Source organism: Telmatherina bonti (assembly GCF_933228915.1).
Source record: "Telmatherina bonti genome assembly, chromosome: 9".
NCBI lineage: Eukaryota > Metazoa > Chordata > Actinopteri > Atheriniformes > Telmatherinidae > Telmatherina > Telmatherina bonti.
The window spans coordinates 25964783-26069173 of NC_136627.1; the positions used below are offsets into that span (position 1 = coordinate 25964783).

Consider the following 104391-nt stretch of genomic DNA (forward strand, 5'->3'; position numbering starts at 1 on the left):
CAACATTAAATAATGCAACATGGAATGTGAGTCAGAAAAATTTGTCCAACACAATGTTATTATGGGCTTTTTATAATTTTTTTTCCAGACGGTGTCCAGTCCCCATCAGCTTGTGCTCAGCAAATTACACAAACATCTGCATCTCTGTTGATGATATGTAAAATTGCACATTTTTTCTGTGCATTAACACAGACATGGACATTGGCCAGTGGAGAATTCAGTGCTACTAGAGAGACATTAGGAGGTTATCTCTGTAACTACACTGAAGAAAATGAATGTTTGGAAAGATTTGTTATTTTAGGACAAGATTATGTACCGACTAAAAAACAAAGGAAAAATGATAAACATTAAAAAAACAAAATAAAAATGAGTCTTGTGCAGAACGTTTAGTTTAACGCTCTTGTATTGAAAAAATAACATTGTAATATACAGAAAATCAGAAAATCAGAGAATCATAGTCAAGCTGTAAACAAAGTATGTAACGAAATTCCCCCCTGGCCTGTAATTAAAAAGTAAGAAGGAAATGCAAGGTTAAAAAAATTCACACCACAACAGCACAAAGAAAAACAGTGGAAAGTAATACGTCCCCATCAATGACACATGGTGTTATTACCCAGCAGCCTGACTCCAGTGGGAGTGCAGGTGCAGCAGTGGTGCGAAAAACAAACACTGGAGTGGCATTGCAACATATTACTTCATCCTTTTACACAACAACACGAACAACATGTGGCATGTTGCATCAAGTAGATAAATGAGGTCTATTTTAATTAACAACTTTGTCACAACTTGGAAGTGATGGATGTTAATTTAATTAAGGCTGTGCTGTGATGTCTCTCACCCTTTGTTACTATCTTTCTCTTTTCCTCTGAGCATTGCTGTGTCCAACAAACAATCTAAATGAAATAGTGTTTCTTCTCTTCAACAAAATATAGAAAATGCACATAAAAATGCTTTTAATGCATCCTAATTATGTTGCTACTCTCTGGGATTATTTGTTCTAAAACCAAGGATGATTTCTTTGAGTTAAACTACAGACAAAACTCTAAAAACTGAAACACATTTAATTTAAAGTTTGTGTTTGACTAAATGACAAAAAATAAAAACATAACCAATAAAAGATGAAGAATAAAACAAAAAGGATCATACAATAATAATTGTGTTTGCTCTTTTGTTTGCTTGGTTGACTAATGATGCTTAATGCAGAGACAGTAAGAGCAATGCTGCAGTTCATACAAATACTTTACATTCTAACTCTATTATAGGGTCATGATGGAGTTGGAGCCTATCCTGGTTGCTATCAGGAATGGGGCATAAGAGGGGCAGCACAGAGTCAAACAGGACAACCACACAGAAAGTGAACTCCTTGGTTGAATTTAGAATTATTCATTATGTAGAGGACAGCTGGGCATCAATGCTGTGAGGATCATGCTAACTCCAGTTTACATTGTATATATATTAGGTCGCCGGTTTGATCCTTGGCTGGGGCAAGGCTTGGACATGTGGAGTTCACATGTTCCGTATATCCGGGTCCTCTGGCTTCCTCCCACCATCCAAAGACATGCATGTTAATTAGTTACTCTAAATTGCCCATAGGAGTGAGTGTGTGCGTGTGTGGTTCTTTGTCTCCGTGTGGCCCTGCAATGGTCTGGAGAGCTGTCCAGGGTGTACCCTGCCTTTTGCCAAAAGACTGCTGGGATAAGCTCCAGCTTCCCTGCGATCCGAAGTGGATGGGATAATGAAAGGATAATGAATATACAGAAAGGCCCTGAACAAGGTTTGAACTAGGAAGAATTCTGTTTTTGGGCAGTGATGTATAACAACCTGTCATTGTGATGAATGGATATTCATGTATTCTATATGTATTTCTTTGCATGTCTTAGGCACTTCTCCCCTTCCATTTTCTGAACTATTTTTCAGTGGGAAAAACATTGCTGGGGGAACACAGGACCTGGTCAGAGAAAATGTGAGGATGGCATTTTGTGAACATCTTATTTTGGCTGACAGTGAAGGCTATAGCGTACTGTTAAGTTTTATTTTGCAATTCCTTATCAGACATGTTCAGACTGTGGAGGGCTGGAGAGAAACTGCACCTAAGGCATCTTCATCCTTTTCCCATTTCACTGACAGTAAGTTTGTCCAAGACCTCTGATTGGCCTTTTATCTATTTTTTTTTTTTTATTAAATTTACTTCTAAAAACTTTCCAAACACACACACACATATGCACAAAAAAGACTTGCAGCTGATGGGAAGGTTTACCGAGTATTTGATCTTATTTACATATTTGTTGGCATGTAGGATCACATAGGGCAGGGGTGGCAAACTGCAGTCCTAGAGGGCCGGTATTCTGCCGGTTTTTGTTGTCTCTGTGCTCCAACACACACCTGACCGACACTCAAACAGGTTGACAAGAAGCTGCTGGATCCATTGATTAGAATCAGCTGTGTTGGTGGAGGGAAACAACAAAAACCTGCCGGATTCCGGCCCTCGAGGACTGGATTCTGACACCCCTGAAATAGGGGGCTGTAGCCCCTCCCAGCTGCTATCAGGACTACTGCCTGACTACAGGCAACAGGCAGGGTACACCCCAAACAGGTCATCAGTCCATCTTAGGGCCAACACAGAGAAACAAACAACTACTCATGTCCACACAGTCACTCATAGGACAATGGTGCTAAGCACGACAGCACTTTTTGGTTTTTGTGTTAATGAACACAAAATTACTTATTTATTTGTTTATTTGTTCATTTAAAATGGTAGCATAGCATTCCATTAAAAACAGTGTATTTAGGCTCGATAGTTTGTGTTTTTGTCATTTTTAGCAGTTATTACTAATCTTTTTTTGTTGTTGTTTTTTGTTTACTTTCTTTGTTTGGTTTTGTTTTGTGTTTCGGCAGCCAGTAAGCCAAGAAATGGATATTTTACCTTGACTTCCATGCAAGCCATAATATTTTCGGAGTTTTAACTATGTAGTTTGTCATTTTGGCACTTGATGTTTTTTTTTTCACTTTTCTCTTTTTGTGTGTTTGATCCTGTTTAATGTTAGGCAAATATATTTCAAGATAGGGACAAACTGAAACCACAAAAGAACATCACTAGAAGTTGTTGAGTTGGCTGGATGCAGATATGAAAACACTGATATGTCACTGTTCTGCATTCTTGCCATTATTCTTATAATCTGAGTGCACAGTTACCTTGCTGAACAAGTAACCAACCTTTTGTCTAGACAAAAAAAAGGCTAAAAGTTATGCTATATGTTGAAGGGATTATTTGTTAGTTATATTTTAATACTGCAGACTGGGCCAGAATGAGAAATACAATGCAACCCTGTATCTTAAAATTTATTTGTAATGATGATGTTACCCTTAAATCTTCTGCTGATTAAATATAATTTCAGCATCCTTTTAATTATGACATTTTAATTAACATCTAGTTCGGGCATTTTCTTGGTGGGCTGATGTGGTTTTTGTGCCAGCACAGTATATTTATTATTTTGATCCAGAAAACTCAGTAGATCAGCAGCTCACCTAAATAATAGAGCAACTGATTCAAATTTTAAACAACTCCCACTAAGGTCCCTGTTGTTGAGTCAGCGCAAAAATTTCTTTCCCGTTGACTGACACATGAAAATAGTTAATCTGCAGCTGGGTGCTTGTTTTCTTAATTGACACCAGGCTGAACCAATTACATACCTAATATCCTTTAAAAAAAACTTCTGATTCAATAATGTTAGAGGCAGGGTTTGTATTTGTGTTTATGGACAAGAAACACTTTTTTGAGATGATATTCATATTCTTATCCATTTGTAAATACCTATGCTGCTTTTACCCTCTTTATCAGAAATTCCAATACAATAATTTTGGATGTGACTTTATCATTAAGATGTATACAGGACAAAATTATTGGTATCCATTGGTCAATGAAAGGCAACCTCACAATGGTCCCAGAAATAACTTGAGTCTGACAAAAGTAATAATAAATGAAAATTCTATGAAAGTTAACCAATGAAAATCAGACATTGTTTTTCAACCATGCTTCAACAGAATTTTATTTAAAAAAAAAAAAAAAAAAACTCATGAAACAGGCCTGGACAAAAATGATGGTCCCCCTAAAAGACTGAAAATAATGTCACCAAAGAGACATGATTATCTTGGTGTGACACGATGGTGACAAGCATGACAATAATCACACCTTGATTCAAACTTGAGTTGAACATGGTTGGGATACTACACTGTGGTTTCGTGGTTTGAACTGCAGCCTCATAACAGGAATAACAGGAAGATTGCTGGTTTTGAACTCTGACTGGGGAAAAAATCAAAATTTTTTGGGGTGGAGTTAACATGTTTTCGCTGTAGGGATCTCCCGAGGTACTCCGACTTCCTCCCACTGTTCAAAGACATTCATGTTAGGTTAACTGCACTGTAAATGTGTTGGCCCCATGATAGACTGATGACCTGTCCAGGGTGCAGCCAGGCTGCTGTTTCTGAGATAGGTTCCAGCTTTCCAACAACCAATAACTGACGAATGCTGCGCTGATATTCATCCTGGAGAATAGATTTTTATTTTTATTTTGTTGTAACAAATTGCATTTTTGATAGTATCAAATTGTCACTAATTCCTATTAATTTATTGCACATTTTTAGTAGTTTTAATGAGTTGTACAATTAATATTCAAGTTCAAGTTAGCACAAAGATTTGTTGTGTTAATGGTCACATATGGGCTGGTTGTTGTCCCAGTCCACTCCTGGTAAACACCTTCAGATTGATTACTGTTGAGCAAAGGGGTCTCATTTGTATGCATCATATCTGCCAAGTCTCAGAAGGAAAAAAAAAAGGTTCTGCTGTGAATGGTCCCCTTAGCTACCCCCTGCACCACAGAGACAAAGAGAACGCTATAAAACACATCCTTCCATGACAGGTATCTCCCAAAAGTACAGCTCTGACATGTATAGAGTCACACTTTTCCTCTTAACCCTGTTCACATGGATTGTGTCATGTGGCACTTGGCTCAGTCTTCATGAGTATTCTGAAGAAACAAAGGCCTTAAGCATATCATGCAACAATGCTGTCATTCTTGACAGCAGCAAAACAAAACCAGCAATGGCATTTGAGAGGTAAGCACTTTGCAAAGAAATCATGTTTTCTACTGTTTCCATTTTCTTGAACTTTTGCTGATTAACATGCTTGGTTTGGGGACTCAGTGTTTGTTTTCTATGAATTTATTAGCAGGTAGATTGTACTTTCATACATTCCTCAGCAGGGACCTGGCAATAATTAAGTAGGCAGAGACACTGGATAGAGAAAACCATCAAAATACACCAAGTTAATCTCAGGAGAAGCTTGCATATCTCAGATACAATTAAAAGTAATTTGACTGAAATTATGCTTCATTCTCAAGCTTCCTTATGGAGTTACATTTGTGAATGTTGAACCAACAATTTGCATTCAATGCATTTTTAAATGTTGGCTTGTCTTCTCTCTGCCAACTCAGTACAACGTGACATGACTGCAGCGTATAGACAGAAGTGCAAATTATAATCTGATGCATAATGTAATGTAACACAAATGGTATTTTTAATTTTAGATTTTCTGGGAAGAATGGGTCTTTGGAGAAGCTTTTCACAGATGAAAGAATCACAATGGGTGGTATCCTGTTTCCCAGTGTATCTGTGAACAGTATGCTACTAAATACATATGTGAAAAGACCTCAGTACAATGGGAGCCCCAAAGAGGCAAATGAGCAGGTATGCAAATGTAAAGTTTTGTAATTTTTGGTATATTTATTGTTTCAACCTACAGTGAGGGTGAGTAGCAGATTTACAGTACTTGACATAAATAGAAACTGATTTATTGCATTACATATGAAATGGGATTTGAAATTAGAATATAATTTCCCTTTGGAGCAAAAAATGTAAATCTACTCATGCTAGTGTGTCATGAAAACCATTAATGTTCCTCTTTATTTTCCTCCTTAGATAAGTTCTGATAATTGCAGCTCTGAATTGAATAGCAGAAACTTCCATTCATCTGTTCTGAGATCTGCGACTCACTGCACTCACATCAGCACCCTTCCTCTGGCGCATCACTGGAAGATAATAGATCATATCAACATTAATAAGACATGCAATCATGAGGTCAACATCCTGCAAGCTTTTCTGTGTGTTGAACCTGGAATTAAAGAATATAATCACTTCCAACTGTTTGACATTCAGATGTGCAACATGTCCTCTGAGGCATCAAAGAGACCTTATACGAGGGTCTGCCACCGCAAGGTAGGTCTAACAGTACTACATTGTCTCATACTTTCATCGGTATTTTTAGTAGAGAAATTTTAACATGATCTTTTTAATCAAAACATCTTCAGTGATACAAGCTAACCCTTTTTTTTGACTAAGTGAAGGTGATTTATGTGCACAGTTTCATGTTCAAAACTCCTTTCTGTAAGTACTTTGAAGTGAGAAATATATTTATAAAATATGATTAAATAAAAGTAATGAATGAAATCATTCAAGTGTATTAATTAAAATGTGTTATATCTATTTTTTTTAAAATAATTTTGATATGATCCATTGGAAACAGCAATGAATCTTTTTCAAATCATTGTATTATTTTATTTTATTTTTTTTAATTGTTATTTACTTACACATCATCACAAATATGCGACAAGGATATATTCACTTTTTATTTACAGATGCCGTTAAAGTTCTGTTTGACACATATTTCCAAGGAGGTGCTGCTGACACAACCAGGTAATATGAAAAGCAAAATAACTTTTTGTTTGTTATTCAAAGATTTAATCTAATATCTTATTCATCCACAGAAAACATGGATTTGACTGATTCCACTAGCAAAGTGAGGATTGTGCAGCCTACAGCGCAAGGATTCCTTCTGACAGTTTTGCTACTGCTTGCCATCTACAACAGATTAAAATTATCATCAATCAGAATCAGTTCTTCTCATGACAACAATTCCTCTGTAGTGATGCTTTTTACCATTTTTATCCTGACACAACACAATTTTTTACCATCAGTCACCATCCAGCCAACCAAGTTCTCTGTGATAGCTTCCAGCATCTGTTATGCTCTGGGGAGGACTGAACAGATGTTAAGTGCCTGCAGAGTGGTGCACACTCTCATGAACATACTCAGTCCCATACAGCAACAATTAAATGTTCTATGTGTTGCTATATTGTTTTTGTGGCTGACTTCTAGTGTAAATTTTCCAAACAAGAACATGAAACATTGGTTCATAAGCGTACATATAGTGGGTAGCATGAGATTAACACTTAAATTCTGGGGTGTGTTAGGGCAAACAGGGGTTCTTGCTCCTTTGTACTGTACATCTGTCTTCCTTCAACCATTGCTATTATCCATTCCGACTAAACTAAACTGTTTGATTGTCTTCTTTTATTTACGATTTATAATACACCTGCAAAATGCAAGGATCCAAACAAATTACACACTTGTTATCAAAATCATTTACTCGGTTTAACGTAAAATATAAAATATCTGTCTGACTAATTGACTGTGACAGGAGACAGCGGAACATCAAAAATAGGATGTAAAATTAAAATAATCACGATCAGTTTAGCCTTGTGATATTACAAATTGACACCATGAAAGGACCGACCTGACGATGGAAACAAAAGGAACAAATATGCCTTCATTCGTTCTTCCTTTTTGTTAACCACTTTGTTTAATTAAAGGTCACAAGGAAGCTGGAGCCTATCCCAGCAACTACTGGGCAAGAAAGTACACCCTGGACAGTTCATCACAGGATTAAAATAAAAAAATGAAAAAAATAAAAAAAAACACAAACGTACTGTACTAATACTGTATTGTAAACTGACACATTTAGCATTTGAAACAAAACTCTCAACATACATTTTTTGGAACATTTTTTCTTTTTTTACAGTCAATATTTATACCTGAAAATTGTTACTGAATAAAATTTTCATAAACACTGTTTCTGTATTCATTTGCAGTCATCATACTGTATCACTGTTGCATGAGAATATTCTTTTCTTTCTTTTTTTTTTTGTCTTGTCCAGCATTTAGGCAAGCAGAATGATGGTCCGGATGCTGTGTTCTGCTGAGCAAATTTTCTCTGCCAAGGGAAGCTTTATAGATATAATAATCCCCTTAACTTTCTGAATTTTTATTTTATTTCTATATTTATTTTGTATTATTGTTTGAATTGTAGAGTTTGTACTGCTGGACCAGAGAGGACAGACGAAAGACAGAAAGTGAAAGGAGAAAAAACACCTCATAAGAAAAGTGAAAGAGATAAAGGGAGAGAAAGGGGAGAGAGAATAAAAAAAACCAAAAAAAAAACCAAAAACTAAAAAATAACCCAAAAACAAACAGAAAGAAAACAACCTACAGATGTATACATACACACACATACAGGCACACACATACATACACACACATACACACGCATACATACACATACATATACACATGTATATATATATATATATATATATATATATATATATATATATATATATATATATATATATATATATATATATATACACACATATATATACATATGTACACATATATATACACATACATACATATACACACACACCTCTATGCACACACGTACACACACATACATACGTACAAACATATACGCACTTGCCAGTATTAACACATATACATACACATACAAGCCAACTTTAGATCATAGTAACTAAACTATGAATCTAAAAAGTTAAATATAAATGAGAAACAAACAGAAATGAGAAAACTAGCTGCTGTTAGTGAATAAAACGGCGTGACGACTCGGTGACTGTGTCACATGCAGAACATGCAGAGTGGAACTTGTTCCGGAAAAGGTGATCATGCCAGTGTGACCCTTCCCACACAAAGGCAAGAGGCACGCCAGGAGTACCCCCGAGACCAGGGCCATCGGCAGCCACCCCCAGGCGCAGACCCCAACCGCCCCACCCCGGAGCCAGCCATGCACCGACCCAGGAGGCGGCAGAGGGGGGTCCCAGCCAGAGTCCCCCGCAGTCAGGGGGAACAGGCCCCAGCAGGCCCGGACCAGCGAGGACCGGCCCCGCCGGGCACCGGCCACCCAGGGCAGACAGAGCGTGGCCCCCACGGCCCCAAGAGCCCGGAAGCCACCCCCCACCCCCGCAGGCAGAGGGCCCAGCCCACACTGATGGAGGGCCGGGATCCCCAGACCGCCACCGAACGGCAGCCAGGTCGCACCCCAGCGCACCAGCAGCGCTCCCCGAGCACCAAGACCCTCCACGCACCCACGCACGCACACACACACACACACACACACACACACACACACACACACACACACACACACACACACACATACGCACACCCACCTACCCCCACCCACACCCACACACATCCACACTTGCTCCTTAAGCACACCCTATCTACCCATTCTCTTACACACGCTCAAACTCACACTCTCCTACCCCCGTTCTTTATACTCACACACACCCTCACACACACATCCCTGCTCCCTCTATAATCACCCATTCTTCCATACACGCATACCCCACTCTACACACACACATACCTCCCTACACCCCTCTATCCACATTCACAGTCCTCATTGTATACCCACCCCATCACTCCCCCGTACCACCAACATAACCCCACATACACACACCCCCTTCCTCCTATCCCAGCGGCCACCCACTTTCCTAAATCCTTTCACCCTGATCCCCGCCCCCCCCGCCTCTCTACCCTAACATTCATTCACCACTTCATCCATTGGCTCATGCACGCCCTCACCTTTCTTTCCCAACGTGTCCCCTGTGAGATACCCCCGGGGGAGCAGGGGATAGGAGGGCCCTGATCAGGGCCCCACAACTACCCCCCACCCCTGTCAGCGCCCCCCCACCACCTCACACATGCAGCCAATCCAGCACCACCCAGGGCCAGCAGCAGTCCCACCCCTGCCAGGCCAGCCCAGACCCAGGCCCCCTGAACAGCACCACTCCCCCGCCCAAACTCCTCCGGCACAGCCCCGGAAATAGGGGCGTGGCAGGACCCCATTGTCACCCCCTCCCTCCCAGCTTATGAATGATTGTGAAGTGTGTGTTGTTTGCAATTAAAATTGGGCAGAAGTAACCACATCATGTTAGGAGTGGGACCACCAAAGCAGCCCCGCCCACCGCACACTGCATGGCCCGCCCCCCAAAATATGTCCATGTGTTGTCAGTGTGTGTTTTTTGTGTTATGTTGACTAAGTGTAATTAAAACTGGGAGGTGAACCGATGCTGGGTGCAGCGATCGAGACCACCTTGATGGCCTCTCTCACCATCCAGATCAACATGTCCACCTCCCAACGCCCTGCCTGTGTGTGGTGGAAGAAGGGAAGGAGGGGGGTCCGGGGATTTAGGTCCCGAGGGAAGCGCGCCTCCCTCAAGAAGATGAGCCACCTGCGGCACGAGGCACGTCCCTCATTCCCGGGGCCCCCGAAGGCCAGGACAGGCCAAGGGCAGCTGCCCCAACAACCAGGGCCCTCAGCAACACCAACAAAGGAGCCGCCACCGGCCCCAGAAGGCACCAACGAACCACATGCAAAAGTAAGGGGGGGGGGGGCAAGGAAGAGGAGGGGCGGGAGAAGGAGAGACAGACCAAGGGCTCCCCACACCCCTAGGAGACGCCCCCACCCAGAGACACGTTGCTTTCCCTCCTCCTTTACACACCAACACATACACACCCCCTCACCATTAGCCTGGTATACACACACATCTACACACAGACACACCTACAGACCCACACATACATCTATACACATACACACCCATTCTAACAGATACACGGCCAAAAGTTTAGTCCACCTCCAAAACCCTACATCCCACTCACCCCCTGCCCATCACAAAACACCCCTTCCCATTCTACCTACCCTAGAACAAACCACCACAACTCCCCACTTCTCTCACTGAAGTCCTACCCCCTTCATAATCATGACCCTTCACCCCCCTATACACCTACATACACATGCACCCCCCCACTCCCCCCTACACACGGGCCACTACCCCCCATACACATGCATCTCAATACTCCTCTATATACACACCCCTATCTCCCATGCATTTAACACCAGATTATCCACACACAAGCCCTTACCCCCTCCCATACACACACCACCCACTCCCTCGTCCACACCCCCAACCCCCCACACAATCATGTACTATCACACTCCCCTAAACCTCCACCCCCACACCTACATGCCATAACACACACCCCTTACACACAACCCTACCCCCCACAAACTCATGCTCCACTACACTCCCCATAAACCCCCCACATATAAACCACCACACACCTCCTACATCCCACACACTCATGTACTATCACAGTTCCCTAAACCTCCACCCCAACACCCCTCACACACTCCCGCATACACACACCCCTCACCCCCTATACCTTCATGTACCACTACAATCCTCTATACACACCCCGCATATACACCACCGCACTCCCTCGTACGTACCCCACCTACACCCCACACACTCATGTACTTTCGGACTCCCATAAACCCCCACCCCTACACCCCCACACATACATGCCTCAACACACTCCCACATACACGCACCCCTACCCCCCATACATTCATGTACCACTACACTCCTCCATACACACCCCATATATACACAGGCACCCCTGAGACCCATGAGAATATTCTAAATAAAGATTTACTTAGCAGGGACATTTCTAGACATACAGGGCCCTACAACAACACAGGTCCCCCCATTACTCAGATAACAATTTTTAAGGTTATGGTATTTAACTGGATCTGTTTATTAAATAGACAAAGTTCTATCCCAGCCACTCCTCTAGGTCCTGCTATTGCTGCTGCTTCCAAACAACTGGTGCCAAAACTACAAAAGAAATTTAACCTTTTCAGGCTTAAAACAAAAGCTTTTCTGGTGCAAAGGAATACTAAAGTCAAATCTTAAAGTTATTGCCCATTTGATACATTATATTTTTCATTATAAACTGATTATAATAATGATCTGACCCATTATAACATTTCTTTTTCTGTCCACTTTCTCATTTGATCTATTTTCCTCTCATTTATTTTGTTATTAAGAAATGTTATTTTGTTATATTTGTGCTTAAATAAATGTTACCTTTCAGCATCATTTTCCGGTATTGTACACTTTTTCTTACACATTCGTTACAGATCATTTGTAACAGGTAAATATCTACCATCAAAAAACACATGAATAAATTATGAGTTGGTTACACTTTAGATTGGGGGATGCAGAGAGATCTAAATATGATTTATTAATATAGTTACGCATAATCTATAATGCCTTCTAAATATTTATTAATGTGAACTAGTGTGTAGGGCTCACTAGAGTGGTTCTTGACACATTCTGTGACACTTGATGTGCACACCTGGTGGGATCTGTGGAACATAACACCAGTTCACATACTTGCATTTTGTACAGATCAGCTTTCTACTAGTTACGACTACACTTAACTACTACAGATACAAATGAATTATTAAATCAGTAATATACTTTTTACTAATCATTCATGCATATATTGTCATGTTTTGTAAATGATTAGTTTATCATTATATAATCATTTGTAAATTATTTAGAGTTAATGTACTAAACACACATTAAATATTACGTTCTAATGATTTTTTAATGCATTGTAAAGCCTTATTAATGATTAGTTAATCATTAAATAATCTCTTACAAATGACTTACAACAGAACCTTATTATAAAGTGTTACCAAACTTCTATTCTGTTCCACAAACTTATCCGTTTGAGCATAGTGGGGGATGCAATTATACCAATTGCACCACTATGCTTCTGTGAGGAAGTGTTTAATCTAGAGAGTAACAAGTTTAGATATACCAATTGTTAGCCTGTTCAAGCTAATTCACTGCCAAAACTAGCTAAAATTAGCCATGTAGCTACTTTAGATGCAGGATCACCACTGTAGTCAAAGAAATACTATAATGTCGTCTTGTTTGGCCACTCACTCATTGGTGACAGCTCATCATGGGTTGGAACCATAGACTATATAAAGAGATGGACAGAGCCTCGGTGACGTCACCCATAGGTTTCTGAAGAGCTGAATTGAAGCTTGATGGGCGGTTCCTACCGTCGCCATGTTGACAGCATCATGCATGTCATCTCGCCCGGAAAATACAAATATGGAGGTGGAGCTGAGGGGGATCTGTGAGCATCATGGTAGATGATTGACATCGAACGAACTCTGAGCTTTCTGTAGCTAAGAGCTAACCAAGCTAACCTGGGGATAACAGGAGCTAACCAGCTAATGGAGGTAAGTGGGCTAAAGCTAAGTCACATTGTTAACCGGCTAAAAACCACGGTTGTTTTACATTCTTCTTGCTTGAAGCGGGAGATTGGTACCTGTCAATCAAAAGGACACGCCCCTAAATATGCCGAACTTCGAGATTAAATTACTGTTAATTGGGTGAGTTAAAAAAAAAAATTCACTCCCCCCACAGTTGTCATGAAGGTAAACCTGACCTATTACCCGAAAATGGATTTTTGAACCAGGCTGTAAACATGTTTATTACCGCTGTGAAGTTGGTGTTTTTAACATGGGAATCTATGAGGATTTGCTCTGTTTTGCAGCCAGCTCCTAGCTGATGAAGGGGGAACTGCAATTTTGTGCACTTCTGCATAGGCTTCACTTTTAACCACCAAAAGTTGCCGCTTGGTTGGAACAGTAGCTTATTTTCATTGGAATGTAAACTTTAATTACAACTATAAAGCCTTTGTCAAGTGCTCAAAAGTTTGTTTGGTTCTTTTTTTACGACCAGCTTCATAGTGAAGGGATGACCTACTTTTGTCCTTGAGAGCCACAGTCCTGCAAGTGTCAAGAGTTTTCCAGCTGTGACATAACCAACACATCAGATTTAAAGCAAACTTGGGCAGAGCTTGACATCAAATGCTGGAAAAATCTGTTAATTGCCCAAGGTCTTGAGTCAGGTGTGTTGCAGCAGGGAAAGTTCTAACACTGCAGGAACAGAGTTGGCCTCTCCTGACATACTGAAATCAGCTGTCGTCCTCATAGCTTGAGTGCTTCTGCAGGCAAAAGCAGCCCTGAAGCTGCTCATGAGAGGAAATAAAATGGTAATTGTAAATTGTTAAGTTCATAATTTTGAAAAAAAATTTAAAATGGGAAATAAAATCATTAAATCATAATATTTTTATTAAAACACATTTAAAAGTGAATTTATTTATTAATTTTCATGTTAATTTCACGCAACAAAAATACACTTCTGTATAATAAAAAAAAAAAATTGTGATATCTTTCAGTGTGCACTATCCAAGAAAGCTTACTTTCTTGGATAATGTATATATATATATATATATATATATATATATATATATATATATATATATATATATATATATATATATATATATATATATATATATATATATGTACAGGTTTGAATGCATTTTAGGCTTGTTGTGAAATTTCACCCAAAAGCTGAATATCCCTAACTTTTTGTGAATAGTGCATCTATATATATATATATATATATATATATATGTATATATATATATATATATATATATATATATATATATATATATATATATATATATATATATATATATATATATATATATATATAGATATATAGATATATATATATATATATATATATATAGATGCACTATTCACAAAAATTTAGGGATATTCAGCTTTTGGGTGAAATTTCACAACAAGCCTAAAATGCATTCAAACCTGTACAGGTGAACTTAATGTGATCTTCTCTAAGCTTTTAAATGCACATGTCCAACTTTTAAATGTTTCAATAAATTTTGCACAAGTTGCTGTTCTCTAACAAGCCAGCCCTGCGATGGACTGGCGAGCTGTCCAGGGTGTACCCTGCCTGTTGCCCAAAGCCAGCTGGGATAGGCTCCAGCTTCCCCGCGACCCTGAATTGGAATAAGCGGTTCGGAAAATGAATGAATGAATATATATATATATATATATATATATATATATATATATATATATATATATATATATATATATATATATATATATATATATATATATATATATATATATATATATATATATATATATATAGATGTAAGAACCGGTCAGCACCTGGACCCGACATGATCCATGCCTTCTGGCTAAAGAGGCTGACTTCACTCCATGAATGTCTGGCAGCACAAATGAACCAACTCCTGTGGGATGGGAGTCACCCTGGCTGACCAAGGGTCAAACAGTCCTGATACTGAAAGACGCCCATTCAACTACTGGCCAATAGCATGCCTCTCCACAACATGGAAGCTCCTGTCAGGCATCATAGCAGCTAAAGTAAGTGAGCACATGGGTCAATACATGGCTGAGAAAGGAATTGGCATAGGAACCAGAGGAGCCAAACACCAGCTGCTAGTTCACAGAACAGTCGCCCGAGACTGCAAAACCAGACAGACAAACCTGTGCACCACCTGGATTGACTACTGGAAAGCCTAAAACTCAATGCCACACACATGGATCCTGGAATGTCTGAAGCTGTACAAAATCAATGACAACATAAGGCCCTTCGTTGTAAACTCAATGAGGCTGTGGCAGACCACCCTGGAGGCCAACTTCAAGCCAACTGCACAAGTCTCCATCAAGTGTGGCATATATCAAGGAGATGCCCTGTCCCCGCTGCTGTTCTGTATAGGCCCGATCCCACTCAGCCAACTAATCAACAAGACTCAGTGATCCACACCACCAGGATCTACAGCAGGGACATCGGAATGTCATTCGGACTGGAGAAATGCGAGCGAATGATGACAAAGAGAGGGAAGGTAATCCATACGGAGGACATTGCGCTCCCAGAGAGCAGGATAACAGATGTGGAGGAAAGCTACAAGTACCTGGGCATACCACAGGCAAATGGCAACCATGAAGAAGCCTCAAGGAAAGCTGCTACAGCTAAATACCTGCAACGAGTGAGGCAAGTACAGAGAAGTCAGCTCAATGGCAAGAACAAGATCCGGGCAATTAACAGCTATGCCCTACCAGTGATCCGATACCCTGCTGGGATAATAAGCTGGCCAAAGGAGGAGGCTCAGACCATGGATGTCAAAACACGACAGCTCCATGCATGGAGGGTTCCACCCCAAGTCCAGTATCCAGCGACTATACACTAACCCCAAAGAAGGGGGGCGGGAACTAGTGAGCATCAAGGCCACTATCCAAGATGAAACATCCAAGCTCCACGAATACATCCGGAAGAGGGCACCAAGGGATGAAGCACTTAGTAAATGTCTCAGACAATGGAATCTGGAGGAACACGAGATGGAAGAACTTTCATGGGAGGAAAAGTCCTTGCATGGGATGTACTACCGGCAGATCACCTAAGTGGCTGATATAAAAAGTCCTATCAATGGCTGGAGATGGCTGGACTGAAGGACAGCACAGAGGCATTAATCATGGCATCATCATCAACTACTGATCCATCCATGTGGCATAATTTTGAAATACACATTATGATTGCCCAGGTTGTCCTGAAAAAAAAAAGTTCATTACTTGACTGTGCATGAAAGGGTTGAGATTATGCAGGCATTAATAGACAGAGAGGTCAAGCAGACAAAAAAAACAGCAATAAATGCTTGGAGTTTTAAAATGTCTATTACTAAAGAGTGTTGATGAAAACATTTATAAAGTTAAAATTACTGTAACATGTTGTAGACTCTTATGTAGAGAAAAACTTGGAGATGCAGCTGTTAGTTAAAGTATTTGGAATGACACTTTAACTTTGGGTCCGTTCAGTTTTGGCCAGGGTGTTTTCAATTTATTTTTTGCTGTTTCAAAGTTAAATTAATTTATCCAGACATGCATAGTGTTTGAGTTTATTATATTAATCTTTTTGCTATTTTTGATGAATTGCATTAAATCCATTGAAATACAAACATGTTGCTTTTTGGGGCAAAATTCGTTATGCGATTAAAATCAAGATTAATTAATTACAATAACTGTAATTCATTAGATTAATTTATTTAATCAAGTCCCACCCCTATATATATATATATATATATATATATATATTCCCACCCCTAATATATATATATATATATGTATATATATATACACATATATATATATATATATATATATATATATATATATATATATATATATATATATATATATATATATATATATATAAATATATACATACATATACATACATACACACACACACACACACACACACACACACACACACACACACACACACACACGTATTTAGAGGTGTTTGTGTGTGTGTGTGAGAGAGAGAGAGACGGAGATAGACTTTAAGCCTTGAATGGATAATTCACAGCAATACTGAGTGATATTTCTGTTGTTATTAACATTATATGTGTCAATTATTTGCCTAGTCAACATCTATAGGCTGTGTCTGTTTTACAGTCACCTCCCCTTAAGACTAAGCACACCAGTGTGCGATCACTGTGTCTTGTGGGGAATGAAATAAATTTTCACGATGAAAACTCGCTGGCCATTCATCATATGAGAAGAACTGTGAGCCTGTCGTTATTCTAAAAATAAGGGGCAACTATGCAAAGAGCTACTCTTGGATTTGTGTGGGTTCTTTACATGAAAACAGTGACTGGCTGTGAACTTTTGGACAAATTTGATATGACAAGTATATTTAAAGAAGGTGACATTTTGATAGGAGGAATTTTTCCAGTTTTCAATAAAGAGATCGGCAGCACTGCTACATTTGAGACGGAACCCCATGGAGTGAAGTGTGCATTGTAAGTTTTTAACTATGTGACTTTCCTAAACATATTCCTCTAGTCTTGCCTCACAACTTTCTATCATTTACAAGCATATTGCACAACAGTTGCTGAGTAATTTTATTAAACAGCGATGACCTAAACCTTCTTAGGTTTGATCTACGGGCATTTCGATGGACCAGAGTGATGATATTTGCAATTGAGGAAATAAACAAAAATCCTGCTCTCCTGCCAAATATATCTCTGGGTTATAGGATCATTGATTCATGTTCATCTCCTACAAATACTTTACGAGCAGCGCTAACACTGGTCAGTACAAAAGAGAAGAAAGAAATATCCTCTGTGTGTCCTGCAATTTCTGCTGTAATAGCAGAGGCAGGATCATCTCAGTCCATAGCTGTGGCTGGAACCTTAGGACCGTTCCAAGTCCCAGTAGTAAGTGATAAAGTTTTAGTATCTAATACTTTGTAATTTTAATTATGTCAGAAGATATTGTTCTATTGTAGTATTGTAAAAACCTGTTCTGTGTTTCTTTTTTTAGGTCAGTTATTTCTCCACATGTGCCTGCCTGAGTAACAGAGCTAAATATCCGACTTTTTTTCGGACAATCCCCAGCGACTACTTTCAGGCAAAAGCTTTGGCAGCTCTGGTGAAGCATTTTGGTTGGGAGTGGATTGGAGTCATACATTCAGATAATGATTATGGGCGGAATGGGGCTCTGGCCTTCACTGAAGAAGTGGAGAAGCGTGGGGTTTGCATTGCATTTGTTGGAACAGTTCTACGTACATACCCTGTGGACAAAATCCTGGTTGTGGTGGAAATGATCAAACAGTCAACTGTCAAAGTAATTCTGGCTTTTACTCCTGAGGGTGATTTTTACCCTTTAATGAAAGAAGTTGTGAAACACAATATTACAGGAATTCAGTGGATCGCAAGTGAGGCTTGGATAACAGCACCCCAGCCATCCACTCCTGAAATGTACCAAGCGTTTGGTGGAGCTCTTGGATTTGTGGTACAAAAGATGCCTATCCCAAATCTAAAACCATTTCTAACAGATATTAATCCTTATCAAGATCCAACTGCTGCATTTGTGAAGGATTTTTGGGAGATAATGGTGGGTTGTAGAGCAGATTCACCTGATATGCACACAGATGCAGAGAAAACAAACATGTGCACAGGCAATGAGACATTAGTGAATTCCCAGCATGTCTTCTTCAATGTCACACAGCTCAGAGTGTCCTACAATGTGTATAAAGCTGTTTATGCTGTTGCACATGCCCTTCATCAGCTGGTCTTCTGTCAACCAGCAGGACGAAAAATAGTGAGGCCTTGTTTGAATGTGTCAGAAATTCAACCCAAAGAGGTGAGAAAGATTGTAAATGGTGGCAAAAATGTTCCCAACATTTTGAAAAATGATCTCAAGACATCTTTTCTAAATCTCCAACATATAATTCCTTGTCTTTAAAGGTCACCTATCACCTACAAAGGGTGAACTTCAGGAATCAGTTTGGTGATCGTGTGTTTTTTGATGAAAATGGTGACCCTCCTGCTTCCTATGACATTATAAACTGGCAGCTGAAAAACGGGCAGGTGGAACATGTGACACTGGGTCACTTTGCATCTGCTGAAAATGGTGATTATAAGCTCAGTATACAAGAGGAACAGATAGTATGGAGGACAGGAAATATGGTAACCAACAAGAACTCTTTTTATTCATTTTTGTATGTGTTTAAGTGCTCTGTCAAGTAATAATACAACAATTTAAATCTGTTCTTCTTTCAGATCCCTACATCAGTTTGCTCTGATGTTTGTCCAGTAGGAACCAGAAAAGCTCAAATTAAAGGAAAACCCGCATGCTGTTTTGACTGTGTTTCCTGTGCAGAAGGAACAATATCAAACTCCTCAGGTAAATGGTTATAAGTCATAAGCGTGTATAACATAACCAAACCCACATTCCAGTAACTCTTTTTTTAATGTTAGATATACTAAATTTAACTCCATTTGTTTCACAATCCTTTATTATTTTCACTTGACTATTTTAGCTCTCTGCACACACAGTGTGTTGACGCTGTGTGTTTTTTCTTTCAACAGGTGCAACAGAGTGCACAGTCTGTCCACAGGAATACTGGTCCAATGAGAGGAAAGATGAGTGCATTCCTAAAACCATAGAGTTTCTGACATATCATGAGCCAATGGGAATAGCTCTCACAGCTGTATCCTTGCTTGGGGCTTCCCTGTCAGTAATCACAATGATTGTTTTTATTCACCACAGAGAAACTCCTGTAGTTAAAGCCAGCAATTCAGAGCTCAGCTGCTTCTTGCTCTTTTCTCTTTTCTTGTGTTTTCTCTGCCCGCTCACATTCATAGGCAGACCCACAGTCTGGACATGCATGCTGCGCCACACTGCTTTCGGTGTGACATTTGCACTCTGCATTTCCTGTATCTTGGGGAAAACTATTGTTGTTGTAACAGCTTTCAGAGCCACACATCCTGGTAACAAAGTTGTCGGAAAGTTTGGTCCTGCACAGCAAAGGATGATTGTTTGCTCCTGCACTTTGATTCAAGTGGTGATTTGCATATTGTGGCTGAAGTTAAACCCCCCTCTGCCAGATAGAGTTTTCAGATACAGCAATAAGAAGATAGTTTTAGAATGTAACACAGGATCTGATGCTGCTTTCTATGCAGTGCTGGCATACATAGGACTCCTTGCAGTGATATGTTTGGTCCATGCATTTCTGGCCAGGAGGTTGCCTGATAACTTCAATGAAGCCAAATTTATCACATTTAGCATGTTGATATTCTGTGCTGTCTGGATAACTTTTATCCCAGCATATGCCAGCTCTCCTGGAAAGTTCACTGTGGCTGTGGAAATATTTGCAATTCTGTCATCAGCATTTGGCTTATTGTTTAGTATTTTTGCACCTAAATGTTTTATTATATTGATGAAGCCAGAGAAAAACACCAAGAAACATGTGATGGGGAAAATATTATAACACAAAGTTCGATTTTTTTCAATAAAATATGTTTTTATCTTTACAAGAATAGTTTTTTTTTTTTTAGATATGTTCAACAGTATAAGAGAATAATACATATTGTAATACTGTTTGTTATGCTAAGTTCTTCTATTGTTCAATACATATTATGATGTTAATTTTTTTGTCGCTGCGTTATTGTACAGTTTCTCACGTCACTTAATTACTGAGGACATGTCCTTATTATGTTTAATTATGTTTATTATATATTATGTACTTGTGCTTTGCCACACATTTGGTTAACTATAATGAATAATAAACATTAAAACATTGAATTTGCAATGTAATTGTTATTTTTAATGGTACCAAGGCTAAAAAGTAGTAATAACAGAAGAATTTGCTTGTGTTTTCAACAATGATAACATGCTTTGCAATCATAAAACTGCATTCCATAAAACAGATAAAAATAATTTTTAAAAATTATGTAAAATGTCCACATTTGCATCCCTCTGTAAAGATTTGGAACTGTTAAGCTTTTAACTACTTGTCTTGACATCATCCACAGATTCTCTTAAGTTTGTATTTTCCATACCTCAGAAATGGAAAGTTGAAATTCTAATAAATAGGCCTTTCATTATTGCTGTTAATGCCAACTTATAATAATCAGTTAATAGTTTACCAAAAAATAAGGTAATATTATGTTGCTGTTAATTTCCACAGTGTATAAGTAGATGAAGGAAAAAAAAACTGTTTAGTTCGCTCCCTGTTTCAGAGGTGTGTCACAGACGGTGAGCATGCAAGGCAAATATAGAAACATTGTGTAAGGATGAGAAGGGTTTTATTCCAATAAACCATATTGTTAAAAATTGTTCACCAATATAGGAATGTGTGTTCAATTAATAAAAATATAAAAATCAGGCAGGATAAAAAGATTTTACAATGAAAAAAACCCACATGTCCAGATGAAGCAGCTCTGCCTGCGAGGGGTTCTGCTGCTGTGATCCTGCAACTCCACCAGGGAGGTCTGAAATCGGAGATATCTGCCAGTACACTGCTTCTGCTGCACAAGCAGGCTTTCTTTGGTAAGTGTTCCTAAGACTGATCAGCACTCACACACATGGCAGAGCTGCCTGCTCTCCCTCTGAGTGTCTTCCATTTGGCAATACCTTCTCCCTCATCTGCCCCTGGGTTCACTGTGCAACCTCCCACCTATTTACCCTTTGTTGTGTCCATACGCCTGCCTCCTCCAGTTGCAATTACTCTTTTAATTTCAGGTACTGCCGTCCAGGCCCTGCTCTCCCTAACTGTTTATAGATTCATATTGCAGATGCAAATACTGTTCCCCATTAGTCTGTGGGCCAATAGTGAGCGATCTGACATGCAAAACAAAGAAAAGAAAACAGATTAAAATATAATACAAACTTATGCAATAAATAATAAAACTATTCGACTGTGAAAATTTCAAATAAATACAAATAAAACCATATCAAAACCGAATAATAACAAACACTTCTAACTAATATAGAACAAGCAATAAACACCACAATCCTCACTTCAACCATGTGTCAGAGGAAAGACATAATGTGGCAGTGTGAGTTAATAAACCTTACCCAGGTTTTGAACTGTAAACTTTGTTACTGCCATTTTCCAGCCAGAGGTTAGAAGTCTCAAGTTCTTATTTGTCACTAAATGCAGCATTTCTTGCTCTCTTGGCAAAATATCCAACTATGAGATCTTCAAGCTGCAACTGAACTTGTTCACAAAATATTTTGTTATTTGTTAATTTGTATCTTTGATACAAATTAGCTGCCAAGACAGCAAGCCTTTCTGGCGTCAAAATATAAAATTATAATACAAGAAATTACGTTTGAACAGATTAATAATGATACAATTTAACAATCTCATCTCAAAAACCAAATCCTACACCAAAGTCACACTATCCCAGACCCATCAGACGCTCATTGCTGTTACCCACAGCAAAATTATTTCTGCATTTAGGAACAGTAATTCTGTTGGATAAATTGTAATCACTAGTCTACACCTGCCCTCCCTTTCCCTGGTCACTGTCATTCTCAGCTGGCTCACGATGCACGTCAATAAATCCACCCACAAGTCTGCTGTGGAGAAGTATTTTTATTTATTTTGATCTCCATTAGCTGTTGCAATACAGCTATTCTTCCTGGAGTCAATACAACATTCCTCTCATAATACAATGATTACACCAGTTTTCTACTCAACCTTGACAGTGATAGCACGTAACTAGCACATCCCACCCCCACCCAAACCCACACACACATACATACACACTCACATACACACATACTATGTTATTGTTCTGCAATAAATGAGGGATAGCCTTCGTCATTATGGCCTCTTACAGTTGTCTACCCAGTAATAAGGGTGGTTACTGAACAATGGCTACTAAATGGTATATATCATCATCAAGTATATATGTAGGGCACAATATTTTAATGATTTTGGAGATGCCTTTTTAAAAGAATTTTAAACAAATATTGACTGTTTGCTTTGATAATATTGTTTGGCAATGTGTTCCAGTTGTACATAGCTCTATAAATAACAGTACTTTTCCCATAGTTTGTTTGTACTCTTGGTAGTCTGAATCTGCCTCTGTAGCATGTCTGGTTTCATAGTTGTGTTCATCAAGACTAAAACAAAGCTCTTGGTACAGCGTTCTTGGAAGTTTAGTGGTAATAATATTTCTGGTTAAATTTAGCAGTGAGGCTGTAAATCTCTCTTTTACATTTAACCAGGACAATACATTATGCATCCAGTTTACACTGGCTCTAAATGAGCACCGAAGTGCGCATCGAGCTGCTCTGTTTTGGACTATTTGCAAGGCTGTTACATTTGTTGCAGCAGTACAGGACCAAATCTCAGAACAATAGTCTAACTGAGACAATACAAGCATTTTTATAACATCCGCAATCATGTTATGGGGTAACAAATAATAACATCTTTTGATCATTGACAGACCTCTTCCCATTCTACACACTACTTTATTGATGTGTTTAGACCATGACAGTTTATTATCCACTTCAACCAACCCCAAGCAGTTTGGCCTCTTGTACTTGTTCAACACATATACCCTCAACAACAATGTTCAATTTAGATTCACTCAGTAGCATGTGTCTAGTTCCAAAAACAATATTTCTTGTCTTGCCTACATTCAGTACCAATTTATTATTTGTAACCCACTTAAATACCGTTTTTAATTCTTCTGTTAAAACAGTTTCAAGTTGTTCCACTGTACTTTGTGATGAATAAATAGTTAAATCATCAGCATACATCGTAATTTTTGTCTTTTGTAAAACTAATGGTAAATCATTTGTATATATAGCAAACAGCAGTGGTCCAAGGCAGCTACCCTGTGGTATACCACAATGGACAGTCTTTAGATCTGAGAAACTTCCATTGAAAAAGACCATTTGTGTCCTGTTTCCTAAATAACTCTGAAACCAAAGTGATGCTGCTTGACTGAAACAATAACACTGTAACTTCCTTAACAGAAGGTTGTGGTCAATAACATCAAAAGCTGAACTAAAGTCTAATAGAATAGCTGCTACCAACCTTCTGTTATCTAATGCTGTCAACCAGTCAGTTGTCATTTGCGCCATAGCAGTAGTAGTCAAGTGACCTGCTCTGTATGCATGCTGAAATTCTGTATTTAAATTACTGTCAAAAAATACTTTAGAACCTGTTCAAAGACAATTCTTTCCATAATTTTACTCAGAGCAGGTAACAGACTGATTGGTCTACTATTTGGGCCACAAAATGAAGTGGTGGTGCTTTTTGGTAAAGGCACAATTTTAGCCGTTTTCCAAGCCAGTGGATAAACCCCCTTATTAAGACTCAAATTTAAAATGTGAGCAATTGGAGCAGCAATTATCTGTGCAACAGGTTTTAATCATTTTGAGTCAATATTATCTACACCTGATGGTTTTTCTTTGCAGTCTAATAATAACTTTTTGACCTGATCCACAGTAACATTATTAAACTCAAAATTGCAGTTTTTCCCTAACATAATTCTATTTTTAATTAAAGCTTCTGCCTCCATATTTTTTGTTTGTTCCATGCCACCTCAGAATTTGTCAACTTTACCACAAAAATAATTATTTAAATGATTTGCTATATCCACTGGTTTTATAATAAAATAATTATCAGACTCAATAAATGATGGTATAGATTTAGCATTTCGTCCTAACATACTATTAAGGATACTCCATAGTTTCTTATTGTCTTGTTTATCATTTATAATAAGATTTTTATAATACAGCTTCTTTTTCTTTTGTTTAATTTAGTTACATAATTTCTTAATTTTCTTTATATCTGCCAATCTGATTCGTAACTTGATATATTTGCTACTTTCTTAGTTTCATCTCTTTGTCTCATACAGTCCTTTAGTTCAGTATCAATCCAACCAACTTTAACATTTCTTACTGTTCTCTTTTTTAGAGGAGCATGTTTATCACTTACTTCTATAAACTGTTTATTGAATGCTTCTACTGCATCATCTGGATCATTGCTCTTTAAGACCTCATCCCAATTCATTTTTTGTACATCCTCAATGAAATCTTTTTCAGTAAAAAATTTGTATGATCTTTTTACTATTATTTTCTGCCCACCTTTAGGAACTTTGGTGTTCCTCATCATTGCTATTAAATTGTTTTAGATCCATCACTCATTCTGCATATCCTAGTTTGCTTAGTAACAAGTTGTCTTAGACCACACGTTTCAGTGATGGAATGGAGCTTATTCCTTGATGGACAATGCAGTGAATTCCATCAATATTAAAGTCTCCCATTATGTAGACTTCATTTTGATTATCACATACATTGTCCATCATGGAACATAAACTGTCTAAATAAACAGAATTAGCATTAGGAGGACGGTAACAACAGTTAACCAGTAAGGGCTTTAAATGGGGAATATGGACTTGAAGCCATAATGCTTCAATTTCAGGTATCCATTCTCATTTTAACAGGTATATGCTCTTGTATATAGATAGCTCTTGTATATAGATAGCAACCCCACCACCCCTTGCATTTCTGTTTTTCCTATATATATTGTACCCTTGAATATATAATGAGGAGTCTTCAAATGTGAAATCCAGATGAGTCTCCATGATTCCTAATATATGTAGGTTTCCTGTCATTAGCATATCTGTCATTTACCTTGTTCCTAAGACTGCATATATTTAGATGTGCCAATTTTAGTCCCTTCCTATTTAATTTACTAAAAGTTGCCATTGTGAACCATAGATTTTATAACTGAACCACTCTTTATAATCTGTACCCCTATTTTATTCTAACTAGATACCAATATAACATACATAGTATCACAAAAACAAATACACACACACACACACACACACACACACACACACACACACACACACATACGCACACACACACACACTTTAACACCCCCAAAATCTGTGATCATTGTTCAACTTGTGTAATAAGTTTCTCCATATCGTCCTGCAAAGTAAACGAGTCCATTCCTATTATTAGAACCAAATACATTCCCAATATATCTTTACACAATTCACAAACATCCGCCTGTCACTGTCCTCCAATACCTTTTGGTGCATGCGGTCACATGACACGCTCACCAATCAGAGTTAGCGGCATTGTCACGTGACAGGCAGTGCGGAACCAAAACAACATTTAACCGGCATCTCACGTTGGAGGACTAGAATCAATAGTTGAAACATAATACATAAAAAAGGGAACTTAAAACTCAAAAATAACTTCTTATTTCATAATTACCAGCATTAATCTGAGCCATTGAGTCCACATTATATTTTCAATGGACTCTACTCTACACTTCCCGAAGTCTTGAGGAACAGTTCCAGCTTTGCAGGATCTTAAAAAAATCTATGCTCGTGGCCTTTGGACACCTTCATAATAGCTGGATAGAGCAGAAATGCCTAGAAACCAGCCTGTCGAGCCTTCTCCATAGCAGGAAAGCAGGATTTACACCGATCCCATGTCAGCAGTGAACCTTATTTCTTTCCCTCCAATGATGAGCGGTGAGTCCCTTGCTGCTTTTAATATGTTAAGTGTGTGGGTTGCTGTGAAAACCATAAATTTCACATAGATTCTGGTAAAACTGTGAAGTTCCAGATTTGGGTTCCAGATTGCCTTTTCTGTTGAGAAGCAGTTTTTCTTCCCACTATCGCCTCATACTTGCTCAGGATGGGACGTTGGATCAAAGTCTAGATTTGATGCAATCAGTTGGTTTCTATTAGCTAGACTGTTTATTATGAATTAGTTTGAATTGACGTGTCTGTAAAGTGTCCTGAGACAGCATTGTTGAGAAGTGGCAATACGCAAATTTAGCAGAACTGAATTACCTAGTGACAGGACTGTTACCAAACACACCATTATTATCAACGAAGTGAACAAATGTCTTAGAATTAACAATAACAGTGACTTCAACTGTCAGATAAAAGTTGGCACCATGTCTGCCAGAATCCACCGGCACCTTTATTTTTTTTATAAAGAGTCTATTTATTTAGTGCATGTAGATACATCATATATATATACATATATACATATATATATATATACATATATACATACATATATATATACATATATACATACATATATATATACATATATACATACATATATATATACATATATACATACATATATATACATACATATATACATACATATATATATACATATATATACATACATATATACATACATATATATATACATATATATATATATATATATATATATATATATATATACATATATATATATATATATATATATATAAAGAGAGAGAGAATGTATGTATATATTTGGTTCACAGCGCTATAATAGAATCCATCTTGCAATATGGAATTTAACCATCTAACACAAGACTCAGAGTTACAACATAATAACCTGGTATAACCATGGGTCACACTCCCTCCAACTTCCAGGAGCTCTTTGACCAGGCAGGCATCTCAAAGGCAAAACATTTTTTAATTGATGGCTCCTATGTTTTGGACATTAAATACACACCCTTAAAATCAGGGAGGACAGGGCTTCCATGTCTCAGCACAATAGTTATAAACATTAAGTTTTTTTAATGGAACATGTTTCCTGTATTAGCATAGCAAATGTCAATGCTTTTTAGTAAGTGTATGTTAATATATTTAACAAATATTATCCCTATGATGAAATTCCCAGCGTGTTTTTTTCACAATACTTGGGTGACTTAAAAAGTAAACAATTTTGGGGGGTCTGCGCTCTCACTCGCCATACTTTCATTTCTCCATAATGCCATACTTCCATACTCTACACATAAAAAGCAGCTAAATTAATTTCTTAGTATTAATCATTTACTTTAAAATAAAACAGCCATTTGGTATTTTTGCAGGCTAAATCTTCAACATTTTACCAAATAAATAGTTAACCATGCTAACATGTCTTAACAGTCATAGTACGGTGTAATAATTATGCACATGGACTGTTGCAGTCACTGTTACCTGTATTGCCAGCCTAACAAGTCTAAGATCACAGTGTCCTATGGGACATAAATCAACTACTCATGATGATAGCACATCTGTTTACATCCAACACAGCTGTTATAAGAGCTGTGCTCATCCTCATTTGATCATGCACCACAAACATGCATAGCGCTAATCACATATTTCTCTGCATACTCTACTTCAATGCAGCTAATGGCTGTGAGCTTTTGGGGCAATTTAAGATGCCGAGTTTGGTGAAAAAAGGTGACATCATGATAGGAGGTATATTTCCTGTTTTTAACAAAGAAATCAGCAGCAGTGTTTCATTTGAGAAGGATCCGCCTGGAGTGGTTTGTGCAGGGTAAGATTTAACATGCTTTTCTATGTTTATGACATCCATATTTATTTTTACCTTCTTTATAAAACATGTCATTTCAGCTGGTGGTATATTATCTATTTCAGATTTGATCTGCGAGTTTTTCGATGGACCCAAGTGATGATATTTGCAGTTGACGAAATTAACAAAGATTCTGCTATTCTTCCAAACATATCTCTGGGTTATAGAATCTTAGATTCTTGTGCATCGCCCACTAACACGTTACGTGCTGCACTGACACTGGCTAGTGAACTGGAGGAGGTTGGTTTAACTTCTCCCTGTTCACCTGCAATATCTGCTCTCATAGCAGAGTCAGGATCGTCTCAGTCCATAGCTGTGGCTGGAACCCTGGGACCATTTCACATGCCGGTAGTAAGTGACAGATTAACGCAGTCTAATGCAGTATGTGCTCTGTGATGTTTGATGATTTTGCAAATGATGTTTAATAGTTTTGTTCTGTGTTTCTTTTTTTAGGTCAGTTATTTCTCCACATGTGCCTGCCTGAGTAACAGAGCTAAATATCCGACTTTTTTTCGGACAATCCCCAGCGACTACTTTCAGGCAAAAGCTTTGGCAGCTCTGGTGAAGCATTTTGGTTGGGAGTGGATTGGAGTCATACATTCAGATAATGATTATGGGCGGGATGGGGTTCTAGCTTTCACTGAAGAAGTGGAGAAGCGTGGGGTTTGCATTGCATTTGTTGGAACAGTTCTACGTACATACCCTGTGGACAAAATCCTGGTTGTGGTGGAAATGATCAAACAGTCAACTGTCAAAGTAATTCTGGCTTTTACTCCTGAGGGTGATTTTTACCCTTTAATGAAAGAAGTTGTGAAACACAATATTACAGGAATTCAGTGGATCGCAAGTGAGGCTTGGATAACAGCACCCCGGCCATCCACTCCTGAAATGTACCAAGCGTTTGGTGGAGCTCTTGGATTTGTGGTACAAAAGATGCCTATCCCAAATCTAAAACCATTTCTAACAGATATTAATCCTTATCAAGATCCAACTGCTGCATTTGTGAAGGATTTTTGGGAGATAATGGTGGGTTGTAGAGCAGATTCACCTGATATGCACACAGATGCAGAGAAAACAAACATGTGCACAGGCAATGAGACATTAGTGAATTCCCAGCATGTCTTCTTCAATGTCACACAGCTCAGAGTGTCCTACAATGTGTATAAAGCTGTTTATGCTGTTGCACATGCCCTTCATCAGCTGGTCTTCTGTCAACCAGCAGGACGAAAAATAGTGAGGCCTTGTTTGAATGTGTCAGAAATTCAACCCAAAGAGGTGAGAAAGACTGTAAATGGTGGCAAAAATGTTCCCAACATTTTGAAAAATGATCTCAAGACATCTTTTCTAAATCTCCAACATATAATTCCTTGTCTTTACAGGTCACCTATCACCTACAAAGGGTGAACTTCAGGAATCAGTTTGGTGATCGTGTGTTTTTTGATGAAAATGGTGACCCTCCTGCTTCCTATGACATTATAAACTGGCAGCTGAAAAACGGGCAGGTGGAACATGTGACACTGGGTCACTTTGCATCTGCTGAAAATGGTGATTATAAGCTCAGTATACAAGAGGAACAGATAATATGGAGGACAGGAAATATGGTGACAAACAAGAACTCTTTTTATTCATTTTTGTATGTGTTTAAGTGCTCTGTCAAGTAATAATACAACAATTTAAATCTGTTCTTCTTTCAGATCCCTACATCAGTTTGCTCTGATGTTTGTCCAGTAGGAACCAGAAAAGCTCAAATTAAAGGAAAACCCGCATGCTGTTTTGACTGTGTTTCCTGTGCAGAAGGAACAATATCTAACTCCTCAGGTAAATGGTTATAAGTCATAAGCGTGTATAACATAACCAAACCCACATTCCAGTAACTCTTTTTTTAATGTTAGATATACTAAATTTAACTCCATTTGTTTCACAATCCTTTATTATTTTCACTTGACTATTTTAGCTCTCTGCACACACAGTGTGTTGACGCTGTGTGTTTTTTCTTTCAACAGGTGCAACAGAGTGCACAGTCTGTCCACAGGAATACTGGTCCAATGAGAGGAAAGATGAGTGCATTCCTAAAACCATAGAGTTTCTGACATATCATGAGCCAATGGGAATAGCTCTCACAGCTGTATCCTTGCTTGGGGCTTCCCTGTCAGTAATCACAATGATTGTTTTTATTCACCACAGAGAAACTCCTGTAGTTAAAGCCAGCAATTCAGAGCTCAGCTGCTTCTTGCTCTTTTCTCTTTTCTTGTGTTTTCTCTGCCCGCTCACATTCATAGGCAGACCCACAGTCTGGACATGCATGCTGCGCCACACTGCTTTCGGTGTGACATTTGCACTCTGCATTTCCTGTATCTTGGGGAAAACTATTGTTGTTGTAACAGCTTTCAGAGCCACACATCCTGGTAACAAAGTTGTCGGAAAGTTTGGTCCTGCACAGCAAAGGATGATTGTTTGCTCCTGCACTTTGATTCAAGTGGTGATTTGCATATTGTGGCTGAAGTTAAACCCCCCTCTGCCAGATAGAGTTTTCAGATACAGCAATAAGAAGATAGTTTTAGAATGTAACACAGGATCTGATGCTGCTTTCTATGCAGTGCTGGCATACATAGGACTCCTTGCAGTGATATGTTTGGTCCTTGCATTTCTGGCCAGGAGGTTGCCTGATAACTTCAATGAAGCCAAATTTATCACATTTAGCATGTTGATATTCTGTGCTGTCTGGATAACTTTTATCCCAGCATATGCCAGCTCTCCTGGAAAGTTCACTGTGGCTGTGGAAATATTTGCAATTCTGTCATCAGCATATGGAGTGCTGATTTGCATTTTTGCACCTAAATGTTACATAATACTAGGGAAGCCAGAGAAAAACACTAGAAAGCATGTCAATGTAACAAACATTCAAAAAAAAGCATGATCAAAATTAAAATTATGTTAATTTCAAATTTGTTTTATGAACTTGAGAAATATATTATTCTAACAGATATTGAATGCATGAGGGTAAATGCATAATTATATTGATAATGCAAAAATGAAAGCATACTTTTGCTATGTTTTTAACTCTGTATCCATTAAACCTTTTACTACTTGATCTTTTTACTGGAAGATAAGTCCACTCTTTCTGCTTTATTGATTTGTTTACATTATTGTTGTATTCATCATAATCACAATAAATGTGTGAAACTTCTTGTGCCTAAAAATGTATTTCTTGAATATTTATGGATTCTGGTACCAACACGCATTCTGTGGATGTTGTTTTAGTACTCTCTCTCTCTCTCTCTCTCTCTCTCTCTTTCTCTCTCTCTCTCTTTCTCTCTCTCTCTCTCTCTCTCTCTCTCTCTCTCTCTGTCTTTTTTACTAATGTTGTCTAAAAACTACAGTATTTACTTTGAGAGAGTAAAAAAAAAGTAGTTTTATTTACCTTAGTTTAAACTAAACCTTTTATGATAATTAACAAAGTCAACACATTTACATGCAGGTCAGGTAAAACTGCATCTTTAAGCCACAAGAACAAACTAATTTATACAACTTAAATGAATATAAAACCTTCGAAGAAAAAGTTAAGTTTAAGGTAAAGAACAAAAATCTTGCATGCCTACATAGTAGCACTGAGACAGTGAGACACAAATCCCCCATAATTAGAAGACCGGGTCAGGACTGTGCTGCTGTCTGCTAATTACACATTGATTTGAGTCAGGTGTGATGCAGCAGGAAAACTCCCAACACTTGCAGGACTCCAGCTGTAGCGGACCAGAGTTGCCCACCCCTGCAGTAAAATGATTTAAGGCAGTGTTTCTCAATTCCAGTCCTCAGCCCCCCCCCCCCCCCTGCCCGGCATGTTCCTCCTCTAAATTACCTGAGGCAGATTATTGAACTTCCTAATCAAGTTCTTTGCAGCAGTTTATTTCATTCAGCTGTGTTAAGGTAGGGTTGCCTATAAAACATGGAGGGCAGGGGGGCCTGAGAACTGGAATTGAGAAACACTAATTTAAGGAGATGAAGCTGGCTATGCACACTAATGTTTTCTTATGTGGTAGAAAATACATTTCCACAACAAAATAAACAACCAGAGAAAATACAGTAAAGTTGCTGTTTTCATTCATACATACTTTTAAATATGGTTTGATCTTTCAAAAGTCCAATCCGCCGATGCTCTTCTGTTATTGTTTCATTGTTCTCTCACAGCGTTTTGCACTTGATGAAAAATGTACACACACAAACAAAGTAAAAAAGGGGGGAAAAGTACACAAAAAGATATATAAGACATATAAAAACATGTCATGCATTTTGGGGGGAGTTTATCTCCTTAATCCAGTGACAGACATGATAAAGGGTCAGAACACACAACAGCTGGAGCTCTACTCTTATTTGCAAGTGAGTACTTTTTTCTCTCTTTTTTTGACATATAATAAAGAATCTGAATACTTTTTTTCTGAAGCTATATAAAGAAAAAATAAATGAACATAGATAGGAGGCAACAGTGTTTTCATTTTTTTCTTTTATTATTATCAGCTTATTTGTTATTACCAGTTTGCATGTATCATTTGGACTCATAAAAACATGATGAACTGTCATCTTTATCTTTGCAGTAACCTTTTCTTGTTGTTTTTCTCTGGTTTCAGTAAAATGATGTAGCATTTTGGAGCAAAAATGCAAAAGAGAAGTCCCAGAGCGGAGGCTAAAATAGCAAAAACATGAACAGCCACAGTATACTTTCCAGCTGTGCTTATATAAACTGGGATAAAAGTAATCCACACGGCAAAGAATATCAGTATGCTGAAGGTGATGAACTTTGCCTCATTATAATTGTCAGGCAACTTCCGCGCCAAAAATGCCATTACGAGGCACATGCAGGCCAGGATGCCGATGTATCCCAGAACACACCAGAAACCAACTTCTGAGCCAGTAACACACTCAATGATGATTGTTGCACTGTGGTAATTTGTGTTATTACTGGCACGAGGTGGACTAGTAGACAGCCAAATAAGGCAGATTAATACCTTGAAAAAACAGAAACATCAAAATATTACTTTTTTTTTTCAATGATCTTAAAAATAAATTCACCTTAATTGTAAAGTTTTTCCTCTTTCTTGTTGTTTTTTTTTTTTTTTTTACCTGAACGGCTGTTCCTAAAAGTACGCTGGCTCTTTGTTGTTTGGGTCCGAACCATTTCATGGCTCTACTTCCTGGTAGCCTGGCCCTAAAAGCTATCAGAACCACTGCTGTCTTGGCCAAGAGGCAGGAAATGCAGAGGGCAAAACTAATCCCGAACGCTGGGTACCTGATCCGGCAGAGCCAGTCTGAAGGCCTGCCAATAAACAGCAGACTGATAAGGAAACAGATTGCAAGAAACACCAAGAGTAGGAAGCTCAATTCCATGTTGTTAGCCCGTACTAAAGGTGTGTCTTTATAGGTGAAAAATATTCCAAAGATAAGAAGGGAAGTGCAAGCTCCTAGGCCAGAGGCAACACATAGCAGAATTCCCATGAAGTCATGGTAAGACAGATACTCTATAGTCTTTGGGATGCAGAAATTTTTGGCTTTATTGGGCCATGTTTCCTCTGAACAATGTAAGCACTCTAAAGAATCTGGAGAATGACAGAGAAGAAAGAACTTTTTAGTTTACAGAAGTCACATTTGAATATTATTATTTAATGATTAAAATATTAAACATTCTACTATAGCACCAGTAATAACTTTGTTTCTGGACATCCGATGAGAAACATTTAAAATGTAAGATTTAAAAACTATCAGAAACTTAAAAAAAAGGAGCAAGAAGTGGTTTTGGTGAATTCCATTCACTGCTGTGACAAGGCAAAACAAAAATCTCCCAAAAATCAGCTTTTCTCGCAGATATGACTAAATTCAAATTTTTAATTTGGCCTGAGCAACAACTTAGTTGTCAATGATTAATGCATTAAAAATATAATAATAAAATAAAAGTACAAATTGCAGAGATTAATTGCTGCATTAATATATTAATTTTGGCAGCCTCTTTTAGAAGTATTGACTTCAGTATCAGTAATGATGATACTAGTCCTTATTTACTCAGTTTCAGATCTTTTATTAAGTATTAGAAAAATGTCCCTTCATAGCCATTGCACACTGTGGCTGTGACCACCTACATCTCTCCTTTTTCTGATTGATTATTTTCATTCAGGCAGACTGGTAATCCGTCGGAACAATATAAAAACCATAAGAAGAACCTCGTGGACATTAGTAGAATGGCTATTTTTACAGACTCCAGGCTTTTACTAGACTAATATCCAACTTTTTGCTTTAAGTTTGAGTTGGCTAGGTTGGATTAAACCCGTGTTTTTCATTTCCGGTCCTCGGGCCCCCCTGCCCTGCATGTTTTAGACATGATCCTCCTCCAAAATACCTGAGTCAGCTTATTGAGCTTCCTCATTAAGTTGTTTGAAGCCTGTTAATAAGTCCTTCATTTCATCCAGGTGTGTTGAAGAGGTTGCCCATAAAACATGCAGGGAAGAGGGGCCTGTGGACCGGAATTGAGAAAAACTGGATTAAACAAAGGGAAACGGCACATGCCAGTACACACCAGTTTCATTGCTGACTTCTCCTTCAGCACAGGGGACACAGTCATAACAGCAGATGGGTTCCCCTTTTCTCCTGGCAATACGAGAACCTGAAGGACAACTGTTGCTGCATACAGACCGGATAGCCTGAGAGGCAAACACTGTTTTTTATGCAAAGTAAATACAGGCTTGCAAACTGAATGACATGCCGCCTTAAAAGGCATTACAGTTTTAAACTAGTAACGTCAGTAAAAGCCCAACAGAAAAATCATGTTGATTTCTAAATGACCAATAGTGACATATTTATGAGTTCATCAGATATAACAACTTGAAGCTGAAATGTATCCATTATTCATCTAAGTACTATCATTGCTGCTGTAGTTTTCAAAAGAAACAGTTGTATATATGGTATGTAATGCAACAGTTATCTAAAAATGATCACAAAGTCTTGGAGTAAAATTAATTTTTAACTTTCTAATCTATTGAATATTATCAGTAGATATGTTCAATTTTAAATGGACAATTCAATAATGAATTATAGTGAATGTAAATTATGAAATTTATATCCTTCTTTAAGGTTAATTCTGTTCTGATTGATCCTAGCTGGGCTACATTTTTAGGATAGCATTTTTCTGTTAATGTAACAGTAATAATAATTTCACTGATGTGTTAATCAGTAGTGCATACAAGAGTCTAAGAGGTGAACATGGTCTCAGGCCTGTTTGTGGAGAACACACCTGCTTCCCTATAGGCCACTGGATCATGGAGTCATTGAGGACCAGACTGTGTCCAGTGGGCAATGAGGCATCGTAGAAACCTACTTTTACCAAATTTAGTGAGCCATCAGACCTCCTCTGCCAGTTCATGAGATCGTAATAAGCAATTGGGTCACCGTTTTTATCAAAGTTGACTTTCTCCCCAAGTACCGAAAAATTTGCTCGCTTCATGTAGTAACTGAGCTGAAAGACAAAGTGAGACAGGTTATTCTTTTTTTTTTAACTGTTACTTTGAGATAATGCATAACTTATACTTCACCTCACCTGCCAAGGTTTGAAATTCTTCGGGTCTGCACAGGTACCATTAATAAAAGGCCCCTCTCCATCTTTACAACTAGTCATATCTTGCAAGGCATGTGCCACCAGATGTACAGCTTTGTATACATTATAGGACACTCTTAGTTCCGTCACATCAGAATAAGGAGAGTAAACATCATTTAAATCCTCTGTCCCTTTGCATGGCAGTCTGTCTTGGAGGCCTTCCACCCTGTAATAATAGCTGTTCACTGAACTGTTCAGCCGACAGTTAAATGTTTCCTCCCAAAATTCGGCCAAGAAAGCTGATTTCTGGATAGCCAGTGGTGTGAGATTTGTAAGATGTTGTTGAAGTCCTGGAATTATAGTGGCTCTCCGGATAGCAAATCCCAGTGTTCCCATTAGGAGATCTCTGGATTCTTCCCAAAGTGACTTGGCAGTAGCCCAGGCCTCGCTGGCGATCCACTGAAAACCAGTTAGATTTTCACGCTGCATCGCCTTCAGAATGCCCTGCATCTCTGACTCACTAGAGAAATTAATGATGACCTTTGAAGATGACATCTAATGAGTGGAAATAAAGAAAAGGTTGGAATGTGAGTCTGAAGACAATCTTTTGCATATTAATGCCTTGAACTTTATCAGCTTTATATAAAAAACAAAACTGCACATGAGATGTTATTCTACATTTTCTATTCTTTATCTACAAAGCCATACAAGAAAACATGAAAACTTCATCTGAATATTGAATAATTTGCAGCAAAAAGTTAATTTCATGACCAAATAAGCACCTTTTTATTATTGTATAAATCATAGCAAGACCAAACAGGATTTTTTTTTCCTTACAACTATACCTTACGTCTTCAATCAGGCAGAATATAAAATGTAAATACATAAAACCACAGACTTGGCCTTATTTGGACAGTAGCTCATAGAATGCTGTTCACTGGACTTATTCCAGGTTGTTGTTTTTCTCTAAGTTAACAAATTTAACAACATGGAGGTACCTGAATAACATCTAGGAGTTCATCAAGAGCCTCCTGGCTGAGGTCCACTGGGTAGAAATGTGTGTAAGCAGTACACACACCATATTGCTCTGACTCCTGAAGGAAAAGCTGGATGGCAAAGCGGGCATAGTCAGATTTCACGCCAATAACTCCCACCCAGGTCCAGCCGAAGTAGCTAACAAGACGAGCCAGGGCTCTGATCTGAAAGGTGTCACTGGGCATGGTGCGCATGAAAGTGGGAAACTCAGTCTGGTCACTCAGACAGCTGCAGGATGCAAAGTAGCTCACCTGGTTTTACAACAAAAGGTAGTTAATCTTTGTGGATTACTGAAAGGCAGAGAAACAAGCATCACATTTCACCGCACAATATGACTGTTAAAGCTTTTAGTGGTGCAGAATTTCCTCTGCACAGAAAACACAAAGGCAGCAAACTTGTCTAGAGTTGATGAGGTGAAAACTGCAGCTCACTTTACAACATGCAACATCAAATGGGCATTTTAACATTCTGAAAATAGAATTTTGACATTTGCAGAAGCATAATGCAATAACATTTACAAACTTTTAACTAAATATTTGCTTGCAGCTGGAAATAAATACTTATTTTTTTTCCAACAGATCACAAAGTTACATATTTTATGTTGGAAAAGCACTTGATAAATAAAGTTTGATTGAAAATTTGATTGATTGAAATGTCCCAGTACATTCCCAGTTTGTTGTGATCAAATCCAAACTCACTGTGCTGCATAAATGCATGCGGAAATGGAGCGTTATTAGTTATGAATTGTTTTTCGAGTACATAATATTTTCCTTCAAATGTTTTATTAATCAAGAGTTCAGAGAGCCGGGCAGTCTCACCAGAGGGATATGAAAAGAACCCAGACTTCGAAGTAGAGCCATGGACACCCCAGACCCAGCATCTCCTATGATCACAGGGGACACGGTCCTTTTCAATGCAGCGCAGCTTAAGGCATGGCTTTTTTCTTGCCTCTGGTCTCTCATCACACTTCCAGCTTTGAGGCTTCTCTCTGGCTGCCCATTCACCAATAGAAAAGCTGCCCTCAAAGAGACAGGTATGTCATCACAGCTGTCACAGATGTGGAATCCCAGCTTGAGGTCTGGAAGGAGATCCCTGCGCTGGTTGATCTCTTTGATTGCAAAGGTCATGGTCTGTATCCAGCGCAAAGCACGAGAACTGAAACTGCATAAACATGAAAAAGCAATTCATCACTCAGAAAAAAAGATTACACATCATCAGTCCAAGAAAACTCAAATGAATATTTGCTGCTAATGTTATATAATTTGTAGTAACTTACTAAGTATATTTAGTAGCTGCTGGTTTTGCTTTATATGTCAAAAGAGAGGATACAGGGCTGTAATGTAGAGGAAATAAGCCCCCAACAACCACATCTCCATCTTCATACAGACTGTTTAACTCCTCTTCCCCCAAAAAAGCACAGTTACCCAGAGCAGCAGCTGAGCCTGGTTTTCCACTAACAAGAGACAAAAATACGAGGAGCTTCGCTGCCAGCAGCACCATGTCTGGCTCAGACTTGAAGAAAAAATGATTATACAAACACTAATCACATACAAAGGATTATGATACAGTAAGATACAGCTGATTTATATACTGTAGTCATCCAAGGGCACCGCCCAGACATAATGGATATGATGTCATTTAAACATAATACTGTATTTGTCAGTGGCTGAATACTGTTTACAGTATATGAATAAAAAATTAAGTTTTGTGTTCAGCACTGCAACAAATGAAGTTAATCAGTTGTTTTCTTCCAGGGTCACTAGATGGCATGGATTGATTTTTTTTTTTTTTTATTATTCAGTGTCTCTGTGTTGTTTATTAATGGCAGATAGAGACTAGTTTAGCAAGGCATAGTTGTTGTTAGCATTATTACCATCCTCTTAGACATTCATAACTTTACCTCAGTTTCTTTTTCTTTTCTTTTTTTTTAATGAAGTGGAAGATTAATACAGTCTATATGTGGCATTAAACATGAGCGGGAGAAGATGTCTCCTCGCCATATAAACAATGTGCACATAACATCATTATTGCTCTCTCTACCATTTTAGAGGTACCTTGCTCACGTTTATGTCAGCACTTTCAGGTTTCTCACTATTAAACTGTATTTAAACCATGTTCAAATACAAGTGGAAAAGAAACGGCCCTCTGTGATGAGCTTATAAGGTGAAGCGTAGCTAGGGGCTCAATAGTCAAACTTTTTGGCTTAATCAAGTAGCCTAGGCCATGATTTTTTTGGAAACAAGCAATCTAAGATCGTGATGAGTGACACATCTGATGTCGTTGCCATTTGTTGCATCCCATGTGTTGGGTTTTCGCCGATGAATTTCGCCAGTTGCTGTTTGTTGTTGCCCCCCAAGTGTTGAGCACATTACAACACAGAAACAATTATTACTGAACATTTGCATCATTAAAAGCTGCTGAACAATAAATGAAGTTCGGGTTCAAAAGTGTTCTCACCAGTTTTAGTCCCAAAAATGGGTATTTAACTTGTTTTTGGCAGATTCTCTTACACCTCCTAATGAATTTAAAAAGTACTGATCATTGTATGTTCATGCACCATCACACTGAAAATACACTAAAATATACAAAATAAATTGTTTGTGTAAGAACACCTTCTAGATTAATCTGTTCTTGTGTAAGGCGTTCTTCAGATAGGGTAGAGTAGTTTGGATAGCACAAACAATTAAAATGAAAAGGTCCAAGACATTGTCATCTAAAAATAACTAAAAAGCCTTTGTTTAAATGGAATGGTCATAGTGGCTTTTTCAAAATACCAGTACACATTCTTTAAAGTGACCACTCATTACCTGGCACGCATGTCCTTGGCTCATGGAAGAGCTGAGACACAAACCAAAACTTTTCATGTCATTAGGCTGCAGTGCTAACTACCACCCTGCAGCCTGCATTGTGCTTGATCAATGGGCAGCTTATCACAAGGCTGTCAGTGTGCTGTCAATGTGTCAACGTGTGTAAGAGATTAATGCATGCATGTAAGTTTTTACTTTACTGTGTGCATATTTGTGTATCCATAGTGCTTAGCCAGGGTAGGGTCAAAGGCTTTGAAAGTACTGTGTTTCCATCTTTTTTCCAATCATGGGAAAATGCTGCTGTCAAAGAAGGCTGCGATATGTTGAGGAAGTGCCAGACTCAGACCTGGATAGTCATAAGAAACAGCAGTCAGAAGGAAAAGAGTAAGAAGTCCATCAAAATTTTAGGGAGTCTATAAATTTAATATGAGCAGCCACTAAAATGCATATTTTTCATATTTCTGGCGGTGTTGGTTTTGGTGTCCGTCTGTCAACAACATAGTTTAAAAAGTTGTGGATGGATTTTGATCAAAAGAAAAGAAATCTAAAGAAAAAATGGAATAAAACTTAAAATGGCTTGGTGGAAGTCTGTAGTTGTTATTTATTTTATTTTATTTTATTTTATTTTATTGCTTGGTGGGAAATGGTTTCTCTGTTTTCATTCAGTCTACAATACCTCACTAGGCGGGGCTATTGATGTCCAATCAAGATACACACCATCATTACTGGTAAGGTCCAATACTGTATATAATTTGCCCAGTCGTTTGTACTTGCTCTCCTCTTTTCTTTCTTTTTTTTTTTTACTTTTTGAGAATGTCTAACAACATGGCTTTACTTACTGGTTATAAACTGTTATTATTTTCTTTGCTAAATTTTGCCAGTGTGCTCATGTTAACATACTCTCAGAATCACAGCTTCATTTCTGCAGCTACAACTGCAAAGAAAGTCTGCACCCTTCAGAACAGCTTTACTCCAAACTTTGTAGCACCAGGTGATTTTATTATTGGAGGGATCTTTCCTCTCCATTATAACCAGGAGATGCCTGATCTTAACTGTACCTACAGACCACCACCAGTGAAGTGCAATGGGTGAGTTTTATTGAGTATCTAAAATATATTTTGCCACTGAATTATGTATGATACTGTTGCAAATATGTAAAACTTACTCTTGACTGGTTATGCAGTACTTAAAGTTCTTATATTTTCCTCCATTTTAGTGTAAAATTATCTGATGATTAACAAAATTGTGTATTGGTATACTGAGGTATGGGAATAGTATTTCACAGTAAGAATTTAATAAGGCATCTTAAAAAATCTTGAACATATACTAGAAATGACACTTTTTTACACAACGTTGTGTAATATAAAGTAGATGCAAGCAATATTTATCTTATTACTGAAAATAAACAATATCTTTGTCTCTGTTTGCTGTGTTCAACATGCATGTTGCATGCTGCATAATGTGGAGCAACAGATTTGATCCCAGGGCTTTCCGCTGGGCTCAAACCATGAGGCTGGCTGTGGAGGAGATAAACCAGAGTATGGATTTGTTGCCCAATTACACCCTTGGGTACAAAATTTTTGATTCATGTGCATATCCACTGACTGGCCAGAGGGCTGCTCTGGCTGTGATGAATGGGCTGAGTGAGGATGATTCTCCTCTGTGCAGCAGCGCATCTCCTCTCCTTGCTGTGATTGGGGAATCTGGTTCTGCTCAGTCCATTGTAGTGTCAAGAGTTCTGCAGCCATTCAGAATCCCAATGGTAAAATAAGCTCTTTGTAGCCCTCAAACGTTAATGTTCTTTTGCCGTGTATTTTAATCTGCTGTGTTTCATCCTTTTCAATACAGATCAGTTACTTCTCTTCATGTGCATGTTTCACTGACAGAAGAAAATATCCAACTTTTTTCAGAGTGATTCCTAATGATGCTTATCAGGTGAGAGTTCAGATAAAAAATTTAAAAAAAAAACATTAAAAAAAAAAGTTAGATAATTCATTGATAATTCATTTTTGGTCACCTGCTTGTTGTAGTTTTATCAGTCCTGTTTCTTATCTGATCTAAATAAATCACTGATACAATCTATGAGTGAAAATAATAAAACATAACTAAATTAAAACAACAAAGACTAAGAAAAAGGTCAAATAGATGAATTGGTAAAAAAACACTGAGCGTCCAAATATTCACTGGCAACATCCTAAAATCAGTTCAATGACTGAATGAGTCTGAAACAGGAACAATACATCACATCTTTTTTTGTTTTGCTGAAAGTCGGACTCCTACAATCCTGGGTTGATTGTATTTTGTTGAGAACCATATAAATCCAAGGAAAGAAAATAGTGTTCTGGAGAGCCTATTTTATCTTATTTGTTTTTATTTTGTTTACTTTAGTCTTCCCCCTTTAATTAATTTCCATGCTCCCTCTCATTAGCAGCGTTTATAGGGTTTTTTGTTTTTTTTTTGTTTGTTTTTTTTTATAATTGCACATCATTTCATACATTCTGTGAATCTTCTGGACTAGTTTTACTTTGGTATGTTTTTTTAATGTGGGAATTTGAAAGAAACTGCAGCAGCTGGGGTGAAATTTGCCCTAATGGGGGAGTAAATTAATCATGGTCCTAAATTTTGATCAAAAACTGAATGCAGAGGTTTGTTGCAAGGCACTTAACTTGTTTCGATAACAAGCCAACAGATGGTAGCACATGTTTAGTTGATTTGGAGTGATATACAAAATTCAAAGCAAAAAATGTGTTAAAAGGACATCAGTTTCTTGTCATATCGTTGTCTTTGACAACCAGATTTGTTTTGTTTTTTTAAAGGTGAAGGCTATTGCTCAGCTGCTGGTGCGCTTCAACTGGACTTGGGTGGGACTCATTAGAGGAGATCATGAATATGGCCGCTTTGCTGTGCGAGGGCTGCTGAGTGAATTAGAGGGTACCAACGTGTGTGTGGCTTATCAGGAAATGATCCCTTTGCTCTACAATCAGCAGAAGGCCCTGGAGATCATCCAGGTAAATTAAAGAAGCTATAATTGAGATTCTTTTTCTTTTTCTTTCTTTTTAGGAGAGTTTTACTTCTCACCAGATCTCTTTCATAGAGGATGGTTATTTTTTAGTCCATTAAATTCATTTTGTTTTTTCCCCTAAAATCTATTCTATGCCACTTTAGTTTACTAACACTGTCATCCTTAATTATGTGCCTTTCTATAAAGGTGATGCAAAACTCTTTGGCAAAAGTGGTGGTGGTATTTTCCGCTGAAGGGGAAATGACACCTTTCTTGAGAGACTACATGACCCAGAACATCACAGGGATCCAATGGATAGCGAGTGAGGCCTGGGTCACAGCATCTGTCTTTACAGGGACCGAGTATTACCCCTACTTGGGTGGCACCATTGGATTTGGCATCAGGAAAGGTCACATTTCCCACCTTAGTGACTACTTGCTGACAATCACCCCTCAAAGATATCCTGATAATATTCTGGTGCAAGAGCTGTGGGAGGCTCTGTATGGCTGCAGTCCTTTTCCATCTTCTGCTTTAAATTTGCCATCCTGCTCCGGAAAGGAGTCACTCTTGGAGAAGCACTCTGCCTACATGAATACATCCAGCCCTAGAGTAGCCTATAATGTCTATAAGGCTGTGTATGCTGTTGCCCATTCACTGCACAATCTTCTTCGCTGTCAACCTGGCAGTGGGCCCTTTCAAAACAACACATGTGCTCAAAGAAATAATGTGCTTCCCTGGCAGGTATAGTCGTGGTCTTAATATTTTAGTATTGCTATCAAAACTCTGTTTTAAGGCTTTCTGGAGTATTTAATCTTATTAATTTGTTTTAAAGTTCCAGCACTACCTCCAGGAAGTTAGCTTCAACATTGATGAAGAAGAGGTTAACTTTGACTTGAAGGGTGACTCGGTGCCTTACTATGACATTATCAACTGGCAGAGAGGTACAAGGGGGAACATTGAATTTGTCAACGTGGGGCTGTTCGATGGAACCAAGGCTGCTGGAGAGGAGCTGGTGATACAGGAGAACAGGATAATGTGGGCAGGGCATCAGAGTGAGGCAAGCTGCTCACACAGTCTTTTTACCTTCATGAGATGCCAACTGTTGAAGTTCTGTATGTTGAGGTGGAGGTAAGTCACCAGGAAGTCAGCAGGAAAGGTTGGATCTGATGCAAGTCCCTTTGCTTTGTACAGTACACCCAGTGGTTTGATATGTGCTTTTTATAAACAGTGTGTAGTTAAAAAAAAAAAAAAAAATCATGACAATTATTGCAGCACAAAGTAGAATCAGGAGCTCAAATTGCAGAACATTCCATTTGTGAGACAAAATACAAAACCATTCAGACTAAATGCGAGAAAAAAAAAAAAAAAAAGTCATGTACTTCATAAACAGCTGAATTACGCATCAAATTAGTTTGTTTGTTTTTTTTTTGCCTGGTTGATTATTTTTTCTGTCTTCCCTTAGGTGCCAGTGTCTGTGTGCAGTGCCAGCTGCCTTCCAGGGTCCAGAAAAGCTGTCCGTCGTGGGGAGCCTGTTTGCTGCTTTGACTGTGTACCATGTGACAGTGGCAAAATTAGCAATCAGACAAGTGAGATTAAATCCAGACCATGAAATGCAATGCAAAGATTTATAGTAAAAAGGTAATATTTTGTACTGAAACTTTCTACTGTTTTGTCATAGATGCAATAGAATGCACCTTTTGCCCAGAGGACTTCTGGTCAAACAAAGAAAGAACAGCCTGCATCCCTAAAAAAGTGGAGTTCTTGACTTACGATTCCTTGGGTATAGCCCTAACAGTGATCTCTGTGGTGGGTGCCTGTCTCACTATGGCTGTGTTTGCAGTGTTCTTCTACCACAGAAACACAGCGATTGTCCGTGTGAATAACTCAGAACTCAGCTTCTTCATCCTATTTGCACTCACACTCTGTTTTCTGTGTTCTCTTGTTTTCATCGGAGAGCCAACATTTTGGTCCTGCATGCTTCGCCATACTGCCTTTAGCATCACATTTTCACTTTGCATATCCTGCATCCTGGGAAAGACTCTCGTGGTTTTGGCTGCGTTCACTGCCACCAGACCAGGGGACAACATCATGAAGTGGCTGGGGCCCAAGCAGCAGCGAATCATTATCTTCAGTAGCACTTTGGTTCAGGTCATCATCTGTGCTGCCTGGCTGATCGATGCTCCCCCTTATCCATATCGAAACACTGAGTATGAACGCTCAAAGATAATACTAGAGTGTAGTGTTGGATCCACTTTTGCGTTCTGGTGTGTTTTGGGATACATTGGTATCCAGGCGTGTTTCTGCTTTGTGCTAGCATTTCTAGCTCGGAGGTTGCCTGGCAACTTCAATGAGGCAAAGTTCATCACTTTCAGCATGTTGATTTTCTGCGCAGTTTGGTTGGCATTTATTCCTGCATATATCAGCTCCCCTGGAAACTATGCAGATGCAGTGGAGTCATTTGCCATTTTGGCCTCCAGTTTTGGCTTGTTGTTCTGCTTGTTTGCTCCAAAGTGTTACATCATTATACTGAAGCCAGGAAAAAATACAAAACAGCACTTGATGGGAAAAGAAAAGAAGTAATTTGTCAGAAAATAACATTTTGTTGTTGTTTCAGTTTGCATTTCCAGTACATATTTATTATTATTTCTGAATAATTCAAGTGTATTTAACTTATGTAACTTTGCAACATTTAAGTATCTTACAATGAAAACAATGTGTATGATAGCAATAATCTTCTCTATTTGATATATATTTTAGAGCAATAAAGATATTCATCCACCAGTGTTTGATGTGACTGCAATAAAAACCTTGAAGCTGAGCTGTTAACCTGCTACACCACTAAATTTCAGGTTAACATAATCCAAAGTTACCGCCATTATCAAAATGAAAAATGAACAAAATGAAAATGGGACATTTTTCAGAAAAAGATGCAAAGATGTTTTGTTGACAAACGAAACCAAACCAGAACTCTTACAATTTACATCACAAATATCAGATTAAATTTCAGCTTAAAGATTTTACTGCATCAACACGTCAGACTCGAATAATAGGTCATTGTGCATGACAGCAAGCTGTTGGATGCATTTAACTTGCCTAACTTGTCAGATAAGTTGGAGGTCCTGGACAGTTGTCTGTGAGGATCACAGTTTAGATGATAAGTAATACATTTGGAGAAAATAAAATACTAAATTATAATGTGAGTGGTGGTAGTACCATGATTTGGATTTGTTCTGCTTCACATGAGGCAGAAGAATCAGTTGTTATAGATAGAATGAATGAGATGAAAGCTAATTCCTGTTTCCGCAGCCACAGGAAAGCTCAAATCTCTCTAATCTTTTAGATTGGATGTTTGATTCTATTTTTGTTTTCCCCATTTCTTTGTTTTAAATGGCTTTTTATAAAGTTTGTCAGCTTCTGTTTTATTTTCAGAGCTGGTCCTGTTACAGATACTTTAACAAAGTGGGTTTGAATGTGACTGTAGCTGACTTGATAAGCAATAAGGAATTGCTGGCACATATGAGATGGCATGTAAAAAGCCTCAGGTGAGCTGCAGTTTACAGTTTAGAATGGAAGAAAATCTTTCTTTACCATTTAATCTTAAGAATACCTTAAACTATAAAAGTCTGAAATTCTAAGTTTGACAAGAATTGAAAAGACCATAAGATACGATCTTCAAAAGCTTAATTTCTCTTACAATAACTACTGCAACCTTTCACATAACTTTTCTGCTGGAAATAAAAGAAACTTAATGTCTAATGCCTGTATAGTGCATAGAAAACTGCATATTTTACATACCATTTAACACATAACCAAATCAGATAATAGATCTAATCTTCTCTTGGGATAAAGATATAGATCACTCATCTTCCATCATTAAAGCCTTCTGCTGATACAGGGTTGTGTGGTGACAGAGATGTTTTCCAGCTGTTGCAAGATATCCTACCAGCATGCATTGCCATTACCATCATACATTATGGGACGTAAGCACTGCACAGCAAAGTATCAAGTTTAATGCACTTGTTGACTTTACATTTCCTGCCAGCTTCTTAGTGCACCTCTGACTCTGATCAGATACATTCATTGACTTTGTTTTAAGTTAGTCTTAAACATCCTTCTCCTGCCTCAGCTTTCTTGGTTGTTCACCAGGAGGATACATTAAAGTTTACCATTTGTTCTTCTGGCTAATGTTTGGGTCCATTTTCAAACTAAAGTTATGACATTTTTAATGATCAATTAAGACATGGGTATTACCACCGTTTGTCTGTATATTTTCAAAATTACAGAGTGATTAATTTTACAGAAGAGACCAAATGCCATTTGCTTAGTGAAGCATTTTATTGAAAAGCATCAAAATAAGTTTAATAGAGGTTTATATTTTGTTCACATTTAAGCATGCAGATTTTTAGCATACATGCACAATTTTGCTTTAAAACACGTGTATGTGTTACACTATAATTATGCTTCATTTAAGGAATTTTCCAGTCACACTTTTCTTAATGTTCCTCTCTGGGTGCAGTAAAATTATGTAGCATTTGGGCACAAAAATGCACAGTAGAAGACCAAAACTGGAGGCTAATATTGCAAATATTTCCACAGCCACAGAGAACTTCCCAGGAGAGCTAACATAAGCTGGGATGAAAGAGATCCACACAGCCCAGAAAATCAGCATGCTGAAAGTGATAAGCTTTGCTTCATTGAATGTATCCGGCAGCTTCCGTCCAAGGAATGCCAGGAGGAGGCAGACAAAGGCAAGTAGGCCAATGTAACCAAGGACCAGGTAAAATCCAGCAGGCCATGGCTCCTTACACTCCACTACAATCTAAAAATAAAATAATGCAACTTGATTAGTGTATTTAAGAATTGAAGGTCTTATCTCTAGAATTGCACAAGCGCTGAGTTTGTTCATTTCTGAACTTATGTTCTTACTTTCCCTGTTAAGGCTTGATAGGCAGGATTCCTAAATGGGAAGGGAGGAGCGCCCAACAGCCAGCCAGCACAGAGACAAATCTAAAGGCAACAAAGAAAAATGGACAAACCCTTTCATAAGTGGGAAAAATTACATTTGCCTCAAACTATGTCACACAAGTTACAGTTGCCTCTCCTTTCTACCTGAGGAGCAGTAGTACAGATGATCATAGCCCTCTGCTGAGACGGACCAAACAGCTTCCTTGTGCTGGGTACGTTAAATTGAAAAGCCAGCAGAACCACAATCGTCTTGACAAGCAGGCAGGACAGACAGATGACAAAGCTGACTCCAAATGCAGCCTGGCGGAGCCTACATGTCAACACAGATGGCTGGCCGATGAACACCAGGGAACACAGGAAACATAGTTTGAGTGACAGGAGAAGCAAGAAACTTATTTCCGAGTTGTTGGCTTTGACGATAGGTGTAGAGCGAAAGTAGTGGAAGACGATGCTGACGATGCTTGTCAGGATGACTCCCAGGGATGTAAGTGCAACTAGGATGATGCCCATGGTGTCGGTGAAAGACAGGAATTCTTCAACTCCTGCAACACATGTTACCCTGTCTTTGTCTGACCAGTAGGAGTCGGGGCATTTCATACACTCAGTGGAACCTTTAGAAAGACACAAAGTAGACTCATGATGATTAAACTGTCCCATCCTCTGCCCTGCACGTGTGTAACACTGCAGCAATGATGACAGCAAGGACTGCTCTTTGTTTGTTACTTAAGTTGGAAAATGTACAAATGTTAAAAGTATATACTACCAGTCTGATTACTGATTTCTCCGTCTGCACAAGACAAACAGTCAAAGCAGCAGTGGGGCTCTCCTGGACGTCTGGCTTGCCTACTACCAGGAGGACATGGAGCGCTACATTGAGACACAGGTACCTGAACAATGATCAGAAAAATGGAATAAAAAAAAAAAAAGAAACAAAACTGATTTCCCTTTAAAAAAGAAAAGAAAATGAAACTAATAATGCCATGTGAAATCCTATTACAGTCTATATGACCCACCTGTGACTGTCCTTTTGTCCATACAATAGTGCTCTGCTTTAGCCGCAGCTGTTTTCCGACAGGAACTGAACCGTCATAACTTCCTACCTTGACAAATCTGCATTCACCATAAGAAAAAATAGTTTAAAGGCCAAAAATTAAATGTGATGGGTACAGTTTGTACTTTAGTTATTACAAATGCTTAAATAGTAAAATTTGTGTGCATTGAAATATGACCTGATTTCGTCCCTGATGTCCTTCTGCCAGTTTATTATGTCATAGAGAGGGATTGGCTCCCCATTGGAGTCAAAATATACTTTCTCCTGGAACTGATCAGTGAAATTTACTGTCCTCAGATAATACAGCAACTGTAAACAAAAAAGGAAAAGGACAAAAAAGAAACTCTTACAAAACATCATTAACAAACTTGCTTATTTTATGGTCATTTTACTCACCTGTTTTGGGGTGAATGGACTTTGCTTCTCACATGTTCCCTTATTAGATCCTGCAGAATCACAGTTCAGTAAAGTGTGCAAAGCATTGGCAATGGCATAAACAGCTTTATACACATTATAGGATATTCTGACCTGGGATACATCAGTATAACTGCTAGTAGTGAGACTCAGATCCTCTAAACCTGAACATATAGGTATTTCAGCAGCATCTTTACTTTTATCATCTGAAACTTTCAGTGAGCTTCTCTGCCCCACAGTTGACATGTTTGCAGAGTCTGGTCTGAAACCAAATGCACCCAAATTGTTGAAGTTATCCAGAGTATCTGATATATCCTCAGTAGATCTGTCGTTTTTTAACTTGAGCTCACAACCAAAGTGCTCTTCCCAGAACCTGTTGATTAACTCGGAGCCTGGTTTAGGAGAAGGACGGACTTTCAAAAGGAATTCTTTCAGGCCAGGGATCCTGACTCCAGGGAAGGCGAATCCTAGTGTTCCTTCTAAAAGAGGGTGAAAGAGGGGTGAGGTCAGAAGGCTAGCAGTAATCCAAGCTTCACTAGCCACCCACTGAACCCCTGTTACATTTCTCTGAGCAAGCTGTAAGAAAAAAGAAATTTGATGGTTACCAAGTGTATAAAAATGATCTTGATGTTCCTGTTTTTCACATGATCTCATGATCATTTGAAATACTGCATAAATTCTGTAGATAAACTGGGATGCATACCTCTATAAACAGGTCAAAAAGTTGTCCCTCTGTGGCAAAGACCACCATGACCTTTGCAGTTGAGCTCTGCAGTGTATCTGCCATGTCTTGTATTTCAGCCAGTGAAGGTGATGTAGGAATAGTGAGATGAAAAGCTACACACCCGCCTTGTCGCTTAAACTGATTCGAGAATGCTTGGATGCCATATTGACTGTAGTCATCCTAAAAATGCATAAGTAAGGTTTTTTGAGTAGGTATCTTCAGTGCAGAAATTCTTAATTTATATATATATATATATATATATATATATATATATATATATATATATATATATATATATATATATATATATATATATTTATATTTAAAGCATAATCTCACCGTGGTCCCTATTGTTCCCACCCAGAGCCAACCTAAGAATGTAACCATCTGTACCAGACCTCTGACTTGAAAGAGATCACTTGGCACAGTTCGCAGAAATGATGGGTACATATTCTTGTTAGTAAGACATGTACAGGTGGCAAAATAACTCACCTAGAAAGAGACAAAGTTCATTTTCACAAGAAAACTAAAACATTTTAAAACAATGGTTCATTACAACAATCAAATGATGTATTTACAGACTGACAAAGTAATTGAGGTTTTGTGCAGAATCATGTATTTTTTTTACCAGTGGGATGTTGAAAGGGCCAAGAACTTGTGCTACAGCTCTTGTTGGGGAAGAAGATGCAAGACCAATAACTGCAGGAACGGGAGAACCAGATACACACCAGGATGTTTCAGGCTCTGTTCTTAATTCTTGTGTTTTGCTTTCTGCTGTGTAGTTTCCTGTATTCCTGAGACGCATTACAGTATTAACCTCAGCATCTTTTTTTTCCTCTGTTGATTGCTGGGTACTTATTTTTCCCAGCTTAAACTCCATTCCAAAGTCCATGTCATTTGTCACATTTAATGTGTTTTCACTTTGCTTGACCTCAGTTAAAACGGGTTTAGAGAATGTGACTAAAGAAAAAAGAGATTGTAGGCTGTAGTGGACACTGTCACAGCTGTCCATGATCCGATATCCTAATTTAAAACCCGGTAAAAGGTTTGAGTTATTGTTAATTTCCTCCACGGCAAACACCATGGTCATCATCCAGCGGAAGGCTCTGTGGTCAAACCTGCAAGTAAATGAAACTTTAGATAGATAATTGCAGTATAACATGTTATTTATGCATCTCTTTTGAAAGAAGTTAGTGTAAATGCTGTCAGTATTACTCACCCGCTGCACTGTGAGATTTGGGGTTTATTGTGGTAGCTGGGCTGTGAGTCAGAGACCACATAGTGCAGAGGAAAAAAACCTCCAATTACAACATCACCATCTGACTCCAGAGTCAGAGGCTCATTGTCTTCTAGTTTCACACACTCAGGTAAACTACTATCAACACTCTCCACTCCTCTTATCTCTAAATCCTTCAGGTTTTCCTCACCCCCTCCCTCTAAACTCAATGCTTCTCTTTCTTTTGTGGAATAAGAAACACCAGCCATCACCATAAAAATAAAAGCATGGAGAAGCAGAAGATGGCAAGTCCCCAAGAGGTGTGCATGCATCATCCATACTGAACCCATACAGACAATGTGTGTGCAGGAGAGAACGCCTGACAGGCAAACAAGTCAGACTGCATTAAAAACGGTTATGCTCACTAGATTTTGCAGGTCATATGAGTCATCACAAAATAAACCAATCAGATTGAAAAGTAGGAACACAAAGAACGGGGACATCACATGGCTCCAATGAGCCATGGCTGTCACACTTGGCATTTCAAAGGGATGTGAACAAAATCACAACTATGTGGTTGATAATACCATGTGACTATATCAGCTGTTCATGAATGACAATTAGGAATTCAGTCTCATCTGAGGGATCAGAAGGTGTCCAGCATGTCATGATCTTTGGGTTTTGGTTCTGTTATTGGTCTTGTTCTGTTTTTACTTCTGGTTTCATTTCTTGTGTTGTTCTTTAATCTTTGTGTTTTAAGATTTCTTGTTCTTGTTTATTCTTGTTTTATTTATATTGCAGTCAGTCATACTTCCTGTCATATTTTGTAGAGGTCATTTCTTTGTGTTGCCATGGGTGACCCTACCAGGGGCATAAAGCCCCCGACAACATAACAGGTGTCTAGGGGAGGGACCAGACCAAGCACGGCTCATCGACCTCTACAATGACGACCAACCTGGGCATGAATGTTCCCTTGCCCGGACGCGGGTTACCGGAGGCCTGGAGCCAGGCCTAGAGGTGGGGTACGAGAGCGAGCGTCTGGTGGCCGGGCCTTCGCCCATGGGGCCCGGTCGGGCTCAGCCCGAAAGGGTTACATGGGCCTCACCTCCCGTGGGCTCACCATCTGCGGGAGGAGCCGTAGGGGTCGGGTGCAATGTGAGCTGGGCAGCAGCAAGGGGCGGGGACCCTGGCGGTCCGATCCCCGGCTGCAGAAGCTGGCTCTAGGGACGTGGAACGTCACCTCTCTGGTTGGGGAAGGAGCCTGAGCTTGTGCGCGAGGTTGAGCGGTTCCGGCTAGATATAGTTGGACTCACCTCGACGCATGGCTTGGGCTCTGGAACCAGTACCCTCGAAAGGGGCTGGACTTTCTTCCACTCTGGAGTTGCTCATGGTGGGAGGTGCCGAGCAGGTGTGGGCATTCTCATCAGCCCCCAGCTTGGTGCCTGCACGTTGGGGTTTACCCCGGTGGATGAAAGGGTAGTTTCCCTCCGCCTCCAGGTGGGGGGACAGGTCCTGACTGTTGTCTGTACTTATGCGCCGAACAGCAGTTCAGAGTACCCACCCTTTCTGGAGTCCTTGGAGGGAGTGCTGGAGGGTACTCCTTCTGGGAACTCCATTGTTCTGCTGGGGGACTTCAATGCTCACGTGGGCAATGACAGTGAGACCTGGGGGGGAGTGATTGGGAGGCATGCCCCCCCCCCCCCCCCCCCCCCTGAACCCAAATGGTGTTTTGTTATTGGACTTCTGTGCTCGTCATGGATTGTCCATAATGAACACCATGTTCCAATATAAGAGTGTCCATATGTACACCTGGCATCAGGATTCCCTGGGCCGCAGTTCGATGATCAATTTTGTAGTTGTATCGTCGGACCTGCGGCCACGTGCCTTGGACACTTGGGTGAAGAGGGGGGCGGAGCTGTCAACTGATCACCACCTGGTGGTGAGTTGGCTCAGATGGTGGGGGAGGAAGCCGGTCAGATCTGGCAGGCCCAAACGTGTTGTGAGGGTCTGCTGGGAACGTCTGGCTGAGTCCCCCGTCAGAGCGAGCTTCAACTCCCACCTTCAGCAGAGCTTCAACCATGTCCCGAGTGAGGCGGGGGACATTGAGTCCGAATGGGCTGTGTTCCGTGCCTCTATTGCTGAGGCGGCCGGCCGGAGCTGTGGCTGTAAGGTCGTTGGTGCCTGTCGTGGCGGTAATCCCAGGACTCGTTGGTGGACACCAACGGTGAGGGATGCTGTCAAGGAGTCCTATCGGGCCTTCTTGGCCTGTGGGACTCTGGAGGCAGCTGATGGGTACCGGCGGGCTAAGCGGCATGCGGCTTTGGCTGTTGCTGAGGCAGAAACTCGGGCATGGGAGGAGTTTGGCGAGGCCATGGAGAAAGATTTCCGGACGGCTTCGAGGAGATTCTGGTCCACCATCCGGCGGCTCAGGAGGGGGAAGCAGTGCTCCATCAATACTGTATACAGTGGAGATGGGGAGCTGCTGACCTGAACTCGGGACGTAGTGGGTCGGTGGAAGGAATACTTCGAAGACCTCCTCAATCCTACCAACACGTCTTCCGATGAGGAAGCAGAGCTGGTGGACTCAGGGGTGGACTCTCCTATCTCTGGGGCTGAAGTCGCTGAGGTGGTCAAAAACCTCCTTGGCGGCAAGGCCCCGGGGGTGGATGAGATCCGCCCGGAGTTCCTTAAGGCTCTGGATGCTGTGGGGCTGTCCTGGCTGACACGCTTCTGCAGCATTGCGTGGACATCGGGGGTAGTACCGCTGGATTGGCAGACTGGGGTGGTGGTCCCCCTTTTTAATAAGGGGGACCAGAGGGTGTGTTCCAATTACAGGGGAATCACACTCCTCAGCCTCCGTGGTAAGGTCTATTCAGGGGTCCTGGAGAGGAGGGTCCGCTGGATAGTCGAATCCCGGATTGAGGAGGAGCAGTGTGGTTTTCGTCCTGGTCGCGGAACAGTGGACCAGCTCTATACCCTCTTTGGGGTCCTGGAGGGGGCATGGGAGTTTGCCCAACCAGTCTACATGTGTTTTGTGGACCTGGAGAAGGCATTCGACCATGTCCCTCGGGGGCTCCTGTGGGGGGTACTCCGGGAGTATGGGGTACCGGACCCCCTTGTACGAGCTGTCCGGTCCCTGTACGACAGGTGTCAGAGCTTGGTCTGCATTGCCGGTAGTAAGTCTGATTCGTTTCCGGTGAGGGTTGGACTCCGCCAAGGCTGCCCTTTATCACCGATTCTGTTCATAACTTATATGGACAGAATTTCTAGGCGCAGCCGAGGTGTTGAGGGGATCCGACTTGGTGGCCTCAGGATTGGGTCCCTGCTTTTTGCAGATGACGTGGTCCTGTTGGCTTCCTCTGGTCGTGATCTCCAGCTCTCGCTTGAGCAATTCGCGGCCGAGTGTGAAGCAGCTGGGATGGGAATCAGCACCTCCAAATCTGAGACCATGGTCCTCAGCTGGAATAGGGTAGATTGCCCTCTCCGGGTCGGGAGTGAGGTCCTGCCTCTAGTGGAGGAGTTTAAATATCTCGGGGTCTTGTTCATGAGTGAGGGAAGGATGGAGCGCGAGATCGACAGACGGATCGGTGCGGCGTCTGCAGTAATGCGGGCTCTGCGCCGGTCTGTCGTGGTGAAGAAGGAGCTGAGCCAGAAGGCGAAGCTCTCGATTTACCAGTTAATCTACGTTCCTACCCTCACCTATGGTCATGAGCTGTGGGTCGTGACCGGAAGAACGAGATCTCATATACAGGCGGCTGAAATGGGTTTCCTCCGCAGGGTGGCGGGCTCACCCTTAGAGATAGGGTGAGGAGCTCGGTCATCCGGGAGGGGCTCAGAGTAGAGCCGCTGCTCCTCCGCATCGAGAGGAACCAGTTGAGGTGGCTCGGGCATCTGGTCAGGATGCCTCCCTGGTGAGGTGTTCCAGGCACGTCCCTCTGGGAGGGAAATAGCCACTGAATACTCACTTTGTATACTATTCAGTGTGAAATAAAAAGAAATTATGCATAGTATTGTCCTCATACAACCCCCCTCCCCCCACCACCTTTTGTTTGCCTGCTTGTATATTTTTCCCCACTGGGAGTGCATTAAAAATAATATTTCTTTGTGCCGACAATTGTTTTAATCCCCATTCTGCAGCTTTGTTAAGGTTAGATTTGAAGCCAGTTAATGTGTCCCAAATTTTACATTGACTTTTGTTGCTATTTTCTCCAACACTACTTCTCTCTTTGTAGCACCAGCAAAGCTTTACTAGAATATTTATCCATATTCATTTTTCCGATGGTCTTGCATGAGAACTTATTGCTTAGAAACAGTTGCCATGGTGAATGCAGGTATCAGAAGTGGTGCTGAGTGATCTCAGAGCAACTGTTTCGGACTGAAAAATTGGACAAGTCAGAGTTTCACATTAGACACAAGGTTTGTTGGACCGGCTTTCTTAAACAGGCCTCAGGTTCTCTTTTGTTCAGTGCCAAATCCCTGTTTGACCCGAAGATCTATTAGTTTCACAAGTTTTGTCCTAACTTTGTTCCTATTAGATTTCTTCCTTGGCTCTCCTGCTTCTGCAGCATTTCTTTGTTTATTTTGAAGTAAAGTTTTCTGATGAGAAATGTAAAGGGTTTTTTTTGTGTGTTTTGTTTGTTTTTTTCTTTTGTTTTCTTTCTTTCTTTTTTCTTTTTTTTTTTTTTGCAATATTCCAAAAATAACTTTATAGAAATTATAATCAGCTTAATCTCATGAAAACTTATATTCTCATGAAAAAATATTATTTTTTAAATATCTTTTAATTATTGTATGAAAAAAATATTGCTATCTGCTTTTTTTTCTGAATGATTACTTTTGAAGTTAATTTGTTGTCATTGTGTAACAACTTAGTGAAATGAAATAACTTCACAAAGAATTATTAAAATATATTTTTGATAAAACATGTTCCCAAATCTGTAGTTTGAAAGAAAACCTGAAAAATAAAGAGAAATGTTTCATTGGTTTTGAGTAGTTTATTTAGCATAGTCCACATGGGGGAAAAGACTGTAAATGCACCATAAATAACCAGCAATTAATCAAAACCACAAAGGGGAGAAGACATATGGAAGACAATGACTGCTATTAGCATGCTCAACTCAAGTGCTAAGTATGAATGTGACTGGTGACAGAGTTAAGTAGTTTAACTGTTTTCTTGGAATAAGCCATTATTATTTGAGAATAAGCCCTGTGATGGACTGGCGAGCTGCCCAGGGTGTACCCTGCCTTTCTCCCAAAGACTGCTGGGATAGACTCCATCTTCCCCGCAACCCTGAATTGGATTAAGCAGTTAGAAAAATTTATGAATGAATTATTGAGAATATCCATTTTTTAAGTTTTTAGAAAGAAATAATTTAACACTACTTATACAGAAACTTCACAAATTTGTTGTATTCATATGTCTTCCCGACTTTTTTCAAATGAATATAAAGTCATTTTAAAAATAATTAACTTTGCTGTAAATGTACAAATTATTTAACAAGAAGTTAGGATGTTTGTTTAAAATAATGTAAAAAAAAACAGTAATGAATGAATATAGCGGTTCAAATCCGTGGTTTTATAGTTAAAAAGTAATTAATATAAGACAACAATAGGGTGCATTTAAAAGTTACATCACCCTGTTATCAATAATGAAACTATAAAGTGAATTATTAAATTAAATCAACTAAAAATTAATAATATGTTTCTTTTATATAGAGTGTATTTTCCAACCTGATGCAAAGACATTTGGTCTAAACAAACAGTTTCACTTAATCAAAAAATTATAAGTTCCTTGAACTGAAAGCTATTATAAAATGAACATGTCCATCGTGTAAAAGGATCAATTTTTGTTCATCAAATGCTTCTTGGTGTTCTTCTCCGGATGAAATAATATAATGAAACACTTTGGAGCAAATATGCACAGTATTAGTCCAAAACTGGAGGCCAGAATAGCAAATATCTCCACAGCTACAGTAAACTTCCCGGGAGAGCTGACATACGCTGGGATGAAGGTGATCCAAACTGCACAGAATATCAACATGCTGAAGGTGATCAGTTTGGCTTCATTAAAATTATCAGGGAGTTTCCGAGCCAAGACAGCTAACACAAAGCAGAAGACAGCCAGCAGGCCGATGTACCCAAGCACGGCCCAGAACCCAATAGCAGAACCCAACGCACATTCCAGGATGATCTTCTCCCTGTATGTGGTGAGATTTTTCACTGGGAAAGGAGGGCTCACAACCAACCAAATAATACATATTAAAACTTGAATAAAGGTGAAAAAAACTACAGTCATCCTTTGCTGTACAGGACCAAACCATTTGATCATGTTATTGCCTGGAAGTGTGGCTTTAAACGCCATTAAAACTACAATAGTTTTCCCCAGAACACATGAGATGCAGAGAACAAAGGTGATGCCAAACGTTGTGTGTCGCAGCATACAAGACCAGTCAGAGGGCGCCCCGATGAAAGTCAGCGAACATAAGAAACACAGAGTCAGAGAGAAGAGAAGCAGGAAGCTCAGCTCAGAGTTGTTGGCCCTGACTATGGGAGTTGTCCTGTGACGAAAGAAAACAGCTGCTGTTATGATGGCCAGGCAGGCACCACCAACAGAGAATGCAGCCAGGATGATGGACAGGACTTCCTCGAATGAAAGGAACTCCACAGGTTTGGGGAAACAGGCATTTTTCTCTGCATTAGGCCAGAACTCTCTGGGGCAAGGGAAACAATCAGGAGAGTCTGAAAAAACACATAAAAAGTGTTGTTACTGCTCACATATTTCATTTTTCAGATACACACTGAAAGCTTTTTATTTTACCTGTAACATTACTGATCTCTCCATCAGGACAGGGTGTGCAGTCGTAGCAGCAGACAGGTTTTCCTTTCTGCAGCACTTTACGAGTTCCAGGAGGACACCTGTCAGTGCAGACTGATGCCGGCACCTGTCACAGACACGCGCAAAACTCATGCATTAAAATTCCTGCAACACAGCTGTTAGGAAGCAGCTCACCAGATTTAGGCTCATTACTTGCGTGCCACCATCCATCCAGGTTAGGTTTCTGTTGATACGAAACTCCTGGCCTATTGGCAGTGATGCATCGTAGAAGCCCACTGTCACTATCTCAATAACTCCACTCTCATTCCTCTGCCAGTTGATCAGCTCATACAGAGCTGGCGGATCCCCATTAGCATCAAATGACACCGGATAACCATTCTGAGAAAAGTTGACTTTCTTCAGCTCATTGAAAACCTGACAAGATGTCATTCAGACAGAGAAGCAGACAAAGGAAATTAAATAATGTCAAAATAAAATCAATATCAAATTGGAAAATCAAAATCAGTTAAAATACAAGTAAAATACAACAACATTGATTTTCTGTTTAACTGACCTGTCTGGACTCCAGCGTGGTGTGTTTGTTGCACTTAGTTGTAATATCTGTTTGCTGACACACTGCATTGTGAATGGCATGTGCCATCGCATAAACAGCCTTGTAAACCATGTTAGAAATTCTTAACTGAGAAGTTTCAGTGTATGGGTTGTTGAGTTTTGTTATGTCTTCACTTCCATCACAAACATTCTCATCTGCAGCATCAGCTATAGACACAACAAATGGCTCCGGTGGATTTAAATTCTTTTAACTGCATTTTATAAATGTGCATTTATAGTTTATTTAAACAAGCAGTTGAGTCACACATAATCATATCTTGTTATGGCTTATTATGACAGTGTTTGAGAAGTGTTTCTCACTTTTTTCAAGTGTGCAGTTGAATGCATCCTCCCAGAACTCAGTAAGCAACGGGGAAGCAGCCACTTCAGAAGGAGGGAGATCCATAAGGAAGTCTCTAAGTCCCGGTATCACAGATTGCTGAATACCAACTCCAATGGCGCCTACACAGAAACTGTATTTAAGAAAGTGTGGGTCTGTTACCCAGGACTCGCTGCCTATCCACTGACGAGGTGGTGGTGGGTCCCGGGCCAGTTCCTCCAACAGACCTCTCATGTCTCCACCAGCGGTGAAGGCCACAACAACTTTAGCTGTTGACCTGCAACGATATTATAATGCATGATTTTAAATGATTGGAAAACAACATTTTCTTTCTTTCCATCTTTCTTTCTTTAAAATCAGAGCAGGGAAGATTACGTTAAATCACTTTAATGACCTGCGGATCACATCAGCTACTTTCTGGACCTTGCTTTGAGGGTCGGTCCTGTAGAAGGCCACAGAGTATTCCACACAGATCCCCTCTCTGAGTGCTGCCTCCAGAAAAGATGCCATGCCGTTATTGCCATAGTCAGAGTCCGAGCGGACAGCACCTATCCAAGTCCAGCCAAAGTGTTTCACCAACTTGGCCAGTGCAAGAGCTTGGAACTTGTCACTGGGAATAGTTCTGAAGAAAGTTGGGTACTGCTGCTTATTTGACAGGCAGGCACAAGTGGCAAAGTGGCTCACCTGAAACAAAATATCACAATGTACTTATTCTAATTTAACACCAATAAAAGTAAACACAAGAATATTTTAGAAACAGTTCAGGACATTCAGAGTTTTTACTTGGGGAATGTTGAAGGAGCTGAGGATGCGTGAAATGCTGATAGACGGTGTAGATCCAGACTCAGCAACAACACCCATCACCATCCCAGATCTGGAGCAATTATCACCTGTGTGAAACTCAGGGTCCTGTCCGTTTGTCAGCTGAAACGCCACGTGCACAGCCACTGTCACCGAGGCACACGAGTCGTAGATCTGATAACCGAGCTTGATGCCCGGCAGTAGCTGTGTGCTGTTGTTAATCTCCTCAATAGCAAAAATCATTGCACGAGAAAAGTGCAGTTCGAGGGCATCTATCCTGTGCACAGTGATACAGGTGCTTCAATTTGCATCTAATCTACATTTTAGGCATGAGATAACCTATGTAACTCTGAAACACTGGAAAGCCTATGGATCAATTAATCTGTGGTATAAATGAATGCATTACCTGAGCTACTAAATCTAAAACATCACAAATAGATGTCAGCATAGAGATGTCAATGTACAAATGCATGACATTTTAACCTAAAGTGTAGATATTGTCAAATAAACTCAAAACCTACATTTTATTCTATTCATATTAATAAAAGATGGCTAAACAAAAATGAATATAGCTTATAACTTTAAAAGTGTAACAAAATTAGTACAAAAAGACACTACACTGCATATAATTTTATAAAGCAACAAGACTGTTCAACATAAATCACATTTCTATTGATGCAAATCTAACATGCCTTTTTCCTTCTCTTCTTTCTCTTACTAACCTGCCTGTGCAGCTTGGTGGCTTAGGCATGATGGTGTAGTCATGAACCATTGTTTTTTCTTTGTAGTGAATTGAGAAAACACCTCCAATAATATAATCACCATCCATGCTGAAGACAGGTAAACGAGCAGTGCCCTGCAGGCTACATTTCACTGATGAAGTCTCAGCAGTGACTCCATTGGTTCCAGCCTCTGTCAGCCCTGTCCTGTACTTCAGATCATTCAGAGATCCACCCAAAGCTAAGACTGGGTTCACCTCAAAGAAGCACAGAGCCAATCTTAGACCAAGAAAAAGAACTGAGGCCCCCATCCCAGAGTGTATGTGTGTGGGTGTTCAGACTATTTTCATCGGTATTTATACCTCTTCTCACGTCAAATAGAGTGACAAAGCCAACACCCAGTAAGATGTGTCCATGTCTTTTTTTTTTTTTTTTACTTCTTTAACTGAAGTGCCCCCATGGGTCTTTGTCTCTTTTGATGTCTTGTAAAACTATCTTAACACTAGAAATCTGAAGAATTTTTCCTTTATCTGTATAATTTTGCAGCTATATCGTGGTGGAATTATAAGTTCTGTCATCTCACAGCAAAAAGATTCAAGGAACAGTTTTACCCAAAAGGTCAAATAAGGACACTGATCAGTTCAGTGTCCTTTGGGATTTTGACTTTATCTTATACACACATCAAACAAAAATGTTGTGGGTTTTAGAATAATTAGGACGCCAATAATATTACATCAAAAACTCTTACAAAGGAATTTATGTAGATAGATAGATAGATAGATAGATAGATAGATAGATAGATAGATAGATAGATAGATAGATAGATAGATAGATAGATAGATAGATAGATAGATAGATTCATTATTGCCATAAGGTAAATGTTTTTGTCGCAGCAGCTATTAAGCTAATAACATTTTAAAAATAAAATTGTGGGCTGGCTCCCCCTACAAAGTGTCTTATGGTGCTTTTCTATTACACCTAGAACTGTGCAAAAATTAAATACTGCAATAATAAACCACTAATAGAAACCACTACATTCAGAAAAAAGTCTCAAATATCCCTAAAACGTTTTTTGCGCTCACATGAAGTAGTTTTTCAGATGTTTTGAACAAAAACCTATTTCAAAAGTGTAATGGAAACACTTTTTTTTGCATTTCCGTGTTCCTGGATGTGATGTGGTGGTGTCATGACTACCGCATTTATAGTAAAGATGGCGTGGTTTGGAACAAACAGCAAATTTCAGAGTTTTAGAAAAGAAAACCGAGGTAAATTTTCCACAGCAAATGGAAAACCCCAAAATAACGCTATTAGGCCACCTTGCATAAGCCACAATTTTTGTAAAATTGTGAGAGTAACGATATTTTATGAGACTTGAGGCTCATGCACCAAACATTGTTAAATGGAAACACATGTAAATCGCAATAGTCTGTCAAAACTTATAAATATCGCTTTTATGTAGCAAAAAAAATGTAATTGAAACGCAGCTTTAGCCCTTTTTTCTGCTTCTCGACAGCAATTGTGGCTGAGATGGAGGCAGAAAGAGGCGGATATACCAAGGCACTTCAAGGGGGACGCGCCCCCTTCCTCGTCTGCAGCAGATTCCCCCCCTACGAAAAGCTGAAGTACCCTAGTGTAGCCCAGGCAGCAAAGGGTTAAACATTCAGCTGAATGTGAGCCAATCCGAGCGCTTAATACTTAAGTTGTGTCTGGCCAATCAGAGCGTTCCTTTTATAACACAGTGACGCTGTGGCCAATCAGAGCACTTGTATTTGCACGGTAAGGCAGCCATGCTGGAAAAAGACGACAGAGAACCGTCTGGTAACAAGCAGCACTGGAAACAGGCCTGCTACTGAGCTGAGCGCATTTGGCTGCGATAAATCTACATCCCGAAAGCTGTTACAAGAGTTTGAACTTCCGAATTGGCCAGGTTTATGAGGTTGAGTGGAATTTTGATGGCGAGCCAACCAAGATGCGAATCCCTGATGCTGGATACCTGTGGGTGGACTGATCCAGAGTGTGAGCAGTTACCCGCATCCATCCTGTCTTCTGTGGTTGGATAAGAGCATCACAAACTGCTCCAGCCAGAAACGCTTACATCTCAAAGGCATACTATGGGCACAGCGCTCCATCCCAGACTTTGACTATTTCCTACTGACTGACTGACCCCGAAAAACTTTGTTGGCCACTTACACTGCCAATCACACCGCCTGTGCCTGTGTCTGGACTAGAATTACTGTCCTCACATAAACTCATGTTAAATGCTTTTGATGATTTTGATTTCTGGAAACTCGATTTTGTGAAGATCCTTTATTGTTCAAAGGTACTGAGCTGAAGATATTGAATCTGTCTTGCTCCAGAGAATTTTCGACAAGAAACGAGTGCACTCGGGTTAGGGAAATAACCTATATTTCTTGCTCTTCAGGGTTAATAATTGGTTATAGCCTAACTTGAATTTGATTTTGTACTTTTGTGGATACTGTACACTTGTAAGAAAGTGACGGACACTTTTATTTAATCTTTATGTATGTTTTTTTGTTTTATAAATTTGTATTATTTTAATACAAGGTACCTGCTAAAAGCTTTCTGTCTCAGGCACTGTTCCTTGTTATTGCAACTAACCTCTACCTCCCCAGACGAATCAAGCGTCTTCTGATTAAGGCCTAGTAGATATATATGTCTCCTGTTGTGACCTACACTCAAATTAGTGCGTTTATTCCTATATAAGGTATTTGGAGACACAACCGTGTTACACTAGGCTGTCCCCACCTTTTTAACTTAGCATGGAACAACTTTTAAATGATCGTTTTAAGAGGGAGACCATTTTTATTTAGTGACTTTTAATAAAAAAATAAAAATAAAAAAACTCTACCCCTTTGACGCTCCTTGTCTTCCTGGCTGGCAGTGGGAACTGGGCTGGAATAAGAGGAACCCTGTGTGACAAAGGTACAAATAGAACAAACACAAATAGTAATTTCACTAGAAAAAAACAAATGAAAAAGAATATATAGACTGTCTAAATTATATGGATACAGTACAAAGATGTGATCACCTCCTACAAATGGAAGGTTGATGGTACAGAGTTAACATGTATAGGAGAAGTGATACATTTTAACATTATGACAGCGGGGATGTATCACTATGTTTGAAAAAGAGCTCCACTGTCAATCTAGCATGGTATGGAGTATGTGTGAAGAACTGTTCCCAATGGAGGCCAGTTACTTCAGAGACCTGTCTGACTGTCTTCAGCTTCTGTCCAACAATCTTAACCTTTGCTGCATTTTACTTGTTCATTCTTATGGTGTGTTTAACTTGATTTGTTTATTAATTTCGGAGATAAAAAATATACCTTTATACTTACTACAGATGTTCAATCTGAAGGTCATTTGAAATATGAACAAATTCACACAGTGCCTTAGGTTTTAGGGGTCCTTGAGACTAAAACGAAGTGCTCAGTACGCCACATAGCTCACAGCATACAGCCACCAGGGACGGTTTTTGCTATGGGCAAGGTGGGCAACTGCCCTGGGCGCAATCTAAAAGAAAAAATTAAAAAAAAACATGCCAGTTTTCGAGATGAATACCACTCATTTCCATGTCATGTTAATGGGCTCTGAGTGCTATCATGTCAACTAGCTGCTGAGAGTCGTGTATACAGGTTGTGTGTGTGTCAGAAGAAAAGGCAGGGGTAGACGGGAAGGGGATCAACTCACAACTGCTGAGGTTGCAGTCGGGTTAGTCTCCCTTTAGAAAAAAAGCAAGGAGGGTTGCCCACGGATAGACTGACCTCTTACAATTCCACACACACAACACACACTGCTGCTTCCAAATAAATCACTCATTCATCAAACATATGTATTAATAAATTTTATAACCTCTATCAAGGAGGTTATGTTTTCACCGGCATTTACCTCTTTGTTTATCTGTTTGTTTGTGTTCAAGATAACTCGAAAAGTTATTGATGGATATTAATAAAGTTTTCACGAGTTGTTGGAAATGTGAAAAGGAAGAACTGGTTTAGTTTTGGTGATGATCCAGATCACCATTTGGATCCAGGAATTTTTAAAACGATTTTTTAGCATTGTGCTTGGTGGAGGTTTGCGCTCTCCGAGTGATTTTCTAGTTGGGTCATGTGAAAATGTAAAATGTAGAGAATGAAACAAAGCGTGAATCTGCCTGCATCAATGTGATTTTGTTCACATCACGTGGCGTCAATCTTAACTTTGTGATGTCAGTATACTTGACAGGACATTTTGTAACCTTTATCTGGTGCTTTTAGAATAATTTGTAGTGTGTTCTGTTTAATAAATAGGCGCTTAACTAATTATAATTTGTGCATTATGACCTCCGCCACAGAGGTAATGTTTTACCAGAGTTTATCTGTTTGTTTGTCTGTTTGTTTGTGTTCAAGGTAAGTCGAAAAGTTATAGACGGATTTTAATTAAATTTTCAGGAGCTGTTGGAAATGTGAAAAGGAAAAACTGATTTAATTTTGGTGGTGATGTGGATCACCATTTGGACCCAGGGACTTTTTAAATGGCTTTGCGGATGTTTGTGTTCTCTGAATGCTTTTCTAGTTATGGTTTATTTCAATTGGGTAAATTATGCATGTTATATTCTATTCTATTCTATTCTATTCTATTCTATTCTATTCTACAGACATTTACCAGACATTTTTATCCAAAGCGACTTACATGTGAGAAGAATACAAGCACAAAATCAAACAGTGGAAGACATAGGAAGGTGCTAGTGGACTGCGAAAAAAGCAACTAGTGGAAAATCTAATTATATTTTCTAGTGTTATTAAAGACGGACATGAAAGTATTTACACTTTACTTTTGTAAGGCCTCTCTAACTTATTAGTTACTCTATGCTCTACTCTTAATTTAACAGTACATAATTAAACACAAATACACTAAAAATTACAACACAGCAAACTCCATAGTTCTTATCATTACTGCAAGCTGATGTAGTTAGCCAGTTAGCACAGAGCATGGTTAGCTTTAGGCTAATTATTTCAACTCAGCACATGGCGAACAGCTATCACAGAGCTCACTTTATTACCTTCAAGTATTCAGTCATACAAAGGTAAAAGATCAAATTTAACATTTAACCTACTAGCAATCTCAGGTTGGTATTATAAGGGGGGTTGACAAGGGAAGAATTGGTCATCAACACAGGAACACCAGGATTCCTTGGTTCCTGCATGTATTAGCTGAAGCTAGGTAGCGGTGTGCCTCATTATACAGCTGAACAGTCCCAAACGCTTTGGTAACTGTTTTTATTCCTTCTGTATTAATTCAGAAGAATTAAAATTTTGAAAATTCTTACAAATCAAACTTTCAATAACATCTGGATTTCAAATGTGACCTGACAAGGTAATTAAATCACATTGATGACCAGTTAACTTGTCTGCAGTCCAATGGTGTAAGTGGTAAACAGGTTTTAGGTCACTGTTGGAGCAGTTGCCTGTTGCAATTTTGCAGTTGTGTTGCAAGAAAGGGCAAACTGGACTCATAAATGTTGGTCTTGAATTTTATTTCATGCGTTCAGTAAATGTAAAAGACAGATTTGAGAAATGATACAACATTTGAAAAAGTTATTAACAACTTGCTTCTCAAAAGTAAATATTTACTCCAAAGCATTTAACTCTGCAAGTTGTTGGTCAAAGAAATTTAGCTGACTCCTGTAAATATGAGCATACTGAACTAGAGCAGAGTGAATTTGTCATTTCATCATCTTTATGTCTTACCTCTAAAATTCTAGTGTGCTAAAACTAATTTTTGTTCATCAAATGCTTCTTGGTGTTCTTCTCTGGATGAAATAATATAATGAAACACTTTGGAGCAAATATGCACAGTATTAGTCCAAAACTGGAGGCCAGAATAGCAAATATCTCCACAGCTACAGTAAACTTCCCGGGAGAGCTGACATACGCTGGGATGAAGGTGATCCAAACTGCACAGAATATCAACATGCTGAAGGTGATCAGTTTGGCTTCATTAAAATTATCAGGGAGTTTCCGAGCCAAGACAGCTAACACAAAGCAGAAGACAGCCAGCAGGCCGATGTACCCAAGCACGGCCCAGAACCCAATAGCAGAACCCAACGCACATTCCAGGATGATCTTCTCCCTGTATGTGGTGAGATTTTTCACTGGGAAAGGAGGGCTCACAACCAACCAAATAATACATATTAAAACTTGAATAAAGGTGAAAAAAACTACAGTCATCCTTTGCTGTACAGGACCAAACCATTTGATCATGTTATTGCCTGGAAGTGTGGCTTTAAACGCCATTAAAACTACAATAGTTTTCCCTAGAACACATGAGATGCAGAGAACAAAGGTGATGCCAAACGTTGTGTGTCGCAGCATACAAGACCAGTCAGAGGGCGCCCCGATGAAAGTCAGCGAACATAAGAAACACAGAGTCAGAGAGAAGAGAAGCAGGAAGCTCAGCTCAGAGTTGTTGGCCCTGACTATGGGAGTTGTCCTGTGACGAAAGAAAACAGCTGCTGTTATGATGGCCAGGCAGGCACCACCAACAGAGAATGCAGCCAGGATGATGGACAGGACTTCCTCGAATGAAAGGAACTCCACAGGTTTGGGGAAACAGGCATTTTTCTCTGCATTAGGCCAGAACTCTCTGGGGCAAGGGAAACAATCAGGAGAGTCTGAAAAAACACATAAAAAGTGTTGTTACTGCTCACATATTTCATTTTTCAGATACACACTGAAAGCTTTTTATTTTACCTGTAACATTACTGATCTCTCCATCAGGACAGGGTGTGCAGTCGTAGCAGCAGACAGGTTTTCCTTTCTGCAGCACTTTACGAGTTCCAGGAGGACACCTGTCAGTGCAGACTGATGCCGGCACCTGTCACAGACACGCGCAAAACTCATGCATTAAAATTCCTGCAACACAGCTGTTAGGAAGCAGCTCACCAGATTTAGGCTCATTACTTGCGTGCCACCATCCATCCAGGTTAGGTTTCTGTTGATACGAAACTCCTGGCCTATTGGCAGTGATGCATCGTAGAAGCCCACTGTCACTATCTCAATAACTCCACTCTCATTCCTCTGCCAGTTGATCAGCTCATACAGAGCTGGCGGATCCCCATTAGCATCAAATGACACCGGATAACCATTCTGAGAAAAGTTGACTTTCTTCAGCTCATTGAAAACCTGACAAGATGTCATTCAGACAGAGAAGCAGACAAAGGAAATTAAATAATGTCAAAATAAAATCAATATCAAATTGGAAAATCAAAATCAGTTAAAATACAAGTAAAATACAACAACATTGATTTTCTGTTTAACTGACCTGTCTGGACTCCAGCGTGGTGTGTTTGTTGCACTTAGTTGTAATATCTGTTTGCTGACACACTGCATTGTGAATGGCATGTGCCATCGCATAAACAGCCTTGTAAACCATGTTAGTAATTCTAAATTGAGAGGTTTTTATGTACAGACTTTGGAGCATCTTTATGTCTTCAGTTCCTTTGCAAACCTTTAAGTCTGTAGCAGCACCTACAGACACACAATGACAGAAACAGGTCTTTCAGTTTCAGTCTGTTAAAGATGAATTGCATCAATATTGGTTTGTAATCTGCTGTCATAAAAACTGAATATTTCAGGAATTTAATTTTTCTGGTAAGCACAAGACTTGTGGAAACAATTGTATTTACATGAATTGTGGATGTTTTGACTCCACTGACAGTACTGATATGCTTATTTCACAATGCATTTCTTACTTTTCCCCAGTGTGCAGTTGAATGCATCCTCCCAGAACTCAGTAAGTAACGGGGAGGCAGCCACTTCAGAAGGAGGAAGATCCATAAGGAAGCTACTCAGACCTGGGATAACAGATTGTTGAATACCAAATCCGATGGCCCCTGCACAGAAACTAAACCTCAGAAAGTTTGGGTCTGTTACCCAGGATTCACTGCCTATCCACTGACGAGGTGGTGGTGGGTCCCAGGCTAGTTCCTCCAACAGGACCTTCATGTCTCCTCCTGCAGCAAAGGTCACAACAACCTTAGCTGTTGACCTGCAGAGAAATTATGATATGTAACATTTAGGTAACATAAAGCATTTTTTCTTGGTTTTGTCCCTTTTTTCTAAACATGTTATACCGCTTATATAATATAAGAAAATAAACAAACTAAACTTAAGCTGTGTCTCATACTGATTTTGTAGTTTGTTCTGCAGTGGATCAGTACAGAAAACACAATGCAAAATGAGTGATGTAACAACCTGCGGATCACATCAGCTACTTTCTTGATCTTGCTTTGGGGGTCGTTCCGATAAAAAGCCTCAGAGTATTCCACACAGATCCCCTCTCTGCGTGCTGCCTCAAGAAAAGATGCCATGCCGTTATTGCCATAGTCAGAGTCCGAGCGGACAGCACCTATCCAAGTCCAGCCAAAGTGTTTCACCAACTTGGCCAGTGCAAGAGCTTGGAACTGGTCACTGGGAATAGTTCTGAAGAAAGTTGGGTACTGCTGCTTATTTGACAGGCAGGCACAAGTGGCAAAGTGGCTCACCTGAAACAAAATATCACAATGTACTTATTCTAATTTAACACCAATAAAAGTAGACAGAAGGTCATTTTAGAAACAGTTCAGGACATTCAGAGTTTTTACTTGGGGGATGTTGAAGGAGCTGAGGATGCGTGAAATGCTGATAGACGGTGTAGATCCAGACTCAGCAACAACACCCATCACCATCCCAGATCTGGAGCAATTATCACCTGTGTGAAACTCAGGGTCCTGTCCGTTTGTCAGCTGAAACGCCACGTGCACAGCCACTGTCACCGAGGCACACGAGTCGTAGATCTGATAACCGAGCTTGATGCCCGGCAGTAGCTGTGTGCTGTTGTTAATCTCCTCAATAGCAAAAATCATTGCACGAGAGAAGCGCAGTTCACGGCTGTTAATGCTGCACACAGTTCAGGATGATAGTTCACTGTTTGACTTAATGTATTGCAGAACTCACTTTTTCACAAAACATATGACAAAGCCAATCTGCGGCCTGGCTGTTGGTTTATTCATTTGCTGTAGGCCCAAAGGGGTTATTGAATAAATAAAATCTAAGTGTAGGACTAGATATCAATGCAATGTTTCAATCGTTGCCACAGCTGAAAAATGTTCATTTAAAAATTAAGTCTGTCAGTTGCCAACATATATAGTTTTGATTAAGGTACATAAACTTGTTATACCCAGTTTTAGTTTATGTATACTCATGAAAGAAAGAGACAATCAAACAAACAAAGAAAAACTGAATCACTCCAGTTCAAGTCAACAACTTTACAGTGCAATTGTCTTTAGTAAAAATCTTGTCATTTGTGTTATTTCACAGTTTTTCCTGCTTTCCTTTCATTTCTTCCTCTTACTAACCTGCCTGTGCAGCTTGATGGTTTAGGCATGGTGGTGTAGTCATGAATCATTGTTTTCTCTTTGTAGTGAAGTGAGAAAACACCTCCGATGATGTAGTCACCATCCATGGAGAAGACGGGTAAGCGAGCAGTGCCCTGAAGGCTACATTTCACTGATGAAGTTTCATTAAGTCTATCAGTTGCAGCCTTTGTCACTCCTGTCCTGTATTTTAGATCAGATCCACTCAAGGCAATCACTAGCTTCACCTCAAATATACATAGAGCCAATCTTAGGCCAAAGAAAAGAACTGAGGTCTCCATCCCTCAGGTGTCTGCAGTTGTGTGCTTTTCCTGGTTTAAATAACCTCTCTGTTCAGCGTTAGCCTACTGTAGACCAGAAAATAGATGTCGTCACTTGGGTGGGTGGATTTTTTTTTCTTATTTTTTTTTCTTCAATTTATTTATTTCTTAATACAGTGTTCTAGTTATAGGTCTTTCACACTTTGAACCTCTCTCGTCTTTCCTAAATCAACACTGTAAATACCAGGTATCTCAAAAACATTCCACTTTTTTGTGTCATTATACAAATAAGTCTTACCTTTATCAATGATTAAAATTTCTCACAATGTGTTTTTTCCTAAATTTTTTAACATTGTATGTTTTATTTCGACACAGAGACTATGGTGCACAAAGTACAAGCAAATGTAGCAGCTGTACAAACATTAATGTGAAGTCTCACTATGATACTACCATCTAGTGGACAATGTAGTAACGTTCAGAACCGGTAACCTCTGAGTTTATGTAAGCAGCATACTCGGCATTGCTTTCTAGAAACAGACTAATAAATAAATAATGTTGGCCTGACATGCTGTTAAAAGGTAAGAATTTATCAGGAAAATAATTAGCGACTTATTTCCTCATTGATGGTTCAAAGAGTGCTACATACTCTGTGATACAAGGAATCTGTTTGTGGAAATACTTCCTTATAACATTTCCTCTTCCTGAAGTTTAACTGGATGACTTTGATGCTGCAGCTTTTGGTGTTAAGACTTAAAAAAGTGTTATTCCAGAACTTTGTTTTGGCTATTGTGATACTGTAGGATCACAGCATGAGTTATAATGCAAATTAGCACCTTTTGAAAATTATATCCATGTTAGAGAAATCAATAAAGCAGGTTTTCATTAACAGTCTTAACTACATAACACTTCTCTAAAATAGTTAATTTATTCATTATCTTGTTCTCTGTACAGTACAAAACTGTACAAAACAGCTGTGGATGCAAACTTAAGTTAAATTGAGGAGCTTCCATCTCTGATCATTACATCTGATTTTACTTGTAACAAGTCTGACAAAAGTTCAATTTGTCACATGTCTGACAATTAAGTTTCATCAATCACTGACATACACATATTGCTACATCATGACGTCCTCAGCAGCCGTCACAGGGTCTGTTTTGTCTGTGCATATGCACTGAACAGTAGTTCAGAGTACCCACCCTTTCTGGAGTCCTTGGAGGGAGTGCTGGAGGGTGCTCCTTCTGGGGACTCCATTGTTCTGTTGGGGTACTTCAATGATCACGTGGGCAATGACAATGCCCACGTGCCCAGTTAGACCTTGGACACTTGGGTGAAGAGGGGGGCAGAGCTCCCAACTGATCACCACCTGGTGGTGAGTTGGCTCAGATGGTGGAGGAGGAGGCCGGTCAGATCTGGCAGGCCCAAACGTGTTGTGAGGGTCTGCTGGGAATGTCTGGCAGAGTCCCCCATCAGAGCCAACTTCAACTCCCACCTTCAGCAGAGCTTCAACCATGTCCCAAGTGAGGCGGGGACATTGAGTCCGAAAGGGCTGTGTCCATGCTTCTATTGTTGAGGCAGCCAGCGGGACCTGTGGCCATTAGGTCGTTGGTGTCTGTCATGGTGGTAATCCCAGAACTCGTTGGCGGACACCAGCAGTGAGGGATGCTGACAAGCTGAAGAAGGAGTCTTATCAGGCTTTCATGGCCTGTGGAACTCTGGAGACAGTTGATAGGTACCGACAGGCTAAGCAGCATGCGGCTTCGGCTGTCACCAAGCAAAAACTTGGGCGTAGGAGGAGTTCGGCGAGGCCATGGAGAAAGACATCCAGACGGCTTTGAGGCATTTCTGGTCCACCATCCGGCGGCTCAGGAGGGGGAAGCAGTGCTCCATCCATACTGTGTACAGTGGAGATGGGGAGCTGCTCACCTCAACTCAGGATGTTGTGAGTCGGTGGAGGGAATACTTCGAAGACCTCCTTAATCCTACCAACCAATTTTCCAATAAGGAAGAATGTGCTGGGAGACTCAGGGGTGGACTCTCCTATCTCTGGGGCTGAAGTTGCTGAGGTGGTTTAAAAGCTCCTTGGCCGCAAGGCCCCGGGGGTGGATGATATCCGCCCGGAGTTACTTAAGGCTCTGGATGCTGCGGGGCTGTCCTGGCTGACACACTTTTGCAGCATTGCGTGGATATCGGGGACAGTGCCTCTGGACTGGCAGACTGGGGTGGTGGAGGGTATGTTCCAATTACAGGGGAATCACACTCCTCAGCCTCCCTGGTAAGGTCTATTCAGGGGTCTTGGAGAGGAGGGTTCGTCGGATAGTCGAATCTTGGATTGAGGAAGAGCAGTGTGGTTTTCGTACTGGTCGTGGAACAGTGGACCAGCTCTATACCCACTTTAGGGTCCTGGAGGGAGCGTGGTAGTTTGCCCAACCAGTCTACATGTGCTTTGTGGACCCAGAGAAGGCGTTCGACCATGTTCCCCAGGTACTCCTATGGGGGTTATTTGTATGGGTGTACCGAACCCCCTTATACGAGCTGTCTGGTACCTGTACGACAGGTGTCGGAGCTTGGTTCGCATTGTCAGTAGTAAGTTGGATTTATTTCCAGTGAGCGTTGGACTCCGCCAAGGCTGCCCTTTATCATCAATTCTGTTCATAACTTAATGGACAGAATTTTTAGGGGCAGCCGAGGTATTGAGGGGATCCGGCTTGGTGGCCTGAGGACTGGGTCTCTGCTTTTTGCGGATGACATGGTCCTGTTGGCTTCATCTGGCAGTGGTAAGAAAAAAATTGATGAAAAGAAAACCAGCTTTCAACACTTTTAAGACATAAAAAGAAATATTCTGTCAGATATCATACAGCAATATTTATTCCATCCAGATTAGGTCATCATAGCATTCATTGTCTTCAGAGCTCATGTGATATGCATATGCCCTTCCCTAACTGTGATGAAACCATCAAGGGATATGGTCTACCATATAAAATGACCATTCATGAGGATAACACATAGAGGTGTACAGGGGTGCAGTTATGGGGGCATTTCTCCACACATCTGTATCCTTTTGTATGTACTTTATCTTAATGTATTGCTCTTTTTTCTCTTCAGACGCTTCTCCTCTTTTTCCATCTTGTAAACTCAGAAAACGTTTTTATCTCAATGAAATGCACTCGCCTGGTGATGTGATTCTAGGCGGACTATTTGAAGTCCATTACACTTCTGTCTTCCCTGAGCTGACGTTTACCTCAGAACCTAATAAGCTGAGCTGTCAGGGGTAAGTATTGCACTCATGAAACAGATGACAGACAGGATGAATGACTCCAGCTTGTCTGCATAGTTTGTGTTTAATTCTAACATTTTGTTTCAGCTTTGACCCTCCAGGATTCAGGCATGCAATGACCATGGCTTTTGCTATTGATGAGATCAACAAAAACCCCAACCTGCTTCCTAATGTGACTCTGGGATACAGTCTTTATGACAATTGTGCTACACTTGTAATTGGATTCAGTGCTGCATTATCTCTGGCCACTGGTCAAGAAGAACATTTTTTGCAACAGGACAGCTGTTTTGGGACCCCTCCAGTGCTAGGGATTGTGGGTGATTCCTTCTCAACTTTTTCTATTGCCACCTCTGATGTTATAGGTTTATTCAGATTGCCTCTTGTAAGTGTCTTTATCTCAGTTTTAGCTGTGATCAAATGAGAATCATAAATGTCATATATTTGCTGACAATTTTCCCAAAACTCTTTAATGTAGATTTTAACTGCATGTTTCTTTAAAGGTGAGTTACTACGCCACATGTTCCTGCTTAAGTGATCGCCAAAGATTCCCATCCTTCTTTCGAACTATTCCAAGTGATTCTTTCCAGGTAAGACCTGCTGAGAAATAAAAGAAACGAGATAAAACGTCTAATACTATTATTGTGATTTTATTAAACACATAAATGAGTAAACATTATGACTGAAATGTTCTGCAACATCATCCTCTTAGTTGAGCCTTTCTGTCCACTAGGTTCATGCCATGATTCAGATTTTAAAGCACTTTGGCTGGACGTGGGCCGGTCTGCTGGTCAGTGATGACGACTACGGGCACCATGTTGCCCAGTCATTTGAAACTGAGTTGGTTCAGTCTGGTGGCGGTTGTCTAGCTTACTCTGAGATTTTACCCTGGGGTGAAAACCCAGCTGAAATCTACAGGATTGTGGAAGTGATGAAGAAATCGACAGCTCGTGTAGTCATCGTCTTTGCACATCAGATCAACATGATTCAGTTAATGGAAGAGGTATCTATCTATCTACCTATCTGTCTATCTATCTATCTATCTATCTATCTATCTTTCTATCTATGAGTGTCACATTTTTTATTCAATGAACAGGTGGTAAAGCAGGATTTGACAGGTCTGCAGTGGATGGCCAGTGAAGCATGGGCATCAGCCGCTGTGCTTCAAAAACCCCATCTCATGCCATTCTTGGGTGGCACGCTGGGTATTGCAATCCGCCGAGGTGAAATCCCAGGACTCAGAGATTTTTTGTTAACAACATATCCTGATATGAACAGCAATGATGAAAATAGCATGGTAAGTAACTTGAACTTGGAAATTTATTTACACCGTTTGTAATGTGTGCATGTTTTAGACTTTATTTGTATTATTTTCCAGGTGAGGCAGTTTTGGGAACATACTTTTGATTGCAGATTTGCGCCACCTCCAGCTGGTTGGCTGGAGGCTAGAGGGGCTCTGTGTACTGGAGAAGAAGATCTTGCGACTGTGGAGACTGAGTTTTTGGATGTTTCAAACCTCAGGCCTGAGTACAATATTTACAAGGCTGTGTATGCACTAGCATATGCTCTTAATGAGATGCTGCAGTGTGAGCCAGGGAGCGGGCCCTTTGATGGGTACAGCTGTGCTTCTTTACAGAGGTTGGAGCCCTGGCAGGTATTATTTTAATATACATTCAACCACTATTTGCACAACTTTTAGAGGGTCAAGCTGATGACATCTGAGATTATTTTTTAAAAGAGGTTCAACAGCGAAATTAAAAAAAAAAAAAAAAATCATGAAGGTAACGAAAGTAAAAAAAAAAAGTGGTGAACATGCTTTCGAGGCAATCAATGCAGTAAGATGTTTTCTGTAACTCAGTCAGACTTCTGCTCCTGTTGGCAGGGATTCTGGCCACTGCTCATCAAAACAGTACTCTAAATGGTCTGAGGCAGTTTTGTTTTATTATTCTTTTCAACTGCCTTGGAATTTATCTGATGAGAAATAAATCTAGAGATCAACCATGCTCTGTCCAGTTTATTGACAATGCACAGTTGTTGCGAGCAAAAGGTCTCGAGAGCTCTGCCCCTGCTTAGGGTGTTACAGCGATCTTTAGGCATACATAAATAACCTTTGCCTGGCAGCATTAGTCAAAACAACTGCTAGTTTTAAGACAACAACAGTCAAAGCTGAAACAGGCCATGAAAAGGACATTCAGTTTTATGCATTACCCTACTAAAGCAAGCTTTCTGAACTACTCTAAACTATGCAAAATATATATTTTGTACGACTTTAAAGAAGCTTAATAAAGGAGTAACATATTGAAACTACAATATGTGCATAATTTCCACCACATCAACCACATTCCAAAATCAATGTCACTTTTCATTTGATTATAATTTGGCAGATTTTATTTATTATTACTTTTATCAGTTTATAGTTTTTTTCAGTGTCTATTTTAAAATTAATCTTTTCTTTAATGGGAGGGTGCCAATATGCTTGACCGTCACTGTAACAAGTTGGAATGCTTTTTAGGTACCTGTGAAAATCTGTTGTTAAAACTTTTATGGTATCTCTCTTTGCAGCTCATGTATTACTTGGAAAAGATCAATTTCACAACGTCATTTGGAGATCAAGTGTCATTTGACAAGAATGGTGATGCTTTGCCAATATATGACATCATGAACTGGCTGTGGCTCCCAGATGGAGGATCTAAAGTTCAGAATGTGGGTTCAGTTAAAAAGACATCATTCAGTGGCGAAGAACTTATACTGAATGAAGATCAAATTTTCTGGAACTTTGAATCTAATCAGGTCATTCTTTTAATTTATTATTGTTGATCCAACATAATTCTGTGTCATGAGGAAAATGTGTTGTACAATAAATTTGATTGATATCCTGCAGCCATCTCGGTCAGTGTGCAGTGAGAGCTGTCCCCCAGGTAGCCGCATGGCCAGAAAAAAGGGGCAGCCTAAGTGCTGTTTTGACTGTGTCCCATGTTCTGAAGGAAAGTTCAGTAACACAACAGGTTGGTATCATAGTTATAACCCTATTTGTACACAGTAATGTCCCCTCAGTGGCTATCCATAACCATCATCAGTTGGAGATAAATAATTGGCAGAAGGAGATTGATCTCAGGGGATTGTGCAATAGGGCTTACAAACTAATCTGATATATGAAAAAATGTTACAGTAATTTAAGCATTTTCTGGATTTTAGTTGTTTACCTCAATGTTTTTATGTAGTAATTTAATAATACACATAAAAAACAGAATGGAAAAATTGTGGAAAAAAAGAAAGAAAGACATTTATTCTTCTTTTTTGTAGACTCTGTGGAGTGCATCAGCTGTCCAGAAGACTTCTGGTCCAGCCCTCAGCGTGACCGCTGTCTTCCTAAGAAAACAGAGTTCCTCTCCTACCATGAACCTTTGGGTATCTGCTTGACAACTGCTTCATTGTTGGGAACATTTATCTGTACTGTTGTTTTAGGGATCTTCACCTGCCACCGCAGCACACCTGTGGTACGAGCCAACAACTCAGAACTGAGCTTTCTGCTCTTGGTGTCACTCAAACTGTGCTTCCTGTGTTCGCTGCTTTTTATCGGACGACCCAGACTGTGGACGTGCCAGCTGAGACATGCAGCTTTCGGGATCAGCTTTGTGCTTTGTGTGTCATGCATCCTGGTTAAAACCATGGTGGTTTTGGCTGTGTTCAAATCCTCCAAGCCAGGAGGAGGAGCCAATCTCAAGTGGTTTGGTGCGATGCAGCAGAGAGGAACAGTTTTTGTTCTTACTTGCATCCAGGCAACAATCTGCACTGTATGGATTGTCACAGCCTCACCTGTCCCCCATAAAAACACACAATACCATAATGACAAGATCATTTATGAGTGTGTAGTTGGGTCAACAATAGGTTTTGCATTGTTATTGGGCTATATTGGCTTACTTGCTGTCATCAGTTTCCTACTAGCATTTCTGGCAAGAAATCTACCAGATAGTTTCAACGAGGCCAAGCTCATCACGTTCAGTATGCTGATCTTCTGTGCTGTGTGGGTGGCCTTTGTTCCTGCTTACATCAACTCTCCAGGCAAATATGCAGATGCAGTGGAGATATTTGCCATCCTGTCCTCCAGTTTTGGTCTTTTGGTGGCACTGTTTGGACCCAAATGTTACATTATCTTACTGAAACCAGAAAAAAACACAAAGAAAGCGATCATGGGTCGCACTACTAACAAAGCATAAGTTCACTAGATAATTTAATAAATATTTGCCATTTTTCCACTACGTATGTGGCCTCAGAATGGCCATCATACTGTATTAAACATTGCTTAACAGCTGACATGATTTTGGTGAAAATTAAGATTTAAAAAGTAATTTCTGAAGCAGTTGATTAAGTTCTCAATTTATATTAGATTAGATTAGAATACATTAGATTAGATTCAGAGATGTATAAAGTAGAAGTAGAAGTAAAAATAAAGTAGACATTTTGCCATGTTTTTGGATATACCAATCCATTAGAACAGGTGTTTTCACTGACAGGCTCATCTACCTGCAGTGGAGCTGAGCTAATTACATTCACCTGGTTTAGTGACTGGTTGGAACAGCTGCTGGACAGGACTTCTACTTAACACTTCTACTTTATACCTCTCTGATTAGATTAGATTAGATTAGATTAGATTAGATTAGGATTAAACAATGAGAAGCCAGGCAATAGACAGTTTTAATGAACAGCTCTCGTCTAGAACACCACAACGTGCAGCAAAGTGCATTAAAACCATCTAATAAAACAATCAACGTTGTTTAAATTGCTTATACTATGGTCCAACACAGTAAACATTATAAAACAAATGTTTTTTATGTTTGGTTTTTCTTTTTTTTTTTTCCTTTTTTTTTTTCGGTTTTCACCAAACTTGCTAAATATGCTAAAGTGTAACAACTATTTCATGTTGGCGTTATTGTAGTTTTTATGCTAAACTACTGTTGTCAAGCTACAGGGCATATTTCTCATTCACTTGTCAATAGCCGGCTGATCGGAACCAGATGATTCATGAGAAAAGTCACTGACCATGGTATAAGTTATATTATATTATATTATATTATATTATATTATATTATATTATATTATATTATATTATATTATATTATATTATATTTAGAGTTTAAATTTTATTATGTCAATTCAAGGCACTTCACAGACACAGCCCAGTTCAATAAAATTTATTTTGTTACTATTCTGACACAATTAAAATTCATTATATTACCATGTAAGTAACTGTTAAAAAAAAAAAAATAAAGGTCAATCCATAAATAGAATTGTTAAGCTAACGAGGCACGTTTGTGTTTTGTGTTGCAAAAAGTGTTTATGTACCCTAGCACCCCTTCTGGTAGAAGAAAGTAATGCAGTTCCTTTCTAACTCCACAGGGTAAACTTCATGGTCAAGAGTTCATTTAACAAGTAATGGGGATGGAAAGCGGGGCAATTCCATTATTATTGACTTTGCGACAGAAGTAAAACAACTTTTCATTTATTTCCAAGTTACGATTAATAAATAAAACCCTAAAATTTTCAAACACCTCACTTCCTTTTTAGGTAAAAACAATATAAATGGTAGCCCATGGTTACAGTGTTGCAGTTTCTCTCATGTTTACTGACAAACTCAAGTAGGCATGTGTCATGCTCCAAAAAGCCGGATTTGAGAGTTTTATTTTATTTTATTTTATTTTATTTTACTTTTTATTTTATTTTATTCTTTTTTTTTATTCAATCTTTTCTTTTTAGCATATGATTTTTTTTTATAAAGTTCTTGTATGTTTATTATTGTTGCTCTTATTTCTTCTGACTGTTTACATGATGTTATTTAACTTTTTTTTTTTTAACTCCAGTGTTTTCCTTATGGGGATCCTCCACACTGGGGGCCCTGCCTGTTTGGTCTAAAGGTTGTTGCCATGTGAACTGCTCCTGTTTGGGTGGCATGAGGTCTGGTACTGCATCTTTATAGCTGTGGGGTGAACCCTACCCTGCCTGGGAGCTGGTTGGTTGCCATTAGATTGGTTGGCCACTAAGAGCATGCGGGGACCGGCTCCTGATGTGGATGGATCCCAAAGATATAGTTTCCTCACATCAGTATCAAATCAAATGTTTATCACTTAATTTTATAGTTTCTCTTGTTTATTTATTATACCTATGTTCAGTTAGAGACAATAGTTAGGGAGTTATTGGGTGGGGGGTGGGATTGCTGTCTGTTCTTGTGTGCAAATGAATGTGTGGAAGAGAACTTAAGTCTGGTTTTTTTATTGTTTTCAAATGCCTTGTTATAAATTTTTTGTATGTGAATGTTTATTTTTAATCTTTATGGCTTGGTTTTTAACTTGTAAAGCACTCTGTGTTGCCTGTGGCTTCAAAAATGTTTAAGAAGTAAAGTTTGATTTGATTTGATTTGATTTGATTTGATGCTTTCAAATTAATAAAAAGAGCCGACTATCATCAAGTTCTCCCAGTTTTTTTCTCCTTATGCTGCTTGGATCTCAGTGTACAGCCCCAGCTCTACCCAAGACAGTACTTTGTTTTGATTGGCCCACATGACCATGTAGTCAATCACATGTGAGGCTATGGGATCATACCTTTATATGAAAACAGAGAAGGGGGGTAGACTACACTGTAAGTGGGACAGCAGACAGCATTGAGGAGAGTATATGAGGCTGTCACATGCTCTTAAATAATTGTGAGCGACTGATGTTTTAAAAGAAGCTGTCGTTTTAACCATTATTGAGACGATTAATGGTGTTTTCTTCAGTTTGGTTCTCATGCTATTTTGTGGAGGTTTTTTTTTTTTTTTTTTTTTTTTTTTTTGCTGTTTTTCTTTTTGTTCATTTGTGCAATAAAACAGGGATCCCCAATCATGGTCCTCGAGGACTGGTGTCCTGCAGGTTTTTCAAGTGTCCTCACTGCACCACACCTGATTCAAATTAATGTGTATTTAGCAGACTTGTCCAGATCTTGTCTATATCTGAGTCAGGTGTGTTTCAGCAGGACCACTTGGAAAACCTGCAGGACACCGGCCCTCGAGGACCAGGGATGGTGATCCCTGCAATAAAAGACTTTGGTTGAAATATTAATAAATAAAATGCGCAAATGGAGGCAACTATAAGGCTTCTCATAAAAGCAATGAACACTAAAAGTTTTTTTTTTAAAAACACAAACCATTTGTTTTGAGAAGTTAAGCTAAATTATGTGGCTACAAAAGATCCTAAATCAAGAGCCATTTGAGAGCTGAAAAATCTGGTTTATTTTTGGGAGCCAAAGCAAAAAAGCTGACTCTGAAAAGCGCTGAACATCCCATCACTATCAGCTAAAAGCTCCATAAATCCGGAAAAATGTCATCGTAAACCAACCAATCAAAAGTACTTTTGCCTTACCACGCTGCAAGCAGGGGTGCATATTAGGTCTGAAAAAAAATGCACGTTGAGCCCCGACACCACGCAGAACATACCACAGAGACACTGTAACAAACCACACACAACGCGAGTATAAGCTTTATAAAAATCCTCATAATCATCTCATTGTCATAAGAAAACAAGCTCAGGTTCCTTGAGACAGTATTTGATTAATATGATTAAATAGCCTCACCATTGTGTGACCTCAGAATGACAAAACAACAAAGGACTCTTTATGTTGAGGTAACGACCAACAAAAATGATATTGTTTTCATTAACAGAAAAGACAAGATGGGTTAAAAAAAAATGGCATAATGATCTGTAGCCTTCAACAACAACACATATAAAACATAAACAATTGAAGAAAAACAGAAATATTCTGTCAGATATCATACAGCATGATTTATTCCATCCAGATTAAATCATCATATCATTCATTGTCTTCAGAGCTCATGTGATATGCATATGCCCTTCCCTAACTGTGATGAAACCATCAAGGGATATAGTCTACCATATAAAATGACCATTCATGAGGATAACACAGAGGTGTACAGGGGTGCAGTTATGAGGGCATTTCTCCACACATCTGGATCCTTTTGTATCTATTTCATCTTGTTTTTTTCCTCTTTTTTCTCTTCAGACGCTTCTCCTCTTTTTCCATCTTGTAAACTCAGAAAACGTTTTTATCTCAATGAAATGCACTCGCCTGGTGATGTGATTCTAGGCGGACTATTTGAAGTCCATTACACTTCTGTCTTCCCTGAGCTGACGTTTACCTCAGAACCTAATAAGCTGAGCTGTCAGGGGTAAGTATTGCACTCATGAAACAGATGACAGACAGGATGAATGACTCCAGCTTGTCTGCATAGTTTGTGTTTAATTCTAACATTTTGTTTCAGCTTTGACCCTCCAGGATTCAGGCATGCAATGACCATGGCTTTTGCTATTGATGAGATCAACAAAAACCCCAACCTGCTTCCTAATGTGACTCTGGGATACAGTCTTTATGACAACTGTGCTACACTTGTAATTGGATTCAGTGCTGCATTATCTCTGGCCACTGGTCAAGAAGAACATTTTTTGCAACAGGACAGCTGTTTTGGGACCCCTCCAGTGCTAGGGATTGTGGGTGATCCCTTCTCAACTTTTTCTATTGCCACCTCTGATGTTATAGGTTTATTCAGATTGCCTCTTGTAAGTGTCTTTATCTCAGTTTTAGCTGTGATCAAATGAGAATCATAAATGTCATATATTTGCTGACAATTTTCCCAAAACTCTTTAATGTAGATTTTAACTGCATGTTTCTTTAAAGGTGAGTTACTACGCCACATGTTCCTGCTTAAGTGATCGCCAAAGATTCCCATCCTTCTTTCGAACTATTCCAAGTGATTCTTTCCAGGTAAGACCTGCTGAGAAATAAAAGAAACAAGATAAAACGTCTAATACTATTATTGTGATTTTATTAAACACATAAATGAGTAAACATTATGACTGAAATGTTCTGCAACATCATCCTCTTAGTTGAGCCTTTCTGTCCACTAGGTTCATGCCATGATTCAGATTTTAAAGCACTTTGGCTGGACGTGGGCCGGTCTGCTGGTCAGTGATGACGACTACGGGCACCATGTTGCCCAGTCATTTGAAACTGAGTTGGTTCAGTCTGGTGGCGGTTGTCTAGCTTACTCTGAGATTTTACCCTGGGGTGAAAACCCAGCTGAAATCTACAGGATTGTGGAAGTGATGAAGAAATCGACAGCTCGTGTAGTCATCGTCTTTGCACATCAGATCAACATGATTCAGTTAATGGAAGAGGTATCTATCTATCTACCTATCTGTCTATCTATCTATCTATCTATCTATCTGTCTATCTATCTATCTATCTATCTATCTATCTATCTGTCTATCTATCTATCTATCTATATATCTGTCTATCTATCTATCTATCTGTCTATCTATCTATCTATCTATCTATCTATCTATCTATCTATCTATCTATGAGTGTCACATTTTTATTCAATGAACAGGTGGTAAAGCAGAATGTGACAGGTCTGCAGTGGATTGCCAGTGAAGCTTTGTCATCAGCCGCTGTGTTCCATCAACCCCATCTCATGCCATTCTTGGGTGGCACGCTGGGTATTGCAATCCGCCGAGGTGAAATCCCAGGACTCAGAGATTTTTTCTTAACAACATATCCTAATATGAGCAGCAACCATGAAAATAGCATGGTAAGTTACTGACTTCGGACTATAGTTGTGTAGTTGGCAATGTGAATGTATTTTATACTTTGTATTATTTTCCAGGTGAGGCAGTTTTGGGAACATACTTTTGATTGCAGATTTGCGCCACCTCCAGCTGGTTGGCTGGAGGCTAGAGGGGCTCTGTGTACTGGAGAAGAAGATCTTGCGACTGTGGAGACTGAGTTTTTGGATGTTTCAAACCTCAGGCCTGAGTACAATATTTACAAGGCTGTGTATGCACTAGCATATGCTCTTAATGAGATGCTGCAGTGTGAGCCAGGGAGCGGGCCCTTTGATGGGTACAGCTGTGCTTCTTTACAGAGGTTGGAGCCCTGGCAGGTACGCCAATATGCTCTCAATATCCATCCTAATTTCCAGAGGGCTAAGCTGATGACACATGGAATATTATTCAAAATCTGAACATTTGACTGAAGACATATTTCATCCTCATTAAGATACATATCTGCTCATATAGCTCCTATCTTTGCAGCTCATGTATTACTTGGCAAAGATCAATTTCACAACGTCATTTGGAGATCAAGTGTCATTTGACAAGAATGGTGATGCTTTGCCAATATATGACATCATGAACTGGCTGTGGCTCCCAGATGGAGGATCTAAAGTTCAGACTGTGGGTTCAGTTAAAAAGACACCATTCAGTGGCGAAGAACTTATACTGAATGAAGATCAAATTTTCTGGAACTTTGAATCTAATCAGGTCATTTTTTCATTTATTATTGTTGATCCAACATAATTCTGTGTCATGAGGAAAATGTGTTGTACAATAAATTTGATTGATATCCTGCAGCCACCTCGGTCAGTGTGCAGTGAGAGCTGTCCCCCAGGTAGCCGCATGGCCAGAAAAAAGGGGCAGCCTAAGTGCTGTTTTGACTGTGTCCCATGTTCTGAAGGAAAGTTCAGTAACACAACAGGTTGGTATCATAGTTATAACCCTATTTGTACACAGTAATGTCCCCTCAGTGGCTATCCATAACCATCATCAGTTGGAGATAAATAATTGGCAGAAGGAGATTGATCTCAGGGGATTGTGCAATAGGGCTTACAAACTAATCTGATATATGAAAAAATGTTACAGTAATTTAAGCATTTTCTGGATTTTAGTTGTTTACCTCAATGTTTTTATGTAGTAATTTAATTATACACATAAAAAACAGAATGGAAAAATTGTGGAAAAAAAGAAAGAAAGACATTTATTCTTCTTTTTTGTAGACTCTGTGGAGTGCATCAGCTGTCCAGAAGACTTCTGGTCCAGCCCTCAGCGTGACCGCTGTCTTCCTAAGAAAACAGAGTTCCTCTCCTACCATGAACCTTTGGGTATCTGCTTGACAACTGCTTCATTGTTGGGAACATTTATCTGTACTGTTGTTTTAGGGATCTTCACCTGCCACCGCAGCACACCTGTGGTACGAGCCAACAACTCAGAACTGAGCTTTCTGCTCTTGGTGTCACTCAAACTGTGCTTCCTGTGTTCGCTGCTTTTCATTGGACGACCCAGACTGTGGACGTGCCAGCTGAGACATGCAGTTTTCGGAATTAGCTTTGTCCTTTGTATGTCATGCATCCTGGTTAAAACCATGGTGGTTTTGGCTGTGTTCAAATCCTCCAAGCCAGGAGGAGGAGCCAATCTCAAGTGGTTTGGTGCGATGCAGCAGAGAGGAACAGTTTTTGTTCTTACTTGCATCCAGGCAACAATCTGCACTGTATGGATTGTCACAGCCTCACCTGTCCCCCATAAAAACACACAATACCATAATGACAAGATCATTTATGAGTGTGTAGTTGGGTCAACAATAGGTTTTGCATTGTTATTGGGCTATATTGGCTTACTTGCTGTCATCAGTTTCCTACTAGCATTTCTGGCAAGAAATCTACCAGATAGTTTCAACGAGGCCAAGCTCATCACGTTCAGTATGCTGATCTTCTGTGCTGTGTGGGTGGCCTTTGTTCCTGCTTACATCAACTCTCCAGGCAAATATGCAGATGCAGTGGAGATATTTGCCATCCTGTCCTCCAGTTTTGGTCTCTTGGTGGCACTGTTTGGACCCAAATGTTACATTATCTTACTGAAACCAGAAAATAACACTAAAAGAGCGATCATGGGTCGCACTACCAACAAGACATAAAACAATAAATAATTTAATAAATATTTGCCATTTTTCTATGATCTACCTACCCTCAAAAATTCTTTCACATAGGACTGTACATTGTAAATTTCTTAACAGCCCAGCCTCATTTTGATGAAAATTAATATTGAAAAAAACATTTCTGATTTTGTAGGCTTTGTCAGTATTGTTTCATTGTCAGTCAAATAACTACACTGAGGACAGTGATAATTATGGCATAAACTAAATAGTTAACTTTAAATGTAATACACAAATTCTACTGAGATGTGTATATATATATATATATATATATATATATAAATATATATATATATATATATATATATATATGTTAGGTTAATTGGTTACTCTAAATTGCCCCTAGGAATGAGTGTGAGCGTGCTGGGATAGGCTCCGGCTTCCCTGTAACCCTTAGTTTGAATAAGAGGTTTGGAATATGAATGAGTGGATATTCTTTTATCCAGAGCATGCCATACAAACTTACAGTGGTGTGTTTCTTTTCTCTTTGTATAATTTTCTTTCACATCTAAGTCAAAATTATTTCAAAGTACTATAAATACATCGTATAGTTCCATACTATTTTTTTCCTGTTATATTTATCTTATTACTACATAGTTACTGTTTTGCAAAGGAGGAGGATTTTTCCTTTTTTTTTTTTTTAATGTGGCACAAAAGTTTTTTTTTGGTTTGTTTGTTTTTTGTTTTTTTGTATTATTATTGTTACAGTAGAAGGTAGAAGAAAAAACTACAGTTCATTCCTGGCCTGTTTGTTTCTTTCTTATTTCCCAAGATAAACTTCATTATCAAGAGCTCATTTAACAAGTAATGTGGACTAAAAGTGGGGCAATTCCATCATTATTATTGACTTTTGGACAAAAGTAAAACAACTTATGTTTCTGATCATAAAAAAGAGGAATTAATATGTGCAGTAGATATTTGAAGCACAACAAAAGTTTAAAGAATTTAGATTTAGCTTAGATTTTTCTAAAACCTAAACGTGAAAAAATACAATATGCAAGTAATAGAAGATACTTTTTTTTTTTCAACCAGTCTATTTGGTCATACCTCTTCTTTTCCTAATGGTTGTTGTGAATGATTAAACAATTAGATGCCAGGGGGGCTGTACCACCCAACATATAAAATCGTGTGACCTTACATGAAGGACAGAAAAGGATAAGCACAGAGAAGAGCAATTATGGGCGTTTCTCTGTTCACATATGTATCTGGGATTCTCTACTTTATCTTTTTATACCATGCGTGCTCCTCGCTTTCATCAACTTGTAACCTAAGAAGGAAGTTTAATCTGAATGAAATGCACAAACCTGGTGATGTGGTTCTGGGTGGGCTGTTTGAGGTCCACTACACTTCTGTCTTTCCTGAACAGACATTTACCTCCAAGCCACAGCAGCCCATCTGCAAAGGGTGAGTATCACACATACAAGGAAAGCAAAGATGCACATTGATGACACCTTACCAAAACATTCATGGGTTGAGGATGGCAAAAAGGCTTGTTAATTTCTTTTTGTTTGTTTTTACAAGCATATGCAAATGTATCATTATGTAATAACTGCAACATGTCTTTTATTTTCACACACACAGATAGTCTGTTCCAAAATTCTCTGAATTTCTGATGAAGACATTTCCTTAGAAGTTAACCAATGCTTTTTCTTTCTTAGTTTTGACACTTTAGGGTTCAGGCATGCCATGACTATGGCCTTTGCTATTGAGGAGATCAACAAGAACTCCAACCTGCTTCCAAACGTGACCCTAGGATACAGTATTTATGATAACTGTGGTGCACTTGTTATTGGATTTAGTGGTGCTTTATCACTGGCCAGTGGTCGGGAAGACCAGTTTCAGCTCCAGCAGAACTGTTCAGGAACCCCTCCGGTCCTGGGAATTGTGGGAGATCACTATTCCACTTTTTCTATTGCCATTGCCAATGTGCTCAGTTTATACAAAATGCCTCTTGTGAGTTTCAAAATTCCAGTCTTCTGTACTTTAATGTTTTTAATGATTATTAAAAAAAAAAAAAAAAATATGACCATAGAAATTCTGTATGCTTCTTCACAGGTGAGTTATTTTGCCACATGTTCCTGCCTGAGTGACCGGCAGCGCTTTCCAACCTTTTTCAGAACAATTCCAAGTGATGCTTTCCAGGTTAAACACAGTTACACCTCTCACAATTTGTAGTACATGTAGTTCAGTCGGAATAAAAAAAAAAAAATACTAAATGATGCAGCCATTTCTCTTTTTTTCTTTTTTTTTTTTTTTTTATGCTGATAAGTGTAACAAGAGTTTCAGAGAAATGTATAGAGATCAACTATATATTGTTCTTAAAAAAATACACTTCTCCACATTGCTAATTGCTTCGTGCTCATGTGCCCACATGTAGGTACGTGCTATGATTCAAATTCTGAAACACTTTGGCTGGACGTGGGTAGGTCTGCTGGTCAGTGATGATGATTATGGACTTCATGTTGCCCAATCATTTCAATCAGACCTGCCTAACTTTGGTGGAGGTTGCCTGGCCTACCTTGAGGTTTTACCCTGGGACAGTAATCCAAGTGAACTCAAGAGGATTGTACATTTGATTAAACAATCAACAGCTCGTGTTGTCATTGTGTTTGCACATGAAATTCACATGATTCAACTGATGAACGAGGTTAGAAAATAAATATCTTATTATTAACTTATTATTATTATTGCTAATATTATTAGAAATATTTACTAAAACCTTTTATAAGCATCTATTTTCATCTTACAAAAGCTGAAATTACCCATGATGCCTAAAATGACAGCCTTTTCCTCCCTGAATGAATGAAATATATTCTTGAAGATGTTAACTGGTCATTGAATTAAATTTAGGTGGCGAGCCAGAATGTAACAGGTCGACAGTGGATTGCCAGCGAAACCTGGACATCAGCTGCTGTTCTCCAAACACCACTCTTCATGCCATACCTGAGCGGCACACTTGGCATCGCCATACGTCGAGGAGAAATTCCAGGGCTCAGGGAATTTCTGTTCCAAATAAATCCTGACCGAAACGACAGCAATAAAAACAACATGGTGATAGTTTGATCTTAGACTTAATCTAGTTTTTTTTTTTTTTTTTTTTTTTTTTTTTTAAAATAAGCACATAAACTATGTGTAAACAAAACAGTGGAAGTGATGTTTTTAGTAAATGTCTTTTTTATGTTTCAGGTGAAACAGTTTTGGGAACACACATTTCAGTGTAAATTCGATCCAGCAGATTGGACAGAAGCTGAGGGAACGCTGTGTACTGCAGAGGAAGATATTTCACATAGTGAGACTGAGTTTTGGGATCTTTCTAACCTCAGGCCTGAGTACAATGTGTACAAGGCTGTGTATTCACTGGCTCATGCCCTTGATGACCTGCTGCACTGTGAGTCTGGGAATGGGCCTTTCAGAGGACACAGCTGTGCCACTCTGCAAACTCTGGAACCGTGGCAGGTGTGACATCAGCTCCTTTAGTTTTTATTTTTATAAAGCATTCTTTAAAAAGTACCTGCTAGACCCTCATGTAATGGTTAGCTTGGAATATGATTAAAGCTTGTTACATACTCCACGAGAAGCAAGAACTGAGTTCTTGTTCTCGAGGCTGCAAGAACAAGAAAAAACATCTTGTTCGTCAGGTCCATACATACTCCACGAGAAGCACGTCTGCAGCGGGGAGGGGGTCACTGCGGGAAACAATGTCTGCTTTATGTGCAATGAACCTGGTTGTTACCTCTGCCGGGTTATGTTTTTCCTGGCGTCTTTTTGCTCAACATAACTTAAAAGGTTACGGAGGGATTTTTTTTTTAAATTCAAGAATTGTTGCAAATGTAAAAATGAAGAACTGATTCAATTTTGGTGGTGATCCGGATCACCTTTTGGATCCAGGAATCTTTTAAAAGGATTCTTTAACATTGTGCTTGGCGGAGGTTTCCGCTCCCCGAGTGCTTTTTAGTTTCATATTTAACGAGCAACTTCGCCCACAGCAGGGCGGGTTGTGCACGCGGCTGGGTCCGAGTGTTTTAATGCTACTTGTAAAAATGTTTGTAATTTCTCACCACCTCAATCGGCTGTTTTATCAAAACAATCCGTTTTACCTGCAACAGCAAAACCGCGAAAGCAGCAACTCCGCTTCATGCTTTCTCCATGGTAACGACGCCCACCTCAAATGTCCGACCAATCACACGATACTTCTCGTAGCCCTGCAAGAAAAAAGAACTTAAAATTGCAAGTATCAAAAACACATTTATATTTAGAATATTTTGTAATTTCCTGATTTATATGATTTTTTTTCTAAATAGTCTATAATTGGGTCATCTACAAGTTCAAATTTTAGATATAATATATCTTTGTATTACAGATGTACAATACACTAAACACCTGTTAATTTAGCTTGTTAGCTCCAGCTAGCCTGAAACTCACTGGTTGACAAAAGACATCTGCTATTATGACAATGATCCTAATGCATATTTAACTGTGCTTTGTACATTTGTAGCTTGTACATTATCTGCAAAAGGTAAACTTCACCACATCATATGGTGATCAGGTGTCATTTGATGAGAATGGGGATGCATTACCAATTTATGATGTTATGAACTGGATGTGGCTACCTGATGGAAGAACAAAAGTTCAGACTGTGGGCGAGGTCAGGAGGTCAATCTCTGGAGGAGACGAACTCACACTTGCTGAAGATAAAATCTTCTGGAACTCAAAATCAAAAGAGGTCATTCATTTATTTTTCAGATTGTTATTTTTATTCTTTCTTTTACAAAAGACATGGCAGATTATGTATAATGATGGAGTAACATTGAAACTTTGTCTTCCTACAGCCTCCTCAGTCTGTGTGCAGTGAGAATTGTCCTCCAGGTACCCGGATAGTCAGCGAAAAGGGCCAGCCTGAATGCTGCTTTAGCTGTATCCCATGTTCCAAAGGAAAAATAGCCAATAATACTAGTAGGTGTTGATGTTTAAAAGGATTTTTTGTAACATTTATTGTTTGAATCTCATTGTAATCTATGTTTTGTTAGACTCCTTGGAGTGCATCAGCTGTCCAGAAGACTTCTGGTCCAGTCCTCAGCGTGACCACTGTGTTCCTAAGAAAACAGAGTTCCTCTCCTATCAAGATCCTCTGGGTATCTGCTTGACAACTACCTCATTGCTGGGTACTTTTTTTTGTGCCATTGTCCTGGGGATCTTCACTTATCATCGCAGCACACCAATAGTACGAGCCAACAACTCAGAACTGAGCTTTCTGCTCTTGGTGTCACTCAAACTGTGCTTCCTGTGTTCGCTGCTTTTCATTGGACGACCCAGACTATGGACGTGCCAGCTGAGACATGCAGCTTTCAGAATCAGCTTTGTGCTTTGTGTGTCATGCATCCTGGTTAAAACCATGGTGGTTTTGGCTGTGTTCAAATCCTCCAAGCCAGGAGGAGGAGCCAATCTCAAGTGGTTTGGTGCGATGCAGCAGAGAGGAACAGTTTTTGCTCTTACTTGCATCCAGGCAGCAATCTGCACTGCTTGGCTTGTCTCTTCCTCACCATCTCCATATAAAAATACACAATACTATGATGACAAAATAGTTTATGAGTGTGTAGGTGGGTCCACTGTTGGTTTTGCATTGTTAATGGGCTATATTGGCTTACTTGCTATTCTTAGCTTCATCTTAGCATTTCTGGTAAGAAATCTTCCCAACAACTTCAATGAAGCCAAACTCATCACATTCAGCATGTTAATATTCTGTGCTGTGTGGGTGGCCTTCATTCCTGCTTATGTTAACTCCCCAGGCAAATATGCAGATGCAGTGGAGGTTTTTGCCATCTTGGCCTCCAGTTTTGGACTGTTGTTGGCGTTGTTTGGACCTAAATGTTATGTAATCCTAATGAGACCAGACAAAAACACAAAAAAAGCTCTAATAGGTCATACAACCACCAAGTTATAAGATTAGTTCATTCTTCAAATTCCTGTCTGTATTTTCATTTTACCAATAATCATCACAATGTACTTAAAGCAATAAAGAAATTATATGTGAAGCAGATTGCTGTGTATGTTGTTGTTTTTCAAGCAATGATTAACATAATATTCATTGACATTTAATATCAATTTATTCTTGAGGACTGGAAATAAGACTGCAGCTTAATATGCAGCATTTGTCTGTGGTGTTCAGAAACTGGTCAAATTAAAATATATTGAACATTTAAAGTAAAAGATGAAATCTAAGATATCAGCAATCTGGATCTATCCTGTAATAATGACAATTCATTGTAAATTAGCAGCACTGATGCAAGCACTTGATTTAAAAACAGTTTTACAGTAACATTCCTATCAGCTATTGAACTCCAGAAAATTAAGACTAAAATAAGCTACTATAATTATAAATATATTTAATTACACAGTTTTAGTTGTAAGTTTAAAATATAGTCAACTCCACTGACTCAGCAATCATAGAAATAGAAAAAATGTGTAGCCTTCTTTAGTGCAAAAATCATTTACTTCCTTCATTATTGCAAAGGACATCAAAAATGTCATTTTCAGATAGAAAACTTTACTATTTTAGTTTTTTATTTTTAATCATCAAAAATTCAATTATGTTTGTTTAGCGCATTATGCCAGGTAGTCATGCTGTGTTGCGACAGGGTACTTGCAACACGGCTTTTTGAAGCCCTTCTCCCTCATTGCCTCTTTTATAACTGCATTTTGCTGTTTTTTGCAACAAACAATAATGGGTTGTTTTTTTTAATGATTTGTACAAAGACATCCCTCTCCTTTTCCATCCATGCATACTGCGCCATCTTTTCTAACTGAAATGAACTCATGTTACTCCTTCTGGGACAGAGTTTGTGCCAAATCAAATCAAATTAAACTTTATTTATAGGGCACTTTATTGTACATAAAAATGCAACTCAAAGTGCTTTACATTAAAAATGTTTTGAACACTTTGTGCAGCACTTGATATCACGCTGTCTGCTAAAAACCCCTTGATTGGAGTCTGGTGTGTTGCAGCAGGGAAACTCCCAACACTTACAGGACTGCATGCAGCCCTTGTGGACATGTGCTGGCCATCTCAGATAAAATGACAGATGATAAATCCAAGGAATTTATTTCTGTATTTAACACATTTTGTTTGTGGCAACATGTAAAAGAATTGACCTACATTCATTCGAGGTCTCATTCTGGATCTTGTTGTTTTCTGTTGGTGCTGATATTCCCATAGTTGGAGTCACTAACTTGGCCCTGTCTGGCCATTTTTTGTTTCTTGCTTGATTCAAGAATGTCCAAACAAGCTGGTTCTCGGTTAGGAAGTGTAGAGGTTATCAAGGCCATAGCTATATTACAAGTAATGACTGCAGAGTCAGTTGATAGACTTCTGGATCGTTTCCGTCTAAAAATCTTAAATGTAAAGGATGCTGTTGCTGATAGGAATCAAGAGCACCTTAAGCGAACCAAAGACACCTCAGCAAAATACCAATATTGTCACAAACCAAAAAAGAGAATGCAGGAAAGCTGAACCTAAGTGGTGATGTGGAAAAAGTCCCAGTTAAGTTCTAAAGATTTGTTCAGCTGCTGAATGTCAACTCCCCAAAGTATTTTTAATTTCCTTTACATCAGCATTTTTTCTGACAAACCCAAGAAATCACTTTGCCGTCACCATCCATTTCAAAAGTGACAGAAATATTTTTTGCTGTTTCTAATTTTATTAATAAGGACACTATATGATATGGAATCATATCAAACATTGTTTCTATGTCAGACATTCCTTTCAGCGTGTACACCAACCATCATCATGAGACAAATCTTTGTAAAACCTTGTAGGCTCAGTGCAACGTTCTTGGTGTGTTGCTGCCATCTAGTGGAGAGTTTATTTCACTGCAGTATTGCAATATTATTAAAAGCATTTAAACTGTGATGAAAAATCATTCTAAAATTGAATGCATTTTAGGCCCTGCCCACATTTTTTCTTCTTTAATGCGTGTAAGGTGAAAGAAGAGTGCAAACCAATAAAAGTGGAATAACTAAACATTAAAACACAATGACAGGGCTTTGAGAAGAGGCCAGCCAGGTGAAAGTCATGCGGCCTATTTTACACACAAGCCTAGTCTTGCTTGTGTTGTTTGAGTCCACTTTTATTTCCACGGCATTCTCCTCTCAGTTCTCCTCTTGTGAGTTACAAGGACAATTTCATCTAAATGGGATGCACAAGGCTGGAGATGTGGTTCTGGGAGGACTGTTTCAAATTCACTTCTTTTCCACCTTTCCCGACCTGTCTTTTATCTCCAAGCCACAACAACTAACCTGCAACGGGTGAGTGTGTTTGGGTTACGGCAATTGAAAGAATCTGGGAGAAATCTGGCATTTACAGAACAAAAGCTTATTTTAAATGGGTAAAAGTTTTATTTGTGAACATTTCAAATATTTCTATGCAATCCTCTTTTTTTATTATGTAAAGGTGATTGTTCCATGCAGCTGGCTTGGTTATATTTTTTCTGTTAAACAGTGAAATATCTTTGTCTCAGTTTTGATGTTCTAGGCTTTCGGCAGGTCCAGACCATGACCTTTGCTATTGATGAGATCAACAGAAACACAAAACTCCTTCCAAATGTGACTCTGGGATACAGTCTGTTTGATAATTGTCTCACTCTTGGAGTTGGATTCCGTGCAGCGCTGGCATTAGTCAGTGGTCAAGAGGAGCGAATCACATTGAATAAGACGTGTGTGGGAAGCCCTCCAGTTCTTGGGATTGTAGGTGATTCATCGTCAACACGCTCTATAGCCATCTCCAGTGTCTTAGGTTTGTACAGAGTACCTATGGTAAGTTTTTCATTTTACCATCAAAAAAGTCCTTGAATGATTTAACCCTTTAAAGCCTGACCCAAGAAAAGATTGCAAGAAAAGTCACATTTTTTTTGCTGAAGTTTTGTTTTGTCCCTTTAACTTAATGTAGCTAACAAAATATTTTTTTTAATTATGTTTATTATTTATTACTATGTGATATGTCAAAATTATTACCAAATAGACTTCTGGCTCCTGGTTGCTACACATTTTTATCATTAAATAATGCTGAAGGTTTCAGAAACTTGTGCATCAAATATAAAACATGCAGCATATATTAGGTGTATAGTTTACAAATGGCTGATAAAGCTTTTGGATAGCTTTAGCAATGCAAAGTGTGTGTTTCTACTTCATAGGTGAGTTATTTCGCCACATGTTCCTGCTTAAGTGACCGGCAGAAGTTTCCATCTTTTTTCAGGACAATCCCAGGTGATGCTTTCCAGGTAAAAAAAAACAAAAAAAACCTTACTTTGAAACGTATTTTACACAATTATATGTTAAATTCAACTATTCATAGTCTTTTTGTTGTCAAATAAAGTAAAATAGTCTAAAAAAAAAAAAAAAAAGCAACTATCAGATATATTTAGCTTGTGAATTCCACTCTTTCCTCACCCTGCACTCATTCAGGTTCGAGCTATGATTCAGATTTTAAAACATTTCGGCTGGACTTGGGCTGGTCTGCTGATCAGTGATGATGATTATGGACTCCATGCTGCCCGGTCCTTCCAAACAGATCTCAGTCTGTCTGGTGCAGGCTGCCTGGCTTACTTAGAGGTTTTGCCATGGGAGAAAGACACGACCGAACTGAAGAGGATTGTGGATGTGATGAGGAAATCCACAGCCCGTGTGGTCATTGTGTTTGCACATGAGAGTCAAATCATTAATCTCATGGAGGAGGTTTGTCTTGGTTTAAAAAAAAAACAACAAACTATTATTTCTCAATGCAAAGCATAGATATTATCTGTAAAAGAGTAGAATTAAGGAATCAGCTTTGTATAATTGATTGATGCAGTAATGTAGTGGCTTGAAAATCTGAGTGCATATATTTGGTATGTGCACAGGTGGTGAGACAGAATATGTCAGGTCTGCAGTGGATGGCCAGTGAAGCCTGGACAGCAGCTGCTGTGCTCCAGACCCCCCACCTCATGCCATACCTGGGTGGAACACTGGGAATTGCTATTCGTCGAGGGGAAATACCAGGCCTCAGGGACTTTCTTTTGCAAACACGTCCTGATCTACATCATAACAACAGCCATGAAAATAGCATTGTGAGTTTTTCCAGCATACGCTGCTCTTGTTTCTATCAGTAAAACAGTGAAAAAAAAACCCAAAAAAAACAAGTATCATTGACTGTGTATAAGTTTTGCATGTATTCCAGGTAAACCAGTTCTGGGAATTCACATTTAAGTGTAGATTTGCACCACCTTCATTAGACTGGCTGGAAAACGGGGGAACATTGTGCACTGGAGAAGAAGATCTAGAGAGCGTGGAGACGGAGTTTTTGGATGTTTCTAATCTCAGACCTGAGTACAATGTGTACAAAGCTGTGTATGCATTGGCATATGCCCTTCATCATATGCTGCAGTGTGAGCAGGGGAGAGGGCCTTTTAGTGAGGACAGCTGTGCCACTTTGCAAACACTTCAGCCATGGCAGGTATGCAATGTTCCTCCTGCTTATGTAACTGAATCCAGTGTTTCTCCAGAGTTTAGTCAGCATGATGAAACACAAAGTATTCAAATAGATCATAAAAAGACAGGACCAATTCAGAAAAAAAAAGTTGTTCTCCAGGTTATAAATAAGAAGCAATATTGCATCACTGGAAATGTTGTTTACTGTGTTTTAATTACTAAATGTTTTTCACCTCATTTTATTGTTTTTCTGCCATATTTCTTCTATTTTTTTTTCTTTCTTAGCTTGTGCATTACCTGAAAAAAGTGAACTTCACAACATCATTTGGTGACCGGGTATCGTTTGATGACAAAGGCGATGCGCTCCCAATATATGATGTGATGAACTGGTTGTGGCTTCCTGACGGAAGAACGGAAATTCAAAATGTGGGAGAAGTTCAACTATCAGAATTTAAAGGGGAAGAGCTTACAATTGATGAAGAGAAGATCTTCTGGAATTTCAAATCAAGAAAAGTTATCGCCCATCTTTTTTTTATAACTCATCCTCAAACAGGAAAGAACCCTGAAATAACAGAACCTGTCTTTTTACTTCCATAGCCTCCTCGCTCAGTGTGCAGTGAGAATTGTCTGCCAGGTACTCGCATGGTGAGAAGGAAGGGGGAACCTGAGTGCTGTTTTGACTGCATCCCTTGTTCTGAGGGAGAGATTAATAATGAAACCAGTGGGTATCCATGTGACATATTTTTATAAAAGCATGTTAATCATGCAGTATATATATATGTCACGTTGTGTCCTGTTTTTGTTAGACTCCCTGGAGTGCATCAGCTGTCCAGAAGACTTCTGGTCCAGTCCTCAGCGTGACCACTGTGTTCCTAAGAGGACAGAATTCCTCTCTTATCAAGAGCCTCTGGGTATCTGTTTGACGGCTGCATCATTACTGGGAACATGTATCTGTGCCGTTGTCCTGGGAATCTTCACTTATCATCGCAGCACACCTATCGTACGAGCCAACAACTCAGAACTGAGCTTTCAGCTATTACTTTCACTCAAACTGTGCTTCCTGTGTTCGCTGCTTTTCATTGGACGACCCAGACTGTGGACGTGCCAGCTGAGACATGCAGCTTTCGGGATCAGCTTTGTGCTTTGTGTGTCATGCATCCTGGTTAAAACCATGGTGGTTTTGGCTGTGTTCAAATCCTCCAAGCCAGGAGGAGGAGCCAATCTCAAGTGGTTTGGTGCGATGCAGCAGAGAGGAACAGTTTTTGTTCTTACTTCTGTTCAAGCAGCAATCTGCACTGCTTGGCTTGTCACAGCTTCACCTGCACCACATAAAAACACCCAGTACCATAATGACAAGATAGTGTATGAGTGTGTAGTTGGGTCTACGATTGGCTTTGCAGTTTTACTTGGATACATTGGCTTACTTGCTCTGCTCAGCTTTCTGTTAGCGTTTTTGGCAAGAAATCTACCAGATAACTTCAACGAGGCCAAACTCATCACGTTCAGCATGCTGATCTTCTGTGCTGTGTGGGTGGCCTTTGTTCCCGCTTATATCAGCTCACCAGGCAAATATGCAGATGTGGTGGAGGTGTTTGCCATCCTGGCTTCAAGTTTTGGACTCTTGCTGGCACTTTTTGGTCCTAAATGTTACATAATCTTGCTGAGACCAGAAAGAAACACAAAGAAAGCAATCATGGGTCGAGGCATCGAGTCATAAAAGAGCTCACATTCATTTTATAGGACAGAATGAATTTTTTTTCTTTTTTACTTCCTAACATATATTGTTTCTGACATTGTATGAGGTAGAGCTAATGCCAAACTAATACATGTGAATATAGAGCATTGTGGGTAAGATCATTCAGGGTAGATAATAAGTTTTATTTTTTCCTTTTCTTTTACTAGGTTGAAATACATGACACTAAATCAGACATTGTGGACACTGAAAATGAATCTTGTGCTCTTTTACCTATAGTTTATTTTCATTAAATAAAATATTAATTGGTTCATTTATTGTACCCATAGTCATTACACAAATATTTACTCTTTTAACAGGATTTCAACCCACAGATAAACTTTGCTGATTATTTCTGTAATTGCATAAAAGTATATTATCTACTGATTTGAAATATAATCACACAATAAATATCAAAACTATGAATTCTTTTATCTGTTTGCACCTCACCATGAAGCCAGTTAAATCTCTCTGTTGGTTGTAGAGTTAGGTCTAATTTTCCTCCTCGGTCAACACGTACTGCTGCTTTTTTTTCTTTTTTTTTCTCAGCAATTTCTATATTTTCAAATATTACATAATATATTTTATATAATCAGGACCCATTATGTGCACATATCAACACATTTTATTTAAAGGCCTGTTTTTCTATGTCTTGTCTTTAAAAAGTATGAAAGAATAACCTATTACGATTTTCATTAATAATCTTTCCCTCAGTTGTCTACATACAAGTCTCAGATGGACAAACGGACAGCAGAGGGCAGCAGCAAGTTAATAATATAACAGCATGTAACTCGCAAGATCCATTCATCCCTTGCTTTTAAGCTAGAGCATTAGGACTTGTGAAATGATAGCATTAAAAAGAAAACTTTTTATTCATTGCAATTGTGAAAAGCTGTGAGGAGTATAGATTTTATGCAGTTAGGTAAAGTAATAAAGTAAAGCATAATGAGGACGTACCATCAACTGAAACTTTCATTGTTTTGAATAAAACCACATATGATTTGACAATACTTTTTGTCATGATTAAGACAATTAAGACACTATTATCTACAGTCATTCAAATGACCTAATTTTTTGACAAATCTTTTAAAAATTAAAGAAAAGATAAGGCAGTTTTTTACTGTTCTTATTCTGCATAATAATGCTGTTTAATTTGTTTCTTTTCTTTTTTTTTTTTCAATACAAGATGAGTTACTTAATTAAATGCTGCAAATATGAAAAAAGGATCTCAAGTCAGATTTAATGTTAAAAACAGATTTATTTATTTATTTATTTATTGTCACAGTGTATTGCCTTGTTCTTGTTCTTTCTCAACTTTGATAATAAAGAATATAATAAAAAATCACCCATTTACTGTTGTGGGCTTACTACCAAAGAAATTTTACACAGTATATAGATCATAGTACAATACATAATATGCAAAAGTTTTCATTATTAGATCATTTTAAATGCATTTCTGAATAACAAATTTAGATGACTTAGAGTAGCAAGTCCCAGCATGCGATGTAAATTGTTTTAGCTACCTGGCCATTAGATGTCTCTTAGTATTTTTCTCTGGCCTCAAAAGTATGATGAAACACTTTGGAGCAAAGATGCAGAACAGTAAACCGAAGCTTGAGGCAAGGATGGCAAAAATCTCCACTGCTACTGCGTATTTTCCAGGAGAACTAACATAAGCTGGAACAAAAGCCACCCAGACCGCACAGAAGATCAGCATGCTGAAGGTGATCAGTTTGGCTTCATTGAAGTTGTCGGGGAGTTTCCTGGCAAGAAAGGCTAAGAGGAGACTGGTGCAGCCTAGAAGGCCAATGTAGCCCAATATCAGAGAGAAACCCACCACAGAGGCCATGGCACACTTCAGAGTAACCTTTAATCCCGGGACATCCAGGTCAGGCTGAGGTATTGGAGGGCTGAGCGAGAGCCAGATAATACAGATGACAACCTTGATGGACAGAAGCATGACACCTTTTACTTTAAGTAAAGAGAAAAGAGAAAAGTTGCATTGAAACTTTGCCAGACCTGTATACAAGTGAAAAAGCAGACGCTTCCTCTCTGCTGTGCTGGACCAAACCACTTCATCAAGGCTTCGGCTCCTGGTCGAGCTGAGCGGAACGCTGCCAGAACCACAATGGTCTTGACTTGGAGGCATGAAACGCATAGTACAAAGCTAATCCCAAAAGCTGCTTGTTGGAATCGACAAGACCAGACTGATGGACGACCGATGAACACCAGTGAGCACATGAAGCAGAGTTTCAACGACAAGAGAAGCAGGAAGCTCAGCTCCGAGTTGTTGGCACGTACCTAAACATGAGCAATGGATTACATTCGCATTATAAGGATTCATTCCAAACATTTTTAACAAATATACTAAATTTAGTTGGTTCAGAAATGCTAAATTGATGTACATCAATGTATTCTCTTACCACAGGTGTTTGACGGTGATAAAGGAACACCACAAACACAGCTGTTGTCACTACGGCACCAGAAACAGCAACTGCTGTCAGAGTAATGCCCAAAGTTTCATTAAATGAAAGGAAATCCAGTTGGCGGGGGATGCAAGCTGTTCGTTCAGCATTGGACCAGAACTCAGATGGACAACGATCACAGTGAGGAGAACCTGGGAGAAGCACATGAATATGAGAGAGAGAAGTAGGGACAGACTGTAGATGAGCTGTAAAGATTATCATTTTAAAAGATTGTGCAGCTACTGGAGGACTGACTAAAGAAAATGTTTCTCTAACCAGTTGCATTGCTAATCTCCCCATCAGCACACGGGATGCAGTCAAAGCAGCAGATCGGTTCCCCTTTCCTGGTGGCCACCCGTGTACCTGGGGGGCAGCTCTCACTACACACTGAAACAGGCACCTAAACAACATTTAAAGACACATTAGTAGCACATGCCATAATGGTCATAATAAGTATTTATTCACCGAAACTTTGATGTTGTACCTGATCAGATCCTGTGCTCCACTGAATCGCTGAGTCATTGAGGTGGAGGTCAAACCCATCCACACGACCAATCAAAACTAACCGGAGCTGTCCTTCAGAGGTGCTTTGCCAGTTAACAAGGTCGTATTTGGCTGTAATGTCTGCCCCTTGGAAATAAAACAGTTCACCCTGTGGTGTGGTGAAGTTCACCTTGCTAAGGTGCTGCATGAGCTGAAAGTATCAAAATGTTAGAAAAGTAAATAGATTTTTCTAAGATTACACTGAAAAGCTGTAGTATAGTTTTGAAATGACGCATGGATCGGCATGAAATGACCAAACATAACATATATGTGCAGCCTGAATCCAACGTACAAAAATGTTGAAGCTGAATTTGTTTACCTCAGAGGGTTTGATTAGTTTTGGAAAGGAGCAGGCGGAAATGTTGTTTCCAGGGGGACTGCCTATGTCAGGGCAGGAGAGAAGAGTGTGAAGAGCGTGGGCTGCGGCATAAACTGCAAGATAGACATTATATGTCACTCGTAGCTGAGAGGCGTCGGTAAAGACATCATGCACTCCCTCCAAGGTCTCTGCGCCATTGCAGGGTGGTAGAGCAGCTCTCTGAAGGGATCCGTCAGAACGAACAGGTGATGAAGCAACAGAAGAATGAGAAGTATCTCTTGGGATGCAGTCAAACTCCTTTTCCCAAAATTCCTTCAAGAACTCATCACCGGGGCGAAGAGATGGGTTCAAATTTTTTATGTAGTTTTCAAATCCAGGTAGAGGTGAACTTCGAATGGCCACACCAAGAACACCTCTTGCCACTTTATAAGAGATGGGATTTTGGAGAAGATCACTGCTGGCGCTCCAAGCCTCGCTGGCCAGAAACTGCCTGTCAGTCACCTAGTCATAACAAGATAATAAAGCTCTTTTCAGTGGGAAAAGTCTTCATTTGGGATTTGAAGTTAAATGATGTTCCATTTTCGTTTCTTACATTTAAATTGTCTAGTTGCACAAACAGTTCCCTCACATCTGTGTACCAGGTGAAGATCAAAATCACTTTTGCAGTTGAGGCTTGAATTGTGAGCGCCGCTCGTCTGGCATCGTTCACAATATTTTCCCTTTGGAGAGTCTCAACAAATGCCAGACATATTCCGGCCCCCTGAATCCCCTCCTGAAATACCTGCATTATATATTCAAAGCAAGAAAAACATGAGGTTTAAGTAAAGTCAAGAGCTTAAAAATGGTATTAATACAGATCCTTTAACGTTTCCCACAAATAAAATTCAACAACAAATGGAGCCACCTTCACTGCCATATGCCCATAATCATTATTTGCAATCACTGCGCCAATCCAAGTCCATTTGAAGTGTATGGCAAGCTGGACCACAGCCTGGGCTTGAAAAACATCACTGGCCATTGTCCTGAAGAAGTTTGGGTATTGTTGCCTGTCACTTAGACAGGTGCAGCTAGCTGTGTAGCTCAACTGAGAGACAGAAAGTGCATCAGAAATAATAATCTTCATTCTCCACACTTGATTAAACACACCATTTTACAATACATTAGGTTTACTCTGGAATTACTTTCCCTACAGTTGTTTTGTTACTCTTCATTATAAATTGAGTCCCTTTTAAAGTGTGCAACAAAAACAAATCCATAAAATCAGTGACATGAAATAAAGGCAAATAATCATAAATGTGCCTCTACTTCCACCCCACTGTCCATTAAGTGAGATAAATAAAATTACTCTTTAAAAAATCCATATCTAAGTGGAACTCACTAAAGGGACATGAAGTGGCCCCAAGATCCTGGAGAGTATTTGGGCTGTTGCAGATGAATCCCCACCAATGATTAACGGAACAGTCTGATCACCTAATGGCAAAAGAAAAAGATATAATATAATAAGTTTTTCACTAAAAAGAGCATACCAGTGTTGGATCTTTATACAACACACAAGTGAGATTTAATACCTGTTCTCTCCCCAGTTTCCTCTTCATATCCAGCTGCAGCGTTACAGGTAGGCGCGTCTCCACCAACCATTGAGAAAGCTGCTGGTAGAGCCCAAGCAGAAAGGGCACAGCTATCATGAATATAATAGCCCAACTTCACCCCTGGTAGCAAGGCTGAACTATGATTTATTTCCTCTACAGCAAAAATCATAGCATTCATGTACTGAAGGGGTAGATGTTGCAAACTGAAAAACACAGGAGAAATGTTATGATAAAGATATGAGTCTGAATGTTCAGGTAACTTAAAAACAGCTGATCTAAAAAAAAAAGCATGACATTTTTTAAAAGGAAAAATTGTCAGGAAATTAAATGATGTAAAGGACAGACTTTACAGCGAAGACTTTCTCTCTTACTTGGTGCAAGGCATGTTTTCCGGCTGCTTAGTGAAGTCATGATCTTCAGCTGGAGGCGAGTAATGAAGGTTGAACAGTCCACCAATGACTACATCCCCATCCTCAAACAAACCTTTGTACTTAGGTGTTCCCCATCGACGACAGTTTGTAGCCTGAACCATCTGCAACCCCACTCGGAGCCCCAGCTGTCTGCCCACAAGGAGCAGGGATGGAGCTGAGTATGTCCACAGAATGATTAGCCAGAACACCAAAGACATGGGTAAAGCTGTAGTGGAGACTTGAAGTACACACAGGACACAATCAAATACTAATTACACAAAGTGTAATAAAGAGGAGATGAAAAAAATCACCATCATCCAATAATTTCAGAAATAAAAATGTTAAACTGCATTTCACAATTTGTAAAAAATTTGGAAAATGTTTATATTTAAAGCATCTGCTGCATGTAAAGTAAAAGAATATAATAATAAATGGTTGTTAGAAAAAAAACTATAGGTTTCACCTCCAACTAGCAACGTGTCTAAACTATGACTTCCCTCCCTCCTGTTCTGCACAACATGGATGCTGTTCTGGGTATTTATAATTGCTGGAAAGCCCAAAGCAGAGGCAAAGTAAACAAGATGGCACTGCATTAAATCATTTCACTCAAAGCCAAAGGCTGAAAAATAATGAGTGACTGGTGTGTGATACAGAAACTGGAAGATGTATGGCGGGTAGTCCAAATACGACAACCAATTTTTATATACATTTTATTTTCATATCAGTACTGAAAAACTGTATTGGAATTATGGTTTTGTGAGTGAAAAAAAATATGTATATAAATAAACTAACTCTAGGCACCTCCAATGTCCTGTCCAGGGTGTATCCTCCCTTTAGCCCCATGATTGTTGGGATAGACTTCAGCTTCCCCGTGACCCGTAATCAGACTAAAAGGTTAAGATATTAATAAAGAAATGAAAAAAATAGGGGGTTTTTTTGTTTTTGTTTTTGTTTTTTTTACACAGAAGGCAAAAGGCAGGTTAAACATTGGACAGGTCATCAGACCATGAATGGGCTCTAACAGGAAACTTTACAAATTAAACAGGTTAGCTTCAGCAGTCCTCATAGCTTTGGGCTGCTGGATTCAGAGCCCAACTGATTCAGAGTCATGAAGCAGCAGAACTTCATATTAAATTATATTAAATAATTTAATATTAAATTACTTAAAACGCATTTTTCATATTATTTAAATTTTAAAAAATTAACTCGGGTTTTTCAGCAAACTGACAAAATTAAAAGCCAAGAACACAAAATGAAATAAACAAAAGGTAACTGAAATCATGAAAAAGAGCAGAAAGAAGAAAAACATATCTGCTCCTTTATCACATCATCCTCATATGTATTTTGTTGCAAGGTGTCACGCATCAACCTGCAAATCACAGGTCTGTTAACATTGTAATATTAAGACTCTGGCCCAAGCTGAGGCCTCATT

At 39.3% G+C, this 104391-nt stretch overlaps 10 protein-coding genes across 10 annotated transcripts; 5 read left to right on the plus strand and 5 right to left on the minus strand.

Moving 5' to 3' along the window:
* Positions 1-17650: 17650 nt before the first annotated feature.
* Positions 17651-31535, plus strand: LOC306760195 (vomeronasal type-2 receptor 1-like; the record flags this gene model as incomplete). Its single annotated transcript, XM_079245988.1, has 13 exons — positions 17651-17769; positions 17904-18186; positions 18293-19114; positions 19219-19384; positions 19634-19657; positions 19843-19991; positions 21742-21805; positions 28432-28582; positions 28684-28969; positions 29072-29893; positions 29998-30219; positions 30313-30436; positions 30622-31535. The coding sequence occupies 13 exons, from the start codon at positions 17651-17653 to the stop codon at positions 31533-31535; spliced, it is 4146 nt and encodes a 1381-aa protein (XP_079102114.1).
* A 1660-nt stretch (positions 31536-33195) lies between these two features.
* LOC306760198 (extracellular calcium-sensing receptor-like) lies at positions 33196-40044 on the minus strand (the record flags this gene model as incomplete). Its single annotated transcript, XM_079245997.1, has 8 exons — positions 33196-33618; positions 33734-34206; positions 35178-35301; positions 35892-36113; positions 36195-36746; positions 37190-37477; positions 38045-38387; positions 40034-40044. The coding sequence occupies 8 exons, from the start codon at positions 40042-40044 to the stop codon at positions 33196-33198; spliced, it is 2436 nt and encodes an 811-aa protein (XP_079102123.1).
* An 877-nt stretch (positions 40045-40921) lies between these two features.
* On the plus strand, positions 40922-45614 carry LOC306760199 (extracellular calcium-sensing receptor-like; the record flags this gene model as incomplete). Its single annotated transcript, XM_079245998.1, has 8 exons — positions 40922-41121; positions 41507-41795; positions 41882-41968; positions 42850-43041; positions 43242-43775; positions 43867-44091; positions 44497-44620; positions 44713-45614. The coding sequence occupies 8 exons, from the start codon at positions 40922-40924 to the stop codon at positions 45612-45614; spliced, it is 2553 nt and encodes an 850-aa protein (XP_079102124.1).
* Positions 45615-47496: 1882 nt separating this feature from the next.
* olfcu1 (olfactory receptor C family, u1) lies at positions 47497-51673 on the minus strand (the record flags this gene model as incomplete). The annotated part of the gene is made up of 10 exons (XM_079245999.1): positions 47497-47853; positions 47961-48041; positions 48144-48610; positions 48763-48886; positions 49013-49109; positions 49229-49359; positions 49447-50040; positions 50168-50368; positions 50817-51306; positions 51408-51673. 10 exons carry the CDS (start codon positions 51671-51673, stop codon positions 47497-47499), a joined length of 2808 nt encoding a protein of 935 aa, XP_079102125.1.
* A 5570-nt stretch (positions 51674-57243) lies between these two features.
* LOC306760852 (extracellular calcium-sensing receptor-like) lies at positions 57244-60214 on the minus strand (the record flags this gene model as incomplete). Its single annotated transcript, XM_079246875.1, has 7 exons — positions 57244-58142; positions 58222-58345; positions 58432-58653; positions 58793-58998; positions 59152-59447; positions 59565-59854; positions 59954-60214. The coding sequence occupies 7 exons, from the start codon at positions 60212-60214 to the stop codon at positions 57244-57246; spliced, it is 2298 nt and encodes a 765-aa protein (XP_079103001.1).
* A 6249-nt stretch (positions 60215-66463) lies between these two features.
* LOC306760580 (extracellular calcium-sensing receptor-like) lies at positions 66464-69594 on the minus strand (the record flags this gene model as incomplete). Its single annotated transcript, XM_079246502.1, has 7 exons — positions 66464-67362; positions 67442-67565; positions 67652-67873; positions 68013-68218; positions 68443-68738; positions 68945-69234; positions 69334-69594. The coding sequence occupies 7 exons, from the start codon at positions 69592-69594 to the stop codon at positions 66464-66466; spliced, it is 2298 nt and encodes a 765-aa protein (XP_079102628.1).
* A 3928-nt stretch (positions 69595-73522) lies between these two features.
* LOC306760201 (extracellular calcium-sensing receptor-like) lies at positions 73523-77852 on the plus strand (the record flags this gene model as incomplete). Its single annotated transcript, XM_079246000.1, has 9 exons — positions 73523-73632; positions 73726-74020; positions 74139-74225; positions 74369-74638; positions 74732-74932; positions 75014-75289; positions 76198-76425; positions 76517-76640; positions 76939-77852. 9 exons carry the CDS (start codon positions 73523-73525, stop codon positions 77850-77852), a joined length of 2505 nt encoding a protein of 834 aa, XP_079102126.1.
* A 3855-nt stretch (positions 77853-81707) lies between these two features.
* LOC306760202 (extracellular calcium-sensing receptor-like) lies at positions 81708-85425 on the plus strand (the record flags this gene model as incomplete). The annotated part of the gene is made up of 9 exons (XM_079246001.1): positions 81708-81850; positions 81944-82238; positions 82357-82443; positions 82587-82856; positions 83069-83269; positions 83345-83620; positions 83772-83999; positions 84090-84213; positions 84512-85425. The coding sequence occupies exons 1-9, from the start codon at positions 81741-81743 to the stop codon at positions 85423-85425; spliced, it is 2505 nt and encodes an 834-aa protein (XP_079102127.1). The 5' UTR covers positions 81708-81740.
* A 1195-nt stretch (positions 85426-86620) lies between these two features.
* Positions 86621-97618, plus strand: LOC306760203 (uncharacterized protein; the record flags this gene model as incomplete). Its single annotated transcript, XM_079246002.1, has 19 exons — positions 86621-86847; positions 87102-87396; positions 87499-87585; positions 87821-88090; positions 88294-88494; positions 88630-88899; positions 89939-90166; positions 90273-90396; positions 90471-91377; positions 92446-92548; positions 93593-93744; positions 93957-94251; positions 94629-94715; positions 94900-95169; positions 95334-95540; positions 95651-95926; positions 96187-96414; positions 96499-96622; positions 96708-97618. 19 exons carry the CDS (start codon positions 86621-86623, stop codon positions 97616-97618), a joined length of 5262 nt encoding a protein of 1753 aa, XP_079102128.1.
* A 1534-nt stretch (positions 97619-99152) lies between these two features.
* olfcr1 (olfactory receptor C family, r1) lies at positions 99153-103051 on the minus strand (the record flags this gene model as incomplete). The annotated part of the gene is made up of 11 exons (XM_079246503.1): positions 102921-103051; positions 102529-102752; positions 102339-102430; positions 101865-102044; positions 101553-101741; positions 100961-101461; positions 100583-100792; positions 100375-100498; positions 100057-100250; positions 99653-99934; positions 99153-99575 (listed from the first exon to the last, which is right to left on the minus strand). The coding sequence occupies exons 1-11, from the start codon at positions 102932-102934 to the stop codon at positions 99153-99155; spliced, it is 2433 nt and encodes an 810-aa protein (XP_079102629.1). The 5' UTR covers positions 102935-103051.
* Between the last annotated feature and the right edge of the window lie 1340 nt (positions 103052-104391).